General features: G+C 40.3%; 3 protein-coding genes across 4 annotated transcripts in view; 2 read left to right on the top strand and 1 right to left on the bottom strand.

Moving 5' to 3' along the window:
• The window catches only part of LOC111149221 (afamin), a 20662-nt gene extending 3034 nt beyond the window's left edge, over positions 1-17628 (top strand). Inside the window, exons 2-14 of the mRNA XM_022506170.1 lie at positions 913-961; positions 1270-1402; positions 2306-2517; positions 3337-3469; positions 4072-4169; positions 4945-5074; positions 7619-7833; positions 11487-11619; positions 13009-13106; positions 14126-14258; positions 15213-15436; positions 16270-16402; positions 17593-17628. Of these exons, the coding sequence (XP_022361878.1) occupies positions 913-961; positions 1270-1402; positions 2306-2517; positions 3337-3469; positions 4072-4169; positions 4945-5074; positions 7619-7833; positions 11487-11619; positions 13009-13106; positions 14126-14258; positions 15213-15436; positions 16270-16402; positions 17593-17628 (1727 nt within the window). The remainder of the gene's footprint in view (positions 1-912; positions 962-1269; positions 1403-2305; positions 2518-3336; positions 3470-4071; positions 4170-4944; positions 5075-7618; positions 7834-11486; positions 11620-13008; positions 13107-14125; positions 14259-15212; positions 15437-16269; positions 16403-17592) is intronic.
• A 9455-nt stretch (positions 17629-27083) lies between these two features.
• Positions 27084-71498, top strand: LOC111149328 (alpha-fetoprotein-like). The gene is made up of 14 exons (XM_022506322.1): positions 27084-27168; positions 28366-28417; positions 28557-28698; positions 30246-30457; positions 36000-36132; positions 39363-39460; positions 40479-40608; positions 46443-46657; positions 48949-49081; positions 50685-50782; positions 53200-53338; positions 55788-56005; positions 64380-64512; positions 71451-71498. The coding sequence occupies exons 1-14, from the start codon at positions 27084-27086 to the stop codon at positions 71496-71498; spliced, it is 1836 nt and encodes a 611-aa protein (XP_022362030.1).
• A 5749-nt stretch (positions 71499-77247) lies between these two features.
• On the bottom strand, positions 77248-108920 carry LOC111149279 (Ras association domain family member 6). 2 transcript variants are annotated; one of them, XM_022506260.1, is made up of 10 exons: positions 108826-108920; positions 96267-96345; positions 91990-92129; positions 87642-87739; positions 85944-86128; positions 83064-83165; positions 82649-82700; positions 77928-78046; positions 77712-77809; positions 77248-77609 (listed from the first exon to the last, which is right to left on the bottom strand). In XM_022506260.1, exons 1-10 carry the CDS (start codon positions 108882-108884, stop codon positions 77534-77536), a joined length of 1008 nt encoding a protein of 335 aa, XP_022361968.1. In that variant the 5' UTR covers positions 108885-108920; the 3' UTR covers positions 77248-77533. The 2 variants fall into 2 exon arrangements, with proteins under 2 accessions (XP_022361968.1, XP_022361967.1); XM_022506259.1 differs by lacking the exon at positions 83064-83165 and having other exon boundaries at positions 77534-77609; positions 108826-108884.
• Positions 108921-144179: the final 35259 nt, after the last annotated feature.

Here is a 144179-nt window from a genome sequence, read left to right as displayed (position 1 = left end):
GCTTAATTGACTTTCTCTAAATACATCCCAAGATTTCTTACCTTTGTAATTTCCCTCACATTATTCTCTCCACACAGAGAGATGAACCTCCTTATTTCTCTACTGGCTGAAATCTTGTACATTTTTTCAGACTCAACTCCTATGCTGCTCTTGCTATAATCCTTTTCTGTTTTCTCATCCAAGCACCATAAAGCATTCCTGCCATAAACTTACCCATATTCCTTCAGAATGTCATGTACATTCTAAATTGGATTATAGTCCTGCTCATAAGTCTCTTGCACTATGAGAGTACTTAGAAGATGTCTTAATTATCACTGATTACCTCATATTGTCCAGCACAATACCTTGCAAAAGTAGGGACTCCATAAAAGTAGTCTATGTGGACAAATATAAGTGTGCTCTGATTAATATATGCTCCTTGGGAGGGAGTCAGTGATTTTAGCCTAGACCAGAGATTATCTAAATATCTGTGTCTAGCTAGCACTATAAACTATACTGACTACTAGCACATGATGGCATCTCTTGTTGGGCCCTGTAGTAACAGTGCATCATGTCTCGGTTAATCTTCATACTACTTTCCTAGTCATACGTGATAAGTACCTAGTATGAAAATGGTGCTTGGACTTGACATTTGTACTGGGGAGCCATCAATGGCAAATTTGGAGCCTGGCCCGTTTGAAACTAATTCAAGCCAATTCAACTTAATGAGTATCTCTTGAGCACAAAGTAAGCTATGATTAAGATCTCAAATTTGGTTCGTAGGACTTCTCTCTTTGTTAAGTATGCCAAATTACTTTCTACAATTAGTTTTCTATTTTATACTTCGTAAATGTAGACATCACGTATGGTTATTTGGTGGGAAAATTCTCAAATACCAAGATACATAATAACCTATATATCTTTGCTTTTCAGATGATGTCAGTATAACCCAGAAATTTATAGAGGAGAATGTTGGATATATGTGAGTTTCCTTAAACTATTTCTAATGATGATGGTGTTTACATGATCTTCTCTGATATATTCCAGAAATGTTAATGCTTCTCAAAAGTAATTCCATTAAATAGAAGCTGTATTTAAAAAGTAAATACAGTATCACTCATAAAATTCAGATGAGGCATCTAAATTGTCAAGAAATTATAAAATTTGTAGCCCTCACACTTTGATAATTTCCTGAGTCTGGTCAGCAAGTGAATGTTTCTATGAGTTTTTGTTGGACCGAAGTGGAAATTCTACAGGTGGTCATCGTGTACTCTGTGTGGACTCTTGTAGCACTACCATCATATTCGCTCAACATATTCAGGAGGCCTCCTTTGAAGAAGTAGAAGTGTTGGTAAACGCCATGACGGAATATCGAGATAAATGCTTGGGTGACAGGACTCTCCTAATGTGTTCTAAATCAGCTGTAAGTAAATTGTTTGCATTTCTGAAACAAATAAGCTTATTTGTTACACAGAATTTTTGGCTTAAAATATTAAAAGAAAGAGATGCTCTATGCCCCCACATTTTTTTTTTTTTTGCCTGACTTTGGGATTTAAGATAAGACACTTTCCTTGGAGAGATGCGATTATGTACCACGGTGCACAGGAGGAACTTGACTATGAGATTGCAGTCCACGCCATGGGTATACAGGCAGGGAGGCAGCCAATAGTCTGACAACGTGCACAGAAGTACAGAGGTGCCCTCCTTAGCTGCCTGTCTCAATATATGCTCAGTTTTCACATCCCCTTTTCTGGGCCACTACCAAATAGAGTCACCATCTGCATTTTTATTTTTTTTTAAGATTTTATTTATTTATTTGAGAGAGAGAGGGAGAGCGGGAGTAGGCAGAGGGAGAAGTGGACTCTTTGCTGAGCAGGGAGCCCAATATGGGGCTAGATCCTGGAACTCTGGGATCATGACCTGAACCAAAAGCAGATGCTTCATGGACTGAGCCACCCAGGCACCCCACTATCTGCATTTCTAGAAGACTATTATGAAACACTACTGCTAATACTTTACCAACACAGTCACACTCTGACCTTATCACCTTGAGAGAAAAGGAAAAAAGCTGTCATATAAGGGAAATGTAAGTAGCAAAGAAGGGGTAAGAGATTAAAGGGAGCCAGGATGGGGTAGAAAAAGTTCCCCAAAGGTTGGGATGGTTGTCACAGGTGTGGCTAACAATGCTTCATTGGTAATACTGGGGAAATTGGAATCTCTTTCCTGAAGGGTGACACTCATCCCTCATTGTAGTCCATGTGTCATCCCAGAAGGCTGAAAAACCTTATAATGAATAAAAGATGTCTTTTACTTTTCCATTGTCTAGAATGATGTTTTATTGGAAAATATATGTGCTCTGAAGGGACTGCCACAAAAACATAATTTTTCACACTGCTGCAGTAAGGTCGACTTGGAAAGAAAACTTTGTTTCTTCCATAATAAGAAAGCTGATGTAGGATTTCTGCCTCCTCTTCCTACCCTGGATCCTGAAGAGAAATGCCAGACTTATAAAAATAACAGAGAATCTTTTCTAAACAAGTAAGTTTTCTTTTAGCTGTAGAATTACCTAACTGAAGAATTACTCTTAGGCCGAGTCCAGTATCTTTTCCAAAGGAACATAGCTAGTTTCATTGATGGATTAATTCATTCAGTGTACATTGTGGGTCACATTCTGTGTTCAGTGTTGAGGATATAAATATGAATAAGATATGAAATCTACTTTCCAGTTCCTTTCAATAAAGATGCATATTTTTCTAATGTGGTAAGCCCTAGAACAGAGTGTGTGCATGGTGCCAGATTGCTCCTGGAGGGAATGATCTACTTTTCCCAAAGGGAAGGTACAGCTTTTACTGACGGTAAACATTAAATCAATGGGAGTTTATAAAAATCCGTTTGCAATGGTGCAGTAATTACAGAAGCAGAGACTTTTTCTGGAAAGCTAATGTGCTCACTGAAACTTAAATTACAAGTGGATTTGAACATAAGTCAATAAAATCCCCGAATCTCAGATGGCATGTGCACAGGCAGCTATTCTTTGAATGTGGTAGGGAAAGCTACTGATTGTATAGCAGCAGCCCTAGTTCAGTGTTCCGGATGAAAACTGTAATCATCACTCTGATTTGGGGGTTGGCAACTTAATTGACAAAACTTTTACTGGAGAGTGGATAATGCTGTCTTATATTGAAGGCTTCCATAATGAGAAGTCCTTCCTCTTTCCGTTTTTTAACTTGATCTTCTCGTCTTTTCCTCTCTTTCCATTCCCTTCCATTTTCTTCCCACTCTTTGTCTACCATTTTTAAAAAAAATTCTTTCCTGCTTTAAAGTCCTTTCCCTCCTTCCCTCTTTTTCCTTTTATAGTTACATCTATGAAGTTTCCAGAAGGAACCCCTTTGTTTTTGCCCCTACGCTTCTAACTGTTGCTGCTCGTTTTGAGGAGATGACTAAAACTTGTTGTGAAGAACAAGACAAAGCTAATTGCTTTCGGACAAAGGTGAGTATTGTATTTATTTCATTAAAATGATAAGGAGTCACCCCACACTGTAGATCCTTAGTTAAACTCAAATTATAGCAAAAGGATGTTTACCATTTATCAGCCATTTTCTTGCCACATTCACTGGTGTTTTCAACCCTTTGTCCACCTACTGCTGATCTAAATTTCTTAATACTTGAGACCCTTGAAAGACAACCGCCTATTTCCAGGGTCTGTCTTCTAGCATTGTCTTCCTTGTAAATTGGAAGAGAGCCCTAGTGAGTGAATATCTAGGCTAAAAATGGCATTTATCTTTTATTCTGGACAAACTCTTTTGGCCATCCATAAAATTTAATCATCCCATTACAGATGGACAAGCTCACAGCACACTGTACCGCTTACCTTCCTACCAAGCATAATTCAGTCATCAGGAAGGCAGGCCTAACTTTATAATGTGCCACAAATGCATGTGTCTTTTGATATATAAATGTATTAGGATAAAAATCCCATAGATTTTTCTGTTTCTGAGCTAATTTTGAAAATTTGGTTGAGATATAGTTAAGAAATAAGAGAATAGTGGGATTTTGTTTTTGCTTTAATAGATTTTCCTTTTTCTCCTTCAGGCAGAACCTTTCATACAATATTTAAAAGCATCATCTTCTTTTCAAAAAAATGTTTGTGGGGCATTTATGAAGTTTGGACCGCAAGTCTTAGGATTGATGTGAGTTTTAATATGAATCTTGTCTTTGCTTATATTTTCTCCTCTGTGTCCCATTTTTATAAAATTGTTGATGATTTTCATTTTTATTCTTCTCCACGGGTGTTGAGGGAGTTCTCAGTCCACACAGATAACCTAGAACAAGGACATTAGAGAAGGACGAGAGAAGACCTGGGAGGTGGAGAGACTCTAGAGAGAAAGAGAGTTACTTCTGAGATATTCTTTGGTTAGTTGGGAATCTGAGTTGGTCTGGAAGTTCCCAACGAGAGTTTTAAAACCTCCAAGTGCTTTTGATGGGATGTACCCCTAGTCTTTGACTTTAATGACTAGGAGACAACTTTAAAAGGATAAATTTTATCTCCAGTGCTCATCTTGACCAATTAGTAACGGTGCTATTATTGCAATGCTTTGAGAAAATCTCCGAGATCTCAAATAGATCAACAGGAAAGAGTTCTGGAGTGGATTATCTATCTCTGCCATGGGCTCACAGCAGGAAGCTGTGATCCTGACAAAAGTGTGTTTTGATATAAAAAATTACAGAGGCAAATATATATCTCAGGGCTTTTTATCCTGCTCTTGGTCCAGGACTCAAAATATCAGCTTCAGAGTTGCTGAGTGATCCTGCAGGCTGTGCCACACATAAACAGCTCTTTGGTACAGATACCTGGGAATAAAACAAGGGTTCCAATTCTCACTGCAGCTTTTTACCAGCAAAGAAGTCCCCCTTGCCTTACTTGCTGTTCAAGTTGTTTTAGTGGTTTGTCAATTCTTTTTCCAGAAATGTTGCTATACTTAGTCAAAAGTTTCCCAAGATTGAATTTAAGGAACTTATCTCCCTCCTAGAAGATGTTTCTTCCAAGTATGATGGATGCTGTGAAGGGGATGCCGTACAGTGTATCCGTGACAGGGTAAATATTCTCTGAAGCCAAATGCAAATGGTGATTTGGGGAAGCCATTTTTTTTTTTTAATTCTGAAGTTGCCCTGATATGTGGCTACTTCATTTACCACACAAAATAAGAATGCCCATAAGGGATGCTTGGGTGGCTCAGTCAGTTCAGAGGCTCAGGTCATAGTCTCAGGGTCCAGGGATTTACCCACCCCACCCCGCCCCCGTCCAGCTTTGGGCTTCCTGATCAGCAGGGTTCTGCTTGAGGAGTCTCTCTTTCCCTCTCCCACTGCCCCTTCCCCCTTCTCTCTCTCTCAAATAAATAAATACATCTTAAGAAAGAATGTTAATACATTGTTAAATGATAACATAAAATAAATAAAATAAAAAATAAAATATTAACAAATAAGCTCAAATAAAACTTTGAGGGTTTTTTCTACATGGGATTATTGTGAGATTGCTCAACAGATTCTATTTTACACGGTTAAATGTACTTGCCATAAAACTTTAGGAATTTAGAATCACTTAAGGCAGATTGAAGTTTTCTTTACTATTGCACATCTTCTTTTAGAGATATTTGACATTAAGTAGTAAACTCAGAGAACAGTTTTTACCATCATATTTTTAAGAACTGCTTTCTCTTGAGTTTCCCCAAGCGATTTCAGAGCAGTCCTGTCAAATAAGTGAAGTTAATTTAAAATAACTCTTACATTATTCCTTAAAGTGATTTTTCTAAGGGCATATACTGGTAAATATATCATCGACTTAGTTTAAGTTGTTCATGCACACAAAAGTAACACAATTTCGTTAAAAATATCTCACCTTCTGGGGTGCCTGGGTGGCTCAGTCTGTTACGCTTTCAACTCTTAATTTCGGCTCAGGTCACAACCTTGGAGTCCTGGGATCAAGCCCTGTGCCAGGCTCCCCACTCAGCAAGGAGTCTGCTTATCTCCCTCTCTCTCTTCCCTCCTCCTGCTCTCTCTCTCTCCCTCTCTTTCTCTCCCTGCGGCTGTTAAATAAATTAATAAATAAGTAAATTTTTAAACAGAAATGAGAAAAATCTTGCCTTCTTAGTTGAAATGAGACTTTTTCTTGGTGACTTTTAATTAGTTTACTTTTTTAAATTCACAGCGAAACTGTATGTTAATTTGATTTTTAGAATATGAAGAGATATACATTTTATTTCAAGCAGTGGACAACAGATGTCCCCAAGGATTATTTTGTCCTTAATCGGACTTCAACTAAAAACAATCTCACTCAGTATTTTTGTATTGTTTGGTTATGGAAATGTGTATTTTATTATATTAAATGTTATATACTGAATTAGAATATAATGGAGGATTTTTCTGTGGAGCTGAAACTAAGAGATCGTATGATGACCTTGATATCTCTTTATAATGCTCTCATGGAGAAATAAGAGTTATTAAATTGTAGTTTATTCAAAACAGAAGTGAATTCCAGACATTAAAGAGATGTGCTTCCCAGAAGAGTGATGGCCTTCAGTAAAATGTATATCTATTTGCAAGGATTGTCTTCCTGGTTCTATCTGGTCTGTTGGAAACGTGGTGCCGACAAACTACATCCCGTTTTTTGCTTCAACCCAGAGCTTTATCCCATCCTTTATCCTCAGTGTTCACCAGAAGAAGAGGCAGACCAGCTTAGGCAAAGTCAGAGAGGCCTGGAATAGCTTAGTGTTTTCTGAAACTCAACATAGTACATGTGAAAGTGGAACAGGAAGGAGGAAAATGTGCAGACTCATACTGGGGAGTCTGTAGAAGAGATGAGGGGGCAGATCAGCTTTTAAAAAATTATCCAACTAATGTGTAAATAAGAAAACTTCACCTTCTCCCTAATTCCCACTATTTGCCATGGAGGTCAGAATTAAGCTGAAGAATGGAGAGAGGATACAGTAAGGGTTTTGGTTTTGTATATCATTTCGCAATTTGAACAGCTTCAAATTAATAATAACCATGGGGAAATGGTAACAGTGAGTAGGATAGCTTCTTATGTTTGAGAGTTGCCATCTGGTAGTTGCTCTGATAGTCCATTTGTTAATCATTTTGTCATTCACTTATGAGTAGTTATTCACTTAGGAAATACTTATTGAGTTTCTGCTATGTGCTTGGCCATATAGTTCCAGGGTATGAGAAAAGACATCTAGGATTATAGATGTTCTAGTCACATGTCTTTGGTGGCATTCATTTAAAAGGAAAGAAATAACACAGAATTTAAAATGCCAATATATCAGAGTATTAGGAGTGAGGTATTTAAAAGATTAATACTTAACAATAAAATGGGAATTTATAGGAGAGTCTATTTTCATAATTATATCACTTAAAATCTTTAGCAATAAAACTTGCCTTCATGTGAAAACTTCATGTGTATTACATTAAGACAAAATTTAAGTATTATTTTCAAATTCTCTGATGAATAATTTTGTGTGTTGATGAAAATCAGATGTGAGGCTCATGGTTGGTTGTGTATGCAATCATTTCATTATGAAGGAAAATCCAGCCCTGAAGGAATGATGAGAATAAAGTAATTTTTCATTCTTCTGTCATACAGAGCAAGGTTATGAGCCATATTTGCTCCAAACAAGATTCCATCTCCAGCAAAATCAAAGAGTGCTGTGAAAAGAAAATACCAGAGCGTGGCGAGTGCATCATTGCCTCGAATAAAGACGATAGACCAGAGGACTTAGCTCTAAGAGAAGCGAAATTTACTGAAAGCGAAAATGTGTGTGAAGAGCGAGATGCTAATCAAACGATCTTCATGGCTGAGTAACATAAATCTATACTGAAATTTCTAAGGCAAACAGAAACTTATGATTTGACCTATTTTGGCTAATTTGGGTGGAAGGAATGGGAACCATTCAAATCATTGGGTACCACATAATTTTAAAAATTGATGGTTACAGACTATGGTATTTTCACCTGATTTTAAGGAGATGCAACTGTGTGATTCCCGGGACGGCTAACATTTATTGAGTACTTGATATGTGCCAGACCATGGGCTTGATACTCGATGTAGATGATCTGTTTGAATTCTCACAACAGTCACGTGACACCAGTACGAGTTCCCCCATTGTTTCAGATAAGTAAATGGAGGTACAGAGCAGCTAATTCACTTGTTGAAGGGTCACAGTTAAAAGCTGGCTGAGTAAGGATTTGACCAGAGGAGGTCTGGTCTAGGAACTTGTTGGCTGAACTGCCATGATAGGCCACTCCACAGCTGTTCAAGGAAATCTAGTGGACTTGGAGCCAAAGGGACAGGATTTGAGACCTGGTTGGGTCACTAGAACAAGTTAATCATCATATATAAAATTCATATAAGAATATTCATTCATTCCAAGCTTATTGGTAATGAAACCTAATCCAGGCACTATACGAGGTTAGACAGGGCTTTTATCCACAGTAAGCTTTCATCAACAGGGAATGCCATGGCAGAAGAGACAGACTTATAAATAAATGAGTGCAGGACATGTCCTTTTATTTCTGATAGCACTGTGTAATCCATAACGTAAAGACAGAGGAGGAAGTGGTCAATTCTACCTGGGAAACCTGGAAAGGCTTGAAAGGGAAGAGGTGCTTAAAGACATTTTGGTAATCCAGACAGAAGGGGGAGATCATGGATAGAAGTATAAAACCACTTGGTGAGTTTGTGACTTTGTGTAGGGTATTTGCAGTGAGAGAGGAGGGTAGTGAGAAGTACATGCGGTCAGATCATGCAGGCGTGCTAAGTAACGAGATGTCATTGAAGGGCTTTCCCTGAAGAATAAGGAAGGGCAAAATCACTTTTGTCTTTTAGAAACCATCTGGAATGAATCCCAGTTTGGGGCTTAGGTGGTTGGGTAAGTAGTTTTCAGATTCAATGAGATGGGAAGTATGGGTTGAAGGTTTTGTGGGAAAGAGAATATGTTTGGATCTGATGACGCTGACTTTGAGATACACATGAAGTAACTAACTGGGAAGGCCATGAAACAATTTCTGTTTACTTGAGTATAGTTGACACACAATGTTACATCAGTTTCAGGTGTACACCATAGTGATTTGACAAGTTTACACATTATACTAGGCTCATCACCAAGTGTAGCTATCTTTGGATCCCACACACAATGACACAATGGTTATTACAATACCATTCACTAGATTCCCTGTGCTGTGCCTTTTGTTCTCATGATGGATTCATTCTATAACTGGAAGCCTGTAGCTCCCACTCCCCTTCACTGATTTTGCCCATCCCTTCTGACTCCAACAGCCATCAGTTTGTCCTGTGTATTTATAGGTCTAATTCCACTTTTTGTTTATTCATTTGTTTGTAGTCTTTTTTTTTTTTCTTTTTTTAGACTCCACTTATGAGTGGAATCATATGGTATTTGTCTTTCTCAGTCTGACTTATTTCATTTGACACAATACCCTCCAGGTCCATCCATGTGGTCCCAAGTATCATGAGACAATTTTGTATGTGAATCCGGAGCTCTGGAGGATGGAGATTAGGGAAAATTTACCAAATGTTAAATGCTTTTCATCTACTAACCGATTTAATTTTTGAAACAACCCTTTGTTGTTGGTATGCTTTTATTGTCCTCATTTTCCAGGTGAGGAGATGGAAACACAGAAGTTAAGTAACTTGCTCCCAAGTGACACTGATAATATGTGGTGGGGCCAGGATTCGAACGCGAGCTGCCTGGCTCCAGACTCTTGCTCTTAGAATCCAGCCACTGTGTCCTATTGTTTTTCATGGGTTGGGGTTATTAACTTAAACTGAACAAAATGTTAGAGGTAGCGTGTCTCACTTCTATCTGGCACATGTGCTCACTGAATGGAAGCAATTTTTTTTTAATCATCATCACCATTGTCATGATCATCACCATCAAGTTACAACATAATGTTTGAGGAGAAATCACAGAGCAACCCTGAGCATGCTGCGCCAGAAACAGAGTTTTAAGGTGCAGCATTTGATGCAAGATCACAATTGTGCTTCCAGGCTAGGGTACGCTTCTAGGAATTTTTGTTGGCAGTTTTTTTTTTTTAATTATATTTTATTCCTGTAGAAAGGTCCATGGCTTATATCAGATTTTAAGAATAGCCCTTGATTCTCTGAAGGGTAAATGCAGTTGTGTTAGGGTCTGGGAATATATCACACAAATAGGATTGAGATGGCAGGTGGGGAAGCAGAAGAGACAATGTCAGAAACACCAAGATTAATCAGAGAATCAAAGCTTGTGAACCAAAAAGGGATGCAGAGTTCCCTGGAATTGAAAAATTTTGTGAGGTATTACAACTTATTTTGAATGGATGGGTAGATAAGATTTTTTAAAAAAGATTTTATTTATTTATTTGAGAGAAAGAGAGAGAGAGAAAGAGAGTGAGCAGGGCTTGGGGCAGAGGGAGAGGGAAAAGCAGACTCTCTGCTGAACAGGGATCCCCATGCGGGGCTCAATCCCAGGACCCTGGGATCATGGAACCAAAGGCTGATGCTTAGCCAACTGAGCCACCCAGGAGCCCCCATAAGATTTTATTATGAAGACTATTGTAAAGAGCACAGCTTGGTGCTTAGAGAAGACACCCTCTCCTGCAAAGAGAGTCAGCTTGATTTAGAGAAAAATTAATTAAGCATCCTACTAGACCTGGGTTCACATATTACACTTCCCGTTAATAGCAAGGTGCTTCCCCGGTCTGAGACTTCCTTTCTTGAGCTAAAAATTAGTACTGATCTTGAGGACTAAGTGAAGTTAAAGAGAAAAGTATTTTCAGAGGGTAGGTAGCATTTCTTTATCTCTTATGCCCCAGAGCTCGATCCAGTGCTAGCACCTACTAAGGGCTTAATAAGTGTTAGCCTCTTTCCACTTGATTTCTCACTTCTCCCCAAATCACACAGCCTGGATCCTTGGAGCATCTCACTGAGGCCATGGAAACCACTGCCAATACTTAGAGCTCTAGGGGTGGTGACTCCCATACTTGAGAAGTGATGGGATGAAGTTACAGGCAGAACTGTTTCCCAGTCTCTCCCCAAGATGGCCCTGGAGTGGGGAGCAAGCCATATTTCCACCATCTCAAGTTGGAGGTTTGAATGCAGTTTCCAACAGAATTAGACTCGCTATGTATTTTCTTAAGTATTGGTGGCATGATATACTATTTCTGATGTTTTACACATAAATCTTCTTAATAATTAACTCAGAATAACTCATCATTCTATCCTCTCAAGTAAAGGCACTGTTGGTTTAAAATATACTACAGAAGAGAACCTTTGTAAAATGATGTCCTGTAGTCAAAATATCCTCTGAAATCACTCCCTGAGCAAATCTGAGGAGGAAATTAGCATTTGAAAGCAGACTCAGTGTTACAAGATCAGACTAGCTTAAGAGATAGCAAGATTTGATATTTTGTTCTTTCTCTAAGGTCTAATGCTAGAAACATTGTACACATCACAGGTTTCTTTATGAACACTCAAGGAGACATCTGGAACTGTCTGTACCGGAGCTTTTAAGAATTGCTGGGGTGTATGAAAACCTTCTGAAGGAGTGTTGCCACACAGAAAATCCTCCCGACTGTTACCGCCATGCAGTAGGTTCCACCGTTCCGGGCTCACAGAACAGGACAAAACAAAGCCTAACAACAAACACTTCATAACTGACATCAAAGTTTTACTCTAGTCTAGGGAGTAGGAAATGTAATTGACCCATCTGAATGTACTCAAATTCAGTGCAGGCTGATCATTGGGAAGACTGATAATGTGTTAGGTTTCTGCACAATGTCTTGAACTACTAATTCTGTGTATTGATGCAAAAAGAAGAAATCTTCCGATTCAATATTTTACATTTAGATCTTTATTTATGTACTTTGCATTTTATTAAGCCATATAGGATTTTTTTAATGATTGTAAAAGTAATGAATGATTGTCAAAGATGATTAGGAAAGTATCAGAAGTTATAAAGATAAAAATGAAAGCTTTGATACTGTCACTGAGAAATAGCCATAATTAACATAGGGTTTTCCCATGTGATTTTAGCTATTGTAGTTATAAATTTCTTGTGAATAAGTTGTTCATGCCCATTATCCATTTTCCTGTTGAATTTAGTGTGTTTTAGTGTCAACTCATAAGCATTCCTAATGTATTAGGTAAATTAATTGTCTGACATTTCTGATTTGTTTCCCATTCATTTGATATGTATTGCTTTTGCTTTATTTAAAAAATTGCTTCTACTTACCATAAAAGCCAGTTTACACCCATTCATATTTGAGCAATGAAGCAAGAGAACTTGACTTTCAGACTAGCTCTGCCACTGTCTGTTCCTGACCCTTAAATGAATCATAGTGCTAGAAAATTCTCTTTTTATATGGAGGCGAAGTATGTCCCACACACCCATTCACTGGTGTGTAGTTTTCTCTCTGGTTGCCGCTCAGTAGATACCCAATTTTATGCTGAGGAGATAGAGTTTGTCAAATATTTGAAGACAATTATTGGGGGTTTTAAGTTCCAATTCTAAATGATGGAAAAGAAGACATGAAATAAAGATAAATATGATTAAAAAGGTTCTGTAGCAATATTGACTAGCTGGGTCAGTCTAGGCAAGACATTTGACTTCATAAAGCTGATTTCCTGTATGTAAAGATAAGAGACTACTCTGGCCTCATGAAAGTGATTATCAGATGTGATCGTTGTCAGCATAAGATTTGAGTTATACTTTGCAAGCTGGAAAGCTCTAAAAAATGTACAGGATCATAATGAAAAATTTGGAGTTTCAAATTTTAGTAAAAGCCATCTCTACATTTATAGTTGAAAAGATTTAAATTCTTAACTCATAAAGAAAACCACTCTCCATTTAGTGAGCAATATATGGTAATGATAGTTTCAAAATACTATACAAATAAAAGCTATTTGACAAGCTGACATGAAGCTTATGATTAAATTTTAGAGAAAATGTTCATAAATATGATTGTTCTTGTTTTTAGGAATACAAATTCAATGAAACAACTGAGAAAAGCCTCAAGATAGTACAGCGAGAATGTGAACATTTCCAGAATTTGGGGAAAGATGACTTGAAATACTAGTAAGTTGCTTGTTCAAGTTGATTAACACTTGTGACGAGGATAAGTAAGATAAAGAGTGCCACAAAGTGTCAAAAATTCAGTTCAGCCTTTTAGTTATGGGCAAATCCATCAACTGGGAAAGAATAAAAACACAAAAGTCAAGAATGTGCATCAAGCTGTCATAGGAATGAGGCTAGAAATGAAAAAAATACAAGATTCCAGAAAATTGATTCTCTAATGTTTTAGTTTTCACTTGGACTGGCTTTTGTCAATACCTTGCCAGACTCCCTGGATTCTGCCCCATTTAGGAAGGTGGGGGGAAAGCGCAAACGTCAGGTGGTTGCAATTTCCCAAGGAAAAGATGGTTTGCCCAGATTTTGGACCCACCTTATTGAGCTTATAGAAATAATTTTGGATTTGTTTAACATTTTAATATTTGTTTTAGTGCTCTTGTGAGCATTCATGAGTGATACACAGTTTATTCTGGATTTTCTTAATTAATTACAGGGTAATATAGTGTGTTTTTAAACCAAACGTCTTTGAAACAAAACAGAGCTTAAAAAATAACTGTTTCTGCAATCTGGCTGTTGGCTGAGAACTCAAACTCAGCCCATTAAAGATATGTTTCCTTCACCTTAGATTATCATTTTCCAACATGGATCTATTAATTAAATTCTCCCTTTAAAATATTATTTACTATGCAAGGGATTTCAAGCAGAATTTTACATACTAACCAAGATATTTTACATCCTAGTCCAGAAGTTCCTATACTCCCAGGTAAGACAGGATGAGAAAATTTGAAAACTTCTGAGATTACCATGAAATTAGGAGGAAACCAAAAATGCAGAATCTAGGAGACAGGGTGTGGGGAAATAGGGAGTGAAGAGACAGTTCTCCGCCATTTTATGAGAAAGCCGAGGTTCATGTTGTCCTTACCTTGGTTGTCCCTAGCCTTGAAGAGTTAGGGTTTCAAGTAGTTAGACAAGGGAGAATGGGTATCTGTGTTTGTTTAGAACCAAACAGACAAATGTTCTTTCAGCTACCTTATCAAACTCACAAAGATAGCTCCCCAGCTCTCCACTGAAGAACTGACCTTTCTTGGCAAGGAAATGGTGACAGCTCTGGCCACCTGCTGCACACTGAGTGAAGAGTTTGCCTGTGTTGACAATTTGGTGAGCATGGCCCATGTACCTAACTATTCCTTAAAAAAAAAAAAAAGACATCTGCTGTACAGTACTCATTGATCTATAGCAATTAGGAGTTACATGCTTTTCTTCACGGTTTTCAACATTGTTGAGCAAGGAATGTCAAAGTTTTTTAAGGGCCTCACTGCATCACAATCCTAAAAAGCAAAGGATAATGTATTAAATATTTTCTTGGGGGTTCTCCAAATCATCTTTCTTACTTTTTTTTTTTTAATTTTTGAGAGACAGAGAGAGATGGGGGGAGAGAGAGAGAGAGAGGGCAAGGGAAGGAGCAGAAGGAGAGGGAGAAGCAGGCTGAGCATAGAGCCTGATGCATGGCTTGATCTCAAAACCCAGAGGTCACGATCTGAGTCAAAATCAAGAGTCAGAAGCTCAACTGACTGAACCACCCAGGCACCCCTCTTACTTCTTATTACTAATTTGTTATTTGTAAATTGTTAGGGCAAATGTTTCAGAATGATATAAGAAATTTTAATGTTACAAATTCAGTCTTGTCCCACCTGCTCAGTAAGAGAATTGATACTTCTGCCCAATCACAACTTGGATGTATGTCTTTAGGGCTGGGGTGGAGATGATTTTGGAGGATAACCTAGAACACCCTAGGAAAGGAATAAATCAAAGGGCCACTGTGTTTGGCTGCCACTTTCAGTTGGTTGTCCTGAAGCTCTCTAGGGCTCATAATTACAGATTTGTATATGTGCTAACAAGAAATTAACCTATAGCACTTGCATTACAATGGCTTGAAATTGTGTTGTAACGTAAGCTTCTACTTTGTATGTAGTATCAAGCTTACAAGTGCCTGGGTTTTTCTGAGTACAGTTAATAGTCATCTTACAACAATCTAACGGTTTTTCTAACCATATTTCAAAACTCTATTCAAGTTTTAAACTCATGTCTAAATTCCGACTTTCACTGGGACAGATGGATTTAGTTCTTGGAGAGTTATGCGGACTAAATGAAAATCGGAACATCAACCCAGATGTGGACCACTGTTGTAAAACGAACTTTGCCTTCAGAAGACCCTGCTTTGAGGGCTTGGAAGCTGATAAAACGTATAGACCTCCATCTACACCTCAGGATTTATTCGTCTTTCATACAGACTTATGTCAGTCTCATAATGAGGAGCTCCAAAGGAAGAAGGACAGGTATAAACATTCTCTTCCATTCACCTTTTTCTTCAGCCTGAAGGCAAATCATGTGTTAATGAGAAGGCATACTGTAATACATCTGATTTTGGTGTTCTAATCCCGTTACTTCCATCAAATTGCCCACGCTCTCCAATCCAGAAAAACACCAGGGCCTTTTAATGGCTGTTGCTTGAAAGTCAATACCTCGCTAGTCTTTTCTTTTCCTAGGCATGGAGTGTCGAGTACAGTGTGATTTGGAAAGGTGACTGAGGGAAGCCAGCAAAAAGGTCATAGGCAAGTTCATAAGTTCATGAGGGAATGTCATAGATATTTTCCCTGAGAATCTTGCTTACTGTTTGAAAAAAAATGAGAGGCCTAAAAGGGACAAGAATTTTACTTTTGTCTTCTCAGGCAATGTTATAAATGCAAAAGAGTAAGACTTCAAAGGGGGATTTAAGTAGTATCTGTATCAGGTGCAGTGGGAACAGCATTCAGCTACTGAGGAAAAGGGAATAGAGGTTGTTTTGAAAATGAATTTTCTAGAAAGACCAAAAGTAATCACATAACCCACAGGACTGCACATCAGAAAGATGTAATTTATGCTCACATTTTTTATATCATTTTTGTTTATAATGACCTCACCCTCTGAAGAATGTTAGCGTGAAATCCATCCCACAAGTTGAACAGGAAAGCTTCAGGAGACTCCTTCGAAGTGGACTATTTTAACTTTTTATACTCCCCCCTAAGTCAAGTTCCCCCTAAGACATGTGAAATTGTGACAAGCATTTTGGGGAAGAGCAGCTTAAGAAAGGAGTCTTGAATTAATTCTGTTTGGCATCTCTGGACCACAGGCTTCTTGTTAATGTAGTGAAGCGAGGGCCTGAACTTACAGAGGCGGCACTGCGGTCGTTGCTCTCAGACTTCACGGACGTGGTGGCGAAATGTTGCAAAGCCGAGGACTCTGAAACCTGCTTTCGTGAAGAGGTAGTTCCGTTTCTTTTCCGCTGAAACTCATCCGGTATTCCTGGTCACACAAAATACAACCGAACTCTCAGTAGGACCCTGCTTCCTCCCTGCAATGTGTCTGAGGCCTCTGGGAGCACCGTGAGCCTGATGTCCCAGGCAGATGTCCCTGTGGAAGGGCCTCAGCACTGTCTCCTTGGTAACCCCACGGTGTAAGAAAAAGATGCCAGGAGAACCCAGGTCCTGATTCCAGCCATCTTAATCACATTGCTTACACCGAGCTGTACTGCACCACCTATAAATGAGGATGGGGATCATTATCCTTGAATTAGACCTTTGGTCCTTACTCTCTTACTCTCTTTGAATCACTCATTAGTTTAATAAAACAAATAGCTGGACTGGTTTGCAAAGGAAATCGTAATCAGCTCCAAAGAGAAGGGAGGACGAAGGGTGTTCGCGAAATCTCTCAGGGGGTAGCTGGCTCACCTTCATGGGCCCTGCCGCAGCGTCCCTCAGGTGAACATGCATGTGTGTGAAGTGAGGCGTTGGTGGGGGCTGCGCGCCCTGAGGGGGAAGAGAGGAGACCCGCTCCCTGATGTTCTCACTCCAGGGACTGGCGTCTCTTGCCAGCTTGTGGTGGATTCTCAGGGACGCGTGAATGCCAGCCCCAGAGGGAGGCTGCTTGGAAGTAGCTCTTCACTGATTTCCAACTTCCTTTCTCACCTTTTCATTCCCAGCAACTCCCACTCTACCCCAGACTCACAATGCGCGTGCACACACGCAAACTCGGACCCCTCATATCCTCCCCACCTGGTCACAGACACGCACACTCACACCCAGTCTTCATTCTGGTGGATAGCCCTCTACTTTTTCCAAGGGAGTGCTTGGTCTGTGGGAATTGTGTGTGTGTGTGTATGTGGTTCAAATTATTAGCTTTTACAAATATGTTTAATGTAATTCGAGGTTATTAATCAGTATCTAGCATTTACCAGAGTGTGTGTGTACATTGAGGTCATGGAAAGGGAGGGATGAGGTCACTGGCAGTTCATAAACTGCACTGGAAGAAAGGGTGTTCATTGAATCTTCCCCTTCTACAAGATGGGACTGCTTTAATTTTTCTTCCCAAAATTCAAGGCAACATGTGTCTCCAAATTTAAATAATCATGTCTTAAATTCTTCTATGTGTTTTGTTTCTTTTTTTCCCCTCTCAGGGGCCCAAGGTGGCGGCCAAAATCCAGGCTGCTTGAGAAACACAAAATAAAACCCACCAAAGGTAATCCCTGCTGAGTCAAATGCCAAAAGTACATGTGGCTTGTGTGGTCACTCGGGCTTTTCCCTTCTGGTGCTTCAGTGTCTGTTTCTAGCTCATTCCACGTGCCTCGTACCTCACACGCCCGTCTCGGTCCTCTCACTCTACCTCTCACTCACCGCTACCGCACTCAGTGGTCTGGACCAGAGCAGAGAGGCAATGGAAATCTGTGAATATTGACAGGGAGAAGCGGGCTGATGATGGGCAGACAGGTATCAGTAACCTGGCCTAAGAGTCTTGCCACAACAGTGTGTTCCTAAGTGAAAAACGATATGTTTGTGATTTCACAAAGCTATGTAAAAGATGCTCTCTCCTCTGCAGTTTAGGTAAGACACGTACACAAACTTTAGGAACAAATGATGTTCAGCGTCTGGGAAGAGAGGCCTGGACCACCACAGGGAGTAGGTTTGGGTCAACAAGAAGCACAAACTCCTTACCACTCACACTTTTCTATATACATGACTTCCCATCACCCAAGTTATACGATTTCACATTCGTGTGTTGCATTAAATACTATTTTTGCTTCCCAGGTTGTGGGGAAAAGAGAGGAACACCGACTTCCCTGCTTCCTATCTTTCCTGCGGTGGATCTTGTTTTCTGAGAAGAATGCAGTGAAAAGATTCTTCTGTAACCTTTACCTGAAATCATGTTATTGTAGCGAGCAATAAACAACATCATAAAGTTATGTCTCAAAGACTGATGTCATGCGTCAGCTTGATAACAAAATCAGTCAATCAGGATGTATTTGTCCCATCAGCACCATGAGTTCCTTGGCAGATGTACACTGCTCCAGGGAAGGCGGGGCTGGGGAGCAGCAGTGGTGTGGGCAGACCCCTCACAAATGCTTGTCCTTGCTGCTGCTGGAAAGGGTACTGGGAGCTGAGGCCGGGCAGCCCTCCTGCTGTGGCTGCTCCCAGCATCCCCCACTGCCACCGAATGTTTTCAATGTACAAAACATCATTCGAAGTACTTTTCCCTAACAACTGTATGAAGTAGATACCTTACCTTAAAAATATTTATTTATTTATTTGAGAGAGAGAGAGTGAGCACAGGTGGGAGGGGTAGAGGGAGAGGGAGAAAGAGAATCCTCAAGCAGACACTCCGCTGAGCACAGAGCCCAACGAGGGGCTTGATCCCATGACCCCGAGATCTTGGCCTGAACCAAAACCAAGAGTTGGATACTTAACTGACTGTGCCACCCAGGTGCCCTGGAAGTAGATCTCATTTTAATTCCCATTTTACAAGCAGGGCACTGTTTGTAGAGTCATCTGTTCCATGTCATACAACTGGTAAGCGGCAGAACCAAAGTTTGCATTTGACTCCTCTAATCCCAGAACAGTATTCTTGACCTCTGTACACCCTATGTCCTAGGGTGGATATTGGATGTCATTCATAGAGAGGGAGGAGCACTGAAGGCATCAGTGACAATGGCTCTTTTGTCTTACTCTTCCAAGCCGGGATTGCTGTTAATATCGGAGATGTAAGTGCTTGTCGGTGATGTCTAGGGAGAGAGAGCTGGGGGAACTGGGAAGCCAGGAAATGAAGGTTGGTCATGGACTTGTGGCCCGATTATGTTGACTATTTTCTAAACTTTCAAAGTTTTTAGTGCTTCAATGTCTGGAATGGAAGATGATGACCATTTAAGAGATAATGCATGGGAATAATTACAGAGTTCTTTTAGCACAGCATTTATGGTTTAGTCTTTGGGATTTTCATTTATTTCATCAACAAATATTTATTATTAGACTCCTACTGTGTGTCAGACACTGCACATACGAATATGAGGCGATCAGAGATGGCTCCCCATGGCAGGGGAAGGATAGTAAACAAGCAATCACATATTATGTCATAAGGATAGAAGAATTCCCCTGCTGTGGGAGCACACAGGCACTACAATCTAAGCAGAAGTTGTAGGGGAAGTACCGGCGGGGGTGGGGCATCAAATTCCTGCTGCCGGTAACTTCCTGTACGGCCTCTGACAAGTTCCCTATAATCCAAGACCTTCATTTCTTTGTATAACATGGGAGAATAATCTCCACTTCACAAAGGCTTTAGAGAAATGCATTGAGTGGCTATACAAAGTACCCGATGCCATGGCCAGCAGGTAATAGATGTTTATTTTGGGAAGTTATTTTGTCCTTTTGCCATTTTGCCAAACATTTCCATTTACTAATGAGGAGAACAGGAAGAAAGTTTCACTTAGATATTGGATAGTAAGTTTAACAAACAGAAGTGAATCAGCTCCCAGTTAGGTAATTCAGTTTGGTACCTAATAGTGGATTCAGCTACGTGTCCAATACTGGGCTAGACACAACAGATATGAAACCAGAGGCCCAGGAGCCTGCTGGGTTAAAATGAAATCAGTCCCATATTGTACAGGGAGACAATAAAAACCTTTTAAAAAAAATGATTTTATTTATTTACTTGAGAGAGAGCGAGAGAGAGCGAGAGAGAGAGAGCACAGAGGGAGAGAGAGAAGCAGAGTCCTTGCTGAGCAGGGAGCCCGATGTGGGGCTCAATCTCAGGACCCTGAGATCATGACCTGAGCTGTAGTCAGATGCTTAACTGACTGTGCCACCCAGGTGCCCAACACCCTTTCTTCAAGTGTCTTTTATGAACTGCCAGTGACTTCATCCCTCCCTTTCCATGGCCTCAATTTGCACACTCACTCAGGTAAATGCTAGATACTTATTAATAGCCTCTAATTATAAGACTCTATAATCACAGAGGAACTTACCCTACAACTCTCTACTGATATTCCAGAGAACATACTATTAAAAAGCATGTAACCAACTTGATGTGGGAAAAGGAAGGGGAGGAATGGTTTATTAAAAAGATGTATTTTGCCTCAAAAGAGAGGATTTAGAATGAGGGCACATCACACTGTATTGCTTAGAACTCAAACCAGTGACTAGACCATACCAGAATTCAGTGCAAGAAGAATTTTCTAGTATTAGCGATAATTCTAAGTGGGGTGGGCCTCATGGTACAGTAATGAGTGTCGAAATTGCACAGGCATGAGCAATCCCCATCCAGGTTTTCTGTGGGATCCAGGAATCCAGTCCTGGTCTTTCTAAGGTTCCTTCCAACTCTGTTTCTATGACTCAGATAAGAATTTGGTTTGTGGTGAAATAATATTCATTAAACATCATCACTGTCTTGTATACCTTCCATTTTTCATCTTAAACGTCAGGGTAAAGATTTCACTCTTGTAGGGAACAAATTCTGTGCTGTCTTTCTAGTCTTATTAGGAAACCCATCCCCTTGCCTTTGCTTATCAAGAAACCCATCCCCTTGCCTTTGCCTCACTACTTGTTTTTCCTCTGGTCTGAAATTCTGCCTTCAGTCACTGATAAAGGACTTAACATCATTTTATGTTTCCAAGAATCTTTTACTCTGAGATGAGAATTCAAATAGGATGTAAATTTTGTCCATTATTTTAATAAAAAGAGGAATTATTTCAGCACACATGCAATGGTTCCTTTTTTTTTTTTTTTAAAGTATCATCTCCAATCAATTAATAGTGGCCTTCTTGTGGCGCTGAGTGGTGAAAAGAGAGCAGTGATCACTTAGTAATATCTGCAGTGGGTGACAGTCTGGCATTTCTCATCCAAAATGTTGGCCATCCCTAGAGTAATAGGTCCAGTTCTAATTGTCCTGGGAGGCTCAGAGTAAGAGCTCAAGGGCACAGCTCTAAGAATATGCAACGGAAGAGCTGCTGAGCATTAGCACTGTTTAGAGGACCTAAAAAAGTAATGAAAACCTGCCAAAGATAATTTTTGATTTGCTGACCCTAGTTTTCCATCACACATGATCTATATTCTTTATCATTAGCCAACATGTCCCAAAGCTAAATAAGAACAGATTTATCATTATTTTTCAGGTAGATAAATCTTTCTCACTTGATATACATATGTAGTAATTAATTAATTAATTGATTAATATTAAATAAAAATAAATATAAAGTATATATATATATATTATTATTATTATTATTTGTTTTTTGCCTAGGAAACCAGAAATAAGAATATATGGGTAGCACAATCACGCGATGGACTGTCAGTCTTAGATATTATCTGGTCCATACCCTCCATATATAAATAAGGAAACTCAGGATGGGAATTGTTCAAGTAGTAACCTGTGATCTCCAAAACATTTCCAAAACTTTGGCTTTCACATTTTTCTTAGACTTTTTATTTAATCAGTAAGTACCCGTTTCTTCCCCTAACCCCCCAAACTGGGTGTTAGGTGAAGGTGACACTAGCTCAGGAATGCTGACACCTCAGTTTCCTGTACTAGCTCTTGAGCATTGTGGGATCCAAAGTCAAACCTGGATTTCTCCCCGTAAGTCCATGAGCAAATTATATGACCCCGAGTCTCTTGCCGTTATTGATCATTTTTTAAATAAGTTTTTTATTTTAATTCCAGTATAGGTAACATACGGTACTCTATTAGTTTTTATTATTATATTAGTATTATACTAGTTTCGGTAGACAATAGAGAGATCCAACAATTCAGTACAGTACTCCGTGCTCATCACGACAACTTAATCTTCAACCCCTTCACCTGTTTCACATCCGCATACCACCACCCTCTGGTAACTGTCTGCTGGTTCCCTAGAGTCTGTTTCTTGGTTTCTCTCTCTTTTCCTTTGTTTTGTTTTCTTTCTTAAATTCCACATGAGTGAAATCATACAGTATTTATATTTCTCTGACTTATTTTGCTTAACATTATACTCTAGCTCCATTCATGCAGCAAGATTTCATTCTTTTTTATGGCTGAAAAATATTCTATTGCGTATGTGTACACCATATTTCTTTATCCATTCGTTAGTTGATGGACACTCAGGTTGCTTCCATAATTTGGCTATTGTAAATAATGTTGCAATAAACAGAGGGATGCATTTATCTCTTCAAATTAGTGTTTTTGAATTTTTTGCATAAATACCCAGTTGTGTGATTACTGGATCACAGTTTAGTTCTATTCTTAATTTTTTGAAGAACCTCCCTACTGTTGTCCACAGTGGCTGTACCAGTTTGCATTCCACTAGCAGTGTATAGGAGTTCATTTTCCTCCACGTTTTTGCCAATACCTGTTGTTCTTGTGTTTTTCATTTTAGCTGTTCTAACAGGTGTGAGGTGAGATCTCATTGTAGTTTTGATTTGCGTTTCCCTAATAATGAGTGATATTCAGCATATTTTCATGTGTCTGTTGGTTATTTAGATATATTCTTTAGAGAAATGTCTGTTTATGTCTTCTGCCCATTTTTTAATTGGACTATTTGTTTTTTGGGTTCTTGAGTTTTATCAGTTATTTATATATTTTGGGTGCTAACTCTTCGTCAGGTATGTCATTTGCAAATGTCTTCTCCCATTCAGTAGGTTTCCTTTTAGTTTTGTTCATTGTTTCCTTCACTATGCAGGAAATTTTTATTTTGACATAGTCCTTATAGTTCATTTTTGCTTTTATTTCCCTTGTCTCAGAAGACATATCTAGAAAAATGTTGCGATGGCCGATGTTAGAGAAATTACTACTTGTTCTCTCTTCTAGGATTTTTATGGCTTCAGGTCTCATATTTAGGTCTTTAATCCATTTTGAGTCCATTTTTGTGTATGATGTAAGAGAGTGGTCCAGTTTCATTCTTTTGCATGCAGCTGTCCAATTTTCCCAACACCATTTGTCAAGGATACTCTTTTCCCATTGCATATTCTGTCCTCCTTTGTAGAAGATTAATTGACCACATAATTGTGGTTTTCATTTCTGAGTTTTCTATTATGTTCCATTGATCTATGTGTCTATTTGTGTGCCAGTCCCATCGTGTCTTGATTACTACAGCTGAGTAATATAACTTGAATTCTGGAATTGTGATAACTCCAGTTTTGTTTTTCTTTTTCAAGATTGCTTTGACTATTTGGGATCCTTTGTGGTTCCATCCAAATTCTGGGATGGTTTGTTCTAATTCTGTGAAAAATGCTGTTTAATAGGGATTACATTAAATGTATAGATTGTTTTGCATTGTATAGACATTTTAGCAATGTTTGCTCTTCTAATCCATGAGCACAGAATGTCTTTCCATTTCTTTGTGTCATCTTCAATTTGTTTCATCACTGTTTTATAGTTTTCAGAGTACAGGTCTTTTACCTCTCTGGTTAGGTTTCCTCTAAGTATTTTATTATTTTTGGTGCAGTTGTAAATGGGATTGTTTTCTTAATTTCTCTTTCTCCTGCTTCATTATTAGGGTATAGAAATGTAGGAGATATCTATACATTGATTTTGTAACACGTGATTTTACTGAATTCATTTGTCAGTTCTATAGTTTTTTGGTGGAGTCTTTAAGGTTTTCTAGATATAGTAGCATATCATCTGCAAATAGTGAAAATTTAACTGCTTCCTTACCAATTTGGATGCTTTTATTTATTTATTTATTTATTTATTTATTTATTGTTGTTGTTGTTGTTGTCTGATTGCCGTGGCTGGGACTTCTAGTACCATGTTGAATAAAAGTGGTGAGAGTCGACATCCTTGTCTTTTTCCTGATATAGGCCTTTATTATAACGAGGTATGTTCCCTGTAAACCTACTTTGTTGAGGGATTGTATCATGAATGAATGTTGTAGTTCGCCAAATGATTTTTCTGCATTTGTTGTAATGATTGCATGGATTTTATCCTTTCTCTTGTTAATGTGATGTATCATGTTGATTGATTTGCAAACATTAAATGGCCCTTGAATCCTGGGAATAAATCCCACTTGATTGTGTTGTATGATTTTTTTAAAATGTATTGTTGGATTCAGTTTGCTAGTATTTTGTTGATGATTTTGGCATCCATGTTCATCAGAGATATTGGCCTATACGTCTCTTTTATCGTGTTTCTTTAAAAAAATTTTATCGTGTTGTGTTAGTCACCATACAACACATTGTTAGTTTTTGATGTAGTGTTCCAAGATTCATTGTTTACATATAACACCCAGTGCTCCATGCAATATGTGCCCTCCTTAATACCCATCACTTGGGCCAACCCATCCCCCCACACCCTTCCCCTTGGAAACCCTCTATTTGTTTCTCGGAGTCCACAATCTGTCATGGTTGTGGTGTTTTTATCTGGTATTGGTATCAGTGTAATACTGGCCTCATAGAATGAATTTGAGAGTTTCCCTTCTTCTTCTATTTTTTGGAATAGTTTGAGGAGAATATGAGTAAGGGGCAGGCAGGGCTAGGTAGCGGGCCATATGATCAGGCTCACCAAAAATCCCAGAAATGCTGAGGCACAGTGAAATCAGAGATAAGGGTACAAATCAGACCACCTTGGCCTGGGCGTCGGAGGTGGGGTCTTTTTATGGCAGTCATATTGTGCACAACAAAGAATAACCAGACCTGAAAGTAGAAGTAAGCCATTAAAGACGTTATCGCCAGTCCTTACTCAAGCCAAGATGTTAGAAGGATGTTAAGGCCACAAGCTCCCTGGTCAATTTGAGATAAAAGCCTGTCGGTGGAGGCCTACGTTGACAAACCTGGTGGGACCCTCCCACTCCTGAGAGCTTTGTCTGTATCCTTACTTAATAAGATTGCTTTGCTCACTCTCCTTTGTCCATGCAATTAATTTTTCGACTCTGTGAGACAAGAACCTAGCTCTCCTGCTTCAAATAGGTATTATCTCAAAAAATGAAAAACAAAAACAAATAGATATTAACTCTTCTTTCAATGTTTGGTAGAATTTGCCTGTGACGTCATCTGGCCCTGGACTTCTGTTTCTCAGGAGTTTGTGGTTACTGATTCAATTTCATTGGGGTAATTGGTCTGTTCAAATTTTCAGTTTCTTCCTGTTTCCAACATGGCAGGGCAACCCAAGCGCTTCAGGTCTGCCTATTTCCTGAAGTCCCAGGCTTCTGTAACAAACAGACTCCCGAGTGTCTCTTCCTGAGGATACCACAGTCAGCATGCTGGAATCCGCCCTTGCAAGGCTGATTGGTCAAGTCTCCCAGGTGTCTCTTAGTGAAGGATATTCCTGCCGCCTGGTAAGCCGCGTCCTTGCAAAGCAGTCCAGACTCTTCCACCTGTACCCTACAGACCAGGCGACATGGTGTGTTCCCAGGCTTCCCCAGAACTTGAGGCTCCCAGGTGCTGCTTTCGGCTGTCTTCTCAGGTCTCTGTGGACGGGCCCTGGCCTGGCAGGGCAAATCCAGGTCCTCTGGGTCTGCCTCAGAAATGAGCCTCAAGAGCTGCCTGCACTCGAAAGCGATTTCTGGTTGCCCGGCCTGGGTCACTGAAAAAGTTCATTCCTGGGGCGCCTGGGTGGCTGAGTGGGTTAAAGCCTCTGCCTTCGGCTCAGGTCATGGTCCCAGGGTCCTGGGACCGAGCCCCACATCGGGCTCTCTGCTCAGCAGGGAACCTGCCTCCTCCTCTCTCTCTCTGCCTGCCTCTCTGCCTACTTGTGATCTCTGTCTGTCAAATAAATAAATAAAATCTTAAAAAAAAAAGTTCATTCCTTGACTCAATAGAAGAAAAGGCCCAAATTCATTGCCAATTCCCTCTTCTCACTGGACGCGCTTCATCTGCACACTTGCATCCTGATGTCCTCGCAGGTCCAGCAGCTCCATGTCGTCCTTGTGTCTGCCCTTGAGTTCCATGACGCTCTCAATCTCATACAGCGACTGGGCCAAGAGGCTGCCCGGGCACTGCTCTCAGTTCACCCTCGCCAGTGCTGCCAGCAGCTTTATGGACTTTAGGCAGACTGCACGAGGTGCTCCCGGCCTTTTCTAGAACTTGAGTCTTCCAGGTGCCCCTTTTAGGTGGGCAGTGTCATACCTAGTATGATCCCGAGTCTTAATTTCTTATTCAAGAAATAAGAATACTGTTGTCTAAATATATCGTATAAAGCACCAGACCCACAATAAACACTCAGCAAATTAGGTTCCATTTCCTTGGGTCTGCTCCCCAGGCCCATGCTCCCCCACCCCTTCCAGGGACTTGAAAATGTGCCCGCACTGGAACCAGGGCTTTAACCATTTATTTGAATCTGTGGTAGTACATGTTTACCTTCCCTCCTGCCACTTTAGAACTTTGTCCGTGTCAACAGGCTTTCCCAGCAGATGAGATATGTACCAAAGGTGCTTATTGATTACTACGAGGCCTACATGGTATAATCTTGGAAAAACAACAAGTAGATTGACATGACTCATTTTAAAACCCAGTATTCATTAATGAATGCCATCCAGTAACGATATTTCTCCATTGTCATGAATTTTTTCAATTTCATCAGGGTCGTACTGGCCCAGAAAAAATATTCATCAGGAAAAGGTTAATTATTAATAGTTGTTACTTGAAAAGAGTATAAAAAGGATTCTTCAATTCTTTGAGATGATAGAGCACCTTCTTTAAAGTTTCATCTGGAACGATGAAGACTCTTAGACCCATATGTTTCCTTGTTTTCTTCAGCTATGTTCAGTGTCAGACTCTTCAGAGAAGTTTACTAGCTGCAGGTAGGGGTCCTGTTTATAATCTACACATCCCTGTACCAGGACATAAGGCATAATGACTACTAAAATGTAGACCAAAATATGGGGAATGGCTTGTCTTCCTCAAAGCTCATCACTGTCAGCAGAGTCATTGGAAATTGCTAGAAACTGGTTTGTGGAAGGGATGCAGAAAGAGAACTAATATATTGAGGCAACACACACAGGAAGATCTCACTTTAGCCTTATTTCCACTCCAGTGAGGGAACGATACATTTCAAACTTGTGTTTGAAACTGGGTAAATGATTTTGGATAAAGCAACTGTGTTCATTGTAGCAGGAATAATACTACGAGCTACATTCTTCAGTACCCATTTGGTGCTAGGTGCTGTGCTCGGTGCTACACTCATATGTTTCCATTTAATCCGAACAACTATCCATCGTGGTAGAGTTTATTTATGTTTTCTAGGTAGAGAAACTAAAACGAGAGCTTAAGCTGTTTTCCTAAGGCCACACTCAGAATCAGAGCTAGAAGTTGAACTCAGAGTAACTGGCTCCAAAGCCTTTCCCTGTAACAGATATGATGATGGTTTCTTTATTTAACAGAAAGCTGCTCAGTTCTTCAGAAGCGGTTAGTAGAAGAAGATACTGTTTTCAGTAGAGAACTTACATGTGTGTCTGTGTGTGTGCCTGTGTGTGCCTGTGTGTGTGTGTGTGTGTGTGTGTGTGTGTGTGTGTGGTGAGTGGAGGTGATAAGAAAGATAAAGTTGATGAGTAAATCCAAAATGGGTGAGATATTGTCTTTGTCAAATGAAGCCTGGCAAAGTGCTAATGTTTATATGTTTGCTTCCAATGCTTTATTACATGAATTACCCCTAATTTTTTTTAGCATTCCTTGGATACGCTAGTAACTTCTAATATAAAGAGTTAAATAACCAAATCATGTTAATTAATTCAGGTGTGTCAACACAAGTACGTGCAACTATTTGTGGGCTAATGCCAGATTTCAAGGACACAATATATTTGAACAGAAGAAATTCATTCACAGAATGCAGTTGAAACACAAGTGAAGATATAGTCTGGCAATTCATTTTAATTCTTGATGGTAAATAAAATAAATCTGGAAATTTATAAGTGAATAAATATGGATAACAGAATTATAAAGGATGATTTCAAATTTGAAAATATCCTCTCATGCAAATAAAATCTTATTTTTTTTTCCAGCCTCGCACCACATTAATAGCCAGAATTACCTGCAGGAGAACTTAAAAGACATGTGAGTTCTGTTATCAATATTCTCTTCTCTGAAATTTGAAATCACAATCATTTTGGAAGGGAGAGGGGGCAGTGATCTAATGATGGTGGAGGAAGAGTTTGATTTCACCTTTAACACTCTCACAAGTGTTATGTTTCAGCACCAGCATCATGGTGGCTCAGTTTCTCCAGAAATTAACTTTTGAAGAAGTACAAACCATAGTCGAAGAGGTGGTAGATCTTGCAGACAAGTGCAAGATCCTCAAGGCACACGAGTCACCATCAGAATGCTCTCACCAGTTGGTAGGTGAATCATGTTTTGTCTTTCTCTTTTTTTAAACTAAAATTCCAACCAAAAGGTGTTGTTATGAAGTGAGATGTTGAAGAATTAGGTAGAGGACTTTAAGGCAACAATACGGACATCAATCACACTCAAAATATAATCTTTGTAAGTTTATAAGCCCAAATTCTTCATTTCATCTCTGGGAGATCAGACTCAGAGAACCAAATGCTCAAGAGAACAGATTACAACCTAGAGGCCAATTTGTTCATTTTAGTTGGTTGCTCTGCCTCTCCCACTGGAATATCACTGTCTGACATCCTCATATAAATGTTCCTGGAAACCAAAATACTAATTTTAAAATGTTTCTAAGAGTATATGAAACAGAAGAAAGAAGTGAATATTATTATGTGCTCTTTCCCTAGTTAGTAGAAAATCTTGGGGATTACTTCTGTCTCATAAAGTATGTGTATCTTACAATGAACAAATTATTCATGAACACTAACATATTTGTGCAATCTACACATTTTTTGGATCACTTGTCTCATACCAAATATTTTAAACTATAAATCAATAGTTTTCTTCTTTATTGGTTAGTTTATTATTATTTTTACTATTCCCTCTCCTTGGGGCTAAAACCTACCTATCTTTTACTAGACTCTTAGTAGACATAGAAAAACCATCAGTCTAATTAGAAGCACATTTTATTTATTTTTTAAAGATATATTTATTTGAGAGGGAGAGAGAGAGAGTGGGGGTAGAGGCAGAGGTAGAGGGAGACAGACTCCTCTAGCAGATTCCCTGGCTGAGTGTGGAGTCTCATGTGGGGCTCCATCCCAGGACCCTGAGGTCATGACCTGAGCCAAAATCCAGAGTCAGATGTTTTAACCGACTGTACCACCCAGATGTTCCTAGAAACACATTGGAAATGAAGTGCCTCTGCCTGTCACTAATCTCAGTTGTTTTATAGTGACCCCTTTTTATTTCTACTTCAAATGATGGGCTTTTTCCTGCCTTTATTCCCTAAATCTGGACATGTATTTTATTTGAGGTTTACCACATCCCACACACTTACTGCCACTCCAAGGTATTTGAAACTAACTGAGTTATTACACTTTCATTTGAACATTTGACACGATATACACTGCCTTAGAGTTCAGCTCTTAAAATAACTTCCTATGGAAACCAAACTAAAAACAAATAGGAAGCAAGGAAATTCAACTTCATTTATTTCTTGGTGGATAGTTACCAAAAAGATCTTGATTTCGTTAGGCTCTGGAATTTTGGCTTATGTTTACTGCCTAGCAACAGCTGTATGAAAATGAATTTGAAATCACAATTATTTTGGAAAGGAGAGAACGGTAAATTCCATTTGGTCCATGTCTAGCATGTGGGAATTTAGACTTAAAAACCTAAAAAACTTTTGCTCAAAAGAACTATGTCCAGGGATTATTAAACGCAGACTGTAAGAGCATGTCCTCAGTGGCCTTTTCTTGATAATAATTCTTTAACTTTCCTAGAAAAGTAGATCACACATGCTTCCCCTTTAAAGTATTATTTCCTCCTGCAGATGTCTACCTTCCTAGAGCACATTTGTAATAACCAAGGAAAGGCTGACAAACAGGAGTTTTCTGACTGTTGCAATATAAATAACAAAGCAAGACTCAAGTGCTTCCTATTATACAAAAAAGATGATGCAAGTTGCAGTGATATATTCCTAATTCCAAATCCTGAGCAGATCTGTGAGATGGATGAAGAGAATCAAGTGTCAGTGAAGGAGAGGTGAGTCATTTCTCCTTGCCATAGGCGCTGCAGAAGAGTGTTTTCCAATTTTGAAGACAGATCTTTTCTTTATATATGGGTCTCTGAGAACACAATGCTTTATTACATGAATTAAGGTAAAAATTTGAGCTACAATATATATTTTGCTCCCTCAGAATGACAGTTACAATCTCAGTGAACCTGACAGGATATGGAAATGTCCATGTGTAGGAAACATTAAAAGTGACTTGGACAAAAAAAAATTTAAAAATAAACTTAAAAAATGACTAGGACAGTGTTAAGGACCCATCTCCTTAATGGTTAGATTAGTCAGACCAGCAGCAAGTGATGCTGAATGGTTCAGCAAGTAAGCAGAGCATAATAAACAGAGTATCAGGGACAGAGAGCAGGTAATAGCTCTGACAAGGGCTGGTATTTGGGAGACTCATCAAGGGATAGAAGTGAAGGCATCTGATAGGGCATGGAGAGAGTCTGTCATTGAGAACATAGGAAGAGGTAACAACTGCAAATTCGACAGACATGAGTTTTCTGCTCATAAATTCTGATTCTATAATTCCCATCTGGAGTGGATAGCATTATAGCAAATGGGTAGGAAAGCTTCCGTTTTGTTTTCTTGGGGAGCACAGAGGTTTACTTGTAAAGAGGTGTGAGCAAGTGGCTTAGGTGTAGAGGCAGGAAACCAATGCTAGATAGGTAGAAATGCTAAGAGAAACAAAAAGCTTCAGTTCTCAAGAAAGGCAATTCTAGCCATCTTATCAAGACAGGCTCAGACAATGGGAATAAGGCAAAGATCTGATTGCTGGTTCTAGAGGGCAAGGAGCATGGTAGTGACTTGATTTCAGGTTTTAGACATGAAACTTTAAACCAGAGATGAGTGAGCAGAGAGGGTGACTTCATGCTGAATATGTAAACTCCTTTCATTCACCCGTGTGGGAGCAGAATTGCCCCAGACATTGCTGAGCCTTCAAGAGGAAATTAATTGGCCCTTGCCACTTAGGTAGAAAGGACTGGGGTACCTGCTAGCACAGTCGGTTAAATGTCCAACTCTTGGTTTCAGTTCAGGTCATGATCTCAGGGTCTGGAGATCAAGCCCAGTGTTGGGTTCTGCGGTCAGAGTGGAGTCTGCTTAAGACTCTCTGCCCCTCCCCCCTGCTTGTGCATGCATGCATGTGTGAGTGTGTGTGTGTGCACATGTGTGTGCCCTCTCCCTTTCTCTCTCTCTCTCTCTTTCAAATAAATAAATAAATCTTAAAAAAAAGAAAAGAGAGGACTAAGGGATGGGAATTGGGCAGGTTCCAACTTGCCTGACATCAGGGGCAACCAAATGGGAACAGAAATAAGACCCAGCTACCTACTCGCTACATTGCTGCTCTAAAGGAGAATTGTAAAATCAGGTTTGGATTGAACATTCAGAGATTATAAAATCTAACCAATACTCAGGCAGTGAATCTAATCTCTTCTGGAATATTTACAATGAAGTCAATATTAGGGAGTTATTTTAAATGCTAATCTTAACTTACATGCAGTCAACTATAAATATTTTCTCATTACTTGTCTCATAATTATAAGGCAACAACCTCATTTAATTCTCAACCAAGGAAACAGTAACATATATCAGAGCTGGGAGGAGAGGTCAGTTCTTTCAGATGTTTCAAAAGAAAGCATAGTCTACAAATACATAAAACCATAGTTACTGGGGTGCCTGGGTGGCTCAGTGGGTTGGGGTCTCTGCCTTCAGCTCAGGTCATGATCCCGGGGTCCTGGGATCGAGCCCCACATTGGGGTCTCTGCTTGGCAGGGAGACTGCCTCCCCCTTTATCTCTGCCTGCCTCTCTGCCTACTTGTGATCTATGTCAAATAAATGAATAAAATCTTTAAAAAAAGACATTGTTACTGTACCTTTGGATTATCTAAGGAATCTTCAATAGCAGTTTTAATTATTGTAAGCTTCTATTGTATGTCTGACTATAGAACCCGACTTTCAATCAAGCATGACCCTATGTTACCTTACAATAGGGACAGTCCATTTTTTAAATGGCTCTAATTATCAGAAAGCTTTTCCTTATACAAAGGTAAACTTTCAAGATTTGAAATTAGATTAGATCATATTGAATATCTTCTAAGGAAACTGTTACTGTAGCACAAAAATGAACTCTTAATTCAGCATACACAATAAAGAACAGAGGTATTGAATGGCTTTGGTGAAATTTCATATTGACCAAGAATTTTGCCTTATGTTGGGAGGCAGGTGTATGTTGATAGTATCAGTTCTGCTGTTCTGTTCTGTTTCTACAAGTTGGGCTTGAGAAACTATGCAGATAAAAGCCTGCTGACTAAACTTCCAGGGGTTTGGGGCCCCTTGGTGAGAATGAAGAGCAGCTTTTTTTGGGAAGCACAGACCTACTTTTCTAAGTCGTGTTAATGAATGATGTTCAGTTCCATTATTTGGTCTGTTCTTTTCCCTCCATCAATTGTGGATGATTTTTTCCTTTATAGGTTTTAATTTAAAAATTTCTTTTTCCCATTCTATCTTATTCCTTTATAGGTTTTTTTATTTTTTTTAAAAATTTTATTTATTTATTTGACAGACAGAGATCACAAGTAGGCAGAGAGGCAGGCAGAGAGAGAGAGGAGGAAGCAGGCTCCCTGCAGAGCAGAGAGCCCGATGTGGGGCTCGATCCCAGGACCCTGGGATCATGACCTGAGCCGAAGGCAGAGGCTTAACCCACTGAGCCACCCAGGCACCCCTCCTTTATAGGTTTTTAAAAAAGCAAAAGTAATAATCCCAGGATAAGCGAACTTTAGTGTGATAGCAAATAACCTCTAATTTAAGCAGCTCAATATAACAAAAGTTTTTTTTTTTCTTCTCCCACTCGTGCTATCTGTCCAGCATAGACTGTATAGGAGGTCTCCTTATCATCGTCACTTAGGGACTTAGGTTGACAAAGACACCATCTCAACCCTTGCTTCTTTGATTACTATGGCAAGGGAAGGGGACACTAGTAAATCACGCACTGCTTCTTAAGCTTGTTTAGAAACAACATTCATCATATCTTCTCATACATCATTAACCAGCAAGTCACACTGTCAGACCTCACCTCATGAGGAGGGGTGCGAATGCGCAATGCTACCATTTGCCTGAAGGGAGGGGAGTTGGAAATCTCTGATAAACAACTCTAATGGCCACCACCTCAGTGGTCATCCACCCACAAGAAAATATTTTGTACTTTTAACGGAAAGGAAATGTTACCACAGGATTGCTACACACCAGTTGTTAGATAAAGTCTCTGTTAATGTTTGGTTAGTGCTTCAGGTCTCCTGCAAATCTCTTGTCTTTTGTTATGGCACCACCATTCCCTATCTGGTCAGAGAGTAGCAAGAAATACTCTTCTGATGAAGTCAGATATGGGTATTGACCCCAGAAACTCTAGTCACCTTCATGGATGGGATTTTCTCTTTTAGACTCTGCAGCACTCAGGGATTTCTATTAAAATATTTTTAACATTTCCTTGGCTATTCGTCATGAGATATAATTTAATTGTTCCAGAGAAGGCGATAGTAACAATTTTTCTTTTGAATTCAGTGGTTTCTGCACCTGTATCCTTCTCTGGGATCCCAAAAGGACTTGGAATTAGGTCCCAAAGGAGCAGGCATACAGATATGTGTTGTATGTATTGTCCAAGGAATAGGGGAGTGGGGGAAAGTTAAAACATGAAGCAAGTTCCTATTCTATCAATTCCTCCATTATCCTTTCAGTGTTGAAAACCTGATTTTCTGAGGTCACCATTTTTCTGGTAATATTGGCCTACTTTACAAATACTACATATTAAACTTGCATTAGGGATAGTACTATGATCATTAGGATGGACTAAGCTATGCTGCGGTCGCAAGGAAATCCTAAATTTATGAATAAATCCTAAAATCCTAAATTTTGGCTGAATTCAGTAAAGATTTATTTCTTTTTCATATCATAGTCTAAATTGGGTCATTCCCTTTGGTGACTCTTGAAGAGTCTGGCTCCTGGTTGAATCCTGGGCATGAATTTTTTTTTCCAGGCCTGACAATAGGCAATTATGGATGACAGGCCTCTGTGGGGCAAGCTGCCCTTCCCACAGCAGAATGGGGCAAAACACATGTCAGTCTCTGAAGGAGCATCATCAAGGGCTCAGTCCTCCCCCGATACCCACCCTGTTTTCGTGCATAGCTTCATTCCTAGACCAGGGTCCTCTGCTGAGACTTCCTAATTGGGGGAATGGAGGGAGAAACTTGGACATACTTCTATGCACTTTGGCTCAGCACTCAGGGCTTTCCCACTCCTGGCCTTTTCCCCTCTCCTTCCCCCTGCCCCAGGGTCCTTGAAACCAACAGGAGCCTTTTGTTTGGGAACCTTCAGGAGGAAGCCATCCCCAAGTCTGTAGTGCTCTACTGGGTCCTCAGCTGGTCAGGACCCTGGGGGGCAAGTGGACAGGGGGAGAGGGTGGGTAGTCGACACTCTCTCCAGTTTAACCTCTTGCTCATATTATCCTAGTAAGTGACTAAAGTCTTGAGTGTTTCTTTCATTTTGTTTTCATTGGCTACTCTGACACTTGGCCTCTCATCGCTCTCTAACTGGCCTCAGCTCCTGACAATTCTCCTCCAAGGGGTAACTCGAGATTGCAAGATGTTCCCATCTCTGTATTATCTGAAGCCTGTGTTTCCCAGGTCACTGAGAAACAGAAAAAGAGCAGGAAATGTGCAGAGACATTAATAGCCACACCTCAAAGTGGTGCGGAGGACACTCATTCATTCAGGACATTTTATCATCCAGAACTCAGTAACATGTTCTCAACCTAACTGCAGGGGAGTCTGGAAAAGGAGCGTCCCTGTGCCCACAGGAAAAGAAAATGGGTTTCTGTGAGCCTTGAGCCAGTTTTTGCCTGTAATGTCATCTTGTTCAGTATTTTTGCATGTGGGTCTGTGGGGTCTTTTGAACAAGCTTTGCAAAAGTAGGAGGAGATATGTATTATAAGTGAAAGGCAGACCTGATGTCTAGGCTCTACGAGTGTGAGGAATGAATGAACTAGAGAGGAAAAGAAAGACAGAGGACTTAGTCTCAGACCAAAATATTGAGGGGCACATCTTGGAGAACAATGACAGAAGTTCTAGAAAGAATTTCTGGATGTTCTTGAGAGGAGATCATCCTCTCCCCTAATAGCTTCTAAATTTTATCCTCCTGCACCCGCTGCACAATCCCGTGTTTACAATTCAGATTGGACTACTGAACTTTCTTTCTTATGTAGAAAGGACAAGTTTTAGTTACTTTTTCTTTCCCCACCAGCCTGGAAGTTAGGGTTGTTCACTTCATGGGCATTCAGTGAACGTCTGACTACACAGTGATCTGTTCAGAGTGACATGAACGTGCGATGTGTTTACGTATCACGCTACCCCATCTCTTTTACCATGAGATTCTAGAAGTTCAGGTCCACAAAACTGGATGAAGAAACAATGTTGGCACATGTTCTTGAATTCTAAATTACACAACTATGTATTTGCCAAATTACAGGTACATTTATGAAATGTCTCGAAAGCATCCGTTCTTGTACGGACCCACAATTCTGACCATGTCTGCTTGCTATGAAACAGCTATCCAGTCATGCTGTCAAGAAAGAAATAAAACTGAATGCCTCCAGATAAAGGTAAAATATTCATATGTCAACTGTTATTTAGAATCTTGCTCTGCAGAGTATGGACTGTGGACCAACAGCACAGGCCATGGGGAGAGCATTGGAAATGCAGAATCTGAGGCTCTTCTCCAGACCTACTAAATAAGATGTTATTGTAATGAGATACTGAGGCAATTCATATTGTTATTATAATTTGAAAAGTGTGATTTAGCATAGACATTACTTCATCATATATATCTGATATTCAAGTTATTATTGTTGCATATCAAAACACCCCAAAATTTATTAATTCAAGCCAACAATAATCATTTCACTAGCTCTCATGATTTCTGTGGGTCAGGAGTTCAGGAAGGGCTCATCTGGGCAGTTCTGGCTCATGCTCTTTCTTGTGGTTGCAGTCAGATAATGGCTGGCTCTAGGACTCTGGGGGACTGAAGCTCCTGGGGGCTAGTTCAACATCGCTTTCTTCTCATAGAATCTCAGGGCCTCTCCATGTGGTCTCTCTGCCTTGGCTATAGCTTGGGCTTCCTCACAGCATGGTAGCTCCAGGGCAGCTGGATTGCTTACGTATGGCCAAAGTCTTCAAGAATGCATATTCTAGTTGTATGGCCTTTTTATGAGCTAGCCTCAGAAATTACTTCTGTCACAGGCTGTTGGTTGAAACACTATAAAACCACGGGGCACCTGGGTGGCTCAGTGGTTTAAAGCCTCTGCCTTCGGCTCAGGTCATGATCTCAGGGTCCTGGGATGGAGCCCCGCATCGGGAATCTCTCCTCAGCAGGGAGCCTGCTTCCTCCTCTCTCTCTCTGCCTGCCTCTCTGCCTCCTTGTGATCTCTGTCAAATAAATAAATAAAATCTTAAAAAAAAAACACTATAAAACCTCACTGGTTGGAAAGGGTTAGTATATATACTATGCTTCTTGATGGGAAGATTGTCGAAGTCTCATTGTAAGAAGATAGAAGCTATAGCTTCAGCCGTCTTTGGAAAATACAATCTATCACATTTAACTTTAACCATGTAGCCTTTTCTCTTTCACTGAAGAGACATAAATCAGTGATTAGTTCTATGATTAAAGTACTTTTCATGCATGTTCATTAAAGGTTTTAAATACCAACATAAAACGACCATTTTTAGAGAGGGCACCAGGTGAATTTTCCAAAGGTTGTCCTGAAATGAGTAGTAGTTTGATGATCATTTTGATGAATCCCTCAAGACTAAATGCAGAGCCGTTTTATTCTTACTGTTTTCTTTGATCTTTTCAGTGCAGATTTATCTCATATTCTCCAAAACCCCTATTTCTCTATTCCTCCAAACCTATTTTTCCTATTGAGGTCCTCAGCATCTACCTTGAGTAAGAAATTAATGTATCTAAAGAGCTTCTGGCATATGCTCAGTACTCAATAATTATAGCTATTATCATTAAAGATATCATTATCATATATGTGTGTATATATATATAGATATATAACCTCCCTCTCCATTTGTCCCCTGGTGACTGCTTCAGAAGTCAATTCTGAATTCCTAAGCAGGAGAGTCTTTTTTTTTTTTCCTTTTAGGTTTGTGTTAATTAAAAACAGAAAAACAAATGATCATGCTGACTTATATCTCATTACTTCACACTTCTGAAGAATGAAACTCTTTGTGAAGGTTAACTTTTTTTAAAGTAACTTGTGCTTACTCTTTTAAGTTACAAAGTTTTCTTATTCTCAGCCCTTCTCAGTGGAGAATTTCCCTTAATGTGTAATATGCCCTTATAAAGTTAGCCAAGAGTTCTTCCCTCTCCTACCCAACTTTATGATCTCTACAGTATTGCTGCTTCCAGGATGCCTATTCCTAATAGTTCTTGCTTCTTTCTCAGAGAAAATAACATAACCAAGGGTATAAAAATTGTGCCTATGATCAGAGAACGTGGTTTATGAGTTAAGTCTTCAGAGGCTCTTGAAGAAGTAGACAACTTGTTTGTACTAGATTTTAAATGAGTATACTATAACAAAATCAGGATTAAAGTAATAATTATATTTAATTAATTATAAAATATAATTAGTTATATTTAATAACAATTACTAAATTAAAATTTAATTATTGTGCTAGTTTTGTGGTTTGAATATTGCCTTTGTATATATTTCTTGACTTATTCTTAAAAATAGCACTGTAAGGTACAATTAGCCAAAATAAAAATAACCTATGGTCATTATAGAGTTTTAAGTCAAAATATAGAGCTGTTCCGAGATTTTAAAATATTACTAATATTCCCAGTACACAGAGATACCAACTTTAGTGTATTTCCTTTTATTCATTTTTCCATTCACAGATTTTATTTTGTACATTGTCATGATCACACTGAATATATAGTTTTTTTTTTAAAGATTTTATTTTTATTTATTTGACAGAGAGAGAGAGATCACAAGGAGGCAGAGAGGCAGGCAGAGAGAGAGAGGAGGAAGCAGGCTCCCTGCTGAGCAGAGATCCCGATGTGGGGCTCGATCCCAGGACCCTGAGATCATGACCTGAGCCGAAGGCAGAGGCTTTAACCCACTGAGCCACCCAGGCGCCCCTGAATATATAGTTTTGATTCGAGATTTAAACATGCCCACTTTTTATTGGAAGTATACAACTTGTCAGAATTAATGTGCTATTATTTATTTTACCATCACTCTATTGAGACATTTTATTTGTCTCCAAAATTTTGCCATCGTAACAAAACATGCATGTTCTTCTTTTTGCATAATTATGTTTTTACTTATGTAGAAGAATTTATTCACAATAGTTTCCAAAGTAAAAATCCTGGATTAAAAACTATGAATATATTGGGGGAGGGTGACTTCATTAATGTATTTCGCAAAACTGGAGCATGTATTGTAGATAAGCAATAGAAAACGTGTCCAAGATGACAGCTAGTAACTTGAATAAAAACAAATACAGCTGTAAGACATCATTGAAATTTATTCTTGTGGCTCTCTGGACTTCTGTTTCCTCGATTTCATGTATTCTTTTTATTCCAAAAGTTTGAGGTTTTAGAGGAAGTGGTCTCTGGGAAGTAAGATGCTATTTTATAAAACAAAGAAACAAACAAAACAAACCACACTGTGCTTTTGCATTTGGTCTCTTTTAAACAAGAAATAAAGATTTTCTAATTTTGAGGGGATAAACAATTTTTATTTTTCTTTCTTGTTTACTAATGACAAGAGTGATTTTTCTGTTACAACCACATTTCTTTGATGAGTTGTTTTTCTAATTACAGCTAGAACCCATCAAAAAATACATTAAAGAAATATCTTTGAGGCATCACCATTTGTGTGAAATTGGGATTAAGTTCAAGCACCAAGTAGCAAAAGCAGTGTAAGTTACTGATTGAGATACGTGAACCCTGTGGCTGTTGGGTCACCCCATTTGATCAAACTCATTTGAAAAATCACTTTTCTTTCATTTAATAATATCTCTCAATGCAAACCTGGTTCCTTTCTGCACACGAATGCTACTTGCCTGCTCAACAGGGCACACATCGCTGGGCTTGAAACCGCACAATCCTCATCTCTACCCAATGTCTCCTGCCTCAGTTTCTTCCATCTGCTCAGATCCCTAATCTCTGTGTTAGTGCACAAAAGATTCTGTACATGAATATGTAAGCACTTAATTGTTCCACATGACAAAGGCTGGCGGACCAAGTGTATTCTTTTCTCTGGGAGGGTAGAAAAGGTTTTGGCTCCCCATGTTATGCAGAACAGAAAAACCTAGTGGTGTTTTTTGGTAGGGATGGAAGAATGTGGAATGAGGAGAATTTGATATTACTCAGTGTGCCTCTTTCCTGGCCCAGATTATATTTCTGTCCAAGTTTGCCTGTGAAGGGATGTGTCCTTCCTTCTGTCACCTTCTTGCCCAGTCTGGGACAGCACTGGGCTGGATGGAAGCTTCGCACTGTTTATAAGACAGGCCCGTTTTCCCTATTGTTGGAGAAATTTGGAGGATGTTGTTCGGTTGTCAATGGGAGAAGCGAGGGAGACCCAAGACTCTTAGAATTATTGTCTTTATGATGAAGAATTTTACTTGGAGAGTCAGGTCAGGTAAAATTTCAAATTGCCCATTAAAACAACTCAGCTTCATTAAGTGATCATTTCAATATTGAAAAGTTTGAATATTTTGCATAATTATGAATTGAATGGCATTTGTTTTGTGATTTAGATTTTGGTGTGGCTCTGAGTGTTATCCTCAAAGAAATAGGAGGCATTTAAAATATACTCTCTTTCTCCTACATCTGCAAATGCGTTTCTATTATTTTGGTTACCCAATGAACTTGAACTGATTTTAGAAAGGATTGAATTCAAAATATGGTTAAAGAAGTACTTACTTTTCTTTTCAGGGAATTGGTTCTGCTGACTAAAAAACTACCAGAAGGTAACTTCTCTGAAATTGCCAGGCTGGCTGTGGATACACAAAATCTACATCAGGCCTGTTGCGAAGGAGACGTCGTCACATGTGTACTCGGCAGGGTGAGAGCCTCTCCTTTCTTAAAACTCACTTCAGCCTTGAAAACACTTGCAATTCTTTTTTTTTTTTTTTTTTTAAGATTTTATGTATTTGACAAAGGGGGGCAGCACAAGCAGGGGGAGGGGAAGAGGGAGAAGCAGGCTCCCCGCTGAGCAGGTGTTCCCAACATGGGGCTCAATTCCAGGAACCTGGGATCGTGACTTCAGCTAAAGACAGATGCTTAACCGGCTGAGCCACCCAGGTGTCCCCAAACTTGCAATTCTTAAGGAAAGGTGACCATGGTATGGAATGAATCTAAAATAAAGTCATGAGCATTTCTTAGTCTTACCAGTAGAATAATCAGTAATGTCTCCCGTCTTGTCTTGTTCCAGCTCAGGCAATGATTTTCTTCCTCCTTCTCCCCTCCCTCCCCATTTTTCTCCCTCCATCCCTCCTTTCTTTCCTTTCTTCCTTACTTATCCTTTCTTCACTTTATTCTGTTATTCTTTAATTTTTAGAGTTGACCTCTAATTTCCTTCCAAGTTTATATTTCACTCACCTTAGAATCCCAAGCAAGTCCCCAAACTGCAACCCAGACCCCCAGGCCACTTCAGCCTGGAAGAAAAAAAGAAGCATGAAGACAAAGATGTGGGCCTGGGGTTTGGGGTCATGAACACCACAGAATTCACCTTCCCCTCATCCAAGTGTAAGTTCTCTAAATTCCAGAGAAGGAAAAATAGTAACTGTCAAAAACCTGATGAAGCTTTAGTAAATCACAGGTTACAAGTCATGTTCCTACCCATTCTGCAAGTTAGAAAATTGAATAATTGTCATCATGATAAATAAAACCCAGGGACAAAGAAGGACTAGTATCATAATTTCATGGGGATGTCCATGACTCTTATGGACAGAAGCCCCCACCTTCAGCTATTTTAGTCCCATTCCATGAAAGATTAAGGGATATGACTAACTATGGGAATGAAAACAGAAAGTCATCACACAGACACTCAGTCTAGACGGATTCTACGTCCCCAACTATTTACTTTGCTGGAACAGAGTTGGGGGCGGACCACAGCTCTTCTCTGGTCCCTCTTGTGGTTGTCAAGTCAGTGACACACTCAGTCCCACCGTTGAGAAGGGTGGGCGCGGCCAGTGCCCCTTCCTACCTGGAGATGGGCAGTATAATGTCTTTGAGCTTTTCTCTGTATGGCAGGAATGCCAACTAGTGCTGGAAGGAGCAGTCCCCTATATACTTAGAAGAAGTCCTGGCTTTTCAGGACAGGCTATTAGAATGTTATTTGTGTGAAGATTAGGTAAACTTGGGGAAAAGTAAAGAGAAAATGGGGGCCTGACTGACTCAATCATAATTGAAACAAAACAAAGCAAAATCTCTAATATCCTTTAGCACATAAACAATACCTATGCCCGCAACTCCATTTAAAATCCTACACCATGTCAGGAACCCCAGAACAATCATTAATGAGTTCATTGTGTTGGCTAGTATTCACAAACAATATAAAATAACTATAAATGATTCTAGCATTCCCGTCTTGGTCCAGACTTTCATGGAAACAGGTTTAAAGTTGCAGACTTGAGAAAGATACTGTGTATGTGTTAAGAGATTTTTCATTCTTATTTTAGAGTTTTTTTAAGAAAGATTTTATTTATTTATTTATTTATTTGAGAGAGAGCATGCACATGAAGTGGGGTATAGAGGAAGAATCTCAAGCAGACTCTGCGGTGAGCACAGAGCCCAATAAGAGGTTGGATCTCATGACCCTGAGATCATGAGCTGCGCTGAAATCAAGAGTCCCACACTTAACCAACTGAGCCACCCAGGTGTCCTGAGGTGGTTTTGTTTTTTATTAGGATGGATTCTTAACATTAGTAAATGTTCTTCTGTTTTCTTAGGATCACCATTTGACTTCCATATAACTTATTCATTGGTGAATCATATTAAAAGACTTCTTAATTTTTAACCATCTTTAGACTGCTTATACCCATCTCATTTTGCTATATTTCTGGATTTTATATATACATAATTTTCAAATTTTCGCATTTGTGTTTACATGAACTTTCAGGTTTTGCTATTCAGTTATGCTACCTTCCAAAAATTGCACTGTTTTTCCTTTCAAAATCTCTGAAATAATGTAACAGTATTGAGAATGGCCTGTTTTGTGAAGGTTTGAAAGAACTTGTCCATGAAACTGCAGCAGGGATTGAGACAGAAACCAGTGGGACAGTTTTCCATTTCTTTTGCTATAGATTTATTTTGACATTTTTCAATCCATCCTCACTACTTATTAATTCAGTGCTTGTGAATTCACCTGTTTCCAACATTTATCCGTAACCCCCAAGTCAATCCTCATGGCACTTTGTGGGTTGTCCGCGGACTTGGGCACGCTCAGAGCAGTGGAGAATTTGGGTTGCTTGACACCCATATTCCCAGCTGGGAGGGAACATGACAAGGCTCTGCCTTCTTGTTTTAGCTCTCGTACTATAAATAAGTATCCTTTCTGCAGTCTAGTGCCACGTTTTCCACATTTTTGTGTTTTTTTGTTGGTGAGTTAGCTGTTTGAAATGGCCCCCAAGCATAGTCCTAGGGTGCTCTCTGGGGTTCCTAAACACAGAAAAGCCATGATATGCTTTATGGAGAAAATAATGTGTTAGACATATTAGTTCAACATTAATAAATCAATAATATATATTAAATAAGGGGTCTTTAAAAAGAAACACACATAGCACAAGGTTAGGTCTTGATCTGTTGATGACACAAATGTGACCAGAAACTTGCAAGGAACTAATCCTGGATTCCCCTAGGGCTGAAGAGTCAGTATTCACAAATTCAGTGAATTTATAACTATTGTGACTAATGAGCATCAACTGCACCATTTTTTGGTCAGATTTTATAATACACATTTTTAAAATAAAGTCTCCTTTATCAGCATTTTCTCATTTAGGTATTGAGTTCTAAATAATAATATTATTATTTGATAATTAAAAACATAAAGTATGTAATTATGCTTCCTTTTCTCCTTGTATTTGCATATTCTCCTTTATTTAATTAGCCTTGGAAAGATCCTATTTAATGTCTTGGTCTTCTCCAAGGCAAAGTTCTTGGATTTATTTATTAATTTGTTAATAAATAAATATTAATATTAATTTATTAATTTATTAATACTAGGTTTCTACTTTTAATTTTATTAGTTCTCTCAGGTTTGTTTAACTGTTTTTTTTGTTGTTGTTATAAACATAATTGTTTAGTGGACATCCATGAATTTGATACCCAACACAAGGACTAAAACATTCCCAGTCATTTATATTATAATTGTAAATTTCCATTATTGTTCATGCTTTCTGTTCAGCTGTTTTTATTTCAGTTGTTTGGGTTGACTTCTTAGTTTTTTGTACTATTTCTTTTTTAATAACATTGTTAACCAGAATGGTTTCAGTTGAACTATCACTTCTTTAATACACTGTATTCTACTATTTATTTATTTATTCATTAAAAAAGTTTTAATTCCTGTATCATTAACATAGTGTTATGTCAGTTTCAGGTCTTCAATGTACTGATGCAGCAGTTCTGTGCATTGCTCAGTGCTCATCATGAGAAGCACATCCTTTCTACTGTTTATTTTTCATATTGGTTTAATTCTCTTATTATTAGAGTATTCCTCCTAATGCTTTTAGGAATGGTGTATGGATGATATGCCTTTGAATGGTGTGTCCTGGAAAGTTTCCTAAACACTTATCAGTGCTTATATCATTCCATGTGAGGCTTCACAATATCACACCCAATTCAAGAAGCACACAATCTTTATAATACATGTCAATTTTTAATACCAAATGTGCAAATTAATAGGGCTTATATCACTCAGTCAACATCATTCAATTTTATGTTGTAGGGTTCTCTTTTTTTTTACTTCAAGACACTATTAGACCAATATTCTAGGGTTGTATAATAATTGTTATAGTACAAAACTTGAAAATGATTTCTATATGTCAGCCACTAATTCTAAGCATTTCACTTTTATTCAAGAAATACTTTTATAGTACTTAAGCTGGGCCAGGCTCTTTTCTTTGTTCCTAATAATTATTAATATGCTTTGTTCCCACAACCTTAGGAAGTATTACTTTAACCCCATGTTATTGATGAGGAAAATCGAGGCATCAAGAGACAAAGCAGCTTGCCTAGGTCACAAAGGTGGGAAGTAGCGAGGTCAAGATTAGAACTCAGGAAGTCTGACTTCAGAGCCAAAGCTGTCAACCACTGCACTCATTTATTTTTCCAGTGATGATGGCAAAGGTGTGTCTAGAAGATGATAGTGGTGGGAGAAGTTTTTCATTTACCTGGGATATCTGTATTCTCACAATTTCTTTCATCAATTTTCTTCCCGTCTTCTACTACCCTTTAAAAATTGATATTCCCAATTGATCTGTTCTTGGCCTTTTCCTTTTTTATTTTACACATATACTCTGAGATGAATGGCCTTCGGTTTCAGGAGTAGAATTCAGTGGTTCATCACTTACGCTCATCACAAGTGCCTTCTTTAATAACCCATCACCCTCCTAGCCCATTCTCCACCCATCTCCCCTCCATCAACCCTCAAAATGAAGTTTGTTTTATGGTTTGCCTCTCTCCCCCGCCCCCGTTTATCTGTTTCATTTCTTAAATTCCACACATGAGTGAAATCATGTGGTACTTGTCTTTCTCTGACTGACTAATTTCTTTTAGCATAATACCCTCTAGCTCCATCCATGTCGTTACAAATGACAAGATTTCATTCTTTTGATGACTGAGTAATATTCCGTTGCATATATACCACCTCTCTTTAGCCATTCGTCAGTCAGTGGACACTGGGCTGCTTCCACAGTTCGGCTGTAGTAAATAATGCTACTGTGAATGTTGGGGTGCATGAGCCCCTTCGAGTTAGTATATTTGTATTCTTTGGGTAAATACATAGAAGGGCACTTGCCGGATGGTAGGGTGGTGCTATTTTTAACTTTCTGAAGAAGCTCCACACTGTTTTCCAGAGTAAGCCCCATCCATCATTTCTCAACTACAGTTTTTCAGTAACCCCCAAATATCCTATATACCATTTCCTCAAATATATCATATAATCTCACTTCCAGGATTTTCTTATATATAAAGATGAATAATTTTGAAATGTTCTTCTTCATTAGTTTCCAAGTAACTTTTATTTGTCCTTCAGGACTAAATTGTTTAACATCTTCACTCTGACCTCCAGCCACCCTGGATTGCCAATCTCTTTTCTTTCAAAGTATCACATATGCACTTCTCCTACAACTTTTCCTACAACTTCTGTTATACTGTATTGCAATCGTTAATTATTTTATTCTCCAATTAGATTGTGAGTTTCTTAAGTGTAGAGATTAAGTTTTTCACACACATGTAATTATTTGTGTATGTGTGTATAAGTAAATATGTTAAATATGTAAGCATAATAGTAATATTATAGTAATCTATGTGGTAAATGGCAGAGAAAAAATGTTTTCCACACTGGAATCCTAAAACAGTAACAACAATAGCAGGACAATAAAACTCTGCATTATATCTTGTGGGGCTAACCATGGAAAAATACTATAGTCTGTCTCCCCTTCAGTTCCTTAAGAGATGAGAAAGGAGCTTGTGACCCTTGAGTGAGGTCAAATAGAGAAGCCTTCTTTATTAGAGCGAGTCACTAGATACATGACGTTTTTGGTCTCTTACTCAGTTTCCCAAAGATAAAGCGATAGAAGATGTCAAGTTTTTCTCTGGTTTTCTGGTAGTAACAATAAAAATAAACAAGTGCAGAATGAGGTCATCAAACACCAAACTCTTTTTGATGTTTCGTAGAGCCAGCTTATGAACTATACCTGCTCCAAACAGCTGAGCCTCTCCAGCAAAATCAGTCCGTGCTGTGCACAGCCGGCGCCGTTCCGAGGGGAGTGTGTGATCAGCTCAGAAAACGAGCAGAAGCCTCACCTTGCATCCTTGCCACTCGGCAGATTTACAGAAGACCGATCTGTGTGTGAACAATTCTCCCACGAGCCAGATGATTTCCTGCAAGAGTAATACAGATTTTTGTAAAATCTTCACAATGGAATACTATATTTATGGATTTGGGGGAAGGGTTGTAGACTTGAATGATGACAGAGGCTAGCCCATAAATGTAAATGGTGACTCAGATTGTTCAAGAGGAGATGCTTGGTGGAGTCGAACCTACTTACACTGCCCCAGCCACTGGTTAGCATATGGGAATGCAGGCTTGGGCTGGTTGGGTCTACTGCATTTTTATTTTATTTTATTTTTTAAATTTAAATTCAATTAATTAACATATAAATGTACTATTAGTTTCAGAGGTAGAGGTCAGTGATTCATTAGTCTTCTATAACACCCAGTGCTCATCACATCATGTGTCCTCCTTAATGTCCCTCACCCAACTAACCCATCCCCCCACTCCCCTCCCTTCCAGCAACCCTCAGTGTGTTTCCCATGATTAAGAGTCTCTTATGGTTTGTCTCCCTTTCTGATTTCATCTTAGAGATTATTTTTCTTTCCCTTTTCCTATGATCCTCTGTTTTTTTTTCTTAAATTCCACATAGGAATGAGATCATATGATAATTGTCTTTCTCTGATTGACTTATTTCGCTTAGAATAATACCCGCTAGTTCCATCCATGTTGTTGCAAATGGCAAGTAGTATTCGACTGTGTGTGTGTGTGTGTGTGTGTGTGTATCACATATATATCCATTCATCTGTTGATGGACAGCTGGGCTCTTTCCACAGTTTGGCTATTGTGGACATTGATGCTGTAAACATTGGGGTGCGGGTTCCCCTTCGGGTAACTATGTTTGTATGTTTGGAGTAAATACTTAGTAGTGCAATTGCTGGGTCATAGGGTCTACTGCATTTTTTTTTTTAAGATTTTATTTATTTATTTGAGAGAGAGACAGTAAGAGGGAGCATGAAAGGGGAGGTCAGAGGGTAAAGCAGACTCCCCTTAGAGCTGGGAGCCCGATGTGGGACTCGATTCCGGGACTCCAGGATCATGACCTGAGCTTAAGGCAGTTGCTTAACCAACTGAGCCACCCACATGCCCGGCTCTACTGCATTTTGAAAGAAGCTGGAAGCTGCTTGATTTTTAAGTGTTGACAACTAATACAGAATTTTTAAAAACACAATGAGGATCAAGTGTTTGCAAACTTTGCTCCAAGGTATTCATCCCTAAGGAGGGCTTCAGATTGGTAGACCTGGTGAGCGCTTCTATTCTAATTAATTTAATACCTATTACCAAAGCTGTGGCGTAGCACTTAAAGATTAGATTGATGGAATATTAACATCTCAGGTGTCCATTCCAAAATGCATATTAACTTGTGCAAGACAAACCGATTTCAATATGCAATATTAAAACAATACTGCTGTGTGATTGAAGTATTTCCAAAGTCACTTTGTGAAGCCTTATTTGGAGCAATTAAACTCCAGCAAAGCAAAAGAATTTGAGTTTTCTCCAAAGCTCTTTGTAGAATAACGAGCTATATTCTGAAATTACATTTGATATGGCTTATGAAAGTAAATGTGACTGCCTGAACCCACTCATTCCTCAACTTGCATTTGGTACTGGAAAAGTTGATAGGCACAACTTCCGGGTGGAAATCACATTAAGCTATTAGTTGGGAGACCAGAGTGCAAAAGACTAGCTTTGTCATGCATAAACTTTGGAATGTAGGTCAAGCCACTTAATTTCCTTAGGCTCTTGTGTTCCAGCTACTAACTGAGGGGTTGGATAAGATCACTTGGAAGGTGCCTCCTGCTACTCTGTGATTCCTTTGTAAACATTCGAGGGTCCAAATTCTTTTTTGTGACCCAGAAGAATGTGTACATTATGCTTGAACCACTCAAGCTTCAAAGTTTAGCTGGAAAAGAGGGGAAGATGATGATTTAAGACCTAGCTAGCACTTTCTATCAAAAAAAAATTCCAATACTTATAAAATCTAGCCTCCAAGGTGATTGAGAAAAATGTGCTCTCATCCAAACACTGGAAATTAATTTCTCATAAAAGTAAGTTAGTGACCCTGAACCAGAAACGATCAGCTAATCAGATTGTCTTAGTTTCAAGTTCTGAACCTGACCCCACTCCTGTGAGACTTTGGAAAAATCAAGTAATTTTATTGATTCTATTTCCTTACCTCAAAATGTAGTCAATTAAACCTCCCTGCCATCCTCCCCAAGTTTCCAAATGTCTAAAAATCAGTGAAAATATTGAATAAGTTTCATAGTCGTAAGTGGGTTCTGAAAGAAAATTCATGACTTCTGAATTTTACTGTTAACTTTCTACTATGTTTCATATGGGTGGATACAGGTTTCTTTATGAATATTCAAGAAGACACTCAGAATTGGCAGTTCCTGTGATTTTAAGAGTGGATACGGTCTATCAAAATTTATTGGCAAATTGCTGTAAATTAGAAAATCCTCTGGAATGCTATAGCCGTGGGGTAAATGCCTTTTTATTTTTTAACTTGTTACTCGCAAGTGATTACCAACATAGGAAAAATTCCAGAGATGTTGGTAGTGCCATATTTTATATAAAATGATTGTGCATCTTCTTGCTAATCACCATGCTGCACAACAAATATGATATTCATCTAAACTGAAGGCCACATCATCACACCGCAGCAGCTTTCTATGTGAGTCACTGTCTTACAGATTCAATGCTTCATGAAACCTTCTCTGTGCAATCTTCTCTTTTAATGAGTGTCCACTGGGCACCGAAGCAAATGGCAGGCAAGCCCAGCATATTAGGGTATGAGAAGGTTGACTATTTCCACTCAGCAGTCCTGGAAACTGTCCCGCCCGGTCTCAGGCCAGAAGTCATACTGTTCACAGGCAGCAGCTGTTGGTGCATGTGACATGGAAAAAGCAGGTGACCTTATGTCCCTGACCCGATGATCACTTATCCATGGATTACCAGGAACCAGGTGGTTCTGGCTTCTTAGAAGGCTTACACATTTACAGAGGGTGGGGTAGTGGTACAGGTAGAGCCCAGTCCTGTCTGGGCTCAGGCACATACATCTATCACCTTTCTGTTCCCAGAAAGAAGGAGCAGTGAAGTTAATTTGTTCCCCTGTGGCTGAGCACCCCTTTGCAGCATCCCCACTAGACCCCCACAATAATCATCATGATAATAGCACCTTACAGGAGCATGGATGTTTCGAGTTCACAAAGCAGCTTTACAACCAGTGTCCTATTTGATTGTCACACCAGCACAGTAACATAGGCCATGCCAGAATTATTAACGGCATCTTATAGGTGAGAGTATTCGGTTAGGGTTTAAAAGACTTGCCCAACTTCACACAGACAGTAAGGACAAGGCTAAGGGCTAAATCTAGGCAAACAGTTTGCAAATCTGGTAAAATTTTCACTGTAACAAACACTGCTCAGTAAGATCAAGTACACTGGGTCAGATTAGTTAAGATGATAACCTGTCTTCCTACTGAAAAACTAAGCCTGAAAGGTCACTTGTATTTTCCCACTGGAATTTTATGTACACAGTTGAAGAACTCTTTGAACTAGCAGTTAGCTCTGAGAATTCCATTTGCTTCGCTTCAATGTGTATTTGTGGAGTACTTTACTATATTAAAGGCTGCTACATGTTTTTATTAAACAGTGACTTAATACATATCTATATTTCTATGCCAATATCTTATCTATGTATCTGTGCTGCTTATGTAAAAAGGCTGTATTATTAAATATAACCAACACACTCTGACCAATCAAACTTAGATCTGTAAACTACCTTTAAAGATCTCTTTGGCTTGATGAATGATTTGCCTTATGCTTATAAAATACACCGTATCAACCCACAAATGAGTTTGTATCACCAGAAACTAAGTATCAGTCTTATTGTACCACTTCTTTTCTCCACAAAGTGCATGGCCATTCCTGTTTTACCAGAACATGTTTTTCAAGATTTGCAAGCTCACTAAGTAAATAAAGCCCTGGGTTTAGGAAAACGGTTACATTAAACTATCAGGGCTTTGCAATCTTACCTCAAGATATATTGTTACAGTGATAACATTGATTATCTTTATTTTCCAGCAAGAGATGTTCCAAAGAGTGGTTCGTGAAAGCCATGAGCGTGTGAAACATCACTGTGATTTGCATGAGAAATTGGGAGAGGCTGACTTCCATGACAGGTAGGCTTCCAATTGTCCAGATTCATACTTGTTAGTGAGTTTGTGTTAACTCCTGATGCTGAGAGCTGCTAAGAGTGTACATCCAACCTTGAAATCTCAGAGGGCAAGAGAAAAAACAGAATTAACCTAGCTATCTTTGTCTTGATAATACAGATGTCCACATGGCCTTAGGTGTTTATACATGACGTTCCAGGCCAGTTTCCCAATTCTGGCCAATGTTCAGAAGCTAGTGAACCAAGCAGACCCTGGCTGCCTTCCTGCAGTCTCTTCGGGATCTTCTCCCCTCCACCTGGATATTTAGTTTGGAGCTTTGCCTGTAGTTGTTGGGTCCCTTTGTCAGAGTCAAGTTAGGTCATATAGTTAATTTAGTTTTTTTTTTTTACCAGGGAAGGTAGAGATGAATATAGCTGTCTGCCAGAGAGAACACATAAACCTCTTGTGTGCAAGGAGACTGGTATTTCAAAGATCACTATATGAAAAACCAAAAGTCAATTTTTAGGCTCTTTAGTGTCTTACTGTCTCTTTAGAAGTAGAGCGTTGAGGAAAAAATCAGTTTGATATAGTGTCCCATAAATTCAGCTTGAAATGGATGTCCAGTTTTAAGCCTCTACTTACATCACATTTGCTACTGTCCCATTAGGCAAAGTAAGTCATATGGCCAAGCTGAGTCAAGGGGTAGAGAAATAGACTCAATCTCTTTCTTCATTGGAGGATCTGCAAAATATTTTATATGGATGTCACACCATGTGACTTGACTTGGCTAATAAAATGTGAAAACTTTGGGGGCAGAAGCTTTAACAACCAATGCATGCTTTCCTATTTTCTCTTTTCCTTCAGACACAACAGTCAGATACATTTGAGATGGTAGCTGATCTATCTGTCTTGGTTCCAGATAAACAGAACCACCATGCCAAATTGCACTGGGCATATGGATTGAACGAGAAATAAGCCATTGTGTTTTGAAACCATGCAACAAAGTTGCCTTTTTTGTTATTGTTACAAAATCTCATCTATCCAAACTAACACCAAAATTGTGCAGGAATTAAAGTGATATTTTAAAGCAATAAATAAATAAATAAATTAATTAAATAAATTAAATTAAATTACTGTCCAAAATAATGGATCCAGAAAAAAATATTTTTTCAAAAAGAATATTTGGCTTATTATTTCTATATTGTGTTCATTTGCTAATGTCTAGTTTAAGGATTAGATCATGGTTCTCAAAATTTAGGGTATAGTATATCAAAATTACTTGGAGGACTCGTTAAAACACAGCGTCATCCCCAGAGTTTCTCATTCCCTAAGTCTGAGATGAGGCCTGAAAATTTGCATTTCTAACAAGTACCCAAGGCTGCTGATAATTGCTGGTCCATGAGTCACATACTAGACCCGCTCGCTGGATTAGGTTGCCTGCTCATTGGATGTTACAGCTAAGTTCTTTCCCCAACTCCATTATAATATAAAAGCAATGATTGATTCTAATTTTTTGTTGTCTTCAAATCCAGTAGTCTTTCTCCTTAAAATCTCCCTCATATCCCTCTATTGCCACCACCATTCTCCTACTTGAGGCTATCACTGTCTCTTGCCTGGACTTCTGGAATAGCCTTCAACTTCTTCTTACGTCATGTTGCTTCTTGCCCACCTTCATTCATTCTTTATATGGCAACGATAATTATCCTAAAAACAAAGCAAATCTGATTCTCTAACTAAGCTTTCTTCCTCTTTCTGTCTCCAATCCCCAATACCCTCCCCCCGCCAAAAAAACTCCACGAAACAAAACTACAATCACATGCAATGGCTCCCCTCCCACTTTCACTCCCCCCCTTTTTTTTTTCACCTGGCCTTTTTTTTGTTATTGTTAGCTCACAGCCCACATACCATTTCCTTTAGGAGGTATGCCTGACCTCCCTGGGATAGGATTAGATGCCATTCACTGTGCACCTGCAGCACTCTGAATTCCTGTCACTACATTAAGTATACCCACTATCTCACTCATTAGGGTGTGAGCCCCATGATATTGGGGCCTGTTTGCTGATTATTGCTGTCCCCCTATTCCTACACCTGTAGACAATCAACAGAAGCTGTAATGGCCTGTGTATACATTTATTTCAGAAGCTGTTTACTAAGTCTGATTTTGTTAGCTCTTATAGTGTAGCTCTTATAGTTTCCTTGCTAAGCACCCACCACCGCACCCCACAAAGGATCAGCATGGAGTAATTTGTGAGGAAGGTGTGAAAATAATTCTAGGTGTATTGAGTAAGTTATTGGGCCATTGGAACAAGGACTAACAGGAATTAAACCCCGTTTAATGTTTTGTTCAGCCTAAGCTAGAGATTGTCAAATATTGAGGAAATTCTAGAATTCTTCATTTAAGGAACGTGGTCATTGCCAGGAGTAAGAGGAAATTATTCTTTCAGGCTCATAATCCTTTATACTAAGAAAGCCCCACAACTATCTGCTCAAGAGTTGGTTATGTTCACAAAGAACATGGCAGCTGCTGCCACCAAATGTTGCCCACTAAGAGATGAGCAACGATTTGCCTGCATGGAGGACTCGGTAAGTCCATCTTGACTTCATGTTTGCCTCTTCATGGTCCTAATCTCCAGCCTCCAGCAATCAATCTCAGGTTCATGTACACAACTATGAACTGTCAATGGAGCTTAATATTTCTGTCCCCAGGAAAACTTCTTTTAGGCCAGCTCATGCCAATTGTCTTGATTAGCAGCAGAGGTAAGACTGTTACTTCCGTAAGGGTGGTGATGTCAGATTCAACAAGTCTTTACCTGGATCATACTCCAGGGTCTAACTCTTGGATTTGCAAGCCAACAAAAATGACTTTGTCAACAACTTCAAAGATAATGCTGATTTTAGATAAGTCATCCTAATCAAATGTGTAGGAAAAAAAGACAACAGTCACCATACCTCTGACACTAGATGTTTTTCCATACAAGAAGCAATTTCTTGTGATGCCAGCTGGATGTCCTATAACTTAACTCATTCTGATAGTGTCTATCTGAAGATAGCATCAGATCCCACAGGTTAAGGGACCAGTCCTACAAGACTGCTCCCATCCCACTTCAGATAACAATTGCAAGTCCAGGTTGTCCCCTATGATTCTGACTGACCAGCTATAAATCTAAGGTTCCCAGGATCTCCTCATCAGGTTTGATTAATTTGTTAGAACAGCTCACAGAACACAGAGGAACACTTACTTAAGTTTACCAGATAGGTAAAACATTTGATAAAGGAAATAGGTGAACTTCCAAATGAAGAGATACATAAGGTAAAGTCTGGGAGTGTCCGGAGTTCAGAAGCTTCTGTTCCTGTGGAACTGGGATGTGTTACCCTCTTTGTATGTGGATGGGTTTACTCACCTGGGAGCTCTCCAAACCCCATACTATTGGGATTTTGAAAAGTTTCCTTATGTATACATGATCAATTATTAACTCATTCCCAGCCCATCTCCCCTCTCTGGAGAATGGGTGGTGGGGTGGGGCTGAAATTTCAACCTCCTAATCATGGCTTGGTCTTTCCGAGAACCAGCCCCCATCCAGAAGTCCACCTAGAGTCTCCTTATTAGAACAAAAGATGCTCCTAGTTCTCTTATCACTTAAGAATTTACAAGGGTTTCAGAAGAACTTTGCCAGGAACTGGGGTCAAAGATCAAATATTTATATTTTTTATTATCTCATATCAAACTCACAAGTTCTAAATTTATTAGACAGAATACCACCTATGTGTTCATTTACAATGAGAAATGTCTTTCCAATAATTGGTCCTAATAAATGGACTACACTTTTTCTTGGATCAAAATACTTAGGAAGTTGAATGAAAATATGGGTAGTTGTATGAATAGAATCAGAAGAAGGGAAGGGATGGTCTTAAGGGATATTTCTTCCAGGCTATCCTGTGGAATGAGAAATTATGTCTTCCTCACAAGGAAGAACATCCCTCTAGGGACCTATATGCTCAAGTCTCCAAGATGTACTCTTTAGGTCTCTCTCAAGTGATATTAGTTTAACACTATGGAATTCTTATTTGGTGACAGCTTTTCTAACCTCTGTTCTTGACAGAACATCTTGTTTGTGCTAAATTTGTCCTTCTTCTGATAAAATACAATTTTTTGATTGCAGATTTAAAAAAATGTATTATCTAACCCTAACTTTTATTTTATTATAAGTTTTTATTATTTAGTAATGTCTTCCTTGGGAAACTCTTTCAATTAGACTTACATTGTTTCTAAAGCCTTATTTTTAGGTGATCTCTTTGGTTACATTTAAAATAGTTGGAAAGGCATATAGGCAGGCATGCAGACAACATCAAGATAAGAATCAGACACACAAGGAGCAAGGCAAAGTGACAGTTCTAGAAGAGGACAAGGAAATGAAGGAGGTAACTGAAATAGGATCCAAGAATTTCTCTCATCATCGGTTATTCATTCAATAAATATTCATAGAGCGTCTACCATATGCCAAGTTCTGTGGTCGTTACAGTTGCCCAGTTATAAAAATAGAAACAAATTGGACTTGAATTTCTTAAGTAAGAGCTCCACTCATCAGCTATACATGAGTCAAAGTTGCAGTGCTGTTGACTTGAGGCTTGATTTTAATTTAAAAGTGCGTAAGAAACTCCTACCTTAAGTCAACACTAGTCTACAATCTGGAGTGGGAAGGAACCTGGAGGTGCAGTACAACTGAACTCAATTGAGAATGGGGGGAAGAGGGAGGACAAGTCTGGGAACCAGGCTGCATCTGGCACGCCTGCTTTTTCCCAAACAGTGAAATCCAGACCAAACTAGCAGAAGCCAGAATTTGAGAATATTTATGAGTCTTATTTTCTATGGAGTAAAAAAAAAAATTATATATATTTGTATATATATATGTATATATATGTATATATATATGTATGTATTTATATATATATGGTTATATATATATATATATATATATATATATATATAAAACCAAATCCTTATGGCTCTTACTTTAATTCTCTTCTGGGAAAGGCAAAACTAATTCTTGGAGATTTATGCAGAAGACATGAGGCAGAGCCTATCAATGCTGGTGTAGGCCACTGCTGTGATGACTCCTATGCCTTCAGGAAGCCGTGCTTTGATGATCTGCGAGTCGATGGGACTTCTCCACCTTTATCCTGTGACCAAGTCATCAGCCTTAAAGAGAACTTGTGCAAAGCTCAGGAGGAGTTCCAAACTGAAAAACACAAGTAAGAATCCTTGTTTAATTTGCTCTTTACTTTGTTCTGCCTGCAAGGGAGCAGGTATAGGGAACAGTAAAGTGGGCTCAGGTAAAATACTGCAGAATGAATGGATCTGCTCAGTGTTACACTGGAGGTCGGTTAGAACTGAAAATATTCTGCGGTTTTGCAATATGGCTATCGTGGTTGTTACCCCAATGAACTCAGTTAGTGAGACTGAAGCCTACTGATCAGAAAATATTGACAGAGAAGTACATTAATGTATTTTTCCTAACAAGGGAAATTTGGAGCATTTGTGTGTGCGTGTGTGTGTGTGTGTGTGTGTGTGTGGCTGTGTGTGTGAGATATACATATGTAATGCATATGAAAACTATGAAAACATTTATAACTTAGAAAATTTTATGAATAGAAGTTATTACTTTGCAAAGTGTTATTCTGATTTGGTTGCTGTTTCTAATACTTTAGACTATTGGTCAGAAATATTGCCAGTAGAATACGATGTCTATAAATGTATATTTAGATGTATATGTATATACATATGCAACATGTGTTCTATGTAAAAAGGGCTTCTGGATGAAGTCAGCAATGGAGCCTGTGGGTTGACTGGATGAGTCTGTTGACCTGGGCCAGCCCCAGCCATTCTCTGCTGAGCTTGCTCAAGAGCATATGGTCAGCTGCTAAGTTAGCTGGGAGCTGGCTGGCTGAGGCTGGCCTTGGCTAGGATGGCTTGTCTCTGCTGCATGTGGCCTTCCATCCTCTGGCAGGTTAACCCAGGCTTCTGCTTGTGGTAGCTGGGAGAAGGTAGATGTATGGAGGCCTCGTGAGGCCCAGGTTTGGAACCACACAATATCACTGCTTCTATAAGGTAGGTCAAAGGGTCAACCCAGATGAAAATAGGGTATGGAAATAGACTTCATTTCTTGATAGGAAGAGTTGGAACATCACATTGCAAAGGACATGAATACAGAGAAAGATAGATAACTGGTCTATTTTGGTAATCGATCTGCTACCTGTGGATCATTAATGCAGTTGTTGAAACTATGGAAAATGATAAATGTCAAGATAATGGTGGAAAGTGAGGTGATATGCTGGGTCTCAAGTCATCAAAAATGAGGGAGAATGACCAGATTTTCTATATGGGGCAGGAATAAGTAGGGATGAGGGATGTTAGAGCTTGATAATGTGTACTTCAGAGGAGCAACGGCTTTTCAAAGAGCACGAAGAAGAGATATGTTGAAAGTAAAAGAGACCTAGATACTAAGGTAGATGGAGTTCAAGCAAAAATAGCCTTCTCTTGAAAGGTCTTGGGGAAAGCAGTGTCCTCTGGGGAGCCTCATGTTTTTGTATAGGGCAAGACTGAGAAGTTCCAAAGAGAAGCTGTGGAGAGAAGGACATTTTCTTGAGAAAGCCTCAAGTGACAAAGAAGACAGAGGACCAGGAAAGCAGGAGATGTATCAGATTAGGGATGTAGAAACCTCAGCATGACGAGGGGTGACCTGGGAGACTCAGATTTCTGACTGGACCGCTGCTAAGGTGACTGAGGGTCATGGCTTTGGCTTTGGAAGTACGCTTCAGTGCACATGACTTCAGAGCAGCTGACTCGCCCTTTGCCTCCGAGAGCATAAGCTGATTAAGATCTCATAGGTGGTTGGCATTTTCCCCAATTCTCCCCACTCTTGCTTAGGCGGATCGAATGGAACACTTACTGTCAGCTCTTAGAAAAGAGACTCCTTGTTTGCTGCTGTAGACAAAGAATTGCCTTCTTAGCGGTATCAATCATCCATCTCTTTGCCCGCCTTCTACTCCTGAGCCAGGAGCCAAGATACCCCCATGGCCCAGACATTTCTCCCTAGAATAAAATTCTGCTTCTGGTAAGTGTGCTGTCAAAGGCCCCATTTGGCAATGACCAAAGGTGACCATTCTAGGAAAAGCCAAAGGGTGAAATTCTGGTTTCCCTGAATTAGCAGCACTCCAGCCCCCTGACGGTGGGGCGGCAGTTCCCTTCTAGTGCCCCTGTTCCTGTCCTCAAGAGCAAGCAAGGGAGCCCTCGTCCTCATTGCTCCTTCTCCCCCAAGATCATTAGAAGTGGTAGCTTACTGTATTTCCAATTCATTGATTTACTCTAACACAGGCACTTGCAAGGTCTAAATGTAAGAGTCCAGCAATATCATCTTGTCAAGTGAGGCAAAATTTTTGTTGTCTCTGGATTGCACACATACTCGCAAGCAGCAAGCACAAGCTGGTGCTTGCTCTGTTTAATCACACCACTTGCAATTCTTAAGCCAGCTGACCCTTGGAATCCTTTCTGCAGTTGCCAAGGTGAGCCAATCTCAAACTAGACTTTAACACTTCCAGTCAACACCTGAAGACCACTGTAATGTTCAGTTAGCCATTCTTTTGTTTGCTCAGGCTGGACTTGAGAACGTTGGGGAAGGAGGTCTTTGTCACTCCTAGCGTGCATGCTTGCCTTCTCTTGAGGAAGCTCTCCGGGCATAGATAGGCACTGCGTTATGTATGGCATCTCACCAAATCCTTACCACAAATATATGAGGCAGATAACATTACATGCCATTTTAGTTGTAAGGGGCAAGAAGATTGGTATGAGATCAAGCAACAGGTAAATAGGTTGTTGAGCTGAAAAATTCACCCAAGCTCTCTGGCTCAAAGCACATACCTTTACCAACATATAGCTTTTAGTGCACCCTAATCAAGGGGTTATAATACTGGTTTTTAAAACACTGAGTTCTTGGGGTGCCTGGATGGCTCAGTTGGTTAAGTGTTTCAGCTCAAGTCATGATTTCAGGATTATGAGTTCAAGTCCCCAGTCGGGCTCTGTGCTGGGTGTGGAGCCTGCTTAAGATTCCCTGTCTCCTGCTCTCTCCCTCTTCCTCTGCTCCTCCCCTCCTATGCACACCTGCACTTTCTCTCTCCCTCTCAAAAAATAAAATAAAGTGAAATAAGTAAATAGAATAAAATAAAATAAAACACTGAGCTCTTAGATAAGGGCTAGATAATAAAAAGTATGAAATATTAGGAATCATCCCTGTTCTAGTGAATTCGCTGTGTTCTCTGTATGGAGAAAAGAGTAGCATAGAAACACTTAATGTAGAGCGTTCTGGACTATTCTGGGAGAATGTGTATTGGGAATCAAGAGTCAAATTGGAAAAAAGGCCTCTTACTTCCTGGGATAGTGGCAAGGGCTCTCTACGGCTTTGATCCCTTTATAATTCAGGCTGACTATCACAGCATAAATGTAAAAACACGCAAACAACAACAACAACAAAAAAACAGTGAAGGGGCTTCTGGAGGGGAAAGTAAAAATTGAGCAAGGTAGAAGAGAAGGTAGAAGTTGAGATTATGTAATAAGATAGAAACAATTGAAAGGAAACAGAAGCTCAACGTAAAAAAATTTAAAATCCAATTAAAAATATTGAATTGAAATGTGAAGATTTGAGAGAGTATATAAAGACCAGAATGTACTTTAAATGAAATGGTGGGCATATTTAATGACAATAAAATATTAATATCATAGAAGTGAAAAACTGAAAAAAAATTGGTGGTACTGAATTAAAAATAGGATTTAAGATTTAAAAAGGTAACTTAAAAATTCCAAGCTGAAAAATTAAGGGAACTATTAAGGGAACGAATTAAGGGATCTATTTTTTAATAACAGCCATCAGGTTGGTAAGTAGAGAGATCAGGGTGGGAGAAGGAGGAAATGGGCAAGGGAGGTAAATCAACTGCGAGCAGATCACAAGTGTTCCACAGTTTTTAGGGGGAGGGAGTCAAGCTTCTAAGAGGCACAGAGAGAATCCTCAGGTGTAGAAATGACTGCCTTTACATCTGGAGTTCCAAGGAGGGATAACATGACCTCCTGATACCCCTGCTCTGAATCTCGTTCCCAGAACTTCTGTCTTCTCATAAAGGGAAATTCTTCACCCATCCTTATTCCAGTACAATTTGGATGTTTCTCCTGGTTTCAAATAAGCAGCTGCTGGCTGGTGTTCTGGAAACCCAGCAGCCTTGCTGGTCTTCCCCCTACTGGTCCCTCTGAGGAAGTGCATTTGGAAACCAGCCCGCCCCGCGGGGGAAAGAGGAAAGCAGAGTGGTCCGGTGTGACCAAAGCGTAAGTGAGAGAAGGAAAATAAACTTTTGGGGTGAGACTAGAGGGTTTGGGAGGGGCCGAACCATGACAGCACTTGGACCCCACAGCTTATAAGTGAGAGAAGAGGAGGGCATAGACAAGGGAACTTTCCTGGCTCTCTCATTAAGTTTCTCTATTACTATTGGATCTACAGCTCAGATCCTCAGGGAAATTGTAAAGATGCTCTGAATGGAATAAATGAATGAACAGGAGAGGAGCCATGACAATGTACTATTTATTGTGAGAATCAGGGAAGAGGAGACCATGGTTGGAAGCAACTGATAATTTGAAATGGAAGCAAGATGTGCTATTATTATACAGTTATTGATCATTACTATTATCTTTGCCATTATTTACTGCCTGAAGTAAGCCACTTACTATACTCAGCCCTTTAATGCGTTATTTTTGGGCCCTTACAAATGCCTTGCAATGTAAGTGTTCAAATTTTCTTTTTATAGATTAAAGTCAGAGGTTAAGTACCTCGCTCACCATACAGTACCTAGTTGAACCAAAGTTAGTTTGACTTCAAGGTTTGTGCCCTTTTTATGACATCAGAAGGAAAGAGGAGTCCAGATTTTGCATGAACCAGTAGTAAACTCTGTCTCCTTCCTACACCAGCTCCTGCCCTTTCCATGCTGAATGCCCTAAGCCAGACCATAGAAGCCCTAACTGCATGTTTGGAGATGGGGTATTCCCACAGTGTAGGTACCCATGACTGGTAGTTTCTATTACCTGGGACTTCTGCAAGCCTATGCTCTCATGGACGGGTCAGTGAATTTCAGCATCATGATTAATATTGTTTTTGTAGGAAAATACATTCTAGGACAAATTCCATCAAATTCCAATGGGAAATAGCCTGTATTTCTCACTTTTACTAAGTAATTTCCTAAAAACTGATAATGATTATTTAAAGGTAGTGGAAACTGGTTTGAGGATATATCTAACCATACAGACTTAAATTATGTAGACACACTTAAAAACAAGTGCAGCATTTTCTTTCAAGTGGGATCAAGTTTAGGTCTAATTAGAAGACTAACTACAGAACAGTAGGAGAGAAAAAATAATGTTTATATTATTCTATTTCTTTTTAAAATATTGATTTCTGTTACTATTAAAGTAATGCATAATCAGTGCAAAAAATTTAGAAAATACAGAAGAGAGAAGAAAATCACAATACTTTTATTCCAACACTGCAGAGCTGCCCAGTATAAACATACATGTGTATAAGAATATATGTCACATACACATACAAGCACACGCTCCCACAATTGCCCTTTGCCCATTAGTCTGTGGTCTAATATTTAATAATACAAGTTTTGCACAATCTTGCGACTAGCTGCTTATACAAAATTTTGGCTCCAGCAATATCCCTAGAATCCTGAGGGGAGAGCTTAAGAAACTCCCTTCACCCCCAGGAATTCTCCAGACATGCTCTCCCTGGCACCACTCCTGGGCCCCTGGGCACAGTCCTGCTCTCCAGCTGCCGCTGTCTCCTGCTCAGCTACAGGATGCATCCCTTGAAATGACAAAGCTGCTTTCTGTTTTGTTGTGAAAGAAAAGATCACCCCTTCCCCCTGACCCGCAGGATTATCCACTTGTGGCAGGTCCCAGGGCAGTGCTGGGTGTGTCCCCATGGTCGGCAGGACTTCAAGGAAAGTTCCCTTATGGCACTTTTTCAAAGTGCGGATCCCGTGTAACTCAGAAATGAGACCAACGAAGGCCCAGTTGGGGAACCATGAAATCATTCCCATCTCCCACTGATCAAGCTTTCTTACTGGATGGAGGTCTGCGAGGGTGACTTCTGGTCTCAGGAGGAGTTCTCCCAAGTGGTTCCCAATCCTCTTGCCTTCTGGGAGGGATGCTGACCTCACTGGTTTGCTGTATATGCCCCAAACTGTAATATTCCCAGGAGGTCTGAAATCACGGATACTAATGCAAAGTGGAGAAGACATACAGCCTTATTAAAAAGGTAAGTGACAGTATTACATGGGATAATATAAATTCTCAGCACACTGTCTCGATCATAGTAGATATCTGTACACTCAAAAGATGTTGGCTGTTGCCACTATTCTTTTGTATAGCTTTTAAAAATTATAATGTATGCATTTTGGTCACTAATTATTCTTTAAAACCACATTTTAATGGCTCTATAATATTCCACCATCTGGGTTCCATGATGAATTTAATCATTTCTTATTGCTGGACATGAAAATTGTTTTCAATTTCTAACCAACATACATTGTGACAATGAGCATTTTTGTACATAAATCTTTGTTCCCGTATCTGATTTTCCCTGCTAGATTCCTAGGACTTAGGAGGCAAACATGGAGGTAGTTAAAATCTCTTAGCTTCTTTCAGCTCTGTCTGGTAGCTGAGGGACAACGATGATGTGTTCTTCAAACTAGCCTCCTTTTGAGGTAGTTTCTGAAAAGAAATCATCAGTGGGGCGCCTGGGTGGCTCAGATGGTTAAGCATCTGCCTTCAAATCAGATCATGATCCCAGGGTCCTGGAACTGAGTCCCACATCGGGCTCCTTGCTTCTCCCTCGGCCTGCTGCTCCCACTACTCTTGTGCCCTCTCTCTCTGACAAATAAATAAAATCTTAAAAAATAAAAAATAAATAAATAAATCATTAGCATGTGCTTTTCTAGTATTTTTAGTTCTGCTGTTGTTTTAGCTTTGTGTATCTGCAAGGCAGGCTGGGGGTGTGAGGGTTGGGGGCAGTGGGAGAGGGTGGAATTGAAATGGCAACTTCGAAGAGGCATGTCCCGTGGGCTACCATTAAGCTGGAGGTCTTGTTCTCTTGTTTAATGAGAGCAGGCTATGGGCCTGTGGGCGCGGCTGATTTTGTAGGTCCCGAGGGCACTATTTGACTGGGCTAAGCTTGAGACCTGCAAAGGTTCAAGTTTGCTCGATCCATGTCTCCCACTTTGCTCCCAGTGCCTGCCTTCCTTCAGGTGACCATGCTCGCAGTTGCACCGTGCCTGAGCTGGTGCCCCCTATATTCTGGCGATGTTGCTGTTGGTCACTATTGGGCAGCAAAAGGTGGTGTCCTCTTAGTCCAGGAGTCAAATGACTCAGTGAGTAGCTGGGGCTAGCTGGCCACATTGAGACAGCTGGGAGAAGAGGAGGGCGTGTCTGGGGCAGGGAGTGAAACCCACCACAGTGCGTACCTCCTCTCTCCCTGGCTGGTCCCGCCTCTCCATCGTCTTCAGCTGACAGCAGTTGGACACAAACTGTGTCTGCCACCTGTCACGTGGGCAGCCCACCCCAGGCAAATGGGAGTTTGGAGTTTTCTGTCTTGTGATGTATTTATAACATTATACTTCAAAGCCTAAAATAATTACTATCTGCAATTGTTTACTAGACCCCTGGTTTAAATTGTCATAGAAATAGCTGCTTCGAGTTTTGAGATATTTTCTTTTATACCCATTCAAGGCACAAATAAGGCCACTGGGTATTATCAATGAATTTGAAAATGAAGAGTAAGCAAGGGTTTTTGGTTGAACAGTAAAATACCAATTAATGTACATTTCCCCGACCCCTCATGACTTATTTTCTCTTTGGTTAAATCTGTCTTGATCTAAAACAATGAAAAAGAGAGAGAAAGGGAGAAGATAACACTGGAAGATTTGGAATACTATTTTATTAAGTAGAGAGACAGAAACCAGGTTACACTTTTGAATATTCAAAGTGGTTGAAACTACCGTTGTGGGGGGAACTCTTCGATGAAGGACGTCAGAGATATTGTCAAGCCATGATAGTTCGAAATTAGTTTATTGGTTTATCATTAATAATGCATGAAAGACCCTCAGCTTTCAGGTGTGTCATACTTACAATATTTATTTGGAAGCTGGTTGTTCAGCATAAATGTTCCTAACAAAATACAGGAAAAACGATTTAACTTACTATATCATCTATTTACCAACCAATGCCTTGAAAATAGAAAACAAAAATCTCTACCCTAGTAATAATTATATAAAAATAATTAAATTTAATGTATGAATTATGTAAAAGAGATGTCCTGGAAGAAAAGCATGTTGGGTAAAACACGAAGATGGGGATGGGCGGTGTGACCTCTGTGAACACATCACTGCATTTTCAGGGCTTCTAAGCGTCTGAGTGCGGGTGACGAAGATGCATGGGCGGTCCCAGAGTTAAATCAGTAAGGCGGGCGTGCAAGCTAACCTTCTAGAATTCAGCGTGCACTTGTGTTTTTGCCACTCCTTTCTGATTCAGGCTCCTCAGCAACCTCGTGAAGCAGAAGCCATACGCAGCAGAGATGCGGTTCCGATCCATGATGGACAGTTTTGCCCACGTGGTGGAGAAGTGCTGCCCAGCAGAGACAAGTGAAATGTGTTTCCGAGAAGAGGTATCTGTCTGTTCTCTCAGTGTGCTAGGATGTACTGAAGTTGAAAAACACAGAACTAAACAAAACAAAAAACCTTTCTCCGTCCTAATTGTGGGTGAATGCAGAGAAAATCGCAGTCCAGATGGACTGGTGGAATCCATTATATCCGGCTTTAAGATATGTGATTGAGAAAACTAGCGGTTTAGACAGGCACAAAGTCGAGTACCGGTCATGACTCCAGATGGAGTGGAGATATTTAGGATTGGGGGTGCGAGGAGGGAGGATGGACTGAAGATTTGGATAATTGCAGAGAAAGGGTGTCCTTGGAATGTCACGAAATTTTAAAGAAATAACAGTTCAAAAACCTGTCTGGGCAAACTGTAGTTTTGTTCTAGAAATTTCTGGGGGCACAGTCAGGAATAGTCACCAAATGTAGTTTGGGGCTTCACTAAGGAGCCAGTGGAAAGGGTTTCATTTTCTCAGTGGCCAGAAGATCATTATCGGAGAGGTTGAAGAATAGAGAGGAAGAAACAACGACAGAAAAGAGTCTGTGTGCACACCCACCAAACGGACTATGAGCAGACTGTTTTCTGGAATTCATCTAATTGCATATAGTTAACAAGTAAATGACTTTCATTCTAAGTCGTAGGACTTAAATTTCTAAGAATATCATGGTAGGATGCGGCACAGAAAATTCATGAAAATTCATGGAGGGGACCCAGGAAAACTGCTGTCCCAGGGACGTGACGTGAGGAGCAGAAACTCAGGTAGAGTAGATTATAGTATCTGAGCAGAGGAATGCAGAGTGTAGGTGTAAAAAAATAAAGCAGCCTTTATAGTGCAAATGGGCTGGGACCATTCCGACCAGGGTTAAGTCTAGCAGTGGTCCAGGGAAATGTTTTCACAGGTAACAATTTTTATGAATCCTTAATTACCTTCAGTGGCTCTTTTCTACCTATTCAACTAAACTGTACATGTATTTATGTTAAAAATCAAATGTCTACAGTCTACAAGGGCAGGCAAACTACAGCCCTCAGGCTAATCGACTCCACTTCCTGTTTATATAAATGAGGTTGTCTGACACACGGTCCTGCCCATCTATTTACATATTCTCTGTGGCTGCTTTCTGTACACAATGGCTGAATTAAACAATTGCAGACTGATTAGTTGTGACAGAGACTGTATGAACTGCAAAGTCCCAAATATTGACTATCAGGCTGTTCACAGAGAAACTGTACTGACTCCCAGACTCGCTAATAACAAAGTCAGAGAAATCACCTATGCTAGAGTCTATTTATTTATTTTAAAGTCTTTTTGCTTTTTGTAGAGCATTCAGAGAACATGTTCCCCCCCGAGTATCAACCCCACAGCCACACAGATCAACACTCTGAAGAAGGGCCTGTGTCTGCGAATTCCCAAGGGAGTTTTCTTGACGTATTCTCGCTTCTGCGTAAGAATACGACTTGCTCAAACTATTATTGGAGAATAGCATGATAGGGAGAGTTCTGTGGGCTTTTCCCAGGCCTTTCACCTAATAGTGATCTAACTTAATGGTTTAAAAGCCCAGCTATTTTTCTTTTCCCTCCCCTCCCCTCTCTACTTTCTTTTAGGATCTCTCCCCCAAATTAAAGGAGAAAATAGAAGCTATCTGAAGAATATATCATGTTAATTAAAGTTGGCCAGAATTACTTCTTCAGATAAAAATGCTTATTATCTGTAATTATGCCTTATCTCTAACGTTTTGTCAAGTTTATCCTTGTCTGATTATTCCAAGGCAGTGATTCTGAAATGTTAGTGTGCATCAAATCAATTCCAGAGCTTGCTAGAACAAAATCAGCGTTTTCCTCCCACAAGGTGTCTGATTCAGTAGTTCTGGGGTGGGGTCTGATAATTTACATTTCCAACAAGTTCCCAGGGGCTGCTGACGCTGCTGATTTGGGAAATCCTTTAAGAATTATTTTGCTGGGGCACCCGGGTGGCTCAGTGGGTTAAAGCCTCTGCCTTCCGTCATGATCCCAGAGTCCTGGGATCCAGCTCTGCATTGGGCTCTCTGCTCAGCGGGGAACCTGCTTCCACCTCTCTCTGCCTGCCTCTCTGCCTACTTGTGATCTCTCTCTGTCAAATAAATAAATAAAATCTTTAAAAAAAAAAAAGAATTACTTCGCTAAGGTGCAAGTGGTTAATCATACACTGTTCCCCATCCCCTCCCCATATTTTCATATGCCCAACTGTCAGTGAGAAGCTGGAACCAAGGACAGGAGGGGAAGTAATGAAACAATTGGAAATAACATTTATGAACGAAAGGGAAAGAATTGGGGGATATTAAATATAAAGCTACGACTGGAATATTTTTTAAAAATAGCCTTATAGTATATGAACAGGCTTAGCAAAAAAATGTGGGGATAGATGATCAAACTACTTAAGAATTTTATCGCCAAGAATTGGTGTCTTTGTACTTCTACTTCTATGAAAGGAGTCTAGGTTGACTCTAGTGCAAAGGAATAAAACCTAGCTACTCTAGGAAGCCCCATGGAACCAAGACCCCAGAAGTGAAGAGACTCAGCCAACGGGCAGTCCGTGTTTGTTCCAAGTTAGCTAGAAAAGACTAAGTGCTCCAAGGACCTGCAGGCATGTTCTTTGTTTTCTTTTGAGATTTTAAGAGTCGATTATGGGAACCTGTTCTGCCTGTTAAAAGAGAAAGTAGGGGGGCACCTGGGTGGCTCAGTTGTTAAGCATCTGCCTTCGGCCCAGGTCATGATCCCAGTGTCCTGGGATCAAGCCCCATATCAGGCTCCCTGCTTGGCAGAGAGTCTGCTTCTCCCTCTCCCTCTGCATATATGCCCTCTCTGTCTCTCTCTCTCTCTGATAAATAAATAAAATCTTAAAAAAAAAAAAAAAAAAGAGAAAGTAGGCAGGATTGAAGACTGTCTTTCTAGCTATAGCCATTAGGAGGATAAAACCTTTTTAGACAAGATGGAAGACATTTTAAGAAGCAAGCCAAATTCTGAGGAGAAAAAGGGTGGACCGAAGTCAATGTTGGAATGTTGGCAAGAGTACAACTGAAATATGTAAAAGGAAAAAAAAAAAAGAAAAGAAACTCAGCTATACAGGGTGAATTTGGATCATCCAGAGAAAAGGCATCTCACATTTCATGAAACAAATTATAGACATCAGCAGGTTCAAAGAGAAAATTCAACTCAGAGAAATTCTCTCTGCCAGGTCAGTGGGGAACAATAATTATAGCCCAAGATATTTCTCTATCAACCAATAGAATATAATATAGAAGAAAGTAAACATGAATAAGCAGAAATGTGGGCAAGTTGAAACAATGTTTTGAAAATAATATATGAAATTTAACAATGGAAAAAAGGCAAGGTTCTACTGTTAGACGTGACTTAACCCAGGTTCATGTGGAAAGATCTGCTGGTTAAGTCATCTGTACCTACCAGCTTGATGGATCTAGTATCAGAGCTACCACAATCTTGGATGTGTTTCTGAAGAGAAAACAAGGATCAGATGAACCAACGTGATAACCCAAACTTATGTGGATCAGGTCATTCCTGGTTACTATGTTCAGTTTCTTACCACAGTTTCTTACAGTTACGCAAGCTTTGAAAATTGTGTAGGTAATGCATGAACACAGTAAAAGTTCAAGCAGAAGACCAGGGTGCATTTCCCATACCCAAAAGGTAACCAGTTTAAGTTTTCACTTTTAGTTCCAGAGATTACCATCAATGCTGTAGTAGTTTCTTAAAATATTAACATCACATAATGAATTAAGTGTACTTAGGCTAACTTCCAGAAGTCTATCTCTAGATGTTTTCTTAATTTATTTAAAAGTATTTTTAATTCTTTTATTAGTTATATTTTATTTCTTGGCCCTTTAATACCAGTCAGCATCTAGTAATTCTCCAAAACTAGTTACCATGTCTAAACTTCCTTTGACTTCCTGCCAGCTTTTTTTAAAATTTCATTTTATTTTGTTTTTTGTTTTTTTCCAATGTTCCAAAATTCATTGTTTATGCACCACACCCAGTGCTCCATGCAATATGTGCCCTCCATAATACCCACCACCAGGCTCACCCAATCCCCTGCCCACCTCCCCTCCAAAACCCTCGGTTTGTTTCTCAGAGTCCACATGGTTTGTCTCCCCCTCCGAAAGCTATATATACTAGTATGTCTACATTGTCTGGGTTTATTTATCTGCATATTAAATATAAGGTTCAAATGCTTTGTTCATAAGTGGATGCTAAAAACTGGAAACCATTAAATTCTATATTTAATTGTGTGTTTAGTTGGAACACTATTTACATTAGTACCGTGAATGGATGGACCAATGGAATGACTTACCCTGTTAAAAGGTGTAGAGATTAAACAAATCTCTTTTCTTACATAAGCTGCAGAAAATCATGCCACTTTTATTAGTTTTGCACATTTGGACTACAATTCCCTAGTGTATCCTTCCGTTTTTGAGAGTTGTTAATTGTCTTTCTTTTTCTATGTTGGCAAATAAAGCACCTACTTTCATGCACCACTAAAATGTTTCAGGTTCTTAAGAATAGAGTTTTTGTAACAGACTATTCTGTCTTCTTAAAAGTATATTTCAAAAAGTCCTCTGACTTAATTTTTCAATTGGATCTAATTATTTCTAGGACTGATTCATGTCTGTCCACATGGGGTCTCATTTTAGTGTAATCCTGGGTAAATTGGACTATTTCTAAAATACTATTTTATGTTTTTTCTTGGACTATTTTGTTTTGCTGGACTACATTCCTAACACGTATGTGCATATGTATGGATTATTTCAAAATGAACACCTGGGAGATAAACTTTCTGGGTCCTTACATTTTAAAACATTATTTTGTCTATATATTTGCACAATATTTTTGCTAATATGTCAATGAGGGTTCTTTGGGTATAATAATAGGATTGAATTCTGGCTAAGTAAAGATTAGCTTATTGAAAGGGTAGTGGTGGCTACAGGAATCTTTAAGAAGTTTAAAAAACAGGCTGGACAGCAGACAAGAACTAAAACCAATTCAGAAGTCAATGACTTTCTGTTCTTTTACTGCTGTGACATATCATCCTTTTATTATCCTGAGCTCCTATTTTTGTACTTTGAAATATTGGTCAATATCATACTGATGACTTTTTTTTTCCTCAGCCGTTCATCATTATATCTTGTTGCTTTTTTTTTCTTTTTAGCATTGATAAAGATTTCTTCTTCTTTTTTATTTTTTAAAGATTTTATTTATTTATTTGACAGATAGAGATCACAAGTAGGCAGAGAGGTAGGCAGAGAGAGAGAGGAGGAAGCAGGCTCCCTGCTGAGCAGAGAGCCCAATGCTGGGCTCAATCCCTGGACTCTGGGATCATGAACCAAGCTGAAGGCAGAGGCTTTAACCCACTGAGCCACGCAAGGCCCCAATTTCTTCTTTATTTAAAATAATATTTTTACCATTATTGCACTGGGATTTTGGAAGAGATGAGAGACAATACATCTTAAGAGAATATTGGCAAATTGTTATGTCAAGAGAGTATCTGAAATAAAAAAAAGTGTTGAAAAGCATGTCACAGGGATATGGAGAAATTGACTGGTAATGTTTATTCCAAAGTCTTAAGATGGGTGATATGATAGCAGTCTACCAACCTGTCTAGGATTATAGGAGGCCAGAGTGACTAATTTGGTGTCAGTGTAAGGAAAATGTCTCCTCTTTCTTTTCTCTGTTCTCTGCCCTCCATCATGAGTCCATGTTTTATATTTCAATATCTTCCTTGGACTTTGCCTCAAGATATAGTGCTACCATCCCTTATTTCATGCAGAACATTTCTCATTATTACGATAGTTTCTCAGAAGCCTTTCTTCTACTTTACCTTTATCAGAAGCGTCCCCCTTACCCCAACATTTGTTATCATTACAAATTAGAAATTTATTGAGGAACTATGAAATAAATACAGTCGGGAGGGACAGATATAGAGAAATATGACTTACTCCACTATTATTAGGTTCAGAGCCAATGAACAAGATTAAATATGAAGGTCTTGAGGTTAAGCTTATGGGAAAATTTCCCATGAAGATGGATTTAAATCTTTTAAATTTAAAAGGCATTTTCAAGGCACTTCTTAAATCCAAAGTCACGAGTTGCCAAAGAAACGAGGATACGTTACACTGGGAGCAATTTTTATAAACAAACTTAAATAGATTCCAGTCTCCAGAGGATTTAAGTGTGGTCTGTTTGAGGGCAGGAAGAAGGACTAAATTAATTGACTTCTAACCATGTCCAACAGGGTGATAGGAGCTCTTAGGAGTGCAAGCCATCTATCACCTGGGGGGCTGTGTGTGTGTGTGTGTGTGTGTGTGTTCATCTCAGCAGTGGAGTTCCAGGGGTCCCATTCCCACAGTTAACTAAGAGTTAACTTTTATTGATTTCTCTGGGCTTCCACAAATAACTTTTATTTGAATAAAGACTACCCGGGTAAAAATTGAAGAGAACTTCTGGACTTAACATAGAGGTTGATTTCAGTACGTATGAAGGCAGTAGAGACACTGATAATGTTGGTGATTTTATTCTTCTTAAGTTCTTATACCTAATTGTATAATGATTTAGCATGGGATTAGCCTTGGGAAGCTTTAAAATGCAAGGAGAATCTGATGTTGATTGTCTGTTTTTTTTTACCCTGCAGCAAGAGTCCCATATTTTTGTGAGGAAAAAACAAATTTTTATTTATTCCAAATCTGGGGTCCTGAGGGGGGAGAGGCATTGCAGTTAGTAAAGCCCTTAAGCTCAGAGACTAAGCTCTAAGAAATTCCAAGACCTTGAGCTGTGGGCACATTAGAGCCTCTCTCAGGCATATAATAGACAAGTCTTAAAGATTTTCTCTTTGGGGATCATAGATGTTCAGATGTTTTGTTTTGTTACAGATGTACTTATTTGCTTTTTTTTTTTTTTTCCCCCTAGGGGTCCAAACTGATTGAAAAGTGCCAGTCTCTCTTGGGAAGCAAATGATTCCAGAAAATGTCAAAGTGAAGTCTTTGCTGAACTCTGCCTTTTATTTTCATGAGTAATAAAACACATGTCTCATATCCAAAATACAAATGTTGTTAAACATTTTTAAGCCACTCACAATGTTACTCAAGAATCCTTGCCAGGCTACACTAAATCTCTCCTTTTCTGCTTAGCAGAGAAATCTACTTACTGTAACCCTCATATAACCAGCTGACATTCTTCCTTTCTCCCAGAAGCTTCCAGCCTCTCAGGAGCTGCACCAGAAATATGAAATCTCGGGGGCCTTTCAAAACCTCAGATAGAGGTAATGGGCAGCCACATCTCGCTGGGAACTGGCTGCTGGGTTTCCAGAGTGTAAAAGACCCAAGTGAAGCTTTGAAGTTTCTGTCTATTCCCCTGCCGAACTAAGTGGAATGTGCTTTATAATAAGTTACCTTTATAATTGTCTTGGTTTATTTTTTTGTTTTGTTTTTTTGTTTGTTTGTTTTGTTTTTGTTTTTTTGTTTTTTTTTTTTTGCTTTTTTGAAGGTGTAGAATTGGAAGGTACTTGGAAGCACTTACAACATTCATTCATTCAGTAGATTTTTAGTGGGTATCTGCTGGGTACAAGGCATAGTTCTAGGAGCTTGTGACCCATCAGTGACCAAACAGAACAGAAAAAAATTCCTGTCTTCATAAGGTTTACCTTCCAATGGAACGTGGTGAAAACATGCGTTTCCTTCTTTTTGCCTCTTTCTTTCACCATCAGTTAGACTAGAACTATCAGGACTTTGCCTCATGCCTGTGGCATCGAACACATTATGAAATCAAGAAAATATTTAACGTTCTGTTTGCCAAGAGTCTTTGAGTTATTAGCAAAGCTCCAAAAGGTCAGAACTGAGGTGAGGAATAGGTCCTGTGGGCGGTACCTTGTCACCTACATGCTAAGTTTGCTTTTGCAACAACTGGTGTTCTAAAGACACATAGTTAGACGTAACTTCCGGCTCGTTGTCACTGGCTGTGTACTAACAACCAGCATGGGGCTGTGTGCCAGGTACTACTGTTAAGTTTTTACCAGGAAAAATTCATGTGATCTTCATCACAATCTAATGAGGCAGGTGCTATCATTAACCTTCCCATTCTACAGACGAAGACATTGCACGCAGAGAGGTTAAGTAACTTGCCCAGGCATTCACAGGTGGTTTGGAACCAGGAGGCGAATCTAGACCATTCAGCTCCAGAAACTGGGCTCTTCCCTAGTGCATTAGTGCTCCTCTGGCATGTCAAGGAACATGATCTGAAAACTCAACTTCACATTATGGAGGAGATAATGGCTATTTCCTTCCATGAACAGTTAAACAAACATCTAGCGCTGTGTCCTTTAACCACTGACTCTGCAACTAAAGCCTCGGCCTTGGAAGGATGCCTCCCCTGTTCATTCGGTTTCTCATTCTTTCCTGTCCATTTCATTCTCTCTTTCATCTCTCTTTTCTTGAATATACAGTATATTATATGATATATAAAATATACTATATATGTAATGCACTATATTATAAATATATCAATATATTATTAATTTATTTATTTGTATATAATTTATTACAATATATTATTTATTAATTTATTATTAATTTTATTAAATTATTAATAATTTATTAATACATAATACTATAGTTAATATATTTTATGTATATATAAAATATATAGTTTCTGTATGTGTGCTCCCTTCTTTAAATTTTTAAAGTGACCTCCGAGCTCCTTAACCCATTTTCCCTATCCTTCCATCTTTTATCTTTACCCCATATATGTGATGCTGACATTGGAACCCAGGGGTCCTGATATTTATTAACTCGAGATTTCAGTGATGACTTGTAATAGCAGTCTTCTCCCCAGAAATCCTGGCATAAATGACATAATGAACTTATCATTTGGACTTACTTTTATTTTTCCAGATTTTTTAAATGCATAATAAAAACTAAGCAGTGATGTTTTAGGGTTTACTACATAAGTGAGTTTATTTTGATTATAGAAAAAATTTAATTCTCATTACAGTTCACTTTATTTTATTAGTTAGTTATTTTATTTGAGAGAGAGAGAGCATGTGCACAGGAATACAAATGGGAGGAGAGAGGGGGAGAGGGAAAGGGACAAGCAGACTCCCTGCTGAGGGCAAATCCCAATGCAGGGTTGGATCTCAGGACACTGAGATCATGACCTGAGCCAAAGTCAGACACTTGACCGACTGAGCCACCCAGGCACCCCCAATTTACTTGATTTTAAATAGTTTTTCCTCACTCCAGTGATTTTGACACATTCATAAACATGAACAAATTAGACGCAAAGAAATGTTTGTTAAGTTTCTATTGTATCCTGTACATGGCTTGGTGTTGTAGAGCACAATATGAATACACTAAAAGCAGATAACCAATGCATTATATGAGACACGGACACATAAGGAATTATAACAAAGGGCAGATTTCAAACTTCCAGTGTCACGAGAGCAGAGCTGATAACGTGATGCGCCAGAGTCTAAGATCACACATTGTCCCAGAGACTGGGAAAAGTCACGGAAGGAACGACCCTGGCCAAAGACTAGAAACTGGGCAGGATTGGAACATACAGAGATGCGGTGCGGTGGGATGGGGGGTGAGGTGTTTCGGGGAATGGTGCGTGATTCAGTTTGGCTGGTTTTAAGACAAAAATTAAATAGGGGTGCCTGGGTGGCTCAGTGGGTTAAAGCCTCTGCCTTCAGCTCAAGTCATGATCTCAGGGTCCTGGGATCAAGACCCACATCGGGCTCCCTGCTCAGCGGGGAGTATGCTTCCCCCCCACCCCTGCCTGCCTCTCTGCCTACTTGTGATCTCTGTCAAATAAATAAATAAAATCCTTAAAAAAAATTAAGTAGCTGTGGGCGGTAAGACCTAGTGGAGAATAAGGATACAATGGTGGGGGGAGGGGAGCACATCGTAGTTTAATTACAACAGCAGCTAAGATTTATCATACCTGTTATGCGTCAAGTGCCGGCCCTCGCATGTGTGATTCCTAGAGTCCCCACAACTGTCTTCGGAAGTAGACTGTCCCTACCAGATTGTCACTATCAGATCTGTCTGATAACTGTCGGACTGTCAACCGTCACTGTCCGATGGAGTGTAGTTGAGAGTGACGTCATAGATTACAGTGGTAAGAAGGTGGATTCCGGAGCGTGAGTCAAATCCTACCTAACTCTTCTCCTAAAGACCTTAGCACATTTCCTAACTTCTCCATGGCTGGCTTTCTACTTCATCTATGGCATTGGGCTGAACGGGCCGTTTCTTTGTGGGACTATAATAAACACTAAATCAGCTAATACATGTAAAGCTTAAAACACTACTTGGTAAATAGCAGGTGCCATTAGTGTGATTAGAGTAACCTGAAATTGCTGCTTTTGTAGGTTAAATCTTGACAATTTCAAATAGCTCTATCTAATAGGTGTTAGCTCTTCTTATTTAGAAGACACATGGATGCTGCTGAGGGTTTTGTCCTAATCGCACGCCTTTCCTTTCACATGTAGACACAGCCATGGACCTTTAAATGGGTTTCTTTTGCATTTTGCACGATGTCGTGCTTTGTCAGTAGAGGGCGCTGGAGAAACGCTGCGCGTTTGGGCTTTCCTGACGCTAGGGGCGGACTGGCCAGGCTTCTGGGAGGTGGCCTTTTTTGTCCACTGCTTTGCCCAGAGGGCCTTCTCCGGGGCTCATTGCCTGTAGGGTGCAGCTTTCTTTCCCATTTGTGTCCCCAGCCCCTTCTCCCGCTTTTGATTTGGTTTGCGGTGGCACGGTCTGGAGCAGAGCGCTGGTCCGGGCCTCCAGCGGTCACTGCTCTCTGCCCACCTCCTCAGTCAGCGCCTGCGCACGGGGACACCCCCCCTCGCACCCTCCGCCCCAGGTGGCCATCTAGGAAGCCACTTGACCAGCCTCTGTCCCACGGCTTCGAAGGCACCGCTGCCCACATCCCGCGCAGTGTTGCCCTAGTGCCTACAGAGGAAGACCCTTTAGCTCCTGGTCCAGGCACACCTGCAACAGGGCCCCCGATTCTCTGTGCCCCCAAACTTCCCGCAGACCTCCAGACGCAGACACTATGCGATCTGGGCCGTGGGCCTAAAGAGAATCCCTAAGGCCCTCTGCACACCACTTATCCAGCTGCTCCGCACCCCAAAGGGCTGTTTGTCCTACGACGACCTTGGCACTGGCAGGCGGCAAACTTCCCTCTACCAGGGGCGACAACCACAGCCTCTCTCTCGGGTGAATTCCTGAGCCCTGATTCCAAACTTTCCCTTTTTGGGGTCCTCTTCCTCAGCCTTAGGGTACACTTTGGAGGTCTCTTTCTTTCTATTCTATCATCACAGCTTGATTCTTTATATTAAACTTCTCCTGCTTCAATAACTGTTTCTGTTATTAAGATCCCTCACCCCTCACACACACTGAGTAGGTATTTGTGTTTCCTCTCCTGTGATTTTACTTTTTATGTGGCTTCTCTTTTTCTTTCTTTCTCCTTCCTTCCTTCCTTCCTTTCTTTCTCTTTCTATCTTTCTCTCTCTCTCTCTCTCTTTCTTTCTTTCTTCCCACGTCTTGGTATTTTTCTTACACATCTTGTAGACCTTCAATATATTAATGATTAATCTTCTGTCCTTTATGGCAGGCACTTTACATGACTTAAAATTTTTTTTATAAGTATACCGAATTTTAACGTCTTCATTTGCCCCATTTTGGCATGATGAGACCATTTACTTACGAACTGATAGCTGGAAGGATAATGATGCTAGCCTCTGTTTTCTTCAAGAAAAGATTTCCTAGAATTTAAAGGTTATAGCACACTTTTACTTTCATCTGGTTTAGGTTTCGGTTTTGGTGACACTTTGTCTTAAAAAGGTGTCGCATTTTAATTTTGATAATTAATCTTCCAACTTGGGCTTACTACAGACAACCCTTCTCCCTTAGTACATGTAATGTACCCAAACAATTTAATATAATGCTTAAGAGGAATGCAAATGGACATAGTTTAGAGAACAGAACAGTGTTGCATAAAACTCCATTTTAATATAGAGTTCATAAATAAAATCTTAGAGGATGCTTGTGGCATTCTCTGTGTTTGTTTTCAAATTGGTTTTAGCAGACTTTGAGGTACCTTGAGAGTTACCTCCTGGAATAAGTTGTCTTGAAGGAAAAGAACAGAGCTCCAGATTTCTTGCCTACCTTCAGCTACAAATTCTGCATTATCTGATCTTTTCATTCAGCAACAAATGGTTACTGTGGGCCAAATCTCATTCTAGCAGATTAGATATATTAAGTCTCTGTGGTAAACTTGTTTGGAAAAACAAAGAAAACTAGTTCAATTGACTTTACAAATGCTTAAGAATACTTTGGAAAGTCATGAATAGAACAGAGGGGGGACGAAAAGGGTTCAGGTTGAGAAAATTGCAATTTGGATTTCTTAACAGGGCCCATAATTTTTTCCATCCCAAAGGACAGATAGCTCTGATGTTACAAATAGCCAAAGCCACTGACCATATAAAGACAGTCCTGGATTTTGTAAAGATGCTAGAGTTTTCAGGGAGCTGCGAAACACTGTCCCCCTCCAATTCCTTGATTGGGTGAAAATGTGCTCCTTTTGTATTTCGAGAGCTGGTAACTTATACTTCTGAATCATTTCTGAGAATCAGTTGATGAGGCTCAAGTTCTCTCAATACTTTGAGCTAAAAGAAGTTCAAGTGACATGACATCTGAAAACACCATTTAGATTCGAGTTCATTGGTGTGTTTTACTATTCAAGTATTTGGAATACACAGTATCCAAGCCTGTTTCAGTTACTGAAACTAAATTCAAGACCCTTTCAGTGCAACTGTGAACCCTCGTTAACCTCATCTCTTCAAAGGGAGACAAGCTTTTTCGACATTCAATTTCCTACAGATTCAAGTTCGTATGTATTTGTATGAATGCAAGGGTCGAATGTATGCATTCGTCAAGTAGTAATATCCCTCTGATTCAGCTGAAGTGTTTCGGTAACTGCAGCTTGTACTGCTAAACGGTTGTCTCCGTTTTTACTACCCGTTTACTTTGAAGACATTTCAGTATAGCAGCCTTTTCTGTACTGAATCTGAAAATGAGAAGGAGAAAGAGAGTTATCAAAAATTGAACACATTTTGTGAACTGGACCTGTTAAAGGAGTGAGCACCCGGCATGCATGCTCCTAACTTACTTGGTTATTGTTCTTTGGATCTCTCTCTTCTCTTCTTCATTTAATCTTTGAAGGATGGATTCCAGGAGAGAAAGATGAAAGTTAATGTACTGAGCCACCTGGAAAGGGAGGGAAGAAAACAACAACAACAAAATGAAACAAAAAAGAAAGCAGATTCTGCGAGAGGTGCTGAGTCAGGAGGAAGCAAAGACAGATTCAGGGTGACAGTATCCATACATCACTGCTAATTTCTTCTGCATCTTTATCCATGAGGAAAATGCGAGCATTCTCTTTGGAAGGTCCCTGCAGGAGCCTGTGCAGTAGCGGGACATCTGTCTTCTTTAGCCGTCTCCGCTCTGCAAGTGAAAAAAAAGAATCAACGATAGGCAGGAATCCATCCTAGAGAAAGAGAAGAAAGATAGGTCATCCATTCATTTTCCTTTTTTAGCTCACATTGGAAGAAGACCTAAAAAGAACATACAACAGGAGGCACTCATTCAAATGAGTGAATCAAAATCAAAACCTTAAAAAAAAAAAACAAACCTACAAATGGACTCCTTTTTCTTGCTATCCCTTAAATTTGATTTGTATCTCAGATAATTCAGCCTTGCCTTTGGTTCAGATAATCAGACAAATCTCCAGTTCCACTTATGCTTTTATCAAGCAACACACCCCAGAAATTATGATTTTTCATTCATTCATTCAACAAATTTTTATTGATTCTTTCCTAGTTCAGTTATTGTATTTTCATCTTCCCAGTTGTTCAGGTCCAAAACTTTGTAATTATCTTCAATGATTCCCTTGTTGCTCATCCCAATCCAATCCTTGGATCTTCCTTAAAAATATATTCATAAGGGTACCTGGGTGGCTCAGTCAGTTAAGCATCTGCTTTCAGCTCAGGTCATGGTCCCAGGTTCTGGGGTTGAGCCCCCGTTGGGCTCTCTCCTCAGCAGGGAGTCTGCTTCTCCCTCTCTCTCTGCCCCTCCCCCTGCTCACACACACTCTCTCTCTTTAATAAATAAATAAATAAAATCTAAGAAAAAATATATTCATAATGTTTTTCACATCATGGGTATTTTTATTGTTTTATTCACCTGAGGGCTTCATTCATTCTGCCATAATAATGAGATGAGAAAGAAAATGAATTCCAATCTGGTATATTCCCAGAACTTCAAATTTCCACCCATCTAAGCACTTCCAACTTTCTGTCAAAATACTTTCACATCCGTGATTTCATTTTTATCAGAATGAAACATGAGCAGAACACAGTGCCCTTACATTCATCTCCTTTCCTCTTCTCTCAAATATTTTTCGAGTTCCTACTATGTTTCAGGCATTGTTTTCTGTGCTGGGCACTTTATAATACAAAGCAGAATAAAAATCACTCCCCTCATGGACCTTACATTCTGAGGACACAGATGCTGAGGAAAATAAACCAGTAAAACATGTCATGTATTAGTGATAAGCATTCAGAAGAAAAATAAAGCAAGGAAAGGGGTAGAAAGAATGTGTATGTATAAATAGGTGTGTACAGGGGACAAGTATACTCTTATGGATAGGGAGGCTGAGAAAGGCCTCACTGAAGACGTAATATTTGAATAAAGACTGAAAGAGATGAGGTATGGAACCATGGAGCTATTTGGGGGAAGTGTGTCCTAGTCAGAGTAAGTAAATAAGTCAGGCACCCTATAGGTCACTGCATGCCTAATGCTATCAAAGAAGAGCCAGGGAACATGGTGGGTAACATGAAGATGAGGGAAGGGTTATTCGAAGTTGAAGAGAACATGTAGTGGGACCAGCATAAAACTCTGGCCCTCCTGTGGGAAGAGAGACCACTGGAGGATATGAGAAGTGATGTGACATGGTCTGACTTACAGTCTGTCTGATATGTTGAAATAGACTGAAAGAGAAAAGGGTAGACCAGTTAGTCCTTTCTACATTGTCGTTTATGCAATCAGTTACCTTGGGCTCTTAACAGGTCTAAGAATCAGAACTGTTTTCATCCCCTGGGTGGGACTTGGAGAGGATCTAGAGCACAATTAAAGTAATATTATCCATTCTTGTTTCCACAGTCAGAGTTCATCGCTTTAATTCCTCTACATTTCTGAAGCAAGGGAGAAGCCTGATAATTCAGCTCATCTTATTAACCCACTAGAATCCTCTTCTGATCTCTACATCTTATATTAACTTGGCTTTGCATCCTATTTGTTGTACTCTTAGTATCACAGAGAAAGGTTTCTTGCTTCATGAATTTGCTTCTGGGATAAGTATTAGAAATACATATTCCCAGACTGGGATTCCTAGATCTGGATGGCTTAGGAATCTGTATTTTTAATGAACTTCTCAGGTAATTCTGAAATGCACTAGAATTTGAAAAACACTGTTGTAGATCATGGGCTTAGTCAATACAAGGTGTTAAAATGCCCCCGACTTTATTTTCCAGATTAATACCAAACAGGTGCTGGAGGTTCCATTCCTTTCCTGTTCCTGATCCCTAAAAGGTGCTAGTTATGATAATATTCTGTTCTAGATCTTATGTACAAGAGTTTTTGACACCAAAAATAAAATAAAACATGATTTTTACAGATAAAATTTTAAAGAACTACATTTTTGCAGTGAAAATAGACATTTTCTTTCCCAATTATAAAAATAACTCCTACTGCCAGGGAGAGAAAAGAGGGTGACAGAGGCACAAATTCTCAATGATTAGAAGAGTAAGTTCTGAGGATCCAAAGTCCAGCTTGGTGACTAGAGTTAATAATATGGTATTGTATGTTCGAAAGTTGCTGAGAGTAGATCTGAAGCATTCTCACACACACGTGAAAAGCTCTAACTGTGTGATGTGACAGATGTGTTAATTATCTCAATCTTAGTAATATCCCATAATGTAAATGTTTGTAAATGTTTGTAAATGTAAATGTTTGTAAATCCCATAATGTAAATGTTTGTAAATGTAATGTAAAATGTATGTAAATATACATCAATCATTTGATGTATATCAAATCATCATATTGTATATAAAATTGTATCTGTCAATTATTCCCAATTATTCCTCAATAAAGTTTTAAAAAAACCATACATGCTATTGTAAATTGAAACTATAGAGACAAGTGCAAGGCAGAAAGTAAAAATCACCTGGAATCCCAGAACTCTGAGACAATCAGCCTTACCCTTCATGTGGCCATCCCTTAGAATACGTCTTTATGCACACACATAAACACACAATACCTAAAGGGGGTCATGTGAAACTTGCTATTTTTATTGTAGTCATGTTTTAAAAAATGTTTTACTTTTTTTTTTTTTTAACTTTTATGTTCCTCCTTTTTCCACCCTCTTCTCCACATCACCCTCATGCCCTAGCTGGGTAATCAATGTTTGTGATTTGATATTTATTATTTCATACCTTTCTCCCTGATCATATGATCTTATATACTACATATTGAGATGGGATTTGTCATTCTTTTACAAAAATCGGATCAAAGTATATACATTTATAGGCATGTTGCATTTTTTCATGTAATCAATATTATGGAATTGCCTCCATTTAACTGGTATACATCTAACACACTCCATTTAATGGCTGCGAATAACCACTTATTTAATCATTCTCCTATGATAGGTGACTTTGTCTTTAATTAAATTAATTAATTAATTAATTAATTAAAAATAGCCTTGCACGTAAATCTATAGGTACTAGTCCTTTTATTTTTGTCGAGTAGATTCTCACCAGTGGGATTGCCATGTTAAAGGATATGTATCCTGTGAATGTTAATAATGTTAGAATGAGTCCCAAGAAAGTAAAGACAGTTATATTTCACCAGAATTGCATGAAAATATCCTTTTACCCTCCACCACACCAGACATAGGTAGAATCCTTCTGAAACATTTTGTCAATCAGCTAAATGTGAGATAATGTTGCATTGTGGGTTCTATTTTCATTGAATTGTCTTTTGTGATCATTTTGCAAGAACTCTGATATTATAGGTATTAACCTTTTACCTGATAGTTTTCATAATCTACTATTTGTATCTTTTATATTTTTATACAGTTTATTTCTGCTTTTTATTTTATACCTTTTAGTTTTTCCTAAACAAGTAGAATATGAATATATTTGTACACACACACCCTTAGATTTTTTAAAAGTTGTACTTCTTATATTTTAAGCTTTCAATTTGTAAGGGCTTTAATTTTGTATATTTTCAAAGACCCAATTTTCATTTTCTTCAGTTGTCCTGGCATCAAAACGTATTATTTTTATACCGTTCAATTTCCAGCTCATTCTGATACTCAACTTATGACTGGAGATATTTCTATAATTTAACATACATTTTTTTCAGTTTTAGGGTTTTCAAAAAACTCATTTCAGTATTGCCTTCGCTTTTTCTCTGGTCTCTCTTTCATCCCTGCTCTCAGCACCCCACATGTCGCCTCTTCCCAATGTCTTCAATGTCTTCCTGCCAACCTTTGCTCCCTACCACTGAGTTGTGCATATTTTCTTCTACCGAGGGAGAGAGAACACTCCTAGAGTGTGGCAGAAGCTGTGCAAAGAAAGCGGTAATAACAAGATCAGAGAGAAGTGGTATGCATTGATGACTCCAGTAAGAGAGTGAGAAGGGAAAGCCAAAAAGAAAGAGGTATAGAAATCAACAATATCAATTCAGAACAATTCTTGGGAACTTTCCAGAGACACCCCCCACCCCCACCTCGCACTCCTGTGCCCTGACTGCCACTCAGGTAATTTAACGTCTGGTCAACAAGCAAACTGTTTTGTATTATAAGCTCTTCTAGGATACCTTATTATTGAGTCATCTTCCTCTGAAATTGTGAGATATGAATAACCTAAAACACCCTCCCTCTTTTCCTTCTTTCTTCCTTTTTTCTTTCTTCCACTGAATCTCAGCCAGAGGCAGAAAACTACAACATCCTGGAAACCTATAAAAAAGAGTGATCAAGCTTACCTCCTGTTGCAAAAACAATGTAAAGTGCAAAATCTTGGGCACTATTTTCAATCTGTCAATGGAGAAAAATAAATGAACATGAATTCTTTCATATTTGATCGACTGGTCATTATCAGATAAGCAGACCCAAATGATGTATCTGTTTCCTCACTTTCATTTTGCACTTTTAGACACGAAAACTTCTCTGCTCCCAGGGAATAGTGTAATTTCTCAAGCTCAATTAGAAAAAGATGTGAGATACATAAGAAGAATTCTTCAGAACTGAACAACTTAGTATATGTGCTGCCAAAGCGAGCACAGAACTGAACAACTTAGATTTACATGTTCATAGGTCTTTATCAGAAGAGTGAATTTATGTATCTACAGTTAAATTACATACAAGAGAGTTATAGCTCAGTTTCATAATAAAGTTCACCTTAAATTTTTGGAGAAGTTGCTCTATTACATCTTCAGTCCTCATATTACTGTTTATTCTGACCTTAGTTTCTGATCCAAAGGCTGGAGTGAAAATCGATGTCTGGGAAGAAAACAAAGTTCTTAAAATTACATCAAACTAACAAGAATCAATATGTTGAACCTGGCCTTATTATGTGCAACGGAAAAAAAATCCCAAATCACCAGGTTAAAAAATTTTGTTCTCTTGTGCTTGCTTTCTTTGTTATTGTTGGGATATCATGTATCTTTTTAAGCAGCTTTACATTGTTTCTAGAGTAAGTTAGGTAAAATATCATTTGAGGATGTTCAAAACATTTTCACTAGATAATCATACCATTCTCCCCTGTGGTTCAAGATTTTAAAATAAATCAACTATACCTAAACACAAATGAAAAGTAACATGAATAGTGTTCCCAGACTCTAAAAATGAGGTGGGTTCAGCAGACACAGAGATGGGTGGGTTTTGGGGTGGCTCGATGGAACGTCAGATGAGCCTTATACTGGGAAGTCGGTAAGTAAATGTCAAAGTGCATATATTCACGGCATCTCCATGAATAGAAATATGGAGACGGAAATAATTTTTCAAGGTAGATGTATGGAGGATGTCTGGAATAAACCCTTGCTGAAGATGAGAAAATTCAATGTTTGTGCACATTGTGAGGCATTGATGAGTCACTGTGTGTGACACATATGACCTGTGCTGATGAGCTCTATGGCACCTGGAGACCCATATGATCATCTCGCACCAAGGGGAGGGTAGGTAACATATGTGATTTGATTTTGTTTATACGCATAATCTTCATGGAGTTTGGCAACAGCAGAAGATCAGGACCCGGAGACCTAGATCATACCGTCTTACAACTTCAACTTTGTCAACCCACTAGACGTTAAGACCTGAAGAGTCTTCTTTAGGATTTCATTTATAAAAGAAGAGAGTAGGACTAGATGGTCTCCAAGAGCCCTTCCAAACTGCCAACATACAATGAATTTGGAATCATGTTTTTCAGAGGTTTAGATCAGTTTTGTTGGCCAAAACACACAATAGAAGAAAATCATTATTATTGTACACATAGAAATATACCACGGGTCAAGTCAGTAGTCTTAACTTATGTACAGATGTCATCATCTGAGCCTCTAATACGGGTGTTGTTCATGTCCTAACGATACTGGTGTTCTCTCTCTCTCTCTCTCTCGTGGGGTTTCGTGACATAAAAACACATCTTACGACTCTACCAATTTAAATTCCTAGATGCCGCTCATGGCACATCTACTGATAGAGCTCTTTTCGGGCTTGGGGGTTTGTTCTGTTTTCTTGAGTTACTAAATTGCAGCGAAAGGCATCTGCAGGACCTTGGTGTCGTTCCACCTGGATCTCTTTTAACCAACAACAATAAAGCTAATGTAAATCACATTCTTCTTTTGGGCCAGACATTGTGCTGAGGGCTTAGCTTACCTCACTCCTTTAGTCCAATCCACCTTGCAAAGTAGGAAGGATAAAGGAATGACAGCTAAGTGATGGAGGTACGTTTTAACTTTGCTCAGCAAGAACTGGAAATCAGGCAGTCGGGCTATAGCAGGCAAAGCATGTAGCCACTACACGGTGTTGCCAACTTAGGGCCGGTGTCATTCTTAACACGGGGAGGAGGGCCCGTCTGGAAGCAGCTCGTCTGGAACAGGGTGGTTTTCACAGCCTTCTTTAACACAAACTAGCCCCAGAAGATGAAGACACAGTGTAATTATGAGGCATAGAAACCAGGGAAATTGGTAGTTGTGCAACTACAGGGGACTATCAACATTACTTTATGGCTAAGAGGAAATTCTGGAGCCGGAAAAATGTCTAATCCGAACGAAGAATTCACAAGGGCCTCCAAAGGCATGCTACAGCTGTGTTCCCAAGGGCAGAAGAAGGAATCAGGTAGAAAAGCCCTCCAGGAGAAAAGCTTCAGAGGAACGAGTTAACATTTTGTATTAAAGGGTTTAGAATGGTACCTGGCGCAGAGTAAGTGCTTTTTAAGTATTTATTAAATGAATGGATGAATAATTGCTGAAGTACATGACATGAAAAATTTGAGTTCTAGGAAAAAAATGATATATTTCCTACCTTCAGCAAAGTGAAATGCCTTACAAAAACTGTGGAAAGGCGCTCATAAATTTAACATGTTAAGTGAAAAATCAGAATACAAATTATGTCTAAAGTACAATTACGCTTGCATAAAAAATATGTATATATGTATAAGGCTTGGAAGGGAACGTGGAGAAAGGAGAAATTTGATTGATTGGAATAATAGGTCTGTGGCTGGCTTTTATTTCTTTATTTAAATCACGGTGTTTAAGTGTACTTTGAACTCATCTCTGTTGTGGCACTTACATTATTCTAATGCCATTTGTTGATGCCTTGGTTTCCTTACCCGAGACCCAAGCCCCGTGCTGGCAGGGACTTGGACTGAGCCATCTTGCTATTCCCGGTGCTTGGCACACAGCCAGCCCCTGAGACAGGGTTCACCCATCGCATTGGTTAATACTGGAGTTCTGGGCTCAGACAAAGCTGAATTCAAGCTCAGAGCTGCTACTTAAAAGTAGTGTGCCCTAACAAATGACTTCACCTCTGTGAACCTTACTTACTGGATGCCTGTAAGGGAGGGAAAGTAACGGTACCTATTTCATAGGATTGTTTTAGAGATTGAGATAATTCATCAAAATCCAATTTAAAACAGTTGAATACCTAACACATAGAGAGTGCCTGATAAATATTAGACGACTACTAGTTTATCGTGACTATTTTTAAGTGTAAGTCAAATTGAGTGGCATTGTTAGAAAAACAGACATTATTTTAAATGACATGAATGGAGCTATCACTCACTTCATGGTTGTAGAAGTGCCCGTTAATGGAGACCCTGTGCTTCTGTCTCTCTTTTCCGTCCATCGCTGGAGGCTTCATCCTTTTTCTCACCAGCGTAGCTTCACTCATGGTTCGATAGAGCAACGGGGATTCTGGCTCTTCTCCTGCGTAAAGTTTCAGAGTGCTACTGTGATAAGATAAATAATCTGGGAAGGATAAAGTTTATAAGACCACATCATTTAGCCGCCTACCTCCTTGGGTGGATTTTAATATGTATTTGATAAGAAAATATGTAGCTAAGCAGTGAACTATAATGGTTTCAAACAGTAGGAAACAGTATTCCATTTTACCTTGGGATTTTAAAAAAAATTCCTGTTGTAATTAGCATGTCATCCAATAGGCATGAGCTATTTCATCTTCTTCTAGCACTGGTGCTTAGATATCAATAGGTTTCTATGGTATCTTTGATGCCAGGACACTGGATTTCCCCTGGGTTTAGAAGAGTGTTTTTAAAGGGCAGACAGGAAGGACCTTTACATAAAAGATGCTAAGAGCCATTAGACAAAGATAAGGGAATCTTGGAAGGAGCATCATGTTTGTTATTAAATATGGGTTGTTATGGAGACAGCAGGAAGGACTGTGATGAAAAAAGCTTGGAAAAAATAAATAAACATTGGAAGTTGTTGATAGACTCATGAGGATAATGTCAGCAGGATACCCTTTTCGGTCTAAAATCAGCTTGATAGGGGCTTCTGGGTGGCTCAGTGGGTTAAGCCTCTGCCTTCAGCTCAGGTCATGATCCCAGAGTCCTGGGATTGAGCCCCCATGGGGCTCTCTGCTCAGCGGGGAGCCTGCTTCCTCCTCTCTCTCTGCCTGCCTCTCTGCCTACTTGTAATCTCTCTCTCTCTGTCAAATAAATAAATAAAATCTTTTAAAAAAATCAGCTTGGTAATAGGACCAACCCAGAAAGAGGAAGCCTGCTCCCAGCCTCAGTCATCAGCTCCTCCCTCCTTGGATCTCCACATACTATGTGAAAACCAAATCTATGTAAGATACACAATATCAGCCCTGACACTTAGCAGGGTCTCAGTAAATGACAGCTGCTAATATTACTACTATTACGTCATCATTATGGCTCCCGAGGTCCCATGTCGTAGAAGCTGCGATTTACCATCTGTTTGTCAAGTTCGATATGAACTTACTTGATGTTCAAGTTGATTTCTCTTTTTAAAATAAGCGCTTGAAACAATTCTATCAAATACAGTGATCCCAGTAAATGCTCCTCTTTCTGGGAAGGAGTGTTATGTAAATATCTAATAACTAACTAAAACATTCAACTTCTAAAAAAGATGTTGAATCCAACCTGAGAGGATTGGTCTAACATAAAAGGCTACTGAGTATAATAAATGATCCTAATCCTTCAGGAAAATATTGAAGAATTTTATGTACACAAGTTTATTCAAACCATTAGCTAATCTAGTAAATCTAAGCGACATGATGTAATTTTAAAAAATCACTGTATTTTTATATAGTAAAGTAAGGTTCTTAAACATCATATGAGCACTGCAGGAATTTTAGTATGATCCTAAGAGATGTTTTTAATATGAGAGATTTATTAATTAGTGGTGTGTAAAATGTTAAAATTTCAGAGAAACATTTAGGATTCACCCCTTACATTAAAAAAGAGGTCTCTCCATTAGTTAAAAATTTGGTACTTACCTTCTTGGTAATTTGTTGATTCAGATGCTGGAATCTGGGTCCTGTCCAGATCATTAATGTGGTAAAGATCATCAAATTCCCCCCAGCGTGTCATTCCCCTGAAAAGTAATAAAATCTTGTAATGACATCAATCCTATTCATATGAGGCTCATGGTGTTTTTCAGATTTATAGTATTAATATAGTATTGAGGCCCTCCATAGGTAAGCATACCCTAAATTATAACAATTTTATGATATTATTAAAATTGTATTTATACCAGAAAGGTCAGTATGTGTTTTAAATACTTTCTGTACTGATTTTAAGCAAATCTGATATAATAATTCAGTTATACCCTGAAAGCAACGTTATATAGATTCTATAAAATGTGTGTGCAAATAGAATTAGTAGAGATCATCATAATCCATTGTTCCACAGATATCTCGCCATGCTCTTAGGAGAGTTTAGATGTAAAACTGTTCTTTCTGCCAACATGCTTTGAGTTACTATTGTATTCGGAGCATTCTTAGGTGGAGTGTTCTCAGTAAGTTGTGGTGCCTATCTTTAAGGTTCCAAATTCAGGGGGACAAACATGGCTCAGCATATGAGTGTTTGGCCCTTTTTGCTCCCTAACTCATCTTAGTAAAAAGTACCAGGGTCTTTTGTTTTGTTTTTAAGGTTTTATTTATTTGAGAAAGTGAGAGAGACCACAAGCAGAGAGAGAGAGGCAGAGAGAGAGGGAGGAGTCTCCCAGCTGAGCAGGGAACCCAATGTGGGACTTGATCCCAGGCCTGAGCTGAAGGCAGACACTTAACCCACTGAGCTACTCAGGTGCCCCACTTCTGAAAGCATCAGTTTTGAGCTCTGGGTAATTCGAAGTCACCCACATATAACTGTTGCACATGACTATAGTTGAGGGCAGTTACCCAGAGCTGTTCAAAGAAAACTGGATGGAACTTGATGCAGGTCTCATAGTGTAACTTGCCCAGGCACACAACTGTTAGTGCGGCTCTGACTGCTTCAGGGGCTGTACTGTTGGTAAATTTAAACTGTGGGGAGGTGTTCTGATGAGATGCAAAATAAAAAGGAGGTAGTAATTTGATAAACAAATGGAATGTGGTTATTTTTCTACCTGTGCTGTAAGAAAAAAAAACAACTACATTATTAAGGTTATTCAAATGCACACCTGTCTGGCTTCTGTTCTCTATGTCATTCTGTCACAATCTGTACAAAATGAGCCAAAGCTGATTTTATTAAAAATCAGAACTGAAAGCTGGTGCGAGCAAACCTAACTTCAGTAAGGCTGGGTTGTTGGTATTGTTTTTGAGAAAAAATTTGGAAGATTTTCAAAACAAAATACTTGTACCAGATAGGAAAGATCAAAGTACCGCCCACAGGATTCTTTCCATAAAGGGTCACAGGTGGTCACGGTTCAAACAAACTGATTTGTATTTAAGCTTCCACCACTCCCTCTAAGCTGACTCAGGGTGACTCATTCCAAAGATAATTAAAACAAGTTAGCCTGACAAGCTGATGATGCTCTCAATGGGTCAATGGAGAGACCAGACCATTGCCCTTCCCACCGCTGAGTACACAACTTCCACGGCTTCTCCTCCATGTCCACCCACTGCAGATCCCCCATCTGGGACCCGGTGGGAGCAGAGGGAGAAGCTCTGCCCACAGACAGGAGCTCAGGATGAGAAAGGGCCCTGAGAAGTGAGAATGAGGGAGGGGCGCCTGGGTGGCTCAGTGGGTTAAAGCCTCTGCCTTCCGCTCAGATCATGATCTCAGGGCCCTGGGATCGAGCCCCGCATCGGGCTCTCTGCTCAGCGAGGAGCCTGTTTTCCCCTCTCTCTCTGCCTGCCTCTCTGCCTACTTGTGATCTCTCTCTGTCAAATAAATAAATAAAATCTTTAAAAAAAAAAAAAGAAGTGAGAATGAGGGAATCACCCCTTTATTCACAGGATTTCCTTCAAGGCTCAGAATTTAAGTGAATGCCACCTTATGGGTGGCAGCCAGAGTGACTGTGACTAGGACCAGACTGACACAAAATAGGTTCTCAGGCGGCCCTGTGCTCTGCTAGGGAACCAGAGGCTAAGGAACAGCCATTCTAAATCATGCTGCCCCTTCCTGTGGGGTGTTGAGCTGGTTCCCACGGAAGATTCTTGGCTACTTGACCACAATCGAATCCAATCTTGGTCTTGAGTGTGAGAGGGACAGCATCTCTTTCTGATCATTCTCGACCTCCAGAAGGATCTGATACACCGCGAAGGTGCCCTTCACTTGGAATGTTCCAGGAAATTTCACTGCTGTGGTAAAGGGCAAGCCAAGTTCTTTAGGAAATTCTTTCTCAACTTGAAATGAAAGATCATTCCTGTTTCGTTCACAGCAATGTTCTTGCTGATAAACACTGAAAAATGCCGTTGGTGTCGATGGAAGGCACATCATGAGAATATTCATTTCTAACCCGCCACCGTGTACGGAGACGCATCAATATTACTCTGCCCACCTGGTCTCTTGAAACTTGTGCCCAAATTGAGGATTTTTAGGAACAAGTGTTTTGAATTTTAATTCGAAAATTTAAAAATACCTTGGGGTAGCCATTTAAAAAAAGACTTCACGTGATAATTCAAGTACCTCACTGCATCTCCTTGACATCTTCCCTTAATGTTCCATACTTATTAAGTTTTCATGACTTGAATAATGAAAATGCATCAAAAGCAACCGGCTGCTCAGAGAACTTTGCAATGAATTTTTAGGCATATGAACGATGATAGCTAATTTTGCCAAATTCATATTTTGGACAGTAATCTCAACGCAGAGCCCAGGGTTAATTTCTCCTTTTACAGGATGCTCCTAGTCATTTAGAATCATCAGCGCTATCAGTCATCTGGTCTCTGAAGGTGAGGGATGCATGGCTTCAACAGGCTGCCTAAGTCTGTGGTCTCCCTTCTGCTCTTCCAAGAACACTGGACCCTTCGCCCATCGGCAACCCTTAGCCTGGATGGGAAACTAGTCAGAAGTGGGAGATGGAGACAGTTTTCACAAGAGAGCAGAGGTTAACTTCACTACCGGGCTTGTGGGCTTGATTCAAGACTCTATTTTGAGTTTCTTCTTCGTGCCAGGCACACTATGGAGTACCGAGATAACAGATGAATAAGGTATGTCCCACACCCTGAAAAAGCTTGCAGGCCGGGGAGCGGGGTATGTGCATAAAATGCAATTAATGGCATATTTTGAAAGTGACTAGAAAAATTGTCAGTGCACCTCATACCCATGAAAGGGTCAGAAAAGGCTTTCTGTGGAATGTGCTACCTTGTTCCCTGGCCAGAGTTTGAAAAGACTGAGAGAAGGGAGTCAGGCAAATGGATGCTGAAAAGCAGGGAGACTTCCCAGGAGGCAGGCAAGGAAGACGCTGCATGGTATGATTAGGGAATTACAAAATATTCAGAGCTGCTGGAGTATCATATCTGAACAAATCGGCCAGGTGCAAATCAGAGTGGGTGTCAGTGGTTTTTCCAAACAGAAGTGGGTCTCCCCTCACGATGATACTTGGGCTCCCCCTGCTTATGGTGGAAGATCAGAGTAAGGAAAAAGTCCTGGCTCTCTCTTCATCCTCTCTTCCTAGAGCCCCAGCCTATTTGGAAATAGATGTTATACATGGCAGGATGGGTAAAGAGAAGGCTCTCGGTACCTCCATGTATATACCGCAGGGAGATACGTTGGAAAGTTGAGGATTAAAAAGGAAGGAAAGTAGGGAATTAGGAAGAAAAAAGAAAAAAAAAATTGTATGTATGATTCCTTCTGGGAATATTTATTTTTCTAAAATTTGCAGAGGATAATGAAAAAAAAAAATCAGCCCAACGTCTGTATTCAGGGCACAGTTGCATAAACCCACACAGAGGATGGTCTTGTGCGGTTGCTGAACTTCAGGGACGCTTTGCTGCGCTCTGTTGAACAGGATCAGGACAATCAGGTGGGGTATAATTAAAGTTCCTTTCCAGAAAGCGGGAAGAGCCTTCTGTTCCAAGGAGAGGAGAAATTTACATTTTATCCCCCCTTTTGGTGACCAGGCCTAATGGAATCTTGCCTTTATATTTTGTCTTTTCTAATAAAGGAATTCAGTCTTCTGGGAGAGAAGCAACACAGCAGAGTGGTACACCTGTCTGCTACACGGTGTTTGGAGATTTTGCACAAATTTCCCAAACTCTCAGAGCCCTGGGTTCTGAACACCTACTTCACAGAGTTGCTGGGGATCAGATGAGATCGTGTTATAAGCATTCGGGCTCCCATCTTTAAGAGTCCACACAATAAGGGCAGGTAAATATGAAGGTCATCTTCTGAGACGTTAAAACATGAAAGACAGCTTACCTTCTGGAAAAGACATCGGGCGACTTCACTTTAGTAAAAGAAGGGATTTGCTTCTCATCTTGGATTTTCAGTTGTATAGGCCGTTTTACTCCCCAGGAAATGTCCAGCATTCCTTCAACGAATGGTTCTCCATCTTCTGTCTGGGGAAGAAACCAATCGGCTCAAACATGGTTTTTGTATTATTTATAGAAGATAAATCTTTTAACTGAAAATGTAGAGGTCAAGCCTGTAAGACATCTTAGTAAATAAAAATAAATCCTCCAGTGGGGTTCTTTGGTTTTTCAATTTATCCTCAAAATAATTCATTTTTGGTAGTAGCTATAACCACCCAAGTCATGATGTACTTGATGGGTAATGACATACCCACCAGAGGGCGCAGTACGTGGAAAATGCTTTTCTGAACTCCATGATTCTTCAATGAGTGGGAAGATTAATTCTGTTATCTTCAAATTATAGCAGAACTAAATGCTGTACTAAACTAGAAATCAGAAGAACAGCTCTTCAAAGACTTAGTTGCTGTTTCTTCACTTCTGAATAGAAAATTTTAACTCACAAATTATGCAGAATGAGCGAAAAATGTATGAAAACATTGTTAAATGTGTAACAGAAAGTATTTATTTGAAAAAAAAAAGTCAGAATCATTTGACTAGTTTTTAAGTTGGAAATATAACAAAAGAAGGAAATTCTATGCAAACATGGATTGTGAGGGATGCCTGGGTGGCTCAGTCATTTAAGCATCAGCCTTTAGCTCACGCCATGATCCCAGGGTTCTGGGATCGAGCCTCTGGTCAAGCTCCCTGCTCAGGAGAGAGCTTTGCTTCTCCCTCTCCCTGCTGCTCTGCCAGCTTTTGCTCTCTCTCTCCATCTCTGTCAAATAAATAAATAAAATCTTAAAAAAAAATCGATTGTGAGCATTTACTTACTCTGTAGATGTAAATACTAATACCAAAGCATAGTTCCATAGAACTTATTTTGTAATCAATTTTTCTCTTGTCTATGTAAAAGCCTTTTTGTAATTAAAGTAACATATTGTCATTATAGAAATTGCAAAAAATATAGAAATGAAGAGGAGTCATATTCCAACCATCCAGTAACAACTACAACATCCAATAACTACTATTATCATGAAAAATCAATTATTAGAAAACGTAAATGACTCAATAAAAATGACTTTTTATTTGAGAGGGTAATGAAAACTCCAGACTCTGGAATCGGACAGACCTGTGTTCGAACCCTGGCTCTGCCACTTCCCAGCTGCGTGACCTTGGATGAGATGCTGAGTACCTTTAAACATGCTGCTTCTGAAGAAGGGACATATAATAATCCCTCATTCACAGGACCTGATTTTTTTGTAAGTGCTCAATAAACATTATGACTTATTATTTCTTTGGCTGATAAACTTATTTCCGAGTCGCTCCTGAAACAAAAATGTGCTCCTTCTCCCACTTCTGAGTCCACGGCTCAGACTACTGAGAGATCCGGTTAGCACTCAGCTGTTTTTAACAACCAACCAAACATAATTTGGTCTCTGAGATGGCAGCGCGTGATGCAGGTCCTACATTTTAGCTATTGATGCAGAGCAACCCTCCTTTGTTTAATTATACTTCAACTAGTCCCTTACAGCAAAAATTCACAGAATAACCGCTCTTCTAAGATGATCTAATTCTTGCTTTCGAAAAGCAATCCCCCAGACTGCTATCAGACAATGCTGGGTTTTCTCATGCAAGGAGTATCAGAATATTTTTTAATTTCACAGAGCATCTCTTTAGAGATTAACTAGATAAATTATCACAGAAGGCTTGTATACACTTATTTAATCTCGTCTAAATCTGTAGGCCTCTTCTCTTCTAGATCTACGCCAGTATCCTTGGTGATCTCAAGGATCCTTATACGTTAAATCAACCTAAACTAATGGCTTACAACTTTGTATTCCCAGCCCAAACTGTCCCCTGAACTCCAGGTGTCCAATTGCCTACCTGACATCGAAGTTAATATCTTCCTAATTAACTCTTGATCTCTCTCCCACGAATATTTTCCTCTCCAAGTCTTCCCCATCTTGGCAAATAGCACCCTTAACCTTCCAGTTGCTCAGGCCAGGAATTTTGGAGTTGCCTTTCATCTTTCTTTTGTACTCAACATCCAGTGCATTAGCAAATCCTATTAGCTCCGCCTTAACAATACATCCCTAATGTGACCACACTCACTATATCCACTATGATACCGGCCCACGCCATTGTCATTGTTTGCTCGGATTACTGCAAGAGTTTTCTTTCTCATTCTTCTCTTTGCCCTTTCCTACACACCCCCTCGCTAGAGAGATCCTTTTAAAATGAGTCTTTTTAGATAATGTCACTGTTCTATGCAAAACTCCCCTGTGGCTTTCCATCTCATTCCAAGCACATACTAAGGTCTTCACAATGATCTCCAAGACCCTCACACCCTGGTGCTTTCCTTTCCACAGTTATGTCTCTTGCCGTGCTGTCCACTAATGCTCAATTCTCATAAGGTTCCTGTTCCACTGACTTCCCTGTTCTACTTCAATTATACAAGCCAGGCTTGGCCCCTTACTCAGGCTGCTGTCTCCATTTGGAATGTGGCCCCACAGACTTCTGCAAAGTTGGCTTATTCACAACCTTCAGAGTCTTCGGTTGAAGGGTCCTCTTCCCCCACCCCACTTAGATCCCCGCTTTGCTACTGTCCACAGCCTTTATTACCATTGGATATATTGCATATTTTGTTTCTTGTCTGTCTTCTATAATGTGAGAAGCATAAAGGCAGGACATTCTGTCCTGTTTCTTCGTTGCTATATCTGCACCTTCTAGAACAGTGTCTGTTACATTGCAGACAATCATTATTTGCTTAATTAACAAGAGATGAAGAAAGCTACATATTATCCTCCATATTTTCCCTTTGAACAATGTCTGTTTTTGTAACCAAGGATATTTAGAAAATTCTGAATTCTAACTTTACTGACCAGTAAGTAAAGATAGAAAGATTAAGCAATCTTAATTGTCTCACTGTGTACGTCACTTCATGTAATTTTAAAAAATTAAATGACTTTTGTATTGTAAGTTGAACACTGTTCATAGAATTGGAAAGAGCATGCCTCAAATCACGTTTGTAACATCAGAATTCAAACATTTTCCTAAAGGAAACAAATATCTTAACATCATGAATTTTGTTGAAGCTTCAAGTAAAATGTAAACAATCATTTTTTAAAGTTTTGACCTTTTATTATTAAATTTTCCTAAATTATCTTTACAATTATATATATTAGAGATCTAAGATATAGGACAGTATTGAAATAAAAGTTATACCCATTTCTTTGTAAAGGGATTAGTTATTTCCTTCTTCTGTCTGTTACATTTGGGAAGATAACTAAAATGTTCAATTGACCTAAATCGCTTAACTTCTCTAGTAAAGGCCAGAGTAGTTTATAAGTTTCCTTCTGTCGCAGTGGCAATTTTAAGCCAAGTCACAGTAGCCTAAAGCTAATGCTTTACCATCAAATTTGAAGATTTGAATCAGAGGTAGAAAAGTCTAAGGTTCCCTGGAACCAGGAAGATATCATAAAGATGTGAAGGGAGCTCCATTAGGTTACAAGACTGAGCAGAGAGACATGGAGAATGAAGCCTTCAAAGAAGGAGAAGAGGAAAAAAGAAAAATCTAAGTCCAGTTTGTAAAACAGCCTGCAACTTGCACTCCTAAAAATGCTTTCTAGTTTCAGAACTTCTCTGAATTTTTTTCACATCTTAACATTTGTTTTAACATAGTACACATCCATTGGAATCTAACTGATGCATCTTAACGACCAAATCAAACTATGTTACCGTCCGTATCATATTTATTTGAGCAATCCCCCACTGGTGTAGACTTAAGATATCTCCAAATTCTATTACAAATTATGTCACCGTGGGATGACACCACCTTCTCTATACGTTCTGGTACATTTATCAGAAAGTATTATGATAGATTTCCAGTGGAATTGCTGTGCAAAATAATTTTTATACATTGTTTTAAAAATAGAAAGTAAATAGTTCATTATAATAATTTTAAATGCTTCCTATCCCTAAAACTGCTTAAAAAGTCACAGGTACCAGGATAGGGATCTTGTGATAAAGTCTAAAAATAAAAATAATGACCAAGTCAAAGATTCACCTGCTTTTCCAGACCACTTGGTTGCTAGATTATGGACTCCAACTTATCCTGATTCTTTTATACCTTCATGGAATTTCTTTCTGGGGATCAAACCGTATTGTATTTCTTTGTGGGCTTACCTGTCCATATACAAAATGCAGATTTTTCTGGTTCCCATAAAAAATGTTATAGGTCTTCAATAAAGAATTGAGTTGTTCTCTAAAAAAAAAAGTTACATTTGGTTACAATCAAGCTTTTTAACAGTAAAAGGCAATAAAAGTGCCTTTAGTTCATACAGGTATGAGAAAGAAATGACTCAACGGAATCTTCGCTGCTCTGTCATTTTCACTTACTGCTGGTCATTGAAAATGAAGTCTTCTTGGGACATCAACAAACACTGGAGGGGCTAATTCATAAATAAATAAACAAAGAAGGGAAAATGACTCAGGGCAAAGTGATGGGGAGACTGTTCTGTGACAGGAGACAGCCACAAGTAATAGAGATATGGTTTCACATTTCTTTTTGCTTTTGTAATGTTTAATCAGCTTAAATTAAGTGCCTAGTATGTGCCCGATGTCATGTTTCCTACACAGGGTATAGTAACAGCTCAGAAATGGTCACTGCTCCCAAGTTATTAATCCTTCGTGGCAGGTGGGCTCTGGCAGTGGGAATACTGGTTCCTGCCCCTCCTCTACCTTCCCCCTGTGTCTCCACAGCCTAAGATCCTCACCCTCCTTAACTAACCTATTGGTCCGAGCCATCTTCTCTCACCTGGGTTACTGCGATGGTCTCCTCAAAGCCTCCGGTACCTGTAGTCTGTTGTAACAGCAGTTATTATTTTAATGCAAACCTGATCATCTCTGTCTTCAGCTCAGAACTCTCCAGTATCTTTTCATTATTTGGGATAAAAGCCAACATCCTTCCAATGACTTAAAAGGCCAGATGTGATCTGGACTTCTCTTTCCCCTTGATCTCGTTTCCTACTATTCATTTCTTCACTCACTGCACTCTAGCCACTGGCTTCCTTAATGTTCCTTGAATATGTCAGGCACACTCTAACCTCAGGGCCTTTGCACTTGCTGATCGCCCTATCCAGAATGACCTCTCCTCTTACCCTCCACCCAGTGTCACACTGTTTACACATTTTCTTTAACTTTTTACTCAGAAGGCACCATCTCAAGGAGTGCTTCCAACCACTCAATCTAAAGGTTTGCCTTCTCCCAACATTCATACCCTGCCTTCTTACCTCTGCCCCTTCATCACCTCTAACCTTGTACACATTTAATTTATTTGTCTGATATTCGGTCTCTCTCACCATAGCTCCACAAGAATTGGTGTGCTTGTATGTTTTGTTTGTACTATATTCCATGTGCCTGGAAAAGTGTTTGGTACATAGTAAGAACTCTATGAACACCAGTTGAATGAAATGATCAGAGAAATTCTTATTCCTAAAATATGAAACATACCAAAAATATGAAACATACCAAATAAAGGAGGGAAAGCTTTTTTATACAAGCAGTTTAATGGGGGGGGGAATCTTATATTAAATTTCGAAATATATCATTTGTTAAAATTCTTATGATCCTCAATATCTTCTCCCTCCCCTAAGAATACATGGCTCTATGAGGGTGGGGATTTTGGTCTATTTTATTCATAATTGTCTTCCCAGTGCTAGAGCAGAGACTTTTTCATAGTAGGCTCTTTTTTTTTTAAAAAAGATTTTATTTATTTATTTGAAACAGAGAGAGAGAGATCACAAGTAGGCAGAGAGGCAGGCATAGAGAGAGAGGAGAAAGCAGGCTCCCCGCTGAGCAGAGAGCCCGATGCGGGCCTCGATTCCAGGACCCTGAGATCATGACCTGAGCCGAAGGCAGAGGCTTAACCCACTGAGCCACCCAGGCGCCCTCATAGTAGGCTCTTAATCAATGAATGCTTAATGAATATTGAATGACGGAATTCACATACATTGACTTTTATGCTTGAGACCATGTAAATGTACTCTTTCCATCTGGCACTGTAATTTAAATGAGCACATTTGCAAGGTTCTATACACTTCACACAATCACCACGTAAAAAGATTCTACAGAATTCCTCCATGCTATGGTTCCATTTCCAACCGAGTTACTTTAGGATTTCAGTGTTAATTAATATTTCTGTTCTAAATATCATTGCACACACAAGGGACTTGTTCCCTTGGAGTCACTACTGTGAGATATTTCCTAAAAATTATTGTACTGGTAAGGAGTATGAACACGTTTATGGCTCTCATTATTGAGTGCTAGGGAAGCATATAGAAATTTCTGGTTCACTTGGGATGCAACTCCTGATATGCTGAGCTGTGAGGGTTGTTATTAAGGCAAATGAATTTTTATATAATCTTATTCCCTCAGCTTCTGTTTCTGAGGGCGAAGGGGCAGAGAGAGAAGCAGGCTCTCCACTGAGCAGAGAGCCCACTCAGGCCTTGATCCCAGGACCCTGAGATCATGACTGAGCCGAAGGCAATCACTTAATGGACTGAGCCACCCAGGCGCCCTGATAAGGAAAGTGTTTTAAGAAAACTGAGGAAAGGCAAACTTCCATATAAACTGGACTTCTAACTAAATGAAGGGATAGAAGGATAACCTCAAGAGAGAAGCTGGCACTGTGCACTGGCAGTGCTGAGATCAGATCCCGATAGAGGCTGATGGACACCCAGAATTATTCACAGCAGTTCGAGAAGTGTGCTAACCGCAAGACTGGACACGGGGATGACAGGTACAGCACCAGGATGCAGAAGAGGGCTCAGGGCTCCTGTTCCTTTAAGGCTCCCAGCCTGGTTTTACGAGCAATAGTGCATCCAGAATTAACTGTAAAATGCTTAGGTGTACTTTGTACTTTGTGGCCTAAATTGCAGCTGCTCAGCAGATGGGAATTACCCGCACACTGACGTCTGCCGTGATTAATGGACTTTGCAAGAAATGAGTTCCTCAATCTAATCATGCTATTTAGCTGGCCGGAAGAAATAATATTTATTTGATCTTATAAACCTGTAATATTCATGGACACAGGACAGCATGATGGATGGAACGGAGTTATGCCTTGCATCCATAGAGGGAATGGATGTCAAATGTTAGTTGTAATGAGAGTTCTTGCTCTTGTTTTAGTAATGATATACAGTGTAATTAAGTGGATATCCAATCCCTTTCCTGGAAACCAAAAACCCTGTCTCACTCTTTGCTAAGTGATTCTTACTATTTGGACCCAGTAAAGACAAACCAGAAACACTGTTGCACGATGTAACCTAACACAAACTTCAGAGGTTCCCAGGAAATAAACCGGAAAAAAGTACAGCCCAGCTTAGCCAGGGAAGGTGTCTTTGACCTCGGCTGTGCTTCCTGACTTTATGAGACTTCTGCCCCGGGGAGACTTACTGGAAAATGTTGGGGTTCCCAATCAGGCATCCCCAAACTGTGTTGTGACCGCAGCCTTAGAAACAACGTTCTACTGTGGATATTGCCGTGTTTAGGAGAAAGAACCTAACCCATCTGAAAGAGTATTTTTAAAGAGATGAAAAATTGAGGGAGAATAAAAATGTTACCTCTCTGTCTTATACATTTGGTTCTCCACCCAAAAACACATGGATTTTGTTCCTAAGGTTAAATTTGAGCTATGGGATCAACAATTTTGTGGTAGGTTAAAAAACTGAATTTAAAACTTACTATTTTTAGTAAAATAACTATGAATGAAGTATGTAAAGGTGACCCGGCTGGGGCCACGTGCTGGCGATCAGGACAGGGATCTATTTTATGGGTTGTAGTTCTGTCTGCTTCTCAAACTTTATATAATAAGTGCATAAAGCATATATAATCTCGTCATAGGTTTACTTTCATAAAAACATAATATAAACTCCTGTACGCTTTTGGAGGTGGAACCAGAAACTGGGACAACAGAAAAATTAGGAGGACCTTATCATGAAGCCATTTGCCAAGACAACGTGTCATTTCATATTACTGACGTCTGTGTGATGCCTGCAAACACCAGCAGAATTCTCTTAACGCACTTTATCCTTGTGACTGTCAACTTGAAGCCTGGAAGTAAAATAGCGAACTTCTGCAGCCACTCTCCTATCAGCCGCCTCAGCTCGGGATCTTTCTGCCTCTGGCCACCTCTCCCGGCTCACCTGAACAAAGAAGGCTGCCTTTCAATCTTTGCATAGAGACCTTCCTCAGCTGCAGTAGGCCCTTCACATTTCCATTGCAAATGAAGGGGTTGGGCTCCACAGTTTGAAAACAGCGACGTTGGGAAGACGGAAGAAGGAAGAGGGAAGAGGAGGGCTATCTGGGTGGCAGTAAAAATGCAAATCCTGAATGACTGGGGAGCCCCAAATTTGTCGACCTCTCCTGACTTCCTTCGAAAGGGCTGCCCTTCTCAAAAAGGAAGGGTTTCTAATATTTCTAGTAATTCTGCTAAAGTATCAGTAATTACTGCCGATGAGCAGGATGAGGGTGCCTGTGGTCTGTTCCCTTTGCTCATCCAAGCAGTTTTATCCTGAGACCCAACTCCCTTCCTCTTCACTGCTGACAACCCGTAATAAAAAGGACATGCGGGTTGTGTGAACTCCACTACAAATCTGATCAATACGGTAGTATAACCAGATGTGCCTCTTCTCCCCACGATCACTCCTGGGCTGGCTTAGGCCACTTTGGACTTCTGTATTTTGGGGGGGGATTCATCTTTTCCCGGTGAGTCGTGTAAAAACTGGCCCAGAGTCATGAGTAGATAGAAGTGCCAGCTTCTCTCAGGTCCTCAACCCCAAGAACCCAGATAAGAACAAAAGGATTGAAGACTTGGGGAAACTTGAAATCATGGCTAGCTGGTGGATACGAAACAAAGAAAAATGCCCAAAGTGTTTTCTTGATGATGAACTAACCGTACAGTTGAAGAGAGGGGCCTTAGCTACACAGAACGATGTCACTAGATGTGGGTAAGACCTAAAAGAGGGTTTAAAAGGGAGAGGCAAAGGAGTATCATTCGTTAAAATGCCAGTGCTTCTGAAGAACACGGATGAGTGCTCTAGATCTGGCATCTGATTTTTTTTTATTCCTTAAAAATCCTTAAAAATAAGGATTTTATTTATTCATTTGAGAGAGAGACAGAGAGAGTACAAGCAGGAGGAGAGGCTAAGGGAGAAGCAGGCTCCCCGCCGAGCAGGGAGCCCCATTCGGGGTTCGATCTCAGGACTCTGGGATCATGACCTAAGCCAAAGGCAGACACTTAAACCAACTGAGCCGCCCAGGCACCCCTGACATCTGATTTTTAAGAGAATTCCTTTCTAAGGGTCAATCTCAGTATTTGATATTTTAACACACTAGTGCACCTTCCAACAATTTCAGATGAAAGAAGATACTTATCCATCCCCTTTTCCTCTAGGGTTGGGCTTTTAAAGACTTTTATGAAAAAGCTTAAAAAAATTCACAATCTATTATTGCAGTTGTCAGCTGCAATGAGTTGCTCCCATATCAGACTCCCTTTTCTGTCACCACACACAGCTGAATTCCTAGAGGCAGCCCGAGCAGTTTGTGGACAGGGAAGAGAGAAGGAAGGAAGTCTCTGCTCCATAATCTCTTCTCTGGCCTGAAACACAGGGAGCTATGGTCTCTGGTTCACAGCCCTAATATTATTCACTAATCAGCACCGGTTTTATATTTTTATTCCAATCCAAAGTAAGGACTCGGAACTACCTCCACTTTGATGAAGTAGTCACTTTTCTTGTTGTGGCTGAGTGTTTTGGAGAGAACAAGTACCGAAGTGTGAATGGTGTTAGGGCCAAGAATGGAGACCTATTTATCCGTTTTCTCGCTTTCTCATTTCGAGATCCTTTGGCTCCAACCCCCTTTCCATCTCAAAGCCAGCAATGACCATTCTCAGCAGACTCGCTCTGACAGACTCTCCTCACAAAGCTCTCCTCCCTTCCCATATTCAAAGATCCTTGGGATTACACCGGCCCATATAAAAAATCTCTCTAAGGTCAGTTGATTAGTAATCTTAATTCTCTTTTGCCACGCAACGTGAAATAGTCACAGGTTCAGGGGCTCAGGTTGTAACCATCTCTGGGAGGCTGTTATTTTGTCCATCGCAAGATTCCAGAATGACACCTTTTCCAGGATTGTCTGAACACCTGGGAGGCATCTCGCTAGAAATTAAAATCTGTATTTTAACCAAGACACCCAGGAAATATGCATGTACATTAAAGAGAAGCCTGGTTTCGTTACTTTACCCCTAGACATGAAACAGTATTGAAGGGTAGCGCATGCCAACACACTAAGGTTGCGATTTAGGTCTCCAAGGTCGGGGACTTGCACACTCAGGCATGATCGGAGAAAGTCTGAAGGGTCACTATGGAACAGACAGCGCAACAGATGCTGGGGGACTGCAGCGCATACAGCCAATGACGCCCCTGCAGTGACGGGGCTTCCTTTCTCTAGGAGGAGGACAGAAGAAAACAAAAGAGCAGAATCAGAAATCTGCTGATTTGACCCAGGATAAATGCTCGAAGCACAATAAAACAGGATCACGTGATGCCATGCATTACGTGGAAGATATGCCAGAGGGGGACATCGGGAGGACTGACATATCCAACCGAGACCACAGTCATGGGAAGGAGCCAGCCATGCAAAGAGTCAAGCAGAGCATCCCTAACCAGAGATGCATTGCCTGCGTGCAAGACTAAGCTTAGCGTGTTTGGAGGAGAGAAAGAAGGGAAGAGGGGTGAAGATGAGGTTCTAAATGTCCTCGGGCCAGGTCACATTGGGCCTTAGCGCCCCCTTATGGTAAAGAGTCTATAATAGGAACCTGCTGGCTTCAAGCAGGATGTTGCGTCTTACACTGTAAAGGGCCATCCTGGCTGCTGGGGGCAGTGGCTACCGGGACGGGGAATGGAAGCAGGCGGCCCAATGAGGACGCTGCCGCAGTTGCCCAGGCGAGAGATAATGGGGGCTTGGACTGGATGCGGAGAAGTGCTTGGCTTTTGGAGGTGGAGCCAGCTGGACTTGGGGCAGGGCTGGGTATAGAGATGAGGGGATGGAGCAACTGGGCTGGTTTGCGGCTTAAACTGGGATCTTGCTTTGCATTCTCCCATGTGTTGAACTTTCATTTTGGGTTTTTCTAATCCAAGCTTTATACATTTTTCCTCTTTTTTTTTTTTTTTACAGTTTTTATTTACTTATTTGAGGGAGAAAGAGAGAGAGGAGTTTGAGCAAAGGGAGAGGGAGGGAGAGACGCAGACTTCCCACTGAGCAGGGAGCTCAGTGGGGCTCGATCCCAGGATCCCGGGACCATGACCCGAGCCAAAGGCAGCTGCCCAACGACTGATCCACCCAGGCGGCTCCAAGCCTTACACATTTTTAAAACCAGTTGACAAGTAAACACAAACATGCCATGCAGCTCTGGTCATGACCGGAGCAGACACGGGTTGCCTGTTCATAACACCCTTTGTGTATGAACAGTGAGAGGCTTTTGCGTTTGCTGAGAAGGGCTACCCTGTCTCCTCAGCCCGAGGCCCCCATTCCCAGGGAGGGGGAAACCAACTGTCTCTTCTGTTAATTCATCAATAGCCTCTTGGACCACGGAGATTGTTACCAGAGTGTCTGGAACACAGCAGATGGTCTGTGGTCCTCGGGACCACGCCCCCAAGCGGGAGCCAAGGACAGGAGCTTTCTTGGTACCAAGGTACCAGGCTCTTCCCCCGCTCTTCTGCAATGCTGCCAGGACTCTGATCACTGATTCTCCTTACATTTGAAACTATATATATCGGGGCGCTTGGGTGACTCAGGCAGTTAAGTGTCTGCCTTCAGCTCAGGTCATGATCCCAGGGTCCAGGGATCAAGGCCCGCATCGGGCTCCCCGCTCAGCGAGGAGCCTGCTTCTCCCTCCCCCTCTGCCTGCCGCACCCACCCCCCCCCTTTTCTCCCCCTTTTTGTTAAAAAAAAAAAAAAAACTTTAAAAAAAAAAAAAAAGAAAGAAGAAGAAGCCTCCTTGTTTCTCTTCCGGGCATCTGCCTTACACTTCAGTCTCTATACAGAGCATAGAAAACATACCATAGCATCTGCTTTGCCCAACGTACTTTCAAGAGATGCTTTTCCCTGTGTCCTGTACCCCACCCCCCACCCTGGGAACTTTTGACTTGCTGGAACTCTGAGCTCCCTCTGGCCATAAGGATTTCAGGCAAACTCCCCATGTCAGGAATGCTCTCCCGCTCACTCTCTTAAAGTTGCTCGCTCCTCCTTGTTCAGATCTCAGGGATCGCGCCCTACTTAAGCGAGGTCCCTCTTCTCTAAAGGGTCCCGCTCCTTCTGAACACTTAGCTCACTTTATTATCAGGACTTCAGACCTGTGGTTCTCAAAGTGTGACTCCCAGACCAGTAGCACCTGCAGCATGTGGGAACTTAGACATGGGAATGCTCACTCAAGTCCAGACCTACTGCGTCACAATTTGGGAATGGAGCCCTACAATCTTTTGTGTAGCAAGCCCTTCAGATGATGCTGGTGAAGAGATCTGAAGCTTCAGGTGGCTCTTGTTCTATTTTTGTTCAAAATTCTATACTCTAGTATGGAATATTATATTATGGAATATTCTAGTACATCTTCTGGTTCATGGTATGTTCTCAGTAATTGTTTAATATAGAAAATTAAATCCTGGCCTATCTTTTTAAGATTTTATTTATTTATTTATTTGAGAGAGAGAGAGAGCAAGCAGGAGAAGGGGCAGAGGGAGAGGGAGAGAATCTGGAGCAGACTCTGTGCTGAGTGCAGAGCCTGACCTGAGGCTCAATCTTAGGACCCTGAGATCACAACCTGAGCTGAAATCAAGAGTTAGGTGCTTAATGGACTGAGCCACGCAGGTGCACCCTGACCTATTTTTAGAGGGGGAAAAAAATCTTCCACCAGTGTTACATATCCTGAAATTCAAGTAAATTCCATAAGTTAATGTATTTCTCCTCTCCGGATTTTGATTTTATCAGATTTTCTATTGAAATATTTTCAGTGTGTATTGGAGGGATGGATAATCTTATTTTGTAGCTGACCAAAGTGATAATAAGTAAATTTCATTGGGAATAACAGTCATATTGGTATGCCTCACTTCTGTCAATGCTGATTGAAAAATATCTGACATAAAGAAAGCTAAATAAATGAACTTTTTCACATATCTGGGGGGGAGTTATTGACCATTTTTTGACCTAGTAACTAACATGATACCCAGTTTTCATTATGAAAATTTCAAACCTAATAATGGAAATGTTAAAATAAATCTTTAAAAACAATCCTCACACAGAAAAAAATTATCACATTTAAAGGAGATGGTCTCTGGGCACCTGGGTGGCTCAGTTGGTTAAGCATCTGCCTTCGGCTTAGGTCACGATCCCAGAGTCCTGGGATCGAGCCCTGCATTGGGTTCCCTGCTCAGCAGGGAGCCTGGTTCTCTCTCTCCCTCTCCCAGCTGCTCTGCCTATTTGTGCTCTCTATCCCTCTGTCAAATAAATAAATAAAATCTTTTTAAAAATAAATAAAGGAGATGGTCCCAAACATGTCTTGAACTTTTTTTCCTGATTTATTTTAATATCCTGACTCCTTAATAAAAATATGTCAGGGAGGGCTCCCTTATCCTCTGTTAAAGACAGTCCAGCGGCCTTCAGGAGAATGGTGTCCTCTTCCTCAGCCTACCTGCAGATCACGCTGGGGCACGCAGTGTTTGCTCCAGTGCATCTGATTGAGAGAAGACCCTGGCCATGGAAACTAGGCCAACGTTGCCCTCTGGCTCTACTGGCCAGGTAGGAGCAGCCTCTGGAACACTGGCTCTTTGTGCTGAATTTGTGCTAAGAGGTGCAGGTGGCTGATTCCTTTGTTTCAGCAAAGGGTGCCTGGCCAGCATGCTTGGAAAAAGACACTGTTCAGAATAATGCACTTCAAGCCACACTTTATTACATCATACTAATTAAAGTTATTTACTGAGGATGGGAATGCACACATGCCTCGTGGGCTGCTCCTGGGAGAGCTGCAGCCTGCAAGGGTCTGTATTAGGTTCCCAAGTAGGAGAAAAAGTTACCATTCTGAGAATGAAATCTGATCTGCATTCTCAAACAGGATTTGAACATTTTTCAAGTACATGGTTGGCATTTACTCACCTCTAAAGTGTCCTGATTTCAGCCTAGGACCTGAAATGAGCGTGCTTTGCAAGCAACCAGATGGAACCTTTTTTTTTTTTTTTTTTAAACTCAGCTCACTTAGAATATTCACCATGTGTTGCACCAAAGCAGTGATGACCCCAGGCAATGAAAAGGCAACTGGAAACTTCATTTGAGCATGAAGCTGGCTTCTGCCAACACCCTTTACCCAGGGAAATGTCTAAACTTGGAGAATTCTCATTCAGCAGTAAGACATAAATGTTATATTGTTGCTACGCTATTAATATCATGACCTCTTATTTTCTTGATCACATGTAGCTCTCATGAAATTTGCTGAAGCCAAAATTTCCATTAAGCAGGTTCTATTTTCCTACTATTTTCCATTATTTTCATGTGTTTCTGTGCAGGAAAATAAAAATCCCTTCATAAGTTTATAATTTCTGTCTTGTTCACATAGTACGGAGTAGGAGCTGAATGACTCTCTATCCAGTGAATCAAAGAATGGACGTGTTTGGTAGATTTGTGACAAGTTGGATATCACAGGTGGTCAGCGGTATTCTTATAATTTGTGGCAACTGTTTTTAAAGATTTCCACGGGCTTTTGTTTATTTCAGGTGATTAGAAGTTCTCAAACGTTAATCCCTTCCTCCTCTGAGCAGTGGTTCCTAGATTTGAGTATGCATCAGAAATAACCTGATTAACTGTGGAGTGGAGCCCGGGATCTACATTGTTACCAAATTTTCTGATGGGTCGGGGGCAGCCCATGGACGGCATTTTGAGAAATGCTATCTTCCCGTCTAGTGTTTGTGCAAATGTTGCAATATTTTATTTTACCACCCGGAGCTCCAATTAATACGTGGATACCAGTGTCTGAAAGGGGCTCTGGGCTATAGAAGGTAAACAATCAGTCCTCTATTTGGTCAATTCAAAATATGACACAAAATAAGGATCACTAGAATCTCAAACCCTCCCCCACCCCAACCAAATGTGGTTTGTCTCTTCCATCAAAATATATGCAGAATCTGGCCTTTCTTTTTAATCTCCACTACTGCCGCCTTGGCTCAAGGCACCATTATCTCGACCCTGAACTATCAGTTCCTTGATAATTTCTCTGCTTCCATCCTTGTGCCCCTTTTCAGCCTCCTCCCAACATCACAGCAGACTGACTCATTCACTCCTGTGCTCAGTATCCATCAAAGGCGTCTCCTGTCATAAGTGGGCAAGCTGGGGTCTCACAATGGCCTGTGAGATCCCGCACACTCTGGCCCATGATGTCAGGAACTTCAGCTTCTGCTGTCCGTCCTGCTTCGTTTCCCCACACTGGCTTCCTCCACCCTTAGAGGGGTGCACCTGCCTCAGGGCTGTGACCCGCTGTCCCCTTTGCTCCCAGCCAGCTATCTGCACAGTCTGCTTTCTCACTTCCCCCAGGCTTTTCTTCTAATGCTACCTCCCCACTAAGACCTTCCCGGGCCATCCAGTAGGACACCATGAATCCCTGCTATCCTCCCCTGGCACTCATTATTCCCTTTCTGCTTTATTTTTATTCTTCATACCTTTGGTCTCTAATGATATACATTGTTACTCATTTGTCTTACACAGTCACTGTATCCCCCTTTTAGGAGGCTCCCCATGAGCCTGGGAGCTTTGTTGGGCTCACTGCAGAACGCTCAGGGCCCAGAAGAATCCCCGTCCACAGGGAGCAGTTAGTAAGTTCCTGAGGAATGAAAAGAAGAATCCACTGTCTTCTACATCCCATATTCTTCCCCCTCTTATCTGTCATGTGTGTCCTCCAGGTATGACTCTAATTCCGTTTTGGACCATAGTTGTTCTCTCTCTTTCTATGGCCAGATCCGGCATCATTTACATCCATTTGCCTCTATTGTTTGTTTGGCTTTGCTCCTCTTCCCTGTGAGATGTGGGTCCGCTTCTGGACCCCTTGGTTTCTTTTTTCGTACTGTGTTGTCTTTCTCCTCGTCCGCTTCTGCTCCAGCTAAGCCAATTCAGTCCTCAGCTTTACTTCTAGAGGTTTCAAGCCCCTGCTCTGTTGTTCCCCAACCCATGTAAGACGCTATCTGCTGTGTGCAAGGAAACAACTGTGGATGTCCCATATGTTGTGGAACTTAACATCAAGGGGGGTATGGTGAAAATGAGGTGCGTCCTGAGGGGCAAGGGAGGGAGAGGAGAGGACAGCGAAAACTGTTTGGGGCCCTGGACTAATTCTTTGGTTATATCATTTATGAGGAGCCTTGGATCTTTTACTTGAGGCTGTTTCTGAGAATTCTGCCAACTATGAAAATAGAAATTCAGCATTTAAGTAAATTAGACCACTACTTAGGAAGCATGAAGGATTCTTCTGTGAGAGGTTATGGGTTAGCGGTCTTTAGGACCCTATTTTTTCAAATTCCTATTCAATGTCCCCACTGTTGAGTCATATTATTGATCTTTAGGTCATATGTCATGCTTAGAATGACACGGTGCCAGGGCAGAATTCATGAATGGCCATGGAACAGCATAACACATAATACAGACATATAATTACCCGGTGATAAACGTCCTCTCATTAACGAAGATCCATGAAGAATACTGGTGAGCCATCATCGTCCTCGTTTCCCCCTTTTTGTGGTCATCTGAGGATACCCTAAGACATTAGAATAATATTAATGGTCTATTCCTGTGATGTACTCAGAAAAGAGTTTCTGACTTAAATTGAAATGCTTTGTCATGTCCCTTGTGTGTAAAAGTATTTTGGGAAATTTTAAAGTAGTGTTTCATACATAGGCATGAGGGTTGGGTTGGGGAGGGAAGGAAAGAGAAGGATTTTTTTTTTTTTTTAAACCGTGTGTCATGGGTCCTATACTCTATATCTGAGCCAGTCTATAGATGTCACCGTACTTAATCCTCAGACTGTCCCAGCGAGGTGTGGGCATTCTCACCTGTGTTCTGACACTTACAAGTGGTGGGACAGATCATTCGAAGCAAAGTCTGAATGTCTTTAAGACCTCTCCTTTCTTCTTTTTGCCAACATTATTTTTGCATTTCAGAAAGGTTATACAGATTAAAATCTTTGACTTCCTACTAGTTCGTCTGTTCTAAGATTCTTTTCAAAGACTTTTTCTATATCTATGGGAATTAATATCGAGGATAAGTGAGATACCCTCCAAAATGTTCATTGGTAAGGAACTAAGCTCAGAGCTCAGATTTGTAACTACAACTCACTTTGAGTGAGTTTCCAAACAGAAAAATCCCTTTTACCTCCTGTGATATACTTCCCATTTAAAATTAAAAATTACATTCTTCATATAATTTAGGGGAAATAAGTAGTAAAAGAAGAGGAACATATAGCTTAATTAAAACAATCTCTAAAGAAAAATGGGCATAAAGAGGGCATATGAAAAAAAATTGATGAACTAGAAATATATAACTTGATATACAGTCTTCCCCTTGGTAATGAATTTGAGAGGCTGAGAGCTATACAATGGTAAGACAGTGAGAGAGAAAGGCAGACATAATAGAGCGATATTTCTAAGAAAGTATAATATAAACCACAATGCGGTCCCATGATAAATGCAAATGATTTGCAAATTTGTAAGTGAAACCCTGGATCAAAATCGTGCTGAAAATCACTTTCCAGTTGGTGGCCATATTAACTATGCTTTTGGTAATGAATATACCCAGTATGGCTAAATTTGGCATAACTCCTGTTAGAAATCCTATTTCTGAATTTTTAGTATTTGATTTGGAATACACTCTAAGGATTTTTTTTTCATTTTTCAAATTATCCACAGTTCTGATACTATCGGGTTTTAGTGATACAGAAGTTATCTTCCTGTTCTATCTTTCTATAAATGCACAGATGTGCTCGGGATGTTTGAAAGCGCTGTTTCTTGGTGCGAAGCTTATTTTTTATTGAGAAGTATTAAAAAAAATAATAAAGAAACTGCATGAGGAACTTTGCCTGGCTGGAATAATGTTTCTGAAGCCTTGCTGGTTTTATATTTTATAGTAAAATTTCCAGAAATTTATGGGAAAAATGGATGTCTTGCTGTTACCATATTTTTAAAGAAAAATTCCAGAGGCTTGTGAAAAAAATTCAGTTTTAAACTTCTGCTTCCTTAGCAGCTCAGTGTTGTTTTCTTTAAGAAGATATTAAATTCCCAAAGGCTTCTATAACCCCCCAAAAAAGACATTTTAGGGGCGCCTGGGTGGCTCAGTGGGTTAAGCCGCTGCCTTCGGCTCAGGTCATGATCTCAGGGTCCTGGGATCGAGCCCCGCATCGGGCTCTCTGCTCAGCAGGGAGCCTGCTTCCTCCTCTCTCTCTGCCTGCCTCTGCCTGCTTGTGATCTCTCTCTGTCAAATAAATAATAAATAAAATCTTTAAAAAAAAAAAAAAAGACATTTTATAATAATTGAAATGTTTTTGGCAACATGGGAATACAGGATAGTTAAAGTAGAGAAGAAATCCTAGGGCAATGTTTGGAGATGTTCAGAAAAGAAGAAAATGTACTATGTAAATAGAAAAACTCCAGAATCACTGGCCCAAGGCAAGGAAGGGTTGGCCACTGTGTAAGTCTGTTTTTGCAGTATTCCTAGAACGGGTTCTCTCTTATATGATTCTGTGCAAGGGAAGACATTTCTTCTACCCCAGCCATTCAACCCCAATTAACTGAACCCTGCCCCAGTCCTGCAGACATGATTTTAAGTTTCCACGCAGCTAAAATCAAGCTCTGACTCGCAAGTGTTGATTAAGTATGACGTAACATCCTTCAAGTCTCCTTCAGGCTCTGGAAACCGTGGTCAGACATGAATAACATCCTCCTCTATGTCTTCATCTAAATGGCATCAGGGTGTGACTAGAGATTTTAAGTATAACATTTTCTAGTCATCCCATTTTGCTGAAATTAAATATTTAATTACTACGACTTCAAGCTTAGAGAATCATAGTGAATATAGCCAGGATAAAAAGTTAGGCTAGAAAGAAAAGTTCAATTTTTTATTTAAAATAAGAGGGGAAGGGACTTCCTCTTCTTAACTTCTAAATCAGCTTGTTTTGGTTGGAGTAAGATGTTTAGAAGGCATTTCGTGTCCTCTTTCTCTAGGAGACTAGCAATCCCCCCACCAATTGCCCAAAGGAAAGAAAAAAGAAGAGGAAAGGAAAGCTATTTTCACAAAATCCTTGGTGCATATTCTTCTCATAGCATATTATTTGAAATTATATAATCTATTTGAAAGCTATGAGCACATCTCACCAGGCAGACTGTAATAGTCTCTAAGCTCAGTGCTTGACTAATTTCTCTTTATGCTATTACCATTCTGACCATCACATCATCTTGTTCACAAACCTTCCTGGGATCTCATTCTTAGCAAATAATGTCCAAGTCTCCCAACCTGACATTCAGGTTTTCTGCAATTCCACCAACACCTACTTTTCCAACCTGAAAACTGAAACTTTTCTCAAATACCAGGCCTAATAGTTTAATGGATCTCAAACCACTGACTCTCTCCTTATTGGTTAGTCTCCTCACACAACAGGGCCCTCGTCACCAGAGGCTGAGGTCCAGACTCCTGCTTCTTCCTCATCTCTGCTCAAGTGGGACCTGAGTAGGTCTCCCCATAGCCTATTATCTTCATTGCTGTGATGCCCTTTTCTACTTTGTACTTTCTGTGATGTCCTTTCTACCTTGTACTGTCATTCTAGATGTATACCTTACTTCTGTTTCTACTCATAGCTTCTTGCTCAAAGACTTGTGGTGCTCTAGTTGGGCATATATCCCCTTTGATAGCTCATCATTGGAAGGGGGAATCTCATGAAGATTCATGATGAAAGGGACAGAAGCTTAGCCAACCAGGTAGATTAAGTCTGTGTAGGTCATAAGTTACATGGGTCTTTTAGGCTGCCTTAGGACAAAAACTTAGCATGTCCCATGAGTCCAGCCAATCCTAGTTACTCATTCATAGGATCTGGTCTGGGCTGTTTGGTTCTACAGCCTTGGCTCTTGCTTCTAAGACCTGAATTTTGCCTTTAGACGTTGTCATTCTAATCACCCATGAAAGGGGTCCTTGTTGCCCTCTACTGAGAATCCCCCAGTGGTAACCTCATTGTCCAAACATTACCTTCTCCTGGATCCCAATTATTTACCATCTATCCTCTAAATTTGCCCCTCCTTGCATCTCCCCTCCCACATTCCAGTGGCCTATGTCTTGTCAAATTTCATTTGTCAAAATGAACTTGTCAAAAACTTGTCAAAATCATTTTCTCTCCTCATTTTCTCAGCCTCTTAGCAGCATTTGACAAGGTTGATTGCTTCCTGCTTTTGAAACCCTTTCTTTTCTTGAGGCTTTTGAGACAAAGCAACAACCACAACAACTTTGCTTTGCTTTTGTTTTGTTTTGTTGTTTTGCACTTTCTCAGGTCTCAACATTTTAGTTTCCTCTCTGGAATCCTCTGTACAATCATGGGATGCTGTCTTGTTCTTCTAGTCCATCCTCAGCCACGTTCTTCTGTGTTTGCGCTTTCTCCCAGGTAACTGGATCCCTCTCTAACCCAATCACTTTGCTGAGCCACAGCATCATGTCACTATCTGCTTAGTCTACTTGAATGTCTAGCAGGCATCTCTATATCAATCAACATGGCCAAGACAGGACCACAGACTTCCTTCTGTCTCCAGAATTCCCTCCTCCACAGTTCTTTCCCATCTACTCAATTAGGCACCATAACTAAGACTCAGTTTTATTTTTTACTCTTTCATTATAACCAGATTCCCATCCTAAAGTAAATCCTATGGATTGTACCTCCAATATATATCAGAACCTCAAAAGCTTCTATTTCCAGTGCTGCCGCATCTTCCTCCTGGATTTCTGCATCCGTCTCATGACTAGTTCCCCAGCATCCGCACTGTAACTAGTATTCTATTGTCCACACAGCTTCTAGCGTGATGATTTTAAGGACTGAAACAGATGTCATCATCCCATGATTAAAAACTTACAATGAGTTCCAAGAATGAACTAGAATAAAACAGAGCCTCCTTATGATGGCCCACAGAATCCTGTCCATCTCTTGTGTATTCATTCCCTTATTTTCCCCACTGATTATATTTCATCTGTGTTGGACTTTTTGCTGGTTTTCAGTCACTCCCTAAGCTCATTCTCATTTTAGGGATTTATACTTGTTGATCCTCCTTGGAGAACCCTGCCCTGAGCCTTTCACATCTGTCTCCCCACATGCTGATCTCAGGCCAAGTATCTCTCTCTCAGAGGCTTTCCCTTAGCAAGTCTCAGCCAGCCACTACCACATGATTTCCATTTTGGTACGTAACAGCGTATGAAAGGGTCTTATCCATTCACGTGTCTGTCCTCCCCAAGCACAAAATGAACTGCTTTGGACCAGGGCTTTTTATTTACCTGTGTTCATCCAGCTCTTAGAATTTTGCCTGGAACCTGGAAGGAATTCGATGAATATTTTCTGATTGGCTGACTAAATGTCAAGTTGCAGATGTGTCTGAAGAATTCATTGTTAGTCATGAAGTTTTCTTGACTTCATAGTTAGCATGACAGTTTTGCTGAGACTAGAAGTCAGGTGTATACTGAACTGAAGAATCACCAGTGGAAGGTTCTTACAATCACAAGGTGTGGTTGACCATGATGGGCTAAAGAGCCATTGTTGGAGCATCCAGGTTAGCTCTCTGTTTATATTTATAAGAAAATAGTTCAAGTATCATTAAGGATCCCAAACCATTGCTGTGGAATCACACTGGCAAACCTGTGAGCTTTGATGAAGCAAGTCAGAGGATTTCAGATGTGATAAAGGACTTCAGAAGCCCTTACCTTATTCTCTGAACTTAAGAAGGAAGACGGTTAAATGGAATTTATGGAAGAAAATAAAAACTGGATAAAATTCTTTTTCATGGGCAAAATGTGCTAACTGAATAGGAAATAATATTGACTGTACAAACAATCCCAATATCTGCAAGGTAAAAATGTAATTCGGTCAAAGTCTCATTTTATTATTAATTGCCAAGGTGAGAAATAGGTCTGTGAATTCATACAGTTTCCCCTCTTCCATTAACCTTGATTCCTAGCAATTTAAACCCTGGTAGGCTCTTTGTGAATATCCTCTAAATTATAGAAATTTGGTAGATTTAAGGGTTGGAGCTAGTTTCCTCGAAAGGCTTAAGAGAAGGACAACAGAGGTCATGATAAGCAGAGATGAGGATTTATGAAAAAAGGAAAAACGGTAATTCTGGAAGCCTAGAGGTCTTATGTTGGGCATTCACAATTAGTCTGGTAGAACATTATGAACTATGCCTTGAGGAGGAAGGTAGTTGTTACAAATCTATGTACTTAACTGGCAGGGTGAGTCATAGAAGCTCTCTGGTCCTGAGGCCAGAGTTGGTTGACTTAGACTGTGTACGAAATAAGATTATTATTCAGTAAGTTCCGTTATTTATGTCTTCATTTTGTCCAGATAGAATGGAGCTTATGAGATAGGAAATGAGACAGGTCCGCCATCTAGTCCCGGAGAAATAAACAGTCCTGGAAGTACTGGGTAGGTCTAAGCTCAGGTGGACCTCAGTGGTGCAACAGGGAAGGGCAGAGACGAGGAAGGTAGACTTGGTCTGAGGCAGGAGCCTGAGAAGGCAGGATCAGACAGCACCAGCTCGAAGCCACACTGAGACATGAGTGTGGCAGAGAGCACCGTGCTTGGCCTCCAGACGGGGGCTTGCCAGGACTGGTCAGTTGTCAGGAGACCAGAGGATGCGAGGGGAATCCCAGCCCTGATGAACTTAAATGGGCCAGTCACTTAAAGTATCTTCCTGTGTCCTATCATGGATTAAATGATAATCTTACTTGTGTAAGAGAGGAAACATGGTTCTCTCCTTTGTATCCTCAGCAAAGATTTCATGAGCTCCCTCTCTGGACCTGCTCCTGTGCTAACCCCCCAAGTGCGCGGCCTCTCTCTGTATCTGCAGCCCCTTATTCCTGGGGCCACTGTGGGTGCATGAGGCGTCGAACCAGTCATAATTCTACAACAAACTGAAAGAACACAGGTGCTAACTTTCACAGCGAATGAAATGCAGCTTTCTCATGACTCGCCGCTTTCTCTTTTTGACTGTATTTTATTTTACTGAATTTAATTGCTCCTTTAGAACAGGATTACTGTTTATTTCATTTTTATACCTCCTAGGGTGAGTGTATGTATGCAACTATATAGGCAAAAACATATAGAAAGGAAAGAATGTATTCAACATATAGGGAGGTATATTAAAATAATAACCATCAAATTGTGACCCATGAAATTACGGGTGACAATTATTTTCTTTTTGATTTCATACGTTCTTTCTAAATCATACACGATGAACATATCTTACATAACACACACCATAAAGGTTGCTTAAAAAAATAAAGAATGGAAAGTAACACATTGGAAGAGCAAATGCGTATTTAAATTATGAAGCAAGATTATATTCAGGTCTGCACACATGGAGTTTTTTTTTTTAATATTGTTTTGGCCTGAAGAATTAATGGAAAGTTATATGCATTCAGCTCCAAAATAAAGATGTTTCTTCTAAGCTCTGACCAGGAACCTTGAAGCTGAGAAGAGCAGATCTATATATAATTATATGACTTCAAGGAAATGAAAAAAAAAAACCCAAACTACCATAATTCCAACCATTATCCAATTCTTAGTAAAACAGGAAAAGAACCCAGAGAAGTGTGGTTTCTGGGAAACATCTGGCTCCACATTTTTCTAAAGAATTTACCTCATTTGCAAAGATGGTAAAAGTGGGAGGCCGGCATATAAAAACCATCACTTTATTAAGTGATATGTGTTGCAATGAGGAAATGCTTGTTTTGAGATGCAAATAAAAATGTCTTACAGTGCTTGACTTTAAGACAGGACTAGACAGGTTATGGCTAAAGCACCAGACTTCTGTGTGAACATATCATTCCTGTCAGTCCCTGTGGAATCCCATGTGAAAGGTCAACCTTGATTCTTCTGGTGTGTGCTGTCAGGGCATTAATGCCATGGCTGGACTTTCCCCAGAGCATCCTCAGAGGACAGGAGCTATAGCAGAAGCACACAAGTCTTTAGCCACCTCAGGACTCAAGGTATCTTGCTGCCACTCAGTCTGGGAGGGAGCTGCGCAGTCCACCAAAGGCATCTTCTGGAACTGCTGCTATGGTCTAGCTCAAGGAGTCTCTGCTTCATCTAGTTTCCAAGAGGAGAATCTCAGCTTGACTTCCCAGGCACTGTGAATCCTTCTCATTCATGTGTGGCTAAAGAGGGAGCACTTTCTGCTCTTGAACCTCGCTGACTACTAGACTCTGGGATGATGATGGAGAATGGGTCCTTCAGTCATTCCAGTGACTAGGATTCCACTGTCATCACATTAAAAGGAGACACCTTCACATTCAACTACAGAAATCAGTAGCATTAATCTGCTACCTGAAATGAGGTTATGAAGTGATAAAATCTGACAGCTTTGAAAGACATGGATGGATTTCTGCAACAAAACCAAACTCTCTCTAACATTAGACTTCAGGGCAGAGAGAAAATACTCAGAAGTTCCTTCTCAGAGGTTGTATTTCTGATTGACCTACATTTGAAATTTTAAAAAAAAATCTAAACTTTAAAAAATATTTTATTCCAGGATGGTTAATATATGGTATAATATTAGTTTTGGGTGTACAATGTAGTGATTGAACATTTCCATACAACACTCAGTGCTCATCACAGCAAGGGCACTCCTCAATCCCCAACACCTAGTTAACCCATCCCCCCCACCTCCCTTCTAGTAACCATTAGTTTGTTCTCTACAGTTAGGAGTCTCTTTCTTGGTTTGCTTCTTTCTCTCTCCTCCCCACACCCCCACTTTGGTTTGTTTCATAAATGCCACATAGGAGTGAAATCATATGGTATTTGTCTTTTTTTCACTGACTTATTTTACTTAGCGTAATACTCTCTAGATCCATTCAGGTCATTGCAAATGAAAAGATAAAAATCAAACTTTTATAGGAAGCCCATGTATCTCTAATAATCCTAAATTCCCGATGTTCAATGACTTTGTACAAGTAAATTGATGGTTCGCATTAGACTTCTATTTCAATGAAAAGTATAGGATGCTTCTTATTTTAGGAAGTTAAAAGTTAAAACAAGTATCAAATATGAAACTTTGAATTACATGTTAAAAACATGTTACATTTGTGTTACACTATTTCTAATATAATTGAGAAAGTTATTTTTTTTAATCATTGCTGGTATCTCTCTTTCTCGATGGACCAAAGCAATTAATAGTTTATCGTAAAACTGTTATATGTATTAGAAATAGTAGAGAAATATATGTATGCTAAAAGAGAGTTTAACTATGAAAACAATGCATTTACGTGGTTAGGTAAATTAATCTCAAGTTAATCTCAAATATGGTTAAGTATAATCTCAGTTGGGGCTACTGTTTATTGTGTAGACGTACACCATTAAGAAGTATTACATAACTTGGTTTAAGAAGTCCCAACCGGGGCGCCTGGGTGGCTCAGTGGGTTGAGCCTCTGCCTTCGGCTCAGGTCATGATCTCAGGGTCCTGGGATCGAGCCCCGCATCGGGCTCTCTGCTCAGCAGGGAGCCTGCTTCCCCCTCTCTCTCTGCCTGCCTCTCTGCCTACTTGTGATCTCTCTCTCTCTCTCTCTCTGTCAAATAAATAAATAAAATCTTTAAAAAAAAAAGAAGTTCCAACCATATCTATTCAGTATAAAGGAATATTTCCTCTTTGAAAAACAATTAGTGACTACTGATACTATAATTTATTCTAAGTAGATTAGATTATTTTATAAATTTTTAGATGTAAACACTAGACAAAATCAAAACCCATAGGACAATAACATAATAAAGTTCAGTCTCGTTGGCTTTAGAACTCTATCCCTAATTCTCTAGTCAATTTCCAGTTATCAGTACATCGGAGAATTTCAAATCTGTAGTTCAAAAGAAGAATTCATTAAAACAATGATGTTATTAAGCTAGGATCAACTGCAAGCTGTTTAAATATATATTAATGAAATGAAAAGATAAAATGTTGTTAGTGAAAATACTTTGCTCGTCGCAACTTCCAAATTTGTCCCCTCATCAAAGTTACCCACTTTAATAAAACTAACAGCAACATTAACGGAAGTGTCCTTTAAATAAAGTTTCATAAAGTAAGGTCACTTCCCTATGATTTAAGTTCAGAGGTAAAGACCAACAAAACACCTGTATCGTTCTTGTATGTTTCTTGTCCGTAAACACAAATGAAAGTCTGTAACCCTTGAACATAAACAATACAATATAAAGTCATGGACTACATGGTCTATTTTATCAAAGTGGTTCAAGGGCAAGCTGTCTCATAAAACTGTCATGTGTTTCACAATATGGGGTTGTGTGTAACTCTCTTGCTACAAAATTATATTTCCTGGTTAGGAATAACAGGTTAATGTGAATGTTGAATTTTCCAAAGTAAAAGTGAATGAGTAACAAATAATTCTGCATTTGTCACACCATGTACTCGGTTCGAAAGTAGCAAGAAGTCAGCTATTTCACTGCCATTCATAGAGGTAATGTTTTGCCCATTTGCCATCTGCTCACACCCTAGACCCACTTTCTGAAAACCACTCTGCCCTTACCACCTTCACACGGCCTGACCTCCACAGCCAGCTCACCCTCGCTGATCTGGTCCTTTTGGCAGACTTGCTTATTTCTTAATGCGAACTGGAGGTACCACTTTTAGAATGCTTGCTAAGTGTTTAATTCCCACCAAAGCCCCATTGGCATATCTTGTGATGCCATGTGAGGCTTGCAACTTGGTAAGGGACACACCAGTAAGTGGCAAAGGCAGGATTTGAACTTACGACTCTCCTGCTTCAAAACTGGTATCCTTAACTCACGGGCTTCCATTTAATTATTTATAGTCATTCATTGTTTGGTGAAGTCTGACTAAATTATATCAGAAATCCTTTTCAATTTTCAGGGGCCTATGTCTCTGTAGCTCCGTGGAAATAAAAGTTTAGGGGAACTCTCGCTTAAAAGTACTTTCAAGTTTGCTGATTCAAGAAAAGGGGGATGTCACGCAGGAGCTAGTATCTTCCAGAGGGTAAGTGCAGCTCCAGATAAAGCAGTCATTGAGCTATTTCCCTTGAGGAAAGGGAAAAGGGCTTCCGTGGCCACACCTACCTCCAAGCTCTTCCCTCCTCCCCATATGCTTCCCTTGGTCAGGAATGGGTATCCTGGAAACAGTGTCCGCATTTCAGGCTGCACACACTTAACTTGACTGCCTGTGAATTCTGTTTTCTAATAACTTGTCCTCGACCTGACCTCAGGGGGTGGATGCAAGGGGTTCTTTTCCCTACCCCCATTTTTCCCTACCCCCATTTTTCCCCCCTGGGATTCACACTGTGGCCAGGAGAAGCCTTTGTACCTGAGTTGTTGAGCTGAGTTTGCTCGCGGGAGACTCTGTTCCCGGCTCAGGCACAGATTCACCAACTCTACTGTCAGGGAAGGTAGGGCTCGCTCACCTGCTGCGGAGGTCGGAGCCAAGTGCGGAGGAGGGGCGGCTCTGGCTCTGCGCGCGGGCGGCTCTGGCTCTGCGCGCAGCCGGCTCAAGCTCTGAGCCTGGCAGAGCCCCTCCGCAGGATCATCGAGCCCGCGGAGCTGTTAATCATTACCCCTACTCACCGGAGCAGGGAAGGGTTGGAAACCTGAGCCACTCCCTGTGCCTCAGTGCATGTTGGGAGTGTTTACTTTCCTCCTTAGGAACCGCAGATAGGAACGCTCCTTTGCTCTCCGACACACATCTGGAGACGTGAATTGACATTAACCACTGACTCTAAAACTGACCTCTACTCTATGCGCAGATTACAGATGAGTAGTCTGTAAGAAGGGACACTACCCAGGAATGAATGAATAGGCACTATTCACATCTTTCCTTTAAAACCTGCTCTTTGAATTAGAAATGTCTTACTTTCTTTCCTTTGTCCTACTGCCGCCTCCTCTCCCAGCCAGCACCTTTTCACCCAGAGCAGTGTTTCTTGCTCCTCAGGGCACCCCAGAACCTCTATGTGACTTGCTGAACCTGTATACCCGGGGCCTAAGCACACAAGAGACCCTGATCTAGGAGGTGTGGGCACCTGTATTTTTTTGTAAGCTCCAAGGAAGAATCCGGTAGACATCAAGTTTGAAAACTATTGCATTGAAGTACAAAAGAGGAATTACATAACAATTTAGTCGTTAGCTGACTGAATTGAGTTTGGGGACTTCGCTTTTGCTCAATACCTCCAGTTTCAAAAAGGGCTCCGAAGACTTAGAGACCCTCAAATGACAGACGTTCTGGGCATACAAAGTGCTTTTGTTTGCATAAGTGCACGCACGCACGCGCGCGCGCACACACACACACACACACACACACACTTAAACACAATTTTTAGTATCATTGTTCTTTTGTCTGTTTCCCATATAAAGCAACTATTGACAATTCAAAAAAAGTAAGCTTTTTTACAAGTATAAGCCTTAAACCCCCATGCCTGGGTGGCTCAGTGGGTTAAGCCTCTGCCTTTGGCTCAGGTCATGATCTCAGGGTCCTGGGATGGAGCCCTGAATGGGGCTCTCTGCTCGGCAGGGAGCCTGCTTCCCCCTCTCTCTCTGCCTGCCTCTCTGCCTACTTGTGATTTCTCCCTCTGTTAAATAAAGAAATTAAAAAATCTTAAAAAAAAAAAAACAACAACCAAAAAACCCTTAAGCCCTCGAAAGAAATTCAGTATAATTTCAACTATGAGTACGGTAGGCAGAATTGCTTTCTGGTGTCTTTTGAGTTCAAATGTCAAAGTCATAGACTGAGCATTAGTTTAGATTTGCAGGTTACTTGTTTGATCAATAAGGTGTTTTAAGGATTCTGTATGTTCAGGAGGTCAGAGAGTTTATCTATTTAACTTGTGCACGAAGATGAGGACCGACTGGCTTTATCATGTTTGAAGGTTATTTTAATAAACAGAGCAGAATTGAACCAATGGGCTTCTTAGATCACCATCAAAGCTTCTACAACCTCATATATGAGGACAGTGTAACTTGGGATTACTTGTGGGTGTTCACATGATTAGCTGGCTCCAGGACCCCCTGCTGCGGGGACTGACCTTTGAATGATGACTAACAGGACCTGCAGTGTCTGTGGCCCCCAGGTTCTAGAACTTTAAGTTTACGCTAGGTCTCCACGGTCTCCTCTCTCTGCGGATTATGTGCTTGTTATCAGCACCAGGGCAACTTTGTTTCGCACTTTTTATCACAAGCACCCTTGAAGCCTTTATTCTGACTTCTGCTTTCCAGTTAGTTACCTTTAGTTAGAGGCCCAGGGACTCCTTTTATTTTTGAGTACTTACCCTTTTATAAATATATGATTTTTTATTTCATAATATGAAAAAAACCTAATTACATATGTGCAACGCATTAGGTTTGAAAAACACAGACATGCAGAAGAAAAATTCACCTACAGTCCCAGCCCTTAGGTAAAATTACTATAAACAATTTGGTGAATGCCTTCATTGGCATAGTTTCTTTACAGCTATTTACCAAAATACTCTTACCTTTGCCTTGATGTTTGATAACTTGCTTTAATCACATAAAACATATTATTAACACTTGACCATATATCAGTCAGGTTTTTTCCTGCAATGATTTTAATTAGTTGTACTGTATCATACCATATAAAGTATTGTTTAATCAGTTTCCTATTGTGAGAAATTTGTGTTACTGTAAATCAGATTTCAGAAAATGTTTATATATAGCTGCATAGAACTACAAGAATGCCTTTTAGATACAGTTCAAAAAATGAAATTGCAATGTGCATTTTTAAAGAATTTCTCTCAAAAAGGTGTCAGTTTTATACTCCTGGGAAAACTCCTGGATTCTTCTTTTTTAATTTACCAGTTTGAAAGGTAAAATAAAAAATCATATCCTATTTTAAATATGTATATTATTGATTATCTTGTCTCACTATGTCCATTCTCCACCTGCAACCTGCATAATCTTCTCCAGACAAAAATCAAGTCACAATACCACCTCTGATTTCTTTTGTTGAAAACCTTTCTGCCAGTTGCCCCCAAATCTGGATAAAGTCTAAACCTGACCTCCTTCCCATGGCCCCAGAGGCCTCCATAGCCCACTTCTTCCCTAACTCTTGGACTTGATCGATTCTCTGCTTCCATGGTACTGACTCTACATTTGTTGCTCTGGCTTGATTTTTTTCTTTAAGAGCGAGAGAAGAGGGAGGGGGAGGGGCAAAGGGAGAGAAAAAATCTCAAGCAGACTCCACACAGAGAACAGAGCCCAGTGCAGGGCTCAATCCTAGGACCCCAGGATCATGACCTGAGTTGCTCAACTGAATAAACCACCCAGGTGCCCCTCTGGCTTAATTTTTTGTTCCTGGAAGAGACCAAGCTGTTTCCTGCCTCATTTCCTTTGTTCTTGTTATCATCTTGCCAAGAAAGCTCTGCTCTCGTCACAGCTGGTTTCTTTTCGTTTTTCTGGTTTTTCTTAAATGTAATCACTTCAGCGAGACCTTCCACGGCCATCCTCTCCAAATGAGGCCACCAATCTTTCTCTAACACAATCTCCTATTCTATTGTCCTAATGGAAATTATCGCTATCTGAATGCACTTTACTGTTTCATGTATTATTGAATGTGTATTTCTCGTTTTGGGCGACTTTATTTTACCTCTCTTCTCATTAAACCCTTAGCTTTAAGGAAACAGGGAATTTGACTTCTAGGTTCACTGCTTTGTCTTCTGTGCCTAGAACAATGCTAGACCCATGTCAGAGGTTGAAGACACACTGGTTCAGAAACACATGAAGGCGGCTTCATAAATGTGTGGTGAGTAAATAAATATGAATCTACTTTTGTCCTGACTTGAAGAGATGCTTTTATCAAGTACTAAGGGCATATATATTTTTTAACATGATTCTAGAATTTATATTGTGTTCCACTGTGACCTAGTGGCTGAACAGACATTAGTTTCCCATTATTACTAGGTTTCTAGTACAGCTAATGTCTGGCAGTGCCATCTGATCAGCAGGCTTTTTTCGCAGAATTTTCTTCATTATTCTAGCCTTATAATAGTATAATTAGCTTCTCACTGTAGAATGATATCTAGGAATTTCACCATCAACCATTGTCATGGGCAACTCCTCCTAGGCCAGCAAATCTCATCCATGTTAGCAACTGGCTTCAGGTTTAGGGGAGAAAGGCTCCTAAAAAAGAGATATTTTTCTGGGCTAATGCCTTTTCTTAGGGTTTTCTAGAGAGTTCTAGACTGACTGCAGGAAGGGCTGTTTGTTTGTTCATGCCTCCCCATATTGTTTGGAAGGACTTTCTGTACGCTGTTCTGGGTTTGGACATGTGCCTTGCTTTGGTCAGTGGGTCAGTTCCAAGTGACAAAAATGGAGGCTTGAAAACCAAGCCCCAATGGTGGGCTCCGAGGCTTCACCTTCATTGCTTTTCAAGCCCGAAACCACCATATGAACAAGGCTGGGCTGGCCGGTGGGGTGATGAGAGAGCCTTGGCCCAGTTGCTCCATTACTCTAGCTGATAGCCTAAAGGCAGAGCCGCTAAACTCATCTGCAGCTGACTACAGTCTCACCAATGAGTCCAGCTGGAAACAGCAGGAACTCTGTCTGGTGGAGCCCAGCCCACATTGCCAACCCACAGAACTATGAGCTATATCCGTGGTGGTTGTGTTAAGCCACTAAGTTTTGAGGTGGTATGTTTCAGAGCACAAGCTGAAGAATGCCTCTTGTGTGTTTTCGTAAGACACACACAAACATGCATGCACACCAATATCTCATTCATTGGAAATCGAGAGAAATACTTGGAATGCGTTTCTACCACAATTCTGCTTAGGGATGCCGTGACCCATAGCAATAGAACAGAAAAGAAGGAGACAAAAAGGGATGCCTGCGTGGGTCAGTTAGTTAGGTATCTGCCCTTAGATCAGGTCATGACCCGGGAGTCTGGGGATCAAGGCCCACATGGGATCAAGCGCCACATCAGGCTTCCTGCTGAGAGGGGTTTTGGTTCTCTCTCCTTCTGCCCCTCCCCCTGCTTGTGCTCTCTCTCTCTCTCTCTCTCTCTCTCTCAAATAAATAAATAAAATCTTAAAAAAAAAAAAAGAAAGAGACAAAAAGTTGTGGGTTATCATTAGGTTAGGTCATTTGCACAGACCACTAAATCACCCCTGAAAAACATTTAGAGATGTAACGTGAAGAAAATACATGGAGAACAAGAAATTGCCTGATTCTAACACTGTGTGACCCAAAATGCTATCAGTTTGTTGCATGGCCTTACACCTCACTTTGTATCTGAAGTTGTACTTGGGGCCTGTGCGAGGTGCTAAGTGAAGGAAAAAAGGAAGTAGAGGAACTCTAAACATTGAGGGGACTCCCAATAAAAACCCAACTGGGTCACCTTACTAAGGAAGGCAGCCGTACATAATGCAACATGATAAGTCACTTTTCCAACATGTGAAGGTTAAAATAAATATATTTTGTAATTGGGAATTTTTATTTTCAAGATCTTAGTAAATTACAATGATTGTAACTTTAATTCTTTAAGAAAAATCTTGATTTTGATCTTGAATTTGAGGAGTAAACGATCATTTCCTGTTTAGATTTAGGAACATGTAATATGTAATATGTTTCCTATGAAAACAAAGACTTTAGAACTTCGATTTAAAAAAAAAATAAAATTTTGCCTTGCTGAGAAAAACAAGATAAGGGTGGAGAAATTCCTTCTTAAAATTCCTCCAAAACTTTCATTAAAGCAATGCTGTTATAGATGTATAGGTCATTTAAAAACATCTCTTCGTTGATGAGTTTTTTTTTGTTTTTGTTTTTGTTTTTTTGTTTTTAATTTTTTTTAATTTGTTTTTTATAAACATATAATATATTTTTATCCCCAGGGGTACAGGTCTGTGAATCGCCAGGTTTACATACTTCACAGCACTCACCATAGCACATACCCTCCCCAATGTCCATAACCCCACCCCCCCAACCCCCCTCCCCCCATCAACCCTCAGTTTGTTTTGTGAGATTAAGAGTCACTTATGGTTTGTCTCCCTCCCAATCCCATCTTGTTTCATTTACTCTTCTCCTACCCCCTTAACCCCCCATGTTGCATCTCCTCTCCCTCATATCAGGGAGATCATATGATAGTTGTCTTTCTCCGATTGACTTATTTCACTAAGCATAATACCCTCTAGTTCCATCCACGTCGTCGCAAATGGCAAGATTTCATTTCTTTTGATGGCTGCATAGTATTCCATTGTGTATATATACCACATCTTCTTTATCCATTCGTCTATTGATGGACATCTAGGTTCTTTCCATAGTTTGGCTATTGTAGACATTGCTGCTATAAACATTCGGGTGCACGTGCCCCTTCGGATCACTACGTTTGTATCTTTAGGGTAAATACCCAGCAGTGCAATTGCTGGGTCATAGGGTAGTTCTATTTTCAACATTTTGAGGAACCTCCATGCTGTTTTCCAGAGTGGTTGCACCAGCTTGCATTCCCACCAACAGTGTAGGAGGGTTCCCCTTTCTCCGCATCCTCACCAGCATCTGTCATTTCCTGACTTGTTAATTTTAGCCATTCTGACTGGTGTGAGGTGATACCTCATTGTGGTTTTGATTTGTATTTCCCTGATGCCAAGTGATGTGGAGCACTTTTTCATGTGTCTGTTGGCCATCTGGATGTCTTCTTTGCAGAAATGTCTGTTCATGTCCTCTGCCCATTTCTTGATTGGATTATTTGTTCTTTGGGTGTTGAGTTTGCGAAGTTCTTTATAGATTTTGGACACTAGCCCTTTATCTGATATGTCATTTGCAAATATCTTCTCCCATTCTGTCAGTTGTCTTTTGGTTTTGTTAACTGTTTCCTTTGCTGTGCAAAAGCTTTTGATCTTGATGAAATCCCAATAGTTCATTTTTGCCCTTGCTTCCCTTGCCTTTGGCGATGTTCCTAGGAAGATGTTGCGGCGGCTGAGGTCGAAGAGGTTGCTGCCTGTGTTCTCCTCAAGGATTTTGATGGATTCCTGTCTCACATTGAGGTCCTTCATCCATTTTGAGTCTATTTTAGTGTGTGGTGTAAGGAAATGATCCAATTTCATTTTTCTGCATGTGGCTGTCCAATTTTCCCAACACCATTTATTGAAGAGGCTGTCTTTTTTCCATTGGACATTCTTTCCTGCTTTGTCGAGGATTAGTTGACCATAGAGTTGAGGGTCTATTTCTGGGCTCTCTATTCTGTTCCATTGATCTATGCGTCTGTTTTTGTGCAAGTACCATGCTGTCTTGATGAGGACAGCTTTGTAATAGAGCTTGAAGTCCGGAATTGTGATGCCACCAACTTTGGCTTTCTTTTTCAATATTCCTTTGGCTATTCGAGGTCTTTTCTGGTTTCGTTGATGAGTTTTGAGAGAAGTTCACCTTCTGTTGTTACATTATAGGGCTGAAGGGTAACTTTTTTTTTTTTAAGATTTTATTTACTTGACAGACAGAGATCACAAGCAGGCAGAGAGGCAGGCAGAGAGAGAGGGGGAAGCAGGCTCCCTGCTGAGCAGAGAGCCTGATGCGGGGCTCCAGCGAGCCCAGGACCCCGGGATCATGACCTGGGTAGATCTTAAGGCAAAGGCTTAATCCGCTGAGCCACCCAGGTGCCCCTGAAGGGTAACTTTTGAATCAGACTACGATTTGTCCTAATGATGGGGATCAAAGCCACACAACTGCTTTTACAACATGAACAATGAAAAATAATACTGAGAAGTGATAAAAATAATTTCTATTTCTAAGCATGTTTCCTCTCTAAGAGAAAGTTTCTGATCTTAAATATAGACTGTTTTTCAACACTGCAATGGCCAGTGGAGAGAATTCAACTTACTCAGTCATTGAAAAATTGCTGTGTGCGAGGCAGAGGTAGTAGGCATAGCGACGTAAAAGTGCATCAGACGGTCTCTGCCCTCGAGGAGCTACAATCTTCAACATGGACACGGACTCCATTCAGTCTTCTCTGTCACAGGAGAGAGGAGACTTAAAAGCACACATGGTTTCAAACTTCAGCGATAGAAGGAAACCCAGGGTTCTGGTAGATTTTAGGAGGTGGGGGCCTCCAAATTTTGTTTAAAAAAAATTAGAGTTTAAAAAGAGTGTTTGAAAAGTTAGAGTTAAAAAAGAATGTTAAACACACTCTTTAAATGAATGGAGAATCCTTTCCAAATGAAATAAGCAATAATCGTTCTCCCACCCCAAGCGCTGCCACCTTTTACTATTGTAATTGTGTACAAAACATAAAGAAATCCAACAGAATGTGACAATGATGCCTTTTTTCTAATACAGCAGTTATCCAATTTGATTTTTATACCATCCTTCATTCCTTCTCCTCCAACTCACACATACGTCCACTTCGCACTCTTCAAGTTTGGTAAAAAGGTGGATAAAATAATAGCACTAGTAATATAATAATAACAATAACATATAAAAATTTTATTCCAAGTGACAATAGCTTATAAATAATTAAGGTCAATGTTCTTAAATCTCAAAGTCAGCAGTTGACTAATGCTGACAGTCAAGTCATGGGGTGCCTGGGGGAGTCTGTTGGTGGAGCGTCGGACTCTTGATTTTAACTCAAGTCATGATCTCAGGGTTTTGAGATCAAGCCCCACATCAGGCTCCGTGCTTGGCAGAGAGTCTGTTTCAGATTCTCTCTCTCCCTCTCTTCCTGCCTCCCCCTGCCACTCACTCTCTCTAAAACAAATAAGTAACTCTTTAAAAAATAAAAAAGAAAGAAAGTCAAGTCATAGCCTGGACCTTCTTTAATGGAGTATTGTAATAGTGACTATATTTCTCAATAAAAACTGCAATATTTGGTCCGATTTCCAGATATAACACGAACTTAGGAATCTGCTAGGAAATCATGGACATAGGAGAATTAAATAACACAATTGTCATTAATGCAGACTGTGAGTGATGTGTTCTTGACCCTTGTCTGTGTTATTGCTTAAGGACCACGGTTTTGACAGCTCCCATCGTTTCACATTTATTCAAACCATCCTGTTGTTTACAGCACACACGTGGCTCAGTAGTCATATGTAGACGTAACTAAGCATGCATGTATGTTTCTAGCTTGCCATTCACAAGTTCTTATACTAATGGCAGACTTAAAATGTTATAATTACTGCTTTTCTTAGAAGGATCACAGCTGTTTTCTATCCCACCCTTAAGAACTCCAGCTACATACAGGTGATCTATTCTAGGCACAGGCGCTTGTATAGTTTCAGAAAAAGGTGAGAGTTGGGCTTGTGTAGGTCGCACCCACAACATGAAGTTCCTGGTGTATATCCTGTTTGCGCTAAGGGATCCCTCCTGGGGTAAACTCTTGTGACATCAAGTAGATCACACCATATTTGCGGAGAAAGGTTAAACATTTGAGTAATGTAATTATGTATCTTCTGGGTAGTGTCCATTTATTAGTTAGAGAAAAATGGGGAAGCTATTAAGGTTCTCCTCTTTCTAACTATATATGTGTACAATGCCAGTTGTTGTCAATATTATAACAGACCAAAGGCAGGGACAGATATGAGAACCCAAGTGCTTTCTATTAACACAGACATTAAAGAGATTTGCAAACTGCAAAACAATGACATTCTCTTCAGCACATGGTTTTTCGTTTTGGAAAACAGAGCTATTTTTCATAAAATGTAATTAACATGCCATGAATTCGTATTTTTAAATTAATAGGTAAATTTAAATTTTTTCTCCGTTTTCATTTCTAACACAGTAAACATTGATTGATGTAATCTACATGAGCAAAATTCTTTGAGGTTGTCAAAACTTCTGAAAAATGTAAAGAGATTCCAGGAGCTGAAAAAGTTGAGAATTGCTGATTGGGATCGAACAGACAGATAGGACCTAGAGTATTAAATTTGGGAGTAATCAGCATTTGGCTGGTGATTTATACGTGCATGAGGGTGACACTGGCCAGAAGAAGTTTCCGAAGGGAAAAGATATGACTCATAATGAAATGCTGAGACTTAGTTTCTTAACCTGTCCAAGTGTACCTTATCCACAAAACGCCATTGTATGCATTATTGTCAGTGGGTCACCATTTGTAAAGCACTTGGCATAAAGAAGGCAGTCAATAAATGATACTTACTTTTTATTTTTCTTCTTGAATCTTTTATCTTTCTTCATTCGAATGCAGAATTAATTTTTTGGCATAATCCAGACGACTAGTCAAGTACCCTTCTTTTCCTTCATGCAGGAGCAAGTGGAGAGAGGAAGTGAGCGGGGAGAGAAAGTTTGAGACAATGAAGGGAAAGGTAAGCGTAGCTTGTCATCTGCCCTTACAGTATTCGTATGGGTCAAGCAGCCCCTGCCATTGAGATGATTGGCTTTATTACTTCTTTTAAATCGAGTTCAAATGTTCTTGCCATTTTTCAGTGTGGCAGGAAGAACACAAAGACATTGGGATCAGGGGTGATTGGAAGTCTGGTTCTGCTCCACACTGGAAGTGTAACCTTGGGAAGCTACTCTACCTTTTGGAGCCCTACTCTCCTAACCTGTGCAATGAGAAGCTTGATAGAGACCTTAGATGAGCAGACTATTGCACAAGGGCATGTAAGTGAAGTGCTGTGTGCCAGGTTCATAATAGTTGCTCAATAAATGGCAAACATATTGTTGTTTGCTGAGGTGTGAGCTGGAGAGTACAAGGATCTCTAAGGCAAGAAACTGACATTTCCAACTGAAGTTATGAGTTATAACTGGTGGAACGAAGGGGAAAATAAAAGTAGACTATAAACAGCGAAAAAAAAAATTTAGAAAAAAAATTCATAGTTTGAAGTTTTATTTTTCCAATGTGACTCAGCATCCATTTTAATCTTTTCCCAAAGGATGGACATGCATACATATATTTATCCATATTGTCTCTATCCTTCATATAGCTATCACATTTATCTCTCCACCTGTCTAAGTGACAAATGCGGACGACAAACACTGAAATTCAGTGTGGGATGGGCAAAGAGTAGGAAGAGTGGTAGAAACCCAAGTCACAGATTTCTAGATATACACAAGGACAGATAACTATAACAGAAGACAGGTAGATCAGTCTCCACAAATTCAAAGGTTGAAAGACTTTGTAATGACTTTCAGACCAAGGCTTACCTTTTGCAATTGTGATTGTCCTGTTGTCTGCCATTTTCTTGTCTTGTGGCTCCGTTTTCTTGGCATCTCTATGTACGTTATTAATTTAAGACTTATTTATTTTCCTAAAGTGCCATGAATGTGTTGGAGGTGGCATAGCACAATAGAGTTCAGGGTTTGGAGCCAGGCAGAATTTGGTTTGGCTCTTAGCCCTGCTAATTTGGGCAAATTAATGAATGCAACCTATATTATTGAGTGCCTGCCATGTCCCTGGTATTGCACCAATTTCTTATGATAATAAGCAAAGAACCTACATCCCCATTCTTAGGGACTTCAGAGGATCGGGTGAGAGAGAGGCATTATTTAAAAATGACACTAATGAATATATGACTACTCACTGAGATAAATTTTAAACTGAATTACAAGTTAGAGGGTGAGGTAAACAATATATAATCAAAAACAACAGTGTAGGCGAAAGACTTTTGACAGAAAGGAGCAAGGAAAATTAAAAGAAAAATTTGGTGTGGCTGGAGTGAAGACAGCCAGAGGAGGAATCAGAAGCTCTAGTTTTCTTGTCTGTAAACTGGGGTTAATAAGGTTATCTTGTGGATTACTGAGAGAATATGATACTGCCTAAACAATGGTGGCAATTCTATTAAATGGTGGCTACAGTTATGATTACATAGTTGCTGCAGAGATGAAGACATTTCTTCATTACATAATGTGAGATCAAACCTTCTCTAACATTTTAGTTGTGTTCACCCTCGACAACTGACTACTGGCAGACAAATGCATCCCAGTCCTTGCAGTACCCAGAAGACTTATAGTTTAGGGAGGAAGTGAGGTGTTTTCTTTTGGTCTTGGACTATGTAGATGCCTGTCAATGAGAGAAGGAATGTCAGAAAGCCATTGTTGAAAGGAAGGAGAAAGGAGTCAAAGAAACTCTAAGTTCTAAATAATTTTTTTCCCTAGACATGTCTTGAAATGTGACATTCCATTCCCCTAATCTGCTGTTTTCCTACCCTACAGGCAAAGATTCCAACTTCCCAACATGTTCCTGCAAGCAAAGATCTGAACGAGGAAGCTACTGCAGAAAAAGCTCTTCCAGCCGTATCAGGGGAATTAAATTGAATTGCAGAATTAGGTAGTCTCAAGAATACAGTGCCATTTTTAATTTTTTTGCTGTTTTTTAAGTTTTTATTCAAATTCCAGTTAGTTAACATACAGTATAGTGTTAGTTTCAGGTGTACAATATAGTGATTCAGCACTTCCATACGTCATCCAGTGCTCACCTCAAGTGCACTCCTTAATCCCCATCACCTATTTTACCCATCCCACACCCTCCTCCCCTCTGGTGACCATCAGTTTTTTTCTCTAGAGTCTGTTTCTTGGCTTACCTCTCTTTCTCTATTTTCCTTTATGATGATCTGTTTCTTAAATTCTGCATATGAGTGAAATCGTATGGTATCTGCCTTGCTCTGGCCGACTTATCTCACTTAGCATACTACTCTCTAGCTCCATTCATGTCATTGAAAATGGTAAGATTTTATTCCTTACTTTGGCTAATATTCCACTGTGTATATATACCACCTCTTCCTTGTCCATTCATCAGCCGTTGGACACTTGGGCTGTTTCCATAATATGGGTACTGTAGATAAAGCAGCTATAAACATTGGGGTGCATGTATCCCTTTGAATTAGTATTTTTGTATTCTTTGGATAAATACCCAGTAGTGTGATTGCTGGATCAGAGAGTAGAAATAGATAACTTCCTAGAAACATAGAAACTACTAGAACTGAAACAGGAAGAAATAGAAAACTTGAACAGACTGATAACAAGCAAAGAAATTAAATTGGCAATCAAAACACTCCCAATAGAGGCACCTGGGTGGCTCAGTTGATTGAGCATCTAAGTCTTGGTTGGTTTTGGCTCGGGTCATGATCTCAGGGTCATGAGAGGGGGCGCTGAGTGGGGCTCCATGCTCAGCACAGAGTTGACTTGAGATTCTCTGCTTCTCCCTGTGCTCCTCCCCCAACGTGGGTAGCAGTCACTCCCTCTCTCTCTCGAATACATAAATAAATAAAATCTTAAAAACAAAACCAAAAAACTCCTAACAAACAAATTCCAGGGCCAAATAGCTTCACAGGCAAATTTTACCAAACATTTAAAGACTGAATATTTATTCTCCTCAAACTATTCCAAAAAGAAAGGCAAACTTGAAATTTCATTCTATGAGGCCAACATTACCGTGGTACCAACAAAAGATGAAGACACCACTAAAAAAGAGAACTGTAGGCCAATATCTCTGATGAACATGAGTGCAAAAATTCTCCATAAAATACTAGCAGACGAAATCCAATAATACATTAAAAAAAAATCAGTCACCACAATCAAGTGGGATTTATTCCTGGGTTTCAAGGATGGTTCAGTATCTGTGCATCAATCAACATGATATATCACATTAATAAAAGAAAGGATAAGACCCATATGATCATTTTAGTAGATGCAGAAAAAGCATTTGACAAAATACAACATCCATTCATGATAAAAACCCTCAACAGACAGGGTTTAGAGGGAACATACCTCAACATAATAAAGGTTGTATATGAAAAACCCACAGTGAATATCATTCTCAATGGGGAAAACCTGAGAACTTTTTCCCTAAGTCAGGAATGAGACAGGGATGTCCACTTTTGCCACTTTTATTCAACATGGTACTCGAAGTCTTAGTCTCAGCAACCAGACAACAAAATGAAATAAAGTCATCTAAATCAACAAAGAAGTAGTCAAATTTTCACTATTTGCAGACCACATGATACTTTACATAGAAAACCAGAAAGACACCACCCTAAAATTTCTAGAGGTACAGTGCCTTTTAAATGGACCCCAGCAAGTAAGCCCCTGCAGTCCCAGGACTGTAGCACTAACAGCCTGGATCCAAACCCCTCTCCACTCCTGACGCCTCTGTGACTTAGCCTCCCTATCCCTAGAAAAGAACTAATGATGAAAATAGTAATACGTGTCTCCTGAAGTTGTTGTGAGGATAAAATGAGTAAACAGGGAGAATGGGCAAAGCCTTTAGAAGAGCTCCCAGCCCAGAGTAAGCATGTATAAATGTTAGCTACACGTTTCCCTCCAGTTTTATTGAGATTCAGTTGACATAGGTCATTGTATATGTTTAAGGTGTACTGCCTAATGCTTACATATGTGATATGTATCGCTCACACATATTGTGAGATGACTGCTGTATACATATATTAGTTAATATCCATCACCTCTTACAGAAATCAGAAAAAGAGAAAGCAAAACAAGGATGTATTTTTCTTAAAAAAAGAATATATTTTTCCTTTATATACACACACACACACACACACATACACACACATATATATGTATATTTATTTATTTATTTATTTATCCTGCAGCAATGTGAGCTATGGTTGTAGTATTATTTATCTTATAGCTGGAGGTTTGTACCTTGTGACCACCTTCCTCCTGTTCCTCCCCCTATCTCCCATGTCTGTTTACTATGAATCTGATCCCTTTTGCTGTGAATTTGGTTTGTTTGTTTGTTTGTTTGTTTTTAGATTTCGCATGCAAGTGAGATCATACAGTATTTGCCTTGCTCCCCCTGACTTACTTGACCTTGCCTAATGCCCTCAGGTTCCATTCATGTTATCACAAACAGCAGAATTTCCTTATTTGTTGATATACCACAACTTGTTCATGCAATCATTCATGAACTTGTTTCCATGTCTTGGTTATTGTAAATAATGTTCATTATTAACTTAATGCCTGAAGTAGTTGTCAGTTATTGCCCTTCCCTCTTCCAACATATAGACACGTGTACTCATATACACGTATAAATATACAAACACACACACACGCACGCATACACACACGCAAGGTTCTTACACTCTTGCTGTCAGGATGTGTACAATCTTCTTAGGGTCCCATATACAATTAAAAGAGCTTTGGGTTTAATGAGAGTTCAAATACTGTAGCTGTCGAAAGCAGTACACAGAAGGAGGAATGTTTTAATCTCTGCAGCATCTTTCTGGGGACTAGTGTTGCTTCACAATAGCCAGTGCATGCGGTAGAAAGGAGCTACTGTCTGAGTCGCTTTTCTTCCTCTTCCTAATTTCATGTGTGAACACCGAGCCCATCAATCTTACCAGATGCACATCCCCTGGCACCTGTCCCGGCAGATTAAGGCCCGGGAAACAGTGAAAGAAGATAGAGGGCAGGGGTTGGAGCAAAGAAACTCATAGCATTTGTGGGCAGTTGAGCATCCTGCGTCCAGACCAAGTCCTATGACCAGCTTTGCTTATGGAAAGTGGAGCTCCACTAGGTGGGAACTCGAGATGGGTGTCTGGGCTTCAAGTGCATAGGAAGAGACTAACACATCAGCACCTCCTTACAGAACTCCACATCAGCTGTCACCAGAAGCAGTGGGTCAGCTCTTTTTAGCTTTGGGCTCCCATTGGTGTATTTTCCTGGAACCTGAAACTTAGAGGCTCACATTTCCATTGCAGTTTTCTGGCCAGAGGGTTCCCTGGTTCCTGTCTATCTTTCATTTTGAGCAAGGCTTTGTTGCCATTATTTTATAAAGTTGGGGAACTTGAGGCCACAAGAACCCACGATGTGAAGCTCCTGATGTTGAAACTATAGTTCCCAGACACAAATCACCAGTTTCCCCTTTTTCCACATGTGACAACTGTTGACCCTTAAACAGCATGAATTTGAACTATGTGGGTCCACTTACAAGTGGGTTGTTTCCAATAAATAGAGCATAGTACTAGAAATGTATTTTCCTAACTCTGGACTCTGGTAACCAAACTGAAGCTTACAGAAAGGAGGGGAGTAAGGGTGGGGGAATGGGGTAACCAGGTGATGGGTATGAGGGCACATGGCGTGATGAGCACTGGCTGTTATACACAACCAATGAATCACCGAGCACTCTATCAAAAACTAATGAGGTACTATATGTTGACTAAATGAACATAATAAAAAAAAAAAGCATAGATTAAAAAAAAGAAATGTATTTTCTCTTCCTTAAGATTTTCTGGATAATGTTTTCTTTTCTCTCTTACTTTATCGTAAGAATACAGTATATAATACATATAGCTCATGCAATGTGTTAGCCAACTGTTTACATTATTGGTAAGGCTTCTGGTCAACAGTAGGCTATAAGTTAAGTTTTGGGGGAGTCAAAGTGATAAGAAGTTTCTCAAACGACCGAGGGTAGGTGCCTGTAACTCCCACATTGTTCAAGGGTCAACTGTATCTAACCTATTTATGGCTCGCTACATGGCAAATTTGGACGTTTTCTTTGCTGCCACTAAAAAGTTGCCATATTGCTGACTGTCTTTGTTCCAATCACTTGACTTAACCCAGTAACACTGTAAAAGGAGATGTGGACACTCACAAGGGGATGAAACGTGGCTTAACATGGGGTAAATGGTAAGCCCTGTATTTCGCTGCAATTTGTCTAACTAAATGGCACCAGAAAAATCAGCCCCAGCAAAATCCTTTCCAAATAAGGGCTTCTCGATCTCCCCCAGGGATTTTAGCCCCATTGACCTATGTTCTTGTCCTTGACACCCACTTGCAACCACTCAAAGCCACACTGATTTCCCTGCTGCTGGTTTTCTGCTGGAACCAAGGCTGATGTCTAAGCCTGGGTATTTGGTATTGAGGGTTCCAAAACTGTCACCTCTACAGGGGCAAGGATGGCGTGTTCATCTGTGAGGAGAGGTTTCCTGCTCCCCTCAGTCACCCTGCCACTGGCACAAATTGTTCTGTTCAGGTCCAGGCCTCAAAGGATACTTCCTGCGAAGACAGGCCCCTCAGCAGCCACAAGCAGCCTCTTCACGGCCTCAGTTGCGAATCTGAGGAACAAGATAGAGACTTCTGGTTTCTGGTCTGGTATGTAAGGAGCTTGGAAGTCACCACTCTGCTAAACAACGAGTAAAAATCTGAATGAACCAAAAATCCCCAAATCCATAAGGGAGGGGAGGTTGCTGGGCCAAGGGCTTCCCGGAAAACTGGAGAAACCTACACATCACTACGGAGAATCACAACTTACCATAAGCGAAACCGAAGAGCCAAAACCTCTGGGGGAACCAGTGCAGGGGTAGCAAAAACTTGAACGAAGTTGCTGAATTGCTGGAGGCTCATGTGGACAAGCCTGAGAGTTAGAAACTCCAGGGGACCCAGTCCCTGGCGGGAGGTGTGGGGGGGGCACTTTGTTGAGTTTTCCCTCCAGGAACTCTACCAAGTTAAATACCAAGGAAAAATCCCCTCACACTTCTGTTGTAGGGGTGGGGTGTAGGGGTGGGAGGGGGTGAGTGGTTCCACTTTAGAATACACTGGAGCACTCTGTTCTTCTTAACCAGGCCTGCCCTCGGGGAGACTCGTCAACTAGAGTCTAACTAATTGACCTGAAGGAAGGGAAATACCCAACTTCAGCCTCCGGTAGCTTTCCACGCGGGGAAGGAAAATACTCAACTGCCAACCCCTCCAGTCATCCTGTCCCTCCTGAGTGGGAAAAAAACCCGAGAAGCTTGTGTAAAGTTCACACTCCAGTGACACAAGCTCACCAAAAGACTGAGAGAGAAGCTTCCCCTCTCCTCCTACCTCACCACCACATTTACCAAAGGCCTACTTACCTCACTTCCTTTGAGTCAGCACATGGTGTCCAGTTATCGAGAAAGAACTATAAGAGATACTAAAAGGCAAAACAAAGAATTTGAAGAGACGGTACAAGCATCAAACCAGAGTTGGAAATATGGCAGGAATATTGGAATTATCAGACCAGGAATTTTTATCGGACCTGTGATCAGTACATTCCCTGATACTTACTGTGAGGACCCGGTAGAGTCCCCAGAGGTACAATTCACATACCCAGGATGCCAAGTAGACAACGTGCAGGCACAGGTGGGCCATGTAAGCAATGAGGTGGGAAATCTGAGAAAGAGTAAAAAAGAAATGTTAGAGATCAAACACACTATAAGAAAAATGAACAAAGCCTCTGATTGGCTTATAGATAAACTGTACGTGACTCAGGAAACAACCTCTGAGCTCGTGTATGTCAGCAGAAACATCCAAAACTAAGAAGCAAAGAGAGGGGCTCCTGGGGGCTCAGTCATCTAAGCATCTGCCTTCAGTTTGGATTGTGATCCTGGGGTCCCGGGATCGAGCCTCGCATTAGGTTCCCTGCTCTTCGAGGGCCTGCTTCTCCCTCTTCCTCTGCCTGCCACGGCCCCCTGCTTGTGCACACTTTCTCTCTCTGTCAAATAAATAAATAAAATCTTTTAAAAAATGAAAAGAGGAAAAAAGGACTGAAAAATACAGAATAAGAGATCTAAGAACTGTGGGACAAGTACTTTTAATGGGAATACCAGAAGAAGGGGAAAGAGAGAATCGGGAGAAATATTTGAGGCAAGAATGATTGAAAATTTCCCCCAAATTCATGTCAGACACCAAAACACAGAGCCAGGAAGTCCAGAACACACCAAGCAGGATAAATGCCAAAATTCATATTTAAACTGCAGAAAATCCAAAATATTTACAACTATTAAATGAAGCCAAAGGAAAAAACCTTCCCGATAGAGGATCAAAGATGAGAATTGCATCCTACTTGTCCTCAGAGCCCAAACACATCAGAGAGTGGGGAGAAGTATTTAAAATGTCCCGAGGAGTGACGTCCTTTTCTCTTTCTTGAACTTCCTCCAGTTTATTGACAAACTCTTCTGCCCCAGTACAAACCCACATCGAGGTATCTGAGGCTCTGTCTCCGGTTCAGTAGATACATTGAGACTCCTTCTGACTGAGCCGCTGAGTCAGTCACAGTCAAATTCATGTATTTGGTGGGTCCCCATGTGCTGTGACAGGTGTCCCACATACAACAATCTGTAGGAAAACAGGTGCTGTGCTCCCATGGGACTTGAATTCTAATAAGTGGAAGTTTAAGGGTATAAAAGTAACTAACACTTTGAACCTGTAGTAGACTGATTTTTTTTCCAGCAGTTTCATGATTTTCTATTTCAATATCAAAATTTTCAGTGTGGAGTAGAAAGAATTTGCAATGAATACCCATATACTCACCACACGAATTCTGCCATTAACACTTTATAATATTTGTTTTATAAAACTGCTTATCAATGTATCCATCCATCCATCCATCCATCCATTCTTTTTTGGATATATTTCAAAGTAAATTACAGAAATCAGTTTGTTTTACCCCTAAACACCTTTGTATGCATATCATTAAGGCTATTAGCTAGAATTCATTATTTATATATGAGAAAACTTTGTTTCTTTTATTTTCTATTTGACATATAATTTACATACAGTGAAATGCATAAGCCTTCCATGTTCCATTGGATAAGTTTGGATGAATGCAAATACCAATGCAACCCCAGCCTTTATCAAGACACAGAAGTTAGCATCACACCAGAAAATTCTCTCATGTGCCTTCTCAGTTCATTCCTGCAGGGGTCACCCTTCAGAGGCAACTACTCTTTTGATTTTTCTCCATTCACATTAGTTTTGCCTATTCCATGTAGATGGAGTCATACAGTGCGTATTTTTTGTGTCCAGCTTCTTTTACCTATTATCACTTCTGTGAGCTTCATTGAGGTGGTTGCCATTTTCAGAAGTATATTCCTTTTTATGACTGAGTGATATTCCACTGTACATACCACAGCTTGTTTACCTCGTCTCCTACTGTGAGACCCCTGAGCATCTTCCAGTCTTTACCAATTACGAATAAAGTGGCCCTGAACAGCCTTGTGTAAGTTATCAGCTGGCTTTATAAAACTGTTCTTTTCATCCTCAGGAATACTATTGTCTATATAACTGGCTGACTTCACAGCTGTATCTCCAGCCTAAACCAGTCCCTCCACTCCAGACTCTTAAATCCAACTGCCAACTCAACCTCTCCTCTTGGATCTCCAATAGGCATCTCAAAACTAATGTCTGAAAGCAAACTCTTGCTCAACACCCACCCCAACTGCAATTTCCCATCCCATTAAATGGTGATCCTTCCAGTTATTCAGGCCATAGAACAGAGACAGCCCCAACTCCTCTCCCTTGCCCAATCCATGGGCAATCCTAATTGTCCTATCTTCAGAATATATCTAGAATGCTTCAGTTATTAGCACCTCTCCTCACCATCTGGTCGGAGGCATCATGGTTTCACTCATGAATTTTGGAAAACCTAGTAAGTGGTCTCTTGCTTCCATTCTGCTCCTCCCACACAGCCTATTCTGAGCACCATAGCCAAAGTGGTCCTTTCAGAGCATGTTTTTTAGATCCTTCCATTCATGCTGCTTGAAAAAGCTCGTATGGCTCTTTAGTTCACTCAGAAGCAAAGTCCTGACAATGGCGCCCAAGGCTCTGTGCCATCTGGCTCTCCATTACACACCTGGCCACTTTCCCATCCTCTTTCTACACCGCGTAGTTTTTTTTCCTAGTGACACTGGCCTCTGGTGGTCACTCAGTGTATTTGCAATTGCTGTTCCTTCTACCTGGCCTGCATTTCCCCAGATGAGGTAGCGTGGCCAGTTGTGACCTTATGCTGAAATGTCCCTGTCGGTGAATTTGAACATCTCAGGCCAATACCATATTCATGGAGGGGTGGGGGCTTTTAGCCTAATAGACAATATTCTCTGGGAGATAATTTTCAAAGGACTATTTCCCCTGAATCTTGACAAAGCTGAGCGCTTTTTACATTGTTTAGTTGCAAGGAAGCCATGGGCAAAATGATAATATCTTTCTTTTTTGCTGCTTTAAGGTGGCATCAGAGTAAACATGCACTGATGTGTATACAGGTGTTTTTAATAATGATTTAAGGGTCTGTGATATTTTCCAGGAGGGAAAACCTTTCTTTCTTTCTTTCTTTCTTTCTTTTTTTCTTTCTAAAGAACCCATTTGAGTCATGAAGGAGAGCCCAACCTTGCAGCCACAGCACCCCCAAAAGCCACAGACCGTAGAGCATCAGGACAGTGACTCAAGTTGTCCAGTTTCTGCTGCTCCCGGGGCACTGGTTCTCAGACTTCAGTGAGCCTCAGACTCTCCCAAGGACCACCGCACCCCGGACCCAGAGCTTCCCATTCGGCAGGTCCTTGGTGAAATCTGAGAACTTGCATTTCTACCAAGTTCCCGGATGATGCTGTGTGGCCGGCTCAGGGATCAGACTTTGAAATAGAGCTTCAAGGGCTATTTGCTGCTTCTCTATTCCCTGGCTGGGTGCAAACCCCTCCTCTGTCCTTGCCGCGGGACCCTGAGCCCAGGTGCGGGCTCCCTTGACTTCCCATCCCGGGCCACCACTGGTGGCTGAGGGACTCGAAGTGATGGATGGAAATAAGCTCAGTCTCACTCTTCGCAGCTGAGCTTTGCTTCTGCAGCTATGAGGACCGACACTTCCATTCCTTGCAGGCGGTGATGACTCCACAGACGCACTCGGACCGAAGCAGTGATTTAGTGAGTTTATTAGTTCCTCAGATGAAGAAAGGGAGAAAACCAAGACTAGGAGTAGATTAAACCGGTGGTTCTGAAACTTAATACACACATCGGACACTTACTAAAAAAGCAGGTTTTCCGCTGACACCACCATCACCTCACAGGCGTGCTGGTGTCTTGGGTCAAAAGTAGTTTAAGAGAGGGGCGCCTGGGTGGCTCAGTGGGTTAAGCCGCTGCCTTCAGCTCAGGTCATGATCTCAGGGTCCTGGGATCAAGCCCTGCATCAGGCTCTCTGCACAGCAGGGAGCCTGCTTCCCCCTCTCTCTGCCTGCTTCTCTGCCTACTTGTGATCTCTCTCTTTCTCTGTTGAATAAATAAATAAAACCTTAAAAAAAAAAAAGTAGTTTAAGAGATAACATTTAGGGGCGCCTGGGTGGCTCAGTCAGTTAAGCGCCTGCCTTCGGCTCAGGTCGTGAGCCCAGGCTGCTGGGATGGAGCCCCACGTCCTGCTCCTTGCCCCGCGGGAAGCCCACTTCTCCCTCTGCCCGCTGCATCCCTGCTCGTGCTCTCTCGCTCTCTGACAAACAAATCTTAGAAGAAGAAGAAGAAGAAGAAGGAAAAGAAGAAGAGAAGTAACATTTAAATAAACCCCTAGGTGATTCTATTATGGGTAATCAGGGGACCCACTTTCAGAAATATTTAATTAAGTGATTTCCGCCAGTGCGCCCCGATGAGGGTACACGTGGAGCAGAACCACGGCCACGGAACTGCGCTCTGGAAGCCTCCTCCGCGCCAGCAGCGCTCCAGGCTGGGCAGCGGAAACGCTCCGTCGGAGCGAACAAACCGCCGTGCGCTCTCGCTGTGCCACGCCGTCTCTTCCTCGATGAGTCTGATTAGGAATTTTTGAGATGAATTACGCTTTGTTGTGTTTCAATTTCAGCCGCTAATACTAAAGAAAATGACCATTAGGGCCACCCATTATAGGCATCCATTAAAAAATATAATAGCAAATGGGATTTTCTTTAAGGCAAGCCAATTAAACACCGTACAAATCCACACCGTGTGACACAACCTCACTTAATGCAATTCAGTATAATCGAGTACGATTCGGCAAAAATCAACGGACGTGTCGGCGCAGCCGCAGTGCGGTGAGGTCGCCGCCACCGGTCTCGGGCTCGGGCTGCGGCGCCCTCTAGGGGCACGGACGGAAACGCCTTCTCGCGGCGGCTCCCGCGGCGCTTTCCCGTTGGACGCCGACAGACCTCCTGTCGGAGGGGAACCGGGCTGAGGTTCCGCGGACTGCTTCATTCCACAGCGGAGGTCACGGATTCAGAGACCTACCTGAGCTGCCATCTGAGCTACTAATCGTGCTCTCTGTGCAACAGATCGTTTTTAACACGTTCTGTGGATTTCCAGTGAATAAAGGAAGCGCAGTAATGAGACGTTTCTCCAGCCGGCAGGGAGTGGACTGCAGTGGCGAATACAGCAGTGTAAGAAACCCTCAGGAGTAACATAATGGAAATATAGAAATAGAATATGTCACAGAATATAATAGAGAAAAATCAGTATTCTCTGACATAAGGCCGTCTTTTCTCCATGGTGGGAGAGGCACCGTCCTATGCTTGGAGATAGCAAGGAGAGAATGTTAGTCACTTAAATTCCTTATTTCAGAAAATGTACATGCATAATTATAGTCCATTCAATTCATATTTATTGAGCCACGGCCATGCTGTAGGCTCCAATGAAACACACACACACACACACATACACACTAAATCATTTCAACTGCATAGTAAACTCCTTTTCCTCCCTTGCACATTTGATGAAGATGATGGCAGCTTTCTCAGTGCCAGGCCCTGCGTTAAGCTAGCGGAGCTCACAGTCATGGGCTGACTCATTCTTCTTGTCTGGGGAGCGTGTCCTCTGATTGGTCATGAAACGATGTGCGAGCCCATACCAGTGGATCACGCTCAGGTGATGCCCTTAGGTGACTCTTGGCACTCTTTTGCCCTGTTTGGATGGTAAATAGACAAGTGTAGCAATCCTGGCTTGAGAAGGTCTCAGGAATCAGGGCTTCACACTTTTCAGGAGTGAGTTTCTGGATCGTGTCACCAGGAAGCCTCAAGGTCAAGCAGAGCTGTCCGCTGAAGAGAAGGGAAATCTACCACGGATAATGGAGAAGGGAGACCATATCAGTTGCAAATTCTAAGATCGTTTGTAGGGCAGGGAATACAGTTCTTCCCACTTAAGTTCCTCTCCCACATTTCTCCCAGGACGAGAAATCCTGGAAGAGCCGCTTCCTGTGTGTATGTGAAGTTGGTCTTGGTAGACTGCAGGAGACATGAGCTATGTCCCCAGATTTCTCCTTCGTTGCCCCAGCTACTAGAGTACTGTGAGGGTAGCTCAGACCATTCAGCATTTGCCTCCGCCATAGAGTCACCTCGCCTAAGGTCACACCTCCCTGGGCCCTGTCTGTATCCAGTGACCGATAACGTGGAAGTAAAAAGACCCATTTGACTCAAAGCAGGACAGCTCTGAGGGGCATGACAACTCCACGGGTGATCATTTAAATTATGGCTTAATAGACAATCTCAAAGATTTAAATGCAAATTTATTTAGAGTCTCTGTTATTGTTTGAAGTTAGGATGCTATTAAATTTTAATTACCTCAAATTATTTGATGATAACATCTTAAGTATGTAATTCTTTTTAAAGAGATGTTTCTGTTAAAAAAGGTTTCTGTATAGCCCATGCTTTGTAAACATTTCCATATACTGCACTGGCTATTTGGAAACATATATTTTGATACATGCTACAACAAACCTCCAAATCCTTTTGAAAAGCAATTAGGCCATAGGGGTTGGGAGATAGAAACATATACATGGACTTTGAGTTAGTAATAATGATCATGGGACTTTATTCTATGTAAATATTTTTTTAAAAAGATTTTATTTATTTATTTGACAGACAGAGAGCAAAGTAGGCAGAGCAGCAGGCAGAAGGAGAGGGAGAAACAGGCTCCCGGCTCGAACTCAGGACCCTGGGATCATGATCTGAGCTGAAGGCAGCCGCCTAACCAACTGAGCCACGCAGGTGCCCCTCTATGTAAATATTCTTTAAAAGGAGAAAAACAATATGTTCCTTGGGTATTTGTAGACTATTAAAAATTCTACCCAATTTTTCTTAGCATAAAAAAACTTGTTCAGGGGTCCCTGGGTAGCTCAATCC

This window comes from Enhydra lutris, unplaced genomic scaffold, assembly GCF_002288905.1.
Source record: "Enhydra lutris kenyoni isolate GAN:26980312 unplaced genomic scaffold, ASM228890v2 scaffoldscaffold21, whole genome shotgun sequence".
In the NCBI taxonomy this organism is placed as follows: Eukaryota; Metazoa; Chordata; class Mammalia; order Carnivora; family Mustelidae; genus Enhydra; species Enhydra lutris.
The sequence above is the reverse complement of the archived record's forward strand: the minus strand, read 5'-3'. Positions and strand labels throughout refer to the sequence as shown.

Coding starts and splice junctions, on each gene's coding strand:
- LOC111149328 (XM_022506322.1), top strand. CDS start 27,084: ATGAAGACTCTTAGACCCATATGTTTCCTTGTTTTCTTCAGCTATGTT. Junction 40,609..46,442: donor TCACATGTGTACTCGGCAGG/GTGAGAGCCTCT, acceptor GATGTTTCGTAG/AGCCAGCTTATGAACTATAC. Junction 64,513..71,450: donor AAATGTGTTTCCGAGAAGAG/GTATCTGTCTGT, acceptor TTTTCCCCCTAG/GGGTCCAAACTGATTGAAAA.
- LOC111149279 (XM_022506260.1), bottom strand. CDS start 108,884: ATGATGGCTCACCAGTATTCTTCATGGATCTTCGTTAATGAGAGGACG. Junction 82,701..83,063: donor AACTTCTCCAAAAATTTAAG/GTGAACTTTATT, acceptor CTCCATTGACAG/ATTGAAAATAGTGCCCAAGA. Junction 77,610..77,711: donor ATCCAAAGAACAATAACCAA/GTAAGTTAGGAG, acceptor TCTCATTTTCAG/ATTCAGTACAGAAAAGGCTG.